Source organism: Platichthys flesus, chromosome 7, assembly GCF_949316205.1.
Source record: "Platichthys flesus chromosome 7, fPlaFle2.1, whole genome shotgun sequence".
Classification (NCBI taxonomy): Eukaryota; Metazoa; Chordata; class Actinopteri; order Pleuronectiformes; family Pleuronectidae; genus Platichthys; species Platichthys flesus.
The window spans coordinates 22642538-22786716 of NC_084951.1; the positions used below are offsets into that span (position 1 = coordinate 22642538).

Genomic DNA, 144179 nt, shown 5'->3' on the forward strand with positions numbered 1-144179 from the left:
AAATGTTTCAAACAATGTTAAAATTCAGGAAAATCCTCAATTGTTTTCATACGATGCAACATTTAATTTTCACTCTCTTAAAGTTGTGTTTTTCTACAATTTCACAGTTTTCCAATGGAGTAATTCAAAGATCATGTTGGATAATTCAGGCAAATTTAGGGAACCAATTCATTTGAATGTAAGGAATGTGGTGCAGTTTGTGTGGATTTGAAGGAACTGGTAGATGAACACATAACCTCCCGTAAAACCACAACTTGTTGTCATTTAACTTGAGTTTTCATGGGGATTAAACAGCCGAGGTATAAAGCGCGAATATGTTTCTCTCGGACAGAGCCGGGCTACATGTTTGTTTCTGCCCCTTGTCGTCACGCTACACTAAGCTAATGGTCTCCTGGATCCAACCTCATCTTTAACACACAGTCACCAGATTGGTATCGATCTGAACGTGTAATACTCGGCAAGGAAGTGAATTAAGGACATTGCTCTAAATATTCTGCAAAGGTAACATCGCTAAACACTCTTAATGTTCGCGAGACACAAAAACAGGTTTCTCAACCATTGAAATTAATCTGTACTTAAAATCTGTACTTAAAATCCTAACAAAAAAAAAAATGTTTAAATAATCTCCACTACACATTCGACTTCACCACTTTTATTTGAAGATGCCCCGAGACAAAAAGAATTTCTGGAAATCTTTCGAAATATTTTTCCGGGGCTGTTCAAGTGAACTTCATTCCACCATTACCATGTTCATTCTTTCTTCCCCCCCCTTGACAGACATAATAGGAAAATATCTAATGCAAAAAAACTGAAATTGTATTCTTTCCTCTGTAAAGAGAGATGATTGCATATCAAGTTGGCTGGTTGAAGTACCTTCTGTGTATGGCTCCTGTGTGGTGTGCGAGAGGAAGCATTTTTCTTCCAACCAATGGAAGAGTGAGTCAGGTTTATGACTATGGGGAGCAGAGGGTGGCCTTTATTTCCCTGAGAAGAGTCATTATTATTGCCCTGCAAATTTATGACTTGCTTCTGGAGAGAACCTACCAGCAGAGTGCCTGTCATTTCTCTTACTGTCTTATGCATTATTGATAAGTCCATGGTCCTATCATCCATTGTGTGCTATAGCCATAACTCAAAAACGGAAAACAACATATACACTATACTGCAGATGTGTAGAGTGAGTCTCCCTTTTGTTCTCTCTACTGTATTTTAAATTGCTATTTTATGAGGGTCCCCGTTAAAGAGAAGTTATGACGATACCAAGCACAACATCTACAACTTTGACCTCTCTTTAGGAAAATAATATACGTTGTCTCTTTTGCTTTTAATAAAAAATATTGTCCGGGAATTTGAGGAACAGAGGAAAACTTTTATATATTTTTATTTCACACACTTCCCAGCAGAAGTGTATTTATATAATATTTATATATAGTTGGATCATCAAATTAAACTCAGTGACATGAGGCAGTTCAGGGTTTGTCTCTTTGGTTTCACGTGAATGATCAGCTGAGCTGGACATTCTCCAGAGTATGTGTGAATGCAACTGTCCGAGTGAGAGCTTCTGCACTTTCTAAGCTACTGGTACAAATTCTGCATATTGTCCAAAGGAGCCTATGTGAGAAAACGGCAGGAGATCCTCCGCAGGATGAAAAAAACGAGAATGAAAACCTAAAAAAGAAGAAACCCAAAATCTCGTAGCCACCGACAAAGATGTCAATAGAGCTTTTGGAAACTTTAGCTCAGGAACAAGGGACGAGAGCAGTTTCTCTTTCAATGTCGTTGGAAGAAAAGAAAAAAGTTTAAATTACTTCCATTCCATGCTTATTCAAATATAAGATAGAAACAAGATGTTTAAATGAGATAAGCACTGCTTTAAGAAGGAGAGTCATGCATCACATGATAAAAGCTGGGACAACTGATTAATAGTGGGAATGTGCCTGAGTTAATATGTGCAGATAAATGACTGCGATTATCTCCGTGCTTAGCAGTTACACGGTGAGATAATTATATCATCATACCATCATTTTACAGGATAATAAGGCTTCCTCAACAAAGGCTGCCTCCTTTGACTCTGTCCTTCACCTGGCCGTGAACGCTGCCGATGTTCAAAGGGAAGGCGAGAAGGAAAAAAGGAGAAGAAGAAAAAACGAGCATCCGAGGGCAGACATCTATCACTCTCACTCTGCTTTGTCAGAAGTGCTGGTAAATCTGCCATCTTTGGACGTGTGGGTGCACACAAAATGTAGCTGTGTGCATAGGTTAAAAGTGGAACCGCAAACGCACACACACGCACACACACACACACACACAGAGCAGGACGACTGCAAGAGTACTAAACAAGTTAATCAATGATGCTTTATTTGTCGCCTCCCACATGTGCTGCCTCTTTCTCTGCGTCTCTTTCCTCCAGAGCTCCTCTTGCTGAAGGACCCTTCAGACCAGCAGCAATCATCCTATTTAGACAGCTGAGAGGGCTACTTTTTGAAACATGGTATTGTGAAATCCTGCCTGCGCTTGCAATCATGCTCTTCACTCTGTGATGATGAGGTTAATGCCGGGCCTTTTGTATATATTTTGCCTTTTTGGTTGTTTATATAAGCTGCTGCAGAGAAAACAGCTCAGTTTTAATTTTGAACTGCCAGCTTTCACATTTAGGAGAATTATGGATTGATTGCTTTGCCATTGTTTTTAATCTGGGCCCTATGCCATTTTTATTGTATAAGCATGGCGTACGAATCCTTATAAAACAATACAGTGAAGCCGACAGGCTGCAGGAGTCGGTGTGTGAGTTATGAGGTGTTTCATTCTGTTGCATTAGCTCCCTCGGTGTAGACGCATGCCCTTCTTCATCTTAAAGAAAGATACTAATGCAACCATGTGTGAATAATTCTCACATGGGCAATTTTCTTCATGACAGAAATGAGGGAGATGTTTTCTGATTCTCACTACAGGCAGCAGCAGAGCCTGCTCTCATGATGCAGAACCAGCAAATACTTGATAACCATATACACTATCATGTTTATCATTGATTTGTCTTGTCTGACAGGAACATGGACAATTACAGAGGACAACAATCAAATATAACAGAGCTGTAGCTGTTTCTGTATCTGCTCTACAGACAGAAATATACTATATAATACTATTCTATACTATACTACCCTTTACTGTAAATACTATACTATACTCATCTTTAATAACTTTTATATAATATGCTACACTATGCTATACTAGTATACCGTACCATAACATATTATACTACACTATACTTTACAATACCATACTATACTACACTATCATAAAGAATACCACACTGTATCACACTCTCCTATACATTACTATTCTATCAAAAACTATACTATACTATACTATACTATACTACACCATCCTATACAATACTGAATTACACTATCATATACTATACTAGGCTATACTATTCTGTACCATTCTCTATTGTGCTGTGCTGAACTATATTGTAAAATACTATAATTGTCTACACAATATTCTACTATATTACGCTACATTATACTGTACTGTACTATACTATACAATACATCTTAAAACTAGTCTATACTACACCTACTACACTATGCTGTACTACACTATACTATACCGTACTATATTGCACTGTACTGTGATGATTCTGTACTACACTGTACAATAGTCTACTTTTTATTACTTCTTCATTACACAGCGCTAAACTACACTATACTGTACTGTACCATATTATACAAAACATTTTCGAACTATACTATACTTATTGCAGTCTTACAGGGCATACATTTATTATTTTAAGACAGATATTAAAGCAGGAATAATCCCTGATAATAATAAATTGTCATTGATAGAAATTAACTGTGCTAGTGAAAGCAAGCAGAGTGAAGTCCCACACTCACAGGACTGCAGGAGCCAGCTGGTGAAGAAGACCCAGTACCAAGAAAACACTCAGTGACATTTACAGTAACCCTAAAGCCAAACAAAATCTAATACTTTTAAATTTTTGACATCAGTTGCCGACACAAGATAACAAGAACTGCCATAATGAGAAACACCTTCTGTTAAATAAGTTTTAAATAAAAATAGCAAGTTAAGAAAAACATGAAGTGGATCAACACACATCTTACTGCAAAGTGAGACCTGTCTTTCTTTGGGTTTTCTCCGGCATGTATGTAAAATCTGGCATCTGTGTAAGAAGCATGGAGGCAACACCAGCAATGGCTTAATCGACAGGAATGCTAAGAGTTACAGTAGAGAGAAGGTAAGAGCCCTTTCACCGGGGTTTTAATGACAACAAAATCCATTTGAAAGGTTGTATATGCACATTACTGTGGAGAGAATCAACATCTTCGAGGTTCCTCTGGGTTCACATTAAAGACCTGAGGTGGTCAATTCATAACAAGTCAGAGGTGAGATCTGCAGACCAGCATAGTTTCTTCCTCAGGGGACTGTAGAGGTTTGACATGGACAAGAGGATATTCTGTAAGCGCACATTTACGCACCATTGAGAGCATCCTCTCTGGCTGCATCGCAGCCTGAAATGGGAGCAGCTGTAAGCAAGACAGTAAAGCCCTGCAGAGACTGATCAAAGCTGCTCAACGCATCACCGGATCTGAACTGCTATCCGCGCAGGAGCTCTGCATCCAGAGGAGCATGAGGAAAGCTGGAAGAATCATCAAGGACACAAGGACAATAAATGTCACTGGTAATTTAATTGGACCAGGGCTTGAGGAACCCTCTCGTGCCGAGCTGTGCTGCCCATACGGCTGAACCACACAAAATTACTGGAAAAAAACGACACGTGATTCACTTTTCAGGAGGATTCAAGAAAAAATGTTAATGAAAAATTCTGCTTTGCCATCCAATGTAAAGATGGCACCAGACACACTGAATGTATTTCATGTTGGTTTTAAGTCTGTTCCCTTATGTTCTTTATCCACTAATTCCAAAATTCTTTGACTGTGTGTATGTGGCTAATGTATCTCAAGAACTGTTCATCTTATCGTCTTCACACTTGGCATGCATATTGTGAAGGGCTCATGAAAGTGCCGTGTGGAATTTGGTGTGATTTAGAATAACAAAACATTTGCTAATAATATTCTTTGGAAAAACAGGCGACCAGCGCTCTGCAGTACCTGCAGCTGGGACTCATGATCAGGGAAACAGTGCGAACACCACAATGGACATGTTTCTGGCATCAGGTGCGTTCCTGACAACAGCAACAACAACTGATTCTCCAGTTTTACGCGTACTGAGTGGAGCTTCACCGAACTTTACAGAAACGGTTGAAGAGCTCTTTGTGCAGCAGCGGTGGTGCAGCTTCAGGTTTCTGTGGACTGAGTCCAGCAGCAGGTCTTTACTTGCCGTGGCTAAATGACTGCGGGTCACTTTAACAGTTCCATAAAGCAGTATATAACGATGAGCCAAAGAAACAACCCATTCCAAACAGGCACTAGGTTTTTTTTTCTTTTAATCCAAATTGTTTTTCTGTTTTCTTTTAATTAATTCCTCCTGTGTTTGTCGCGCTGTTCCCATCCAACTTTATTTGGAAGTCTGCTCTTTTTAAGTCTTAAATGTTTTTTTTGGTACTTTTCTTACTGTCAACAAATGAGTCCTTCCAGCAAATGTCCAGAAACAACATATCCTCGAGTCACAAAGTCCTGGAGACACTGCAGAGGGCAAATATAGATTGTGTATTATGCTGTTTAATTTCCAGGACTTGTTGCAAGATTTTTTAATTTATTTTTTTGAAAGGATGAATACCAACAATGGATTAATCCATTTCTCAAGACTCTGCAACTTCCCTATCCTCTTGTGGCACTAAGACTCAAGCCCATTGGTTTCTTCTCAGATGTAAATCCTTAAAATCAGGTCACAATTATCCCTCTGTATGTAGCTTCATTTCTTTAAAAAAGGCTTAGTCAATTCCCCAAACAGCTGGGTGCTGCCGCGTTCAGCAGAAGTTACTCACACAAGACGAAATGGTTGTTTTTTTTGGGTCTATTTTGAGCCGTGGATTAATTTCTCATTTGATGAGCATTTGCAGATAACAGATTTCAAAATAAAACTACAACCATGTCACCTAATGTTTTTACAATAGGAGGAATAAGCCAAATAAGACACATGCATAAGCATACATGTATCTTAGGCTGTTTTATTTTAACGATTTCATTTTGTTCAATCTTTTATTCCAACTTATGTAATAGCACCATTGAAAAGCAGAAAATGGGGTTTTAACAATTTTCACACTACCTATTGACAACTTCTCTACAAGCGTGACTAAACTACCTGAAATCTAAATTTAGAAATACAAACACTGTGTACATACAAATCGTGCGTGGCACACAGAAGTTTCCGTTCTCATTCCCGTCTGAGGAAAACCTATGGGAACCACTTTAAAGACAATTCATTGAGTCGCCCATATGGTTTATAGGTTTCTAAATGGCTCCACTTCTCTGTGGGAAAAGAATGGGAATTTAATCACACACCTTTGGCAGGCTTAGCGTGGCAGCTGCGACAGTCAACAATCTCATCATGTCAGCCCGCGACTCAGGAGAGACTGCCCTTGAAACACAAAGAACCTCTGAGGACATTGATTTACCTCAGTCACTGTGGCGTTCATTTCGCGATTACACGAGGCCAGTGTACTCTAAACCCCTCACGTCACAGTGCGCACTGGGCATAAAAATAAGTTGCACATTAATGCCGCGCACATTCCCGGAGAGAGCCGCCATCATCACCGCTCCCCTGCCCGTCGATAGCTTCAGTTCGGGGTAATGATACACTTAATTATCCTGGGTCCCGGCCAGAACTGTGAAGATGACACAATTTGGTAACAGAATCCCAGTATTACAAGGTTCCTGATGTGTAATTACACAGATGTTATGAGCGAATCAGGTATCGTATATGAGCCTGCAGTTGATTTGTGCCATCATGTCACATCCTGCTTTTCATTTTGAGCCAAGGACAAGCCGATACGCCTCGGTTGCTCTCATAATTATTTCTGCTTCTCTCCCTTTTCCGTGCCCAGACTCTCCGTCATGCTCTCAGTCTCAGCCCAGGCCTGGGCGTGGATCCCCGGGGACACGACGCCGGAGTGCCTATCTCAGACGTCCGCACATGGGGATTGGGAGCTATCTCAGACTCAATACAATTTTCCCAAATCAAGACAGAGGATTTCAATGAAATCTTACAATATTATCTCTGGGCTCGAAATGGTCACTCAAGTGTGCTGAACTGATGGACTGATATTACAGCCCGCTTATTTTCTATCATCCAAATGCCACTGATCACATCTAGCTGCACGTGTCCACAATCTATAGATGCTACAGAGCTTGTGGGCAGTTGTCATCCGTCCATTCTTCAGCTCCTCGATCAAATTTGCTCGTATGAAGCGCTGTAATGCAGCGTGCTATTCAAAGGATAGATTATAATCCACAGGACAATCCTTGTATTCTTCTTGTAATATGCACCCAACAGTAGCACCGTCCCCAGACATGCAAGCTTCAGTGGTTGTCTGTGTTCACCAGATAAAGAGGAACAATGCTTCTAATAGGCTGCAGAGAGTCTCCACGACCAGTGTTTCGGAGCCGCACATTTGTTCTCACAAAGGCTAAATGTATTTTGAGTGGCAGATTAGGGATACTGGTCAGGGGCTGTGCATTGTCAACTCTGAAAAGTGGGGTAAATGTGTGTTGCGATGATAATTCACACATTCTTAGGCTCATCGTCCGACAAAAACAAAAAGAAGCTGTGCTCTTCCAGGATTTTGGGCAAATTTGTTTCCCAGATTGTTAATTATGGTTAACATAATCTCATTAAGTCCTCTTTGCTTTGCAACTCAAATTCTTTTACAAGCATTAGTCGTGATTGAGTAGTTTTGGGGGTTTAACTTCCTCTTTTGTTTGAGTTCAGAAAAACGCCCGTCCTCTTCAGGGCTTTGTTTTATCCCATTTGTATTCCACCAGGAAGCCTGATGTCCAGCAGCAGCAGCAGCTCAGTTTGTCTGGTCAAGTGTCTGTAATACCAGACTGGCTTTGCACCACGCTGGGCTTCACAGGGGGATTTCTGCTCGCTGTTCCCTAACATCCTGACGTAATGTCAATACAATACACCAGAGGTGGAATAAATATTCAGATCCTTTTAATTAAAGCAGCTAAGATCAATGTTTTTTATGATAAGCCAATGTTTAAGCCAAAAGTGAGGCCCAAGCATCTCGATAGCCCCCCCCAGTGGCTGGCTGCAGTATGGATCATACATACCTCCTCTATGTTAATGGCTGGGACACGGACCAAACTAAAAAGGCAAAGTACACGTCAAATATTTTTTGAATATATATATTGGGAGGAAGTTAAGATGCATCATACGTCTATATAGAGTCCGTGTGATGAACCTACAGTCAGGGTCTGACTCAGCTTTTGAGCAACTTTGAGCTTTAGCTGTATGACCTCTAAGATGCGCTAGAAGTTTAAACGTTTAATTTGCAGCTTATTCACGAGTTGAATAACACGTTTACCTTCCAAAATGTCACCCTCATTATCTTTCGAGGGTTATTTTGGACTATTGACCTGAAAGAATGATATATTTGAAGGTAATACCCAAGAAGGACATATTTCACTGTGTAAGAAGCAAAGTGTAACAAACTTTTATCATTCACGAGTTTCAGCCATGGAGCTTCATCTTAAACGATGGGCAAAATAACTGAATATGAAGAAAAACAGCTGCAGTGAAGTAAAAAGTTAACATTTTACCTCCCTCCCAAGAGGTTTTCATCCCTATCAACCAAACAGACTTCCATTGAAACTCGCTGAAATGATGAAGACAGAACCCAGCACATTTTGTGACGGCTACAGGATTTTTGTTTTAATCACTTTCTTTCACATTCCAAGGTGTTTTTAGTTTTTCTGACCAATTCTCCAGGGAATAATTAATTGATCTTGATGTAAAAAGCATGTTTTCTTATAATTTGGTCGGGAGAGGCAGCAAAAAGAGACACAGACGCAAAGCACACATGCTTGAAAAGTTAACCTGCTCATAGAACAGTATCTAAGTAAACATCCTCAGTGCGGCTGCTTTGAAATACAGCTTTCTGTGCTTATATATCTGTTGACAACTGTCCCCTTCGAGATGAACATGAATAATCAGCTATATGAGTGTTTTGTTGAGCAGATATCTTTCATCTTACTCACACTGCCCTCTGGGGAATTTGGAGGGTGCAACAAAGCCTGGATATATTCTGCTATTCCCTCGACACGTTCAGATGTTGACTGCTGATGCCGGAGAAGGTTTTTCGTTTTCAAAAATATCTTCGAAATACAGACGGTTTTACTCTACATAAATATCAAGGTGACCATGATCGATGCCGAGCTGGCCGTTTGCAAAGAATATTGATTTCAAGAGCAGGGCAGTGTTCGCCTTGTTTTCACCCTATGATCTCTGTAAATCTCGTGTTTCATCAGGGACAACAGACGGTTAAGACACTGCAGGGCTACGCCGTCTCGTCTCTGGAAGGTGTGATTGAGTCCCTGATAGACTGACACGGCAATTGCTCCACTGTCTGTTAGTACATGTCAACATGCCCTCTGTGTCTATGTTAGTCGCGCCGCCTGTCGATGTTTATTTTAGTCCGGCGATGTGTCATTAATAGCTCCATCCACAGGGCTGATGAATAAACTCTTAAGTCTCTGGTATTCACGTGACGTTGCCCTCCCTCCGAGTGTAAACATTGTGAAGACAGATTAGTTCTGCTGCCGTGGGTAAAGAAGATTAGCAGAGATTATTAACAAACATGCTGGATTAAAAAGACAGTATCGCTTACTCTCTTTTTTTTTCTGGTTACTTCTTTTACCGTTTGGTTAAAGCAGAATTTGTGGATGGAACTGCGCCGACCACAAAGTTGGTTAAAACATCATGCCTCAGCACGGTTTGCCGTCCATACACCGGGATTGTACACAGAGCTGCCTGGATTCAATCTTCCTGCTTCCAATTAAAGTCAGATTTACTGACATCAGTCACAGTTCATCACAGTGATTATGCTCAAGCTGTTCACTGTGGAGATGATACAGAGCTTATGGGAGCTGCCACTAATTGGAAGTCTTCACTTCTTTACTCTGTGTCCACTCATTAACCTGTCCATGCCACTGCAATTTATCTGCATAATCATAGCTGTACCCACACCTTTGTTTTTTAAATGACAGCTTTAAACAATGTTTTTTTCAGACGTCATAAAAACCACTGGTCTTACTGGGTTACGACTGAGTTAATAAAATGAAAAGCAGGAAAGGGACGATGCACTTAACTGTAATAAGTTATTTCTAATTTCTTCAGTTCAACAGTTCTGAACGTCACATGCACAGTAGAGAAAATGGTATTTGTTCAAGTACAGTACTAGAAGGTGTCTGTACTCTACGACTGTGTTATGACACATTTACTCATAAAGTTGATAGTTTGATAATCAACTAAACCTTTATTGGGGAGTCTATAAAAATTAAATGTAAAAATGTGAATGATTTCATGGTTTCAGAATTTTGAAGATGTTACTTTGACCTCTGAGCATTTGTCTTTATATAGGTTACAAACCACACAATAAATGAAACAACTAAACAACAGTCAGATTCATCCATAACAAAAATATTTATTAGTTGCATCCTTTTATAAAATAGTTGAAAATTAGTTCCACTTCAACCAAGAGTAAACTTCTACTTACACATTAATGTACAAGTTATAATAATTCAACAGGATACAGTATAATATATGTATATTGCTACATAGATTACAATTTATTGCTAAATATAATAACACTGACCATTTCTCCGTAATTAACACTTTTGATGAGCAGAACTTTTTCTTCTTATGTAAAGTACCAACACTTGCTCCACTATTTCATAAACATAATATTTTGTCTAATTCAAAAATTAATTAGTAATACTTTCAAGGTATAACTCTGGATTATTAGGTCTCTAAAAAACAAGATATTTTAGTTTGGGCAAATAAACCAAGATTAAAACAAACAAATAACACAAACTCTTGGTCAGAGCGACCTACAGTTTTTCAATTGGTGCTACATTGACTCAAAATGTCCGTTGGTTGAATTTAAACCAGGATCCAGAGAGACGACCTTCCACAAATGAGCCACGGACCTGCAGTGTTTTGGCCTGATTTTCAGATGATGTTATCTGAGGTTATAAATAAATGTATTGATTCGGTCGCATAAGCGATTTTCAGGCTTCTGAAACAGACAGTCAATATGCACCTTGCAGCGACATGATAAAGAATTTAAACATACATCTGTAATAATGGCCTTGTTCACATACTGAATGGCTCGCCCATGTATCTTGTACAGCAGGTGCTCGAGGCCTGCGTGGCACTGAGGAGCTGTAATGACGCAGTGTGCTGGAAAATGAAATCTGACCTGTGGTGGGATAATGTGACCTGGCATGAAATCACAGTGTTGTTCTCAGACAGGTGCAAGATGAGTCAGAATCTTTGTCCTTGTATCATTAGGTTTTTCACATTGTAGAAATATCTCTTAGCATAAAAAGACTAAGTTAAGAAAACAAAGCTGAAATGTTTGGTGGCCTGTAGCTGTAGTAGAAATGTCTTCTTCAGCCACAGATGCAAATGCAATCTTATATCATAATGGACATTTGGTTCTGGGCTCTTATTTAAATGCTAAAACATTTCCATAACTTCTTTCCAAGTTCTGAATCGAGCGCAGCAGTGAAGCAACTCTTACAGATTCCTGTAACACTGAAAATGATTTTTTTTCTACCGACATGAAGAATGAATAATTGAATATTTCTCTACAAGTGATATTTAAATTTCTGCGCAGCATGAGGGGGGAATCCTGGGAATGAGTTTTAAGGGGAAAAGTCTGTTGTCTTTACTCCAGACATTTAATAATCTCCTTTTTCTTTCTTTTACTGCTGCTTCCTCTGTGACTCATTCAACAGTTTCTGGAGGGCGATGACCCACACTTTGGAAAAAAACATGTTGTAAAAACTCTAAACCCTCAATGATGACGGCTTTTGTTTAATTGTGGTTTCATGGGAGAGAAGCGACTGGTTCTCTGATAGCGTCCAGTGCCATCTAGTGGTCCAAAGATGACAATAACCATCAGTGTGATGTTCTGGGTTTTGACTCATTATTTTATATCAGTCCTTCAGGAAAATTTATTTTTATTCAGCCAATGAATAATCAGAGAGGCACCATATTACTTTATAGAGCCATTATGATTATGGCAGTGGAGGGAATGAGGGCAATTTTGGATGATTGAGGAGCAAAGGCCACGAGAGTTACTGTTGTGACACGACGTCATAATTATAATACTTTACATAAAACAACCATTAAAACAGCAAATGTTAATACAGATATTTAGCAAAGGTCCAGAGAGAGATAAACTCAACCAAAGTTAAAAATACATTTTAGTAGTAATAGGCTGCATGCTGTTTGTCCTACATGTTCCGGTTTTTGTTTTTGTCACCAACTGAAATAAAAAGCGCAGTCAGCAAGTTCATCCATCTGTTTCATACGCTATTTTTTCAATTTGGTTCATTTTAAGTTCTACGGCCTCGTCAGAATTCCTCATCTCCGCGGCCGCGCTCTGCCTCCGCTCCTCGTCCAGTTTCTTGTAGTTGTAGTAATTCATGATGAAGAAAAATATGCCAGGCACCAGCATTATCACGCCACAGGCATAGTACATGTATTTGTAATCCCCAAACTTATCAACCAAGGCTCCTGAAAGAGAAGATACACGTCATTGGTTACCATTTTACAAATATCTTGTTTTTTATTACTGAAAATGTCTTCTATTCTTTTATGTGTTTGTGGGATTTACAAACCTGACATTGGAGGTCCGAGCAGCACTGGTCCGCACTCGATGATGGTGACGAGTCCCACAGCGGTGGAGAAGCGCTTCGGTCCCACGAGGTCCATCAGGACCTCAAAGAGCAGTGCACAAAGCATCCCGAAGGCCACGCCGAAGAAGACAGTGTAGACCACCAGACCCGAATATCCCTCTGCCAGTGGGCACAAGAGGTGACACACACCGTTGTATACGACAGCAAAGCTGAAGAAATATTGGATCCTTGGCCGAACCCACTTGGTGTTGCCGATGAAGCCAGTTAATGGTCTGACAAACATGTCGACCAGAGCAAAGATAGAAAGCAAGAAAGCTGCCGAGTATTCATCCACCCCCTGATGTCGGGCATACGGTGCCAGAAAAACCACAGGTGCGAAAAGGCCAAAAAACATGACCACGTTACCGATCAGATAAATGAGGAAGCCTCTGTGTTTGAAGAGGGAGACATCTATGAATTTGTCCAAACAGCGCTCCTTCTTGTCTTCACTTTGGCTTTCTTCAGTCAGCAGGTTGGCTGACTGTGCATTGGCGTTTGCGGTAAGGTCCTCCTGGTCACATGGCGGGGGTTCAAGCTTGGGTTTGGGCTGGACGGCCTTGTTGACCGGTCTCATCAGAGCACCAGCGACGCAGCAGTTCAGAACGATCGCTCCCAGGATGAGGAAGCTCCCTCTCCAGCCAAAGGAATCGAACAGAAACTGGTTGAGAGGAGCCAGAGTGAACAGAACGACTGGACTTCCTGTCATGGCGAGCCCGTTCGCCAGCGGCCTTTTCACCTGGAAGTAGGTGCCGATGATCGCCAAGGCTGGCTGCAGGTTGAAGGCAAGGCCTAAACCTGGTGGGACGATAAAACAGTTGATTGTACGACGTGAAGCATTGGCTTTACTTGGATAATTAAAAGTAAAGTGAGAACTCCAAACTTCTAATGTTGCTGTCTGATCAAGATTAATACATATTATTGTCAAAGGTTTTGATGATGGATCGATAGTTTGAATCCTTTCTGAAGAAACATCTTTGTTTATCAGCTTCTTGCTTCTTTGCTATTTCACTTGTTATATTAAAATGATTTTTTGGGGCTCTTGACTGTTGGTTGGACTAAATTAGCAATTAGAAGATGCCACTTCGACTTTAAGCAAATTAGGACCTTTTTCACGATGATCTGAGGTTTTAAAAACCATTGACTAGTAAAGAAATAATCATTTTATTTCTGTGATCATTCAATACTTTTTTTTTTTAAGGGGTAATCCTGTGGCTAATTTTCCTGTAAATTCCTTTTATGTGTTACTACTAGATTACAGATTAAGTTTAAAGTCTGAAGTTGTTTACTCCCTGGTGGTCAAGCCATCATGTGATCCGCCACATACATGCATGCGTGTGCAGATTTTCTGAGATGCATCTGCACTTTTGAAAAACTCAGGTCTGACGTAAGTCTTTGAATTGCTTTGATAGCAACGTGTAGACAAGGCAATGGATATTTCATTGCAAATTCATTACAAACATTTACACACTGCACAGAATAAACAACATTAACCCACATGGGGACACAAATGATCCCACACGGGACTGATTCTAATAGAAAAACAACTACTCATGCTGCATGAATATGAGTTGTGCCTAGAGCATTTCATCTCCCCGTATCAGGAGACATCATCAGCAGCGTCATTAGTAGTGAGATGACTCAAGATTATTAAAGTGGGTCAATTTCAGGGTTATTTTACTGAATTATATGACAAACTACAGCAAATATGATCCAAAAAAATTACCTCCAATTACTCCAACACAAAGATACAGATGTATGATAGTGGTGCCAAAAGAAGCGAGCACCATGCCAGCACAAACCATCACCCCGCCGACCATAACCACTGGTCTGCTGCCAAAGCGGTTGACAAGGACACTGCTCACTGGTCCTGCACAGAGGAAGAAGGACATGTTACATTCTTTGGGTATTCCACAGCACTGATTCATTTTAATAAAGGAAAAAATATTTATAATAAAATCACTCTGCTTAAGTTAACTGCTGATTACAAACATTGTGTGGGAATGTGCAGTTTTTGTTTGTATTCTTCTGTCAAACACTTGAAAACATTTGATGCCACTGACCTCCTGCATACATAGAAGCGAGCATGACTGAGGACACCCAGGCAATCTCACTGTAGGAAACTGAAAAATACGCCTGGATTTCCTTAAAGTAGATGGTGAGGGACTTGGGAAAGGCATAAGAGAATCCTATGGAGATGAAAGAGCCTAAGACAACAGCCCAGCCCCAGCCTCCATCTGGTGGGGTGTAGCCCAGATTGGTTGCCGCAGGGGGGGGCATGATTGAATCAGCGTCTGCGAAGTGGAGAAGAGTTAACACAAAGTGAGCAGAGTATAAACAACGGCACCATTTTTGAAAGCAGTAGTAATGATCACATCACGGAGGCCCGGTCTGCATAACACAGGAGCTCACCTCTGTTGTACCAGACCGTGACTGTCCCACTCAGAAAGACTCTGTTGTTAAGACTTTAGATCTCATCACGTGCGCTTGTTTTAGAAAGTGACCCTTCACTCAAAAACTAAAACAGTCGAGTGAGAGAGAGAGAGGGAGTGATCTCAGAAAATTGAAAGAACTTAATTCAGCAGCAAACAAACTTGGAGGCTATTGTTGAGGTCTTTTATACTCTCTTATTCTCTCTCTCTCTCTCTCTCTCTCTCTCTCTCTCTCTCTCTCTCTCTCTCTCTCTCTCTCTCTCTCTCTCTCTCTCTCTCTCTCTCTCTCTCTCTCTCTCTCTCTCTCTCTCTCTCTCTCTCTCTCTCTCTCTCTCTCTCTCTCTCTCTCTCTCTCTCTCTCTCTCTCTCTCTCTCTCTCGGGGGGGAGCATTAAAAGAGGAAGAAGACGTTTTATTGGCATGACACTTTTCTACACAAAGCTACAAAGTGCTTCACAAGAGGATTGACAACATTTAATAAAAGTGAAGAGATTTAAAAGCATTAACAGATATAATATTTCTGATCTCTGCTGGTAAGGTCATTCCAGAGTTAAGGGGCAAAAGCACAATGGCCTTTGGTGGCGAATCAGGCTCTGGGAACTCCCAGACAACAACTATCAGCTGATCTAAGAGGAAGTTCCGTGGAGCTCTGATCATCATCAAAAGACTCTTACACACAATGTGTGAACTAACATCCATCCAATAAAGTTAGGATTGAATCAGTGTTATCTGATCACGTTTTCTTAAACCACTGAAAATCCTGGCAGCAGCATTTAATACCATTTGAATAGAGGATGTTACATTTACTAAGTTACAACATTTGGCACAATGCAGTAAATAAACTGTTTTCCATTCATCTGCTAACCCGACTATGTAATTTAACTACCGGAGTTTTTTCCGTGTGGTTATTACTTGAGGCAATTGAATAAAACCACACACAGCCATGGTGTGACAATTGAGGTCTTAAAACTACATCCCCCTACATTTTACTTAAGCTTACAAGTAAATATCTCACAAATCAAGGTACTTCAACACTTGTTTTGTTAGACTTGTTAGAACAACATACTACTACACCAGTAAAACCACAGGGCGCGCCTGCTGATTTATGTCCAACGGTCAGTGGTTAACCACAGCTAATAAAGGAACATTTGCAGGATTTCTTCATCAAGGCCACTATTAAATGTATGGCTCCCACTGCTTGTAACATTAACTCAGTCAACCTTCAATCTCCCAGGAGCCAAAAAAAAATGTGTTGCTAAAGGCTCAAGTTGACCCCCCTCCCCTCCTGTACATGGCAGTTTGATTATCTCCCAGGGCTAAGATGTAATTTAGCCCTCAGCTCCACAAACATGTGACTCGTGAAAAAGCAGTGGAGTGAGACGTCTCGCAGCAGCAGCCATCTCTCTGTTCTGCACACACACACACACACACACACGGTCACCACGCCCCCTCTTTCAATCACGCTGTCCGGCTAATGCTAAGCTAAAGAGTCACAGCTCCAATCGAATATAAATAACAATAATAAAAACTTCCTCTCACTTTATTGATAAAAACATAATATCACATGTGGGACTACAAGTTCCGGTCTGCCTTGTCATACACGTCATCACCGTGCGACCTCTGTTTATGTTACTCAACACGAATGTGGAGGTTAGCTAACGCCGGTGTTTGCTCCACTGAAGTCAGAGGTTAGCGGCTAAAGCTAGCTCGTCTCTGTGTTTCCAGATGTTTTCCACAGTTAGAACGTGTTTGGCGTCGCGTTTATCCGCTTTATCCGTTTTAAATTCAGCGGCGGTGAGACCGACGTGCGTCCCCTGCAGACTTCACCTCCACCGGTCCTTCAGCTCTGAGTCCTCGGCTGCTGCTGTCAGGGTAAGAGCCAGTGGTTCTACTTAACTATATCCATGTGCTGATTACACGTTTCAAACTACACCCATGTGCTGTGTACATAAATGTCAAACTACACCCATGTGCTGTATACATATGTGTTAAACTACATCCATGTACTGTTTACATAGCTGTCAAACTACATCCAAGTACTGTTTAAACAAATGTCAAACTACATCCATGTACTGATTACACGTGTCAAACTACACCCATGTGGTGTGCACATATGAGTTAAACTACATCCATGTACTGTTTACATAGCTGTCCAACTACATCCATGTAATGTTTAAACATATGTCAAACTACATCCATGTACTGTTTAAACATATGTCAAACTACATCCATGTACTGATTACACGTGTCAAACTACAACCATGTGCTGTATACACATTTGTAAAACTACATCCATGTGCTGTATACACATGTGTAAAACTACATCCACGTTCTGTATACACATGTCTTAAACTACATCCATATACTGTTTACACACAAACAATCTGATTGATCATTCTCTATAAGCTGCAGCATTATTGGTTTAAGGTGATTAGCTGTAGATTTAATGCTCAATAAGTTGTTCCACTTTGATAACAGCTTTAAACGCTGTAATTTGCATGTGATAAATACAACATTTACTAACACTTCACATGACCTAAGCCAATAATAAGAACAATATGTGGGTTTCCAAGTTGAAAAAAAATCGTCAGGGAGACACCTTCACTGACCAATTTAGACTTGTTATGGTATGAGATAAAGTACAGAAGTTTTTTTAGTAAACGCTCTTGGACCAGTGGGCCCCTTTTTTTTGTTTACAACATACATTATTTCAAGGCCCTTTAAGGTCCAGACCTTGCATTGTTATAGAGAGAAACCCAACTGTTCCCACAATTTGAAACAACTCCCTTTTTAACAGGAAGATTGTTCAAACAGAGGCTGGCGTGAGGTGGACGACCACCTGCCTCCTTGGATTAAGAAAAGAGAAATTGTGAAAACAGGAAAGGTCGGGGGTGAAGGGGGGAGCGAGATCAGCAGCCGTTATGTTACTGATGCATTTTTGTGTTTCTGCTCAGGAGTAATTCCTTGAGAAATGTAGGAAAAACCCAGTTAAGCTCTTGACCTTTCACACTTTCTTACAAGTCATAAAGTGGAGTTGTAAATGTTGCGCCTGCACGTCTTGGAGTCAGCCGTTGAAAGTGTTTTTAAGAATGGGATAAAAGAATTTTGGTCGAATTGTCCTGCCTTGTTTTTACAGAGGGTTGATCAAACAGTTCCATTGGTGGGGCCTCATGAAACAAAGAGCTAAACCAAACAAGCAGAGTCTCCTGCTGGTGGAGGATCTTCCACACATCTGGCAACCCAAAAGTTCCTCTTGACTTGAGAATGATTATTTGTGATTTATGTGTTTAACTGTCAGTAGAGAACTGAGTTTAAAACTGAAACAGAAAACACGTATTAGAGTGAATAACTTATTAGAAAACACTTAAACCGCAAGGTGTCCAATCAGATGGTAAAACTAACTAGAAACATAAAAGTCACTGACTGGTTAAAGATGTTCCACAAATCTGGCAACCCAATCATTTGACTTTGTGTAAAAATTGTTTGTGATGTGTTAATTTATCAGTAGAGCATTGACTTGAGTTCATCAGTGAAACAGAAAACACTTTAGGTGTCTTATCAGACAGTCAAACTAACGGGAAACAAAAAAGAGTCGCCAGGATTTTCCACAAATCTGGCAACCCAAAAGTTTGTTTCAACTTAAAAAGACTGTAGAGAACTGATTGGAGTTTATAACTTATCAGAAAAGCCTTGAACCTCAAGGTTTCATCTTAAGGTCGAACTAATTCAAAACAACAACGTCTCCTCCTGCTGCTGCGGTCTGAGGATGTTCCACAAATCTGGCAACCCAAAAGTTTGTCTTCATTTAAAATTTATATAAGTAGGATTTGTGTATTAGGCTACATGTGAACTATCAGTAGAGAACTAATGAGAGTTTATAAATCCTTTCAGTTATCAAGAAAACACTTGAACTCACCAAAAGCCTGATCAGAAGGTCAAATTAACAAAACCAAAAACAAAAAAGCTCGTGCAAAGTGTCTCGGTGGCGAATCCTCCACAAACCTGGCAACCTGAAAGTCAGTCTTAAAAAGGATTTCTGTGTTACACTGAGTGAACTGTCGGTAGAGAAGGGATCGGACTTTAACCGACAAGGTGTTTTATCACAAGGTCAAACTAACCGATAACAACAACATGTTACACGTCCTCTAACCAAGCGTTGTGTTTTCAGTTCGCTCTAAAGAAACCTGCTGGAGAACATCCTCCGCTCGATCGCAGCCCAGCGGGTCACAATGAATGAAGAGCAAGATGTATCCCTATAAATATTTATTTATTTATATCTCGGTGAGATCTTCCCCACTTAGCAGCACGCGCTGACTTGAGAACCGGCTCACGTGCACCTCGAGGCGCCGCACCGCGCTGACGCTCGGTCACGCGCCGCTCCTCGCGCTTCTAACGTGGAAAGTGAAAGATCACCACAGAAAGCTTGCACCAGTCCTCGTGGGACCGTGTGATGCGGGTGAAGGTGTGAAACGCACTCACCTTCTCTGCGCCCGGTGCGGGAGCGTGTGAGACCCGGGTCCGGTGCAGCCGAGCAGCAGCAGCAGCTTCTCTTTGGACTGTGACACACTGAGATGTAATGTGGAAGCTCCGGAGCCAAAATGGAGCCTGAGCCCTGTTATTAGTCCCGTGTGGGGAGGTGATCATATGTCCTGTGGCTAAATGTCAAAAGAGACATACCAGCCCCTGACCACCACCGCTCATTCTATCGAAACCCAGTTAGAACCCAGGGGGACATCACACACCCACTTTATATTGTTCCTGTGTTCTTATCATGCTAATCTTTTCTTTCGTTGTCCTCTTTTACTGCGGCTTCACTAATTCACTCATCGTGTTGTTTTCAATGTAACGTTCCATTTAACCACTTTTGTTTGTGATTAGTTCAACTTACTTTAGTTTTGTTTCTGTTGTTGCTTCCGTTAGATGCTGGTTCTGCATTCCTCCTTGTACTTTTTTCATCTTCCCTTATATGCTTTAGACTTAATACTCCAGTGTCGTATTCACTGTACCCTGTGATATATCCTGATCTTGGAGCAAACTGGCAAACTAATTTCCTTCATTATTTATATATATATATATCTATGATTTAACTTACTAGCGAATACACTGCATGAAAAGAAGATTTTATTTTTTTGTCAGTTAATGCTCCTGTAAATTTCTGTGGAAGTTCAGGTTCACGACTCTTCACAGAAACATGCCTGGAATAGACGTGGGGTTCCAGTTCTGGGGAAGACGACCCTCTGCTACTATGTCTAAGGGAACACTCACATGTAATTGAAAAAAACATTGATCTTTGAAAATGCAAATAGTTTTACTCAGTGGTGCAGAGGTTACATCTTTTTTCTAAAAGGTGCCAACTCCCTTTGAAGAAGATCTCTCCTATAAATACATCAGGCTTGGTATAATTAAAGAATCATAAGTTGTAGCTTGAATAGATTTGGCTTTTAGAATTAAGTATGCTTTAATGAGTGTAATCAGTGATACACTTTCCAGTGTGCACCTGAGGATACATTGTTAACATTGCATGTCGGTCAAGCTAATCCAATAAAATCTTTTGGAATGGAGGGAGTGGCACCAGACAAGTCTTTCTGGTCATTGTTGCAACTGTTGAGTTTGTCTAGACATGTTAATGTCTCAACCTTATCATGTTATGATTTGTCCTTTAAAACCGAATTGAATACTTTTTGACTTTAGTTTATTCATTTTTTTGCCCTGGATTTCTGTGAAGCACTTCGGAACCTTGTTTAGATGCGTGCTACATAAATAAAGTTATTATTATTATTGTTGTTAATATCCCAGACAGAAACAGGAGTTTGAAGACCCCAGTACTGTGATGATCTGTTGCCCTGCTCTGTTGCAGGTGCTGTATGATGGACTCTGTCCCATATGTGTGACAGAGATCCGGTTCCTCCAGTTTCTGCAGAGAAAACAGCCTCAGAAAGTGGATTTTGTTAATATCGCTCTGCCGGGCTACGATGGAGGGAAATATAAGGACATCAGCTACGAGATGGCCATGGAGGAAATGCATGTGATTGATGAGAAAGATCAGGTAAACTCGCATCCCTCCGAATTCATTAACACCATAAAATGTATGTCTGTTTAAATTAGTATTAGATTAGTATACATGTAAAACTTTGGCTAAAAATCTATATCTTGGCAGGTTTATCGTGGGATCCCGGCATTTGCGGTCATGTACGGTGCCGTGGGCCTCGGTTGGTTGGGTCGCTTCATGATGTGGCCAGGTGTTCGGCCGTTTATGGACAAATCCTACGTCATTTTTGCCAAGAATCGCCTGAAGTGGACCGGACGTGGCGAGGAGTGCACCTCAGGACGCTGTGAAAAGAAAACGCCCTAACCCTCGACCATAGGGAAAAATACTTTGTTAGACAAGTTATTTAATAGTGAAGAACGACAGGATAAAGCTCACGTTTCTCCAATTTATCCATTGGTAAAAGTTTCAAGATGCTGCTGAAGGGAAATATCGACTGATGTATTAAATTTGTACTTTAAACTGTGGAGCTTTTGTTTATTGCTGAATTTCGTTTTGCTTTTAAGAAAGTTTCTCTGACTTTATATTCTTCATTTAGTTCAGTTAAAAAAGTTAATCTAAACAGTCAATTAAAAAAAAGAAAGAGAAAAAGGGTCTCTGAAATAATTGACTTTAAATGAAATTGTCATTGCAAAAATACAGAAGTGAGACTGAAAACAACCACAGCAAAATACAGCCTGTTTCCTGTTGTTCTTTCAAAAGCAGATATGGGAATCAGCCAGTAGATGGCACTGTAGGTCTAAAATATTATCTATAAAAGTGTTCAGTGAATTCTTTCCTATAGATCTGAGTGAAATCCATATTCAGATTTTCTGACGAATAAAGGAAACCGAACAAACTCATAGTGACTGGATTAGCATGAAGTGTTTAATCTGAATGAGTGTAAACATTTCTTTGAGCTGGACCAACAGATTGACACATGTGTGTGGTGTGAACATGTTTCACCATCTATTCACCGCAGTGCAGAACAGTATGTGCTTGTGAAAGGTTATGAGCTCTGGCTATGGGACACCAATGTTTACAAAAAACTGTGAGAAATGACACCTTTCAGGTTTATTCACATTCTTTTACATTAGTTACTTCTACGGCAACAATCTTTGGAGAATAAAATACTTTTTATTCTCCAAAGATTGTTAAGCCTGTAAATGTACTTTGTAAACACAAGTGTATATATACTTATCAATATAGCACTTTTCGCTGTATAACAAATGGCTCCTTCATTGACCTGCAGTCAATTACATAATAGTTACAGGAAAGTATATGTATATTTATGTTTCTGAGCCTTTTCATGATGTTTAGTGACATATCAGCTAATTTAACTGGTGCCCTGTTAGCGGCTTGTAATCACACAATATGTACTGAGTACATGTACGACCAAAATATTGACAGTGTCGGTGCACATGGTTTCGAAGAAAGTGCGTCACAGCTGTGTCTGTTTTGGAGGTGTGTGTCTGTTTTGGAGGTGTGTGTGTGTGTGTGTGTGTGTGTGTGTGTGTGTGTGTGTGTGTGTGTGTGTGTGTGTGTGTGTGTGTGTGTGTGTGTGTGTGTGTGTGTGTGTGTGTGTGTGTGTGTGTGTGTGTGTGTGTGTGTGTGTGTGTGTGTGTGTGTGTGTGTGTGTGTGTGTGTGTGTGTGTGTGTGAGAGAGAGAGAGAGATCATCTGACGTCACGGAAGAAGCTGCGTACATCAGTTCAATGAGACCCTCAAGCTGTCAACCCCCCCCCCCCACCACACACACACAAACCCCTCCCTAATTTTAGACCTGTGCTTCCACAGCAGCAGAGACAACACATGACCTTAAGCCTGTGTGGTCTGACCGAGCCTTGGTCACGCTGCACCACCCCCCGGCAGCTCAACCAATAAGATTGAAGCCCAGCACCACAGCAGAGCAAGGTGTCAAAACATAGTAGAATTAGAGTTCCTGGAAGTTTGCCAGGAGAGTTGTACTTGACTTTCCAAGGACAGAAAGTTGGTTGAAGAGGATTTGTAAAGGAAGAAGACGTAGCTGTTGTGCTTCAGGTAAATATTAGTTGAATATGTTTTTATCAGATGTTTTGTGTCAAGGTTAGAGGAGCTGCAGTAAGTAAGCTACTTAGGTTCATGACCTTCCCCTACTTACGTGGAGAAAACAACCAGAGTAGGTATTCACACACCTAAGCTGCTTTCCTTTCTTTCTGTGAAGGCATCAGAGAAGCATTTACAGTGTCCACAGATTTGGTTATGTGAAAAAATGCCCTTTTTTAAATAGGAGAATGGTGCATTTATCTCGCAGGGACATGAAACCAACATAAAGCAAAGCCGTCTGTTCTCTCAAATATTTCAGGTTGCCGACATAAGTCTCCTGACAGAAGGTAGAGTTGTTTACAGTGTGTAGACTGATATATTTACCCTAAGGCTTCATGTTACATTCCAGAGAGGACAGTACTCGGAAACCGTGGATTCGTTGGGCTATTGTGGAAAGATCTTTGAACTCAGCTCAAGCATTCCTTTAAGTGGGATTTGTTTACAGAGGAGACAATGTCCTTACTGTTCTTCAAAGATATTGTGTTTTGAACCATTGTATCAGTATATTTAGGTTAATATAACTATCATGCGGTTCTGTGGGTAAACAATAGACAATTGTAATTTACATTTTTAGCCATATTTGGCTTTAGGGTTGGTGATTTCAGTCTATTGTTCAGTTCTTACTTTGATCCAGACTGAAATATGAAATGTTCTGAGGGATTGCCATGGATTTCTGTACAGATATCCATAGTCCCTAGAGGATAAATGCTGATCCCTCCATCTTAGTGTCTGAATAGATTGCCATGAAATTGAAAGGCCCTAGACCACAGGATGCATTTGTATCATTGGGCCATCAGTAGACTGACTGCGTTTTGACTAAAGTCTGTCAGACTTTGGACAAGGAGGTGAAGTGTAACAGTCATACGTGTACAGGGAACAAAAATATTTTCCCTATTAACGTGTATATCCATCACAAGTTAGGTCACTGCAAGAGGGTCTGAAAATAATCTGAAATTGAACAAGTTTGTAGATAAGAAGATAAACATCGTACCGACCGAACATCCACATGCTGGTGTTGTCATTGTGAGCACGTTCTCATGTAGATGTTTGTTGAAGTGTTATCTTAATCTTGTTTGATTGTCTTCTTCTAGTTTCTCTTGAGTTTGCTTCAACAGCCTAAACCAATGGCGGAACAAGAGTGACATTTGGACTTTGATTGACTGATCAGAGTCGCTACCTCTGCACCGACATGTGTCCAAGTTCTGCCAACAGGACGTTAAGATTGTACTGCACGATCAGGCAGCTAATGAGCCTTCTCAGGAAGCACCCTCGTCACGCCAAGGCCTCACTCTACAGATATTCACTGCTTTCACCCACTTATCCTTCCAGATTCACCAGAAAAGCCACCGTTCGAAAATTAAACCGCGGTGACACAGGGTTTAACGCTCACAGCTTCAAACATCCCCAGGTTGTGCGTTTTTACTCCTCCTCCAATAGGGATGTATTCAAAGCCGAAGCTCCCATTGGGATCTTTGAGGAGGCACAGAGCAGTGTTCATTGGAGTTCACTGGGAGGACGTCTCGGCCAATCATTTCATCGACTGTCCAGACACATTAACAACTACTTCAAGAGTAAGGACAATGTACCTCTAGCTGCAAATGCCTGTCTTGTTGCCGCGACTCCGGCATTCCCCGGCAGGTCCCAGAGGCGTAGTCTGAGTCAACGAGGAGTCAGAGAGAAAAGTGTCTCCGAGGACAAAGACACCCCACAGGTCCGTGAATGCAAAAACCAACAGGAGAGCTTAGTAAAAAGTCCTTCAACCCAGGAAAAGCCTGCACTGCAATTATTTCACATCAGCTCTTTGGCAACCAGATTCGGAGAGAGCTACATTTACGTGGCTAATCACATAAACTCTGTCTTTTCCCAGGGTTTGACAAAAGTGGAATTAGAGGAGAATGTGAAAATGTCTTCCACCATAGGGACACACAGGAGGCAGAGGAGAAAGAAAATGTCAAACACTATTGTAAACTCTAAAGAAGTGAAATCCAGTGTTGAACAGGCAACAGTTGAACGGAAAGATTTCTCCAGCAGCTGGGAGGAGGGCTACCTCCACTTTGCCAGACACATCAATAAATACTTTGGTGCAAAGGTGTCAGATGAGGCTCAGAGCAGGAGAGAGGAACTTCCTGTAGAAAAGACTTCTCAGCGTTCAACACAGTCTACCTCACAATCTCAAGGGGCCACGTCCCGACTCAAGCAAGAGGATCCCACCACCCCAGAAGCTGGAGGCCTTTTCCACAGCAGCCACGTCGCAACAAACTTTGGGGAGAACTTTTTCCAGACGGCCAGTCACATCAACCAGTATTTCAATGGTCAGAGTGAAGTGGATGAGGAGACTGATGGGAAATCTGTGGATTCAGGATCTGAAATCTCTGAGAGACTCGCAAAACCTGTGACTTTTTTGGATTTCCTTCTCCACCCTACAAGTGCCATCCCTGACTTCCTGGGAACTTACCTCAAACTGGGCCCTTTGTCCCAGACTCGTGTTACAAGACCTGCCATGACTTCACGGGGGACGATATTAAATAAAAAGGTCAGTTGAGGTCACATGTTATGAGATTTTCACATTTATCAAATTAACTAGACTTTATTGTTTATTCTCATAATATGATAATGATTTCTTTCTTCTTAAATAAGAAAATTAATTCACATAATATAATAACTTTCCTTTCAATTATTAGTTTATTTTCATAATATGATAATGACATCTTTCTAATTTATTTACAACTTTATATTTGTTTAACTGTGACTTTTTTTCTCGTTAAATTACTTAAGTCTAAATTTATCTTGAATTATTATTTTGTTGTCATTTTTTTAAGAATGTTTTCTTCCTTCAATGTGGCCCTAATAACGCGTGGTTGTGTCTGTCAGATCCTCTTGAGTCGCAGGCAGGTGGAGGAACTCACATGTGGGTTGATTGGCAGTCTGGGACTGGCCTCCTCTCCAGGAGCTCTGGTCGCCTGCGTGGAGGCGCTCAACGAACACCTCATCCTTCACCCCTCATGCAAAGCTTTATTGTGGCAGGTCGGTCGGATGTGAAACAATCACATTTCTGAGAGTTTTACTTTCATCGCAGCGAATGAGTTTTAAAAGATGATTTCAATGTTTCCAGAACAGAACTGCTGTCACACTGCTGAGGAAGAGACGAAGCTACAGGGACGACCAGGATCTTCAAAGCGCTGTGAGAGAAACCTTGGCTCTGATTGGCTATGTGGAGCCAGTCAAAGGTAGCGGCATTAGGGTGCTCTCGATTGATGGTGGTGGCACAAGGTATACATTTTAATTATCATTTTTATGTATTATGAATGATTGTTTTTCCTTCCATGATAAATACAAAATTAAAATTAAACTAAAATTATAGTTGCAGCAAAACAATGAAGAGCAAAACAATGAAGAGCTGCTCTGTTAGAAGTGATGCATTCAAAAGTCATGCATTAAAAAATCTTTCTAAGTAAAAGAGCAAAAGATTTGGCCTCAAATTAGTACAACATACAATAAAAACGTTCATCATGTAGAATAGCAGATAGAACAATAGATCTTGCATCGATGACATCATTTGGAGCCGTGGTATCAAATAACCAATCAAATTCAAACTTACTGGAAAATGACCACTTGAACACATCACATATCAGTGTGATTTATAAACTACCAAGCAAGACAGAAAGCATCTTCGCACTGTGACTTTTTAGGTTTGGCCCTTATCGCACCCACTTCAGTCAGCCACCAGGTGGCGATCAAGAAGCATTGGCTTTTGCAGAGCAGTTGTGTTGTTCACTGTCTGTATGTACAGTCCAGTTTGATGCTGGTAAACATGGAGATAATTCATAGAGCTGGAGCTTGTTCCTTTCCTCTAAAAATCAATAAAGTCTTCTCTGAGGATTTATTTGTTGATTATTTGTTGTATCAAAGATCAAAACCTGCAGAGTAATGAGTAAATATTGTGATTAACCCTCAACCCAGAACCTTGATAAAAACCACCTCTTTGCTCTGAGCTGTTTACAACTAAATATATTTTATATCCTGACCAAAATACCAATGTAACACAGTTCACGAGTCATGATGTGTGTCCTCTTGTGTTCCTGTGTTTTGTCCTTGCATTTTGCAGAGGAGTGGTGCCTCTGCAGGTGTTAAAGCTACTGGAAGAAGAAACTGGCAGAAAGATCCACGAGCTGTTTGACTACATCTGTGGAGTGAGCACAGGTGACGCAAAAGAAAAAACACAACAGAATGATGTTGTTGTGGTTAGCTGCATCTCCATGCTGAGTCAGTCTGGAATGTAGAATGTTGTGTCTCACTCCTCTGTCTCTGTATGTGTTGGTTCAAGGTGCCGTCCTGGCCTTCATGCTGGGCCTGGCTCGTTTTTCCCTGGAGGAGTGTTTCGACATGTATCGTCGATTTGGCTCCGAGGTGTTTCGTCAGAACCCGCTGGTCGGCACCGTGAAGATGGGCTGGAATCACTCCTACTACAGCACTGAGACGTGGGAATCCATATTACGGTAGAGAATCAAACAACAATATACCTGTTGTGACTTGTGTGTTTTCTTAGTTTGCAGTGAGTTGAATCCTCTCGGCCGTCGTAAGTTACAGCAAATTGCCTGGAAGTCAAGATGACCACAATCCAGTCTCTCCGGCTAAGTGTTCTGATTTATCCTGTTTCAGAGAAAAGCTGGGAGATAAAGTTCTTATTAAAACAGCCAGAGATGAGTTGAGTCCAAAGGTAAAAGCACAGTCACCACAGCAGTTAAATATATGGTCACAACAGCACTTATGCAGCTGGATCAATGGCTACAAGCACCTCTGTTTAACGTAGGGTTTTATTTTCACCTGCTTAAGGTTTCTGCAGTGAGTGCAGTGGTAAACTGGGGCACCAGTCCGAAGGCCTTTGTCTTCCGTAACTACAACCACATCCCCGGCTCTCTCAGCCGCTACGCAGGAGGCTCAGGATACCAGATGTGGGAGGCGGTCAGAGCATCGTCAGCCGCCCCGGGATACTTCCAGGAGTTCACCCTGCAAAGTGACATCCACCAGGTAGGAAACTACAGTCGTCTCGGACACATTCACATGTTGAAACACCCTGAGGGAGTTTCATCAAATTTGGCACAAAAAAAACACATGGCAGTAATTCTACTTTGAGAGTGAAATGGAATAAACATCTGATAAAAGTAAGGGACGATGATGATGGAGGAGACCGAACATCAAGTTTTCATAAATCAAAACACAAGATTCTCCTCAGTGCTGATACATTTTCAAAATACTTAAAAAATACTTAAAAAATACATTCAGTAAAACAACTTTCCAATAAGGCTGCTAAGTTGTGTTATTTACATCCCAACCTTAATGTGTAAAATCAAGCTAAATTAAAAAGAGAGATTATTATGAACTAAATACTGTTGATCTATTTCTGTGTGTTTTTATAGGATGGAGGAATCCTCCTGAACAACCCCTGTGCCTTGGCCGTCCACGAGAGCCGTCTGCTGTGGCCCAACCAGCCCTTCCAGTGTGTGCTGTCCCTCGGCACCGGTCGCTATGAGAATACAAAGAGGGGCCCCGCCACCTCCACCAGCCTGAGGGCCAAAATCAGCAACCTGATCTGCAGCGCCACAGACACCGAGGGGGTCCACACCCTGTTGGACGACCTGCTCGCCCCAGACATCTACTTCCGCTTCAACCCCATGCTGAGCGCCGTGGTGTCGCTGGACGAGAGCCGGCCGCGCGCCATGGACCAGCTGCAGAGAGACACCCAGATCTACCTGGAGAGAAACCGGCTCAAGCTGGCGAGGCTCTGTTTGGTGCTCGGGCCAGAGCGGTCGGCTGTGAGCAGAACTAAAGACTGGATGAGTGAGCGCGCCTGGGAGATGAAACAGAGATGGGTGTGAGGAAGTACAAGGCAAATCTACAAGAAGATGCATGTTCCTCTGTCCAGGTGCTCACACACACACAGACTGTGGAACCATGAGTGCACCCACACTGATCAGCTGAAACATTAAAACCTCCTACCTGTCTTAGATTGGTGAAATGTATAAGGAGGTTATGTTTTTAACTGTCTGTTTATTTTCAAGCAAGATTCAGGCAAGAGACAATTACATTTTGGTAAAGATCACGTATTACTTAAAATTTTGTTTAACACTGTGAAATGTGAGAGGGCGTTTTTGCACATTTTCACCATTTTCCCAGGGAACCTTCTACTGAGAGCTCTACCAGTTGCTGCTGCTTCAACTCTGTCGGCATTCACTTCATCCAGAAGATGGAGGCAGCTGATATATTTATTTTCATACCACTGTGATACCACATCAAGTATATGGCTGCTGACTTTTACTTTTTTCTCTATCATTTTATCCTTGATTTATTGCTGATCAGCATGCATCAGCTTCGAATGTGAAACAATCACCATCGTTTATTATCGAAATCAATTAAAATTGAATTAAATACAGTAGCTGACAAATTGGTTAAGACTGTTATTAGATTGTATTTTAATTATTATAATTTTTTCCTGTATAAAATATAAACGCAATGTTAACAGGTGTCACATCTGTAAAACATTTAGTTTGAATTCTTGACTTAGACGCACAAAACAAATATGCTAATTGATAACACAAGCACTCTCTCGCACTTTGTTTGAAAAGCTTTGTGCAGGTTTCATATTGGAAACTGTTTATTTGACACAACTATAACGCTTTCAAAAGGTATTTATCAGAGTTGTTGACTATTATATAAGATATAAACGTGTCACAATATGTTTTTTGTATAATATTGTATAACTGTATCCATATTTATTTACAATAAATTAATATTTATGAAGACTTTTTCGCTTGTGATAAAAAAAAAAAAAAAAAAAAAAAATCCTAAATCACCTCCATCTTGACAAATGATTTATCAATGAAGCCCTCCAGTCTCCAGGAGGTGACGGGTTAAATCCCCCCCCATGTGTGTGGAAGCTGTGCCCTGCCTGTCAACAATAGACTGACTTTGTTCCAGACAGAAACTGCTTTGTGAGGGAGAGTGTGCGTTCGTGCCAGCCAGAGTGAAGACACAAGGTCAGTCACCCGCCCCCTTCCAGCACGCTCACACTCCAACAACATTCTAAAAGACAGAAAGTTGATTTTATTTCTTTTATGCAAGATGAAGTTCATTGTTTTGCCAGAAAGTTGCCTGAATTTTTTTTAAATCTAATCCACCGACTTCTGCTTGACCCATCAGCTCAGTTTCACTTCACCCTCCCGTCTCAGTGGAGATGACGTTATATTCATGTGTGGATTTCACAATGGATTTATTATTGCCCGCTCTCTGGCCCTGTTCGCCAGGCGTGTGACCCGAGCTCTCAGGCCCACATGAGCCTCTGTTATCTTATCTCTCATCTCTTGCTCTAAAAATGACGGGGGCACAAATATCACCGAACGCAGATGCTGCAGGAAAAGTGATGCTCTGCTCGGAGACGCATTGAATCCACGCTGACGCTGGATCAGTGGGAACGTGAGGAGACAGGGGACGTTGAACGGTAGGAATGCAAACATTCACCATCTCACCCACACAGTGTTACACCATGTTAATAGACTGCAGGCCTTCAAGCTGATGTTCAAGACAAGCGTGAATGGAAGTCAAGGTCTTCATGATGTCACAGTCTGAGCTGAGAAGTGGGACGGGTCCACGACCGCATCAGCAAATTTATGAGTCAACACACCTGCCATGGAGATGACTGGCCGGGGTTCACTTACTTTTTTTATAAGTCTGTGCTGTGGAGACAAATGCAGTGTATTTAACTACTATTATGTTTATATTTTTTAAGTTTTACATAATTCTGCACATTAATCCTGGGTCTTTGTATTTATAACCACACCAGACACTCAAATGAGTTTTTTTATTATTTTTACTGAACTACTTTTATTTGATGAATAACTTTGTTGATTCAGATTACCTACACAAAATATAACAACAAACAAAGAAATTTAGAGGTGATATCATCGGATAAGAATTTACTGATTCCATAACCTGCTGCAAGATCATACTGATATACCTGTAACAGATTGTTAAATAATTTATACTTTGCTGTATTACTACTTTAAGTAAATTACCTGAGTACTTCTTCTATTGCTGACTATGCTGATGTTAGCATTTGTCCCAGAGCTTTGATATAATTGACAGTTTCACTTAGAAGAGTAGAAAACATTAAGTTTCAGTGCAGATCTAGATTGGGGGACCGATCCAGTAATTTTCCTTCACATTAAAAGAAACAACATTTTCAACCTTTTTGTTGATTTTTAAGATAGTTGTGATTTCTCTGAAATATTTCAGATATGCTTTGGGGTCGGAATCAATTTCGTGCAGATCCTAATGCAAATCTGTCTCTAGTGGATTTAAATGCACTGTAGGCTTTTTGTCTGCGTCTAAAAACCTGCAACATCCACCAATGTGTAGCTGAGAGACGTAATGTGGCTGTAGCTGGAAGGCTTGTTTCCATTTAAGGGGAGTGTTTGGCTGCAGGTATGTGCTCTACTGAATGTTCCTCTAGGTGCCAGATGTTGCTCTAGGTTACTTCGTCATCTCACCATATACAGTCAGAATCCTGGTGCTTCAATGTGTTAGATATAAAGTTTCAATCGCTCGGTGTCCTGCTCACCAGGAGTTTTTCTCCAGCCTCTGCTCCTGGTGGCGTCACAGTGCAGATGATAGGTGCTCTGGGGCTGAATGGGGCAGCTTGTGCGTTCGGACCCTCCCTCCCACGAACCATCTGCTCTTTCCCCAGCCCTGGACACACACGTGCCAAAGGAGACCCGCGAGCATAGAGACCTTCTTGTCGTCACTGAGCTGGCTCTGTCCGCCTCTCGGCCTCTTCACTGTGCAATCTGGTGCATGGCACTGATCGCTGCTCACTCACCCGGGCCTCGGTCCCATGTCAGGGGAGAAAAGCCCGTTCTGAGAGCCAAGTGGTTCGACATACCCCCTTCTGCTTTTGTTTTCTGTGTGAGACGCGTCAACTTGTGTTTCAGACGCTCAGAGCGGATCAGGGCCAGAGGATACAGAGCGTCAGAGCTGTGAGAGTCCTGTTGGTTTACGTCACGATAGCTCTGATACGGCTCAAGACAAGAAATCCTTTCCATATTGATCAGGACTGCACTCACACAAACTTCTCATTTTGAACACAGCTCTTTCATTCGACTTGTTAATATACATTTTAAGCTATGCCACCTTATTTTACCCGTGCCGCCCCCCCCCCCCCCCCAACAAGCCTTTTGTTCAGCCCATGTGCTGGCCTGCACATCCATCCCTGTGTGGATGCCAGGGGGCCCACACAGGTCAGACTGCCGTGAGATGCCCTTTGTCTCACACAAATACAGCTTCTCCTGCGTCTCTGGCTTTGTCTCAAGAATAAAAAACTGCTCATTCCCCCCTCTGTAGGATTCTCTGAGCTGAATGGAAATGACCTTTCCCTCCTCTGAGGATATCCACGTGAATGGCCAAGTGCATAAAAAACAAAACAGTTTGTCACAGAAAAACTGTTTTGTTATATAAAAGAAATAAAAAGCACGAGATACGCGGAAACAGTTGTCTTTAATGTTGGATATTTCTGTCTATCAGAGCAACGGAGTCTTGTAACTTGATATTTTTCACATGTAAAATTCATTTGAGAGCAACAAACACGTCTTTCATACTATTTCCCAGATCTCTCCCGTCAACAACAATGACAGCCCACAATTTGATGTCATCAAAACCAACGGGAATGCAAATTGCACATAATACGGGTTGTTGCGTGGTTTCATGTGGCCCAACTCAGTGTGATGTGTCAGCTCACACTGGACCCTGTCCAAGCAAAGATTATGAGAGGGACAAACCAGGCTGGGGAAAAAACATCATCTGTATTTCTCTTCGTCGTGTTGTGTGATTGTTGCGGACAAACTTTGCGACTGTGCTCGAGGCAAATGGATTGTTGAGAGTTATGAGAGCCCGGTCGGAACAGTGAAGTGTGGTGGGCGAGGTGTAGGTGGTGTATGATGCCCATTCATTATTCATGAGATGGGTGGGCAGAGCGTAAGTGGCAGCGACTGAAAGAAACTCTATTACTGAAGTGCATCAACTCCTCTAGGGCTCTTGACCTGATATCTGAAGGAGCAGGACATTGATCAATAAACTGCCTGGAGGAAAATCTGTGGAATTATCAATGAGCCGCGGACGCCACAGAGATGAGGAGGAGGGAGGCCTGATTTAACTTTGCATGACAGAGGTGAGGATTTTTTTTGTTTCCATCATATGAGAATGATTCATGGTTTGTTGCATAAAGATTTAAAGATTTTGAAGAGAGAGATCTGACTAAATAATTGTTTGTGCAGTCCTTTGGGACAGTTTACTTCTGTTTACTCACGACAGCTGGACACACAGTTCAGTCACCTGGTCTTATGTTTGAGCTGAGTGAATATGAACTTGTTTGAATTACAAAGTACAAGGTAAAACTTTCCTTTAAAATCAATATATCAACTCCTCTCTGTATGGTGCAATTTGACTGGCTGTTTAAACTTTACAGGAAAAAACAATGCCTCCTTGAACCCACTAAAATAAAGCACATCAAATTACAACTACACATACAAACAATGTCAGACAGTTAAATTGGAACAAAATGATATTGTCGGTTGAGCCCTCGGACGCTTTTAATGATTTGGATTCTTCTTCATAAGTTGAGAATAAATATGACTTGACTACTTTTCACATCCATTCAAATACTATAGTTTATAGTTACTGTTACTTGAGTACTTTCACTTTTTATTCATACTCAAATACATTGTAGAGTGTTTTTTTTTAACTAAACTATATTTGCTTGGCATTTATCATTACATTATACAATGCAATTCATTTTTTATATATTCATTGATTACATTTTAGCTCACAAAGCCTGATTTCCTCTCAGACCATTATCTAACCTTTTATTAAGCTTTACTTTAATTTACTTTTACTAGAAAGTACTGCAGACTTGAGAACCATCAGTAAAATCTGTTCAGTAGAATCATTCAGTGTTTTGTCCTGGACTTTAACCTAATGAAACAAACATCTTGTCAGTTTTTTCTTTTTCACCTCATTTATTCTAAGAACAGGAGAACTGGTGACTGGGAACACTGGAATAAATGAACTGTAAAGATGGGGACACTGGTGGAACCAACGCTGCTGCTGCTGTTCTGGCAGAGTGTTTGGGCTTTGGACGTCCCTCTGGAAAGTAAGACAGTAACTTCACTTGCTAACGAGAGATGTGTAGATTAACCTTCTTTTCTAGGAAATAAAGCCGACATGTTTCTCTGCCTGCAGTCCGACAACCCCCCACCATTATAAAGCAGTCAATGAAGGAGCATATTGTTGACCCTAAAGACACCATGGTCATAGAGTGTGAAGCCAAAGGAAACCCTCATCCGATGTAAGAGCTGACACGGTTCTTTCTTAAAGCTGACGTCCTTATCTGCAAACGGCTTCTCTGATTTTTCTGTCCCGCCTCCCACTTTCTGCTCAATCGTTAAGTTTCTCGTGGAGGCGTAACGGGAAGTACTTCAACGTGGCCCGTGACTCTCAGGCATCGATGCGCAGGCGCTCAGGGACGCTGGACATCTACGCCTGGAACAATCCCGAACAGTATGAGGCCGAGTATCAGTGCATCGCCTCCAATGAGTACGGGTCGGCATACTCCAACAAGATCATACTGAAACTCTACAGTAAGTTCAGAACTGGGACTGACAGACTTACAGTGACCTTGGTGTGGGCAGCGACTCAGTCCATATGCCACAATGAATATCCTATTAAACAAGATTATTGTTTGTGATTATTAATACAGACAAACAAATCAATGTGATCAAGTTTGCTTCTTGTTTACAGCACCTTCATCTCAGAATCCTTGCTATAAAAAAAAAGAAAGATGTAGACAATGCATGATTATTGAAATGTAAAAACAAAGGCATGTGATATTCTATACTTTTAGTGCAACAAGACTTGTCCTGAACCTGTTGGCCTTCTTGACGTCCCTCTTTTCAAGCCCTTTAAGCCCCTTACTCAAAATAGACTAATAGATTATTGATTGGAGAAATAATGCTGGTTTCGTTTGTCTCAATGAGAAATAGATACAGAAATACAGGGGGTATGAGGCCTGTTAGAGAATGAGCCACAAGTTTGCAGCAGTTCTGTGTAAGCAGCTTTTTATGGTAATGTGTGGATCCTAAAATGATTTGCAAAAATAGAACCAGAGTATTTTCAGACCAAAACACATCCCATGAATTCCTTGAGTGGACCATTGTATTTTAAAAAGTTTATGCACTCTGTTGATTCAATTCAACGGTTCTCAAACACCCATTTTGAGCTCTCAACATATTTCACACACACTGCCACAACACAACAAACCTCAGCTTTGCTCAGTGGAGACGTGTTTGTGCAGGAGCTCCCGTGTGGCCGAGGGAGATTCTGGAGCCACTGGTGGTCAGCGCTGGTTTGCCTCTGGTGTTGTCCTGTGACCCTCCAACTGGCCCCCCCAAACCTGAAACCCACTGGATGTCCAGCTGTGAGTCTCTGATACATGAAATTTAAGTCGGATCATTAAAGTATCTGATCCAAACTGACCAGGCAGAATTCCACCTGCCAGTCGTCCCACAAACTGTCTTGAGTCTCAACACCGTGTTTCATCTCAGGCTCATATGCGAGACCTTTCACCTGGCCGATCCAGACAGCGTTCCCCACCATGCAGGCTGTGCGGCAGGACCGCAGGGTTTCCATGGGAGTCAACGGAGACCTATACTTCTCTAACGTCCAGTTCAATGACTCAACCACGGATTACTGCTGTAACGCCCGTTTCCCCTACAAGAACGTCATCCAGCAGAAGATGCCCGTGGTGGTTAAAGTGCTGACGAGTGAGTATGACAGTGTGTTCCTGATGTTTTTATGCAGGTGTGTTCTGGATGACCCCTTGATTCTCTGGTCCAATTCTTCTTTTGAACAAGGCGTCGATTGATTTGTCATTTGTCAATTAGTGATCTTCTCAAGTTAAACTTTCAAATTGTGGTCAGTACGTTCCTCTGCATTGTCAGACAGGTTTTGTGACTGTGTATGTGTGTGTGTGACCGGTCAGTTGTGGTTTTGTCTCTCCCTCACAGCTCGAACAGTGTCCGAGGCTGCCCCCACCTGGCTGTCTCCCACCGGCTCGTCCAGCTCCATACTGGTCCTGCAAGGAGAGGAACTTCTCCTGGAGTGTATCGCTGCAGGAGTGTGAGTGTAGACAAGCGTAACGTTCTTGGTGATAGATTCTCGGTGTTATTACTCGTTTATTAGATGTTAGTCATCCTGTGTAAACTCTTGTTTGTCATCATCAAGGCCGACTCCTCACGTCACCTGGCTCAAGGATGGCGACGAGCTGACGGTGACGCCTCGCATGAAATTAAAACACTTCAACAAGATGATTCAAATCCCAAAGGCGTCGTTTGAGGACGTCGGTGAATACACGTGCACGGCCACCAATAAGATCGGCTACATCATGCACACAATAACCGTCAGGGTCAAAGGTGAGACACACCCTCAGAGAGATTCAGTTCTTTGTTTTCTTACTGCACAATAACGTTCAAACCACTGCAATACTTGCATTTGAAAGCGGCTCCATTCTGGTTGGAGAAGCCCAGTGATCTGGTGTTGGCTCCTGAGGAAAATGGACGATTGGTGTGTCGCTCTGATGGGGCCCCTCGTCCCTCAGTCAGCTGGTTGGTCAACGGGGAACCAATCGAAGGTGAGTTTTTAGAGGTCATCCAAAAAATCTGAATGGTAATAATGCTGCTGAATTTTTACTTCTTGTGTGTGTGTGTTTATTTTTCCCAGATGAGTTACCTCAGCCGAACAGACAAGTGTCAGGAGACACACTGAGCTTCCGCAGTGTGACGACTGTAAACACTGCTGTCTACCAGTGCAATGCTTCAAACCAGTATGGATACTTACTGGCAAATGCTTTTGTCAACGTGCTACGTAAGTTACCGCTCTGTCCGTTGTGACTTTTACGTTACACATACACATAAAATCACTGTATTAATAAGGTTTTTTTAGGGATTTTAAACCCCAAAAAACACACATTTATATTCAATGGTCAGCTCAAAATTCAATCCTCAAGGTCATAATAAGATTAATTGATAATGAATTGATGACGATGATGTTGTTATTGTTAAGTTTTGTTTCGTAAAACACCAAAACACAACACACTTGATCTCAAATCTTTACGTTATAAGATCAAGACCTCATCATTTCCTCCAGATGCAACACCACGAATCCTCGCGCCGAGGAATGACCTCATCAAGGTGATAGAGGGAAGTCGCGCTTTCTTAGATTGCCGCTACTTCGGTTCTCCGGTGCCTGAGTTACGATGGTGAGAACAAGCTGACGATTACAACTCAAGAGGGAGTTCACAGTGTGTCTATGTACTGTTTGTTTATGGTTCTGCTCACACAACAGGTCTAAATATGGACAGGGGAATCTGGAGGGAAAGCGCTTTAAGACCCACGGTAACGGGACCCTGGAGATCAAAAATATCCAGATAGAGGACCAGGGAACGTACCTGTGTGTCGTCAGCAACATCGCAGGCCGGGATGAAAGTCAAGTCCGGATAGAGGTCAAAGGTTAGAATCACATTGTTTCACACTATAACTCTTTTTGTATTATGAATCAAACTTTACACGGACACACCTTTCGGTTCTTCTCAGAGCCCACATTGATTGTGACGAGACCACAGAGTATGAAAGTGATCCGTGGAAGCGACGTGCGATTCGAGTGTGGGGTGAAAGCTGATAGCAGCACTCCTGTCACAACCAGCTGGATGAAAGACAAAAAGCTGCTCAGTCTCGGCTGGAGGTGAGTCCTTTTTCAAATGTCAGTCCCCTAACTATGTCCCATTGTTGTGTTATAAAGATCCATTCATTATTCTCTCGGAAATAAGTGAAAAGAATCTTGGATTGGCCCCTTTGTCCCGATCCGTGCTCCAATTCAATTGGTTTGTTCACACATGTCCCATCTTTCCACCGAGTTGCATCGAAATCTGTTTAGCTGCTTTTGTCCTTAGTGTAGGTAACATATCCCATAGAGTCAAATACTTATATATGCTTTCACCACATATCAAATGTGTTACTCACCGAAACTCTGTGCCCCTCAGAATCTCCCTGGACGAGTCAAATCTGGTCATCACGAATGTGAACCTAGGCGATGAGGGAGATTACACCTGTGTCATCAAGAGTGAGCTGGAACAGAAATCTGCCTCGGCACGCCTGATGGTGATGGGTATGACACGTGTAAATCAGTGATAGTTGGCCGTATACAGTGTGCTGGGCTTTTTAATTGTTCATGCTTTTTTTCTGTGTAGACCGTCCTGATCCTCCCACTAGTCTGGAGTTGTCTGATCCATATGAGCGCACCGTCAGACTCAGCTGGGTTCCAGGGTACAGTAACCACAACCCTGTCACAGGTAGGGGCCGCGAAACTTTATATACCCACAGAAATAAAAACAGTGTTTTTAGAGAACGTGTTTATTGGTGTTTTACAGAGTACCTAGTGCAGTATGACGACGATGACTGGTTACCAGGGAAGTGGAGAAACCTGTCGACATACCCCGGAAACCTCAACTCCGTCATTCTGCATCTGGCACCTTTCACCTACTACGAGTTCAGGGTCATCGCTATAAACGAAATCGGAGCGAGTCGCCCCAGTCGTGCGTCGAAGCGCTTCCAGAGCAGCGGTGCACGTGGGTTTGAGGCTCCTGATACACTTTAGTTGTCAGAGATAATTCACTGTAAGCTGGGAAACAGAGTAATGTGTATATGTTTATATGTTTTGGGGAATATGCAGATTTGGACAGAGCGAGGTTCAATGTTTCTGTGGTGAAGTAAGGCTCATGGACATAGTCTTTTATTATCGTACAGATGTGAGAGTGGTATTGTTCTTCTCTTCTTTCCCCATATAACAACTATTTGTGTTTTTATTCTGCACAGCCCCAGATGTCATCCCGAAGAATTTGAAGGGTGTGGGTACATGGAGGAACAACATGGAGATCAGCTGGGAGGTAAGAGGAACTGAACCCATGAAAAACTGTAAGATCTTCATATTTAACTTGACCGTTGTTTTTCTTTTCCATATTTTGAACTGGTGGCACGGTTTCACATGTTTTCCCCTGTGTCTGTGGTGTTCTGGCCTCCTCCCAGTCTGAAGCACACTGGGAGGTTAAAGGGAGACTCTGAATTGACCATGGGTGTGAATGTGAGGGGGATTGGCTCCAGTTTCCCCTTCCGTGACCTTTAAAAGCATAAGCAGATGGACGGATGGATATTTTGATTTCTCCTGTATAATTAAAACAAAAACCACTGCTTCCTGTGAACCCCTCTTTCAGCCTCTGACCTACAGAGAGTGGAACGGGCCCCACCTCAAGTACCTGGTGTGGTGGAAGAGGAGAGATTCCCGGGAGGAGTGGAAGAATGCCACCACCAAATGGCTGAGATACTACATCTATGATGCAGATACCTTCACGCCCTATGATCTCAAAGTCCAGGCCGTCAATGACTTTGGGCTGGGCCCTGAGTCTCCAGTCGTAACTGGTTACTCTGGGGAAGACCGTAAGTGTCGGCATCCACTGAATCATATGGTAACAGAGAAATATTCACCTTGAGACCGCTGTTAGTGATCTCTCCTATCTTATCCTATAGGGGTGGATAAATGAAGGGTTCTGATAACGAAAACCATCTGTTGACAATATGTGGCTGTAAAAAAAAAAAACTGGATGTTTTTGCCTGTTTTCCTGAAGGTCCAATAACTGCACCCCTGAACCTGAGAGTGTCCGACATCGAGAGCACTCAGGTGACTGTGCACTGGGACCAGGTCACAAGGAACGTTATTATGGGAGAGCTGAAGGAATACAAGGTGTGTGAATTCAACATGGAATCATGGACTCAGTTTAAGAGGTGTGATTTATTACGTATACTCCAGCCGACCACCAGGGGGCAGTCCAGGCATTTTGGCTTCTCTTTTGGGAGCTTTCATGTCGTTTCTGCACAGTGAGAGAGGAGTCATCCATCTCTAAACATCTATATACAGCCTATGATTACAACATAATGTTTTTCCAAGTAGCCTTGTTACAGATCGTGGTTTTTAGTATGAAGGCATAAACGTGTTTCCTGTCAAAATGTGCAGGAATTCAAACTTCCCTAGAACAAGGTTGAAAAATAAGGATGCTTGTCCCCTCTCAGGTTTACTACTGGAGGGACAGCAGCCAGCTGAGGTGGCTGCGAGTAAACAGGGCGATGAAGTCCAAAGCGTTTCCAGACGATGATCCGGAGCCGTCTGGGGTCGTCCCCGGACTCTTCCCCTACAGCAACTACAAGATGTACATAGTGGTGGCAAACAATCGCTATGAAGGGCCACCCAGTAATCACATACACTTCTCAACACCTGAAGGAGGTAGGAAAAGTTTGTGATATAGTCAAGTTTATTTTTAAATTTAAGTGCTGTACCATGGAAACATAAATAACATAAAATAAAATAAAATTGTGGGCTTTTCATTTAACCCTAAATATATGTACAGAAGAAGAACACTTTAAGTACAAAAGCGATATATATCTGTTTCAAACCTTGTTCAGTGTCACTTCTCACAACCAATACATCCAGTAGAGGGCAATGCAGAGTTGAGAGTTATATACTACTACTTAGGAAAAAGGCATTGTAAAACATTTGCTCCACGAGACAATGGTGAATATTGTTAATTTCCAAATCTCAGGTTAATATTCTCCTGCTGTGTTTTTGTCTGTAGTACCATCTGCGCCCAGTTCCTTCAGGATCCAACAGCGACATCTGGACAGTATTTACGTTGACTGGGACCTGCCAGCGGAACCCAACGGTGTCATCACTGGGTATTCCCTCAAGTACCAGACAGGTACACCAGCCCAATACCTGGAACACACTCAAATACCTTCAGGGATTTTCCTGTCTTCATAGACTTTAATGAAGAGTTCGGCAGTCTTCCTCACACAGCACAGGTTAAATAACAGAAAAGGAAATGGTTTATTCACCAAGGCTGGCAAAGTTCTTCTCATGAAACCTAAGTCAGCATAACACATAATAGCACAGTTGAATATGCACTCGGAGACCAAAGTACCATTGAAGTGTGTTCTCCAGAGGGTAATGAACTCTTGTGTATGCACTGCACTGAGTGGGTAAGGTACTTAATGGCTCAGTTGTGTGCACTCAAGCAGCATCAAGTGTTCTCCGAGCTCACAGTAGCAAACTTCTTCTCTGGTCCCAGTGAATGCCACCAGGGGAGAGGAGCTACGAGTGGAGGAGTTCACTCCAAACGTAACAAGCTTCTCCCTCCGACGATTCGACCGCTACACTCGATACCGGTTCTCTGTGGCAGCGCGAACTCACCTCGGAATAGGGGAATGGCACACAGAGGAGTCACCGCACTACACCACGGAAAGTAATATACTTAACAAGTCATTTTCTAACGAATTAACAAATTTATGTTGATTTTTGTTGATGTGTATATTCATATGTTTACGTGTGTCTCAGCGTATGCTCAGGACCAGGTGGACATCACCACTCAGGGCTGGTTCATCGGGACCATGTGCGCTGTGGCTCTCATCGTGCTCATACTTCTCATAGTCTGCTTCATCAAGAGGAGCCGAGGGGGGAAATATCCAGGTAGGCTGGTGGCTCATGGCCAATTTATCGAAGGACGGAAAAAATATCTGATAGCATTTTGATATTAAGTAAATTAATAATTCATGATAATAAGTCAGCCAGTGGCCACAAGCACTCTTTATTTGGGTTGTCTGCCTGTCCGTCTAAACATACGTCAGGATTGGCTTGATGGAATCGTTATGTTGGACTCAAGCATGAACTGATTTGGGTTTGATGTTGGCTCCTTGAATATGAGATCCCATCAGAGAATTTCTATTTAGATTTTGGCCAATTGTCACAGCTATTATTCCAGTTTCCCAAGTATGAAAATATTATTTTCCGTTGTTGTTAGAGGATGAAAAACTCCAAACAAGACAAAAACAATATGCTTAAAAGTGTCACATTAAAAAGTGAATATGATCACAAATATCTCTGGTGTTTCTTTCATAACAAGGCAGCTTTGTTATAATTTCAGTACGAGAAAAGAAGGACATCTCCCTGGAGCCGGTAGATGACAAAGACCAAGAGGGATCATTCGATTATCGGTGAGAAGTGAAGGAAAGAGCCGGTGGAAAATAAACGAAACAAGCAAACAACAATACACTTTCTGTATGAAATTGTGCGTTTTGTTTTCAAGTTGTCATTCATAAGATAAAGGATGCTCTTGTGAAGATATAATTGTGCAGTAACAAATACACTGGCCATTGATTTCCTTTGAAGATGCGCACTAGCATTCTCCTTGGTGAATTAAAGCTGCTCTGTGGAGTTATCATATAAAATAAATATACATTTCTAAGATTCTATGTCGTGTTATGAATTAAAACACTTCCTGTTTTGATAAAAATTGCTGCATTAAGCCACTACAGATCAAAACCTCCACAGGATACCTTTAATGGTGATGATCAATAACAGTTTTTATAATAACTCTTTGATCATACTTACATTAATGTCTTTTTTTGTTTCTGTGTTCTCCCCAAACGCCTCAACCCTGTTCTTTTTGGCCCTGAATCACTGAAAGGTCTCTTGAAAGGTATGAAAAGACTAACTGTTGACACGACTGACAGTTCAACTTTACAATCCTGAACAGATGCTAAATAGATGATGCAGCCTTTGTAAATAGCAGACTCAATTTTAAATATGACATTTGATCATATTGTGAATATATGATGAAGGAACTGTGATCCATCCTCTCTTACAACGATCTTTTGTTTTGTAGGATTGCTCGTGTCTCCACTCTTCCCTACCCTCGGAGGTACGTACATGTATGCTGTGAAGTCCTGCCAAGTTAAACTGATTGATAGGAAGGAAATAAAGAATAATACACGAATAATTCACTTCATACTTTAGATTTTGAGTTTTAAGCATCTTTTCTGTTTTCAAAATGCACCTCTGACGTGAAGCTTTTATTTGTTTTGCCATTATTTTGCAGGGAGGAAGAGAGAGGGCTTCAGAGAGGCCAGCTGTCCATAGAGACAATGATGAAGCCATCCGAGAGCGACGACAGTCTGGTGGACTACGGAGATGGAGGAGAGATCCCGTTCAACGAGGACGGCTCCTTCATCGGCCAGTACACAGGAACCAGGAGAGACGTCAGGGAGCTGGAATTCATCGGAGGCCTTGAGCTTCACTCTCCGATGAACACCATCTACTCCCTGGCATGAAACTCATCATCCTCTCATTCGTTCGGGTTGTGTCCGTTCAGCCTCGACTTTGAACTAAGAAACCGGAGGAACTGCTGGTGCTGGTGGTTTGTCGGTTGATGTGAACGGCGGGAGACTGTAGCTGTTACATCCTCATGTATCAGAAGAAGAAAACAGTGGAAAGTTGAGACAATGATTCTAGAGAGATGCTTAATCATCTGGTGAAAAGGAGGCTTGGCCTTTTCTTTTGTAAATAAAAAAACCTCCTGTTTATGCACAGACCGGCGCCTACGATGAATTATGGAGCGACACTGGCTGCACATCAGAAGAGGCAGAAGTGGATCAGTTTATCATGTTGATAAAAGCCGTTGCAAGGAACCACTTAACTACTGTTACCGCAGCTTTCCTGCTGAGTCTGCTACTTATTCAAATAATTAGTAATAATGAGATTTGTGCTACTTTTATTTTGAAGCTGAATGTCTCCCTTCCCAGATAGCAAACAGATGTGGGCCACTTCAGGCACTTCTGGCCTTCATGTGGCTCCAAAACAAAATGTTGGTAAAATAGTAAATGGGGCCAAAGTATCCCAAAACAAATGTGGGTCTTTTCTGGCAAACATGCTATGCTCTAGGCAAGATGTAATCTGTTGGTGAACCTAAAGTGGCACATGTGGCCTAAATGCCACAAAACAAATCCGGGTCGCCTGTGGTATTGCTATGACTGTACTTGTGGGCCAGATCAGCAAACAGGAGCAGGTGCCTGAAGTTGCTCATATTTCACTCATAAATAAAGAATATAAATCCTTCTGTAACAGCTTTTGTTGGTTTGACTCCTAACACAGTTATGCCCTGATGTAAATAAAGAAATATTTATTTCTACCTTATTCTTCAGGACTCTGAATGTTGATTTATATAGTTTCTGTGTCTTTGCTTGAAGGGGGTAACCAGAAACAGTTAGATTGCTACACTACCCCCTCTATGGACTCTGTACCCGTTGAGTAAGAACTTATCTGTCCATAATCTGAACAACAAACATTCTCTCAAGTGCAGGTTTTCTTTGGGAGGTTAAAGGTCAAATAATTTGTTATTTGACTGACTTTTAGGACGCAACAGTTTTGTGTACTAAACCTTTTTTGTGACATAATGTGTTTGTGGTTAACGATTACCATGGTGTGTGTAGATTCCACCAGCAATACAAATTCAGTAAGTGTTCACTTTCGACTGCAAGAGCTCGGCCGAGGACGTTCACCATGAACAAGCTGATTCTACTTGCAGGTGAGTTGCGATAAAAACCTACATGATTGTTTTCTTGAATTGTTTTCTTTTATTAACGCAATGTTAATGGACTAACTCTTTCTCTTAAAAAGGTCTCTGTCTTTCCCTTGGCAGTGTGGGTGAGTTCATGAATTAATCAGTGGTAAATGCCAGCAATAGTTTTTAATTATGAAATATTCTGACAGAAATAATAAAGAATTTTTTTTTTTTTTATGTGTTAAGTGTCATCTGCCAGACTGGTTTGTTATTTCACAAACTGGTCCCAGTACAGACCCGGCAATGGGAAGTTTATGCCTTCCGATGTTGACCCAAACCTGTGCACCCACCTGATCTATGCCTTTGGTGGTATTAATGGGGCAAATGAGTTAGTCACCATAGAATGGAATGATGAGCAACTCTATAAATCCTTTAATGGACTCAAACAGAGGTCAGTCCGAGATTCTCTGACATATTTTGTCGTCAAATCAATATTTTTTCCAACTAAATTTTAACTTCCATACAGGAATCCAGCTCTTAAAACACTGTTGGCAGTTGGCGGCTGGAACTTTGGAACGCAAAAGTGAGATGATTAGTTTAAAACAAATCAATGTAGGTCTATATATGTTGTATTATGTCTTCTTCACCTTTCTGTCTCCAAAATGCTGCCCAGATTCACAACCATGGTGTCAACTCAAGCAAACAGAAACACATTCATCCAGTCCTCCATCAAACTACTGAGAAAGTATGGCTTTGATGGATTGGACCTGGACTGGGAATACCCCGCTTCGAGAGAAAGTCCTCCAGAGGACCGGCAGAGATTCACTTTGTTATGCAAGGTCAGGTCCAGAATTACTGTGCAGATGTTCAGCTGATGTTTCACATGAAGCACGACGTGACTATGACGACTGGTGACTTGCTTTCAGGAACTCCTGGAGGCCTACAAGGCCGAGAGGACAGCGGCCGGCAAACCCAGATTACTTATCACTGCTGCTGTGCCTGCTGGGAAAGGAACCATTGATAAAGGCTACGAAATTGCAGAGTTGGCAAAGTACGCCAAAATGTTCCTCTGCACATTATGATCAGCCGGCATCATGTTTGAGTGAATCTTACTTGCATTTCATCAGGTACCTGGATTTTATCAATGTGATGACCTACGATTTTCACGGCACTTGGGAAAGGGTGACGGGACATAACAGCCCGTTGTTCAAAGGGTCCCATGACACCGGGGACAATGTTTACTTAAATACTGTGAGTACACAGATTCATGTTCAGCTGCATCATGAATGCAAACATGTATTTATTATTATTATCTGAGTTGGTTTTTACATCTGCCTGTTTTTATGTGTATAGCAAATTTGTGTATTTAAAATATTGCAACAACAAAAAAAGGTTGACTGGTCGTCAACCTTTTTTGATGCATTGATTAACTTAGATTGGAAACAGTTTTAGCAAAATAATCCAGATGTGCATGAAGCATGTGATTTAAGGTTTCTGCTCACATGGAGAGATGAAGACTAGCCATAACATCAGATCTCAAAACCCACTGGATATCGTTTGTCAACACATTAGCCTCTGGGGGCGACAGCCAATATTCTGAGAGAGAATATAGGGGCCAATAGAATCGTCTCCTTCGCAATGGTCTCTCTCAATAAGCCCAGCTCTTTGAATTCACATAACAGGAAACACTTGCAGATTCTCCGGAAATATTGTTAAAACTTGATTTCTGCCCGTCTCTGTTCATTTACATTTCAGGACTTTGCTATGAAGTACTGGCGGGACAAGGGAACACCTGTGGAAAAGCTCAATATGGGATTTGCCACATATGGGCGAACCTTTCGCCTGTCGTCTCAGTCCAGTGCGGTCGGAGCACCGACCAGTGGTCCCGCATCTGCTGGTGCTTTCACGAGGGAGTCTGGCTTCTGGTCCTATTATGAGGTGCAACTGGCAGCTTCTTTGGTTGTTGAACTTAACTATCAGAGAGTAGGTATTTAGAATTTAACTCTCTTTTCAGATTTGCCCTTTTCTTCAAGGGGCGAGTGTCCAGTTGATTGAGGACCAGAAAGTTCCCTATGCCATTAAAAACAATGAGTGGGTCGGATATGACAACAAAGAAAGTTTTGAGACAAAGGTAGTTTTTCTTCTTCGAGGTCACGTTACAGAAAGACAATGTTTGGATAGATTTGTTTTCTTGAATGTTTCAGTTGTTACTCATCTAGGTTCGCTACCTAAAAGAAAACAGGATTGGAGGAGCCTTTGTCTGGGCTCTGGATCTGGATGACTTCCATGGACAGTTCTGTCAACAAGGAAACTACACCCTCATCAATTATCTTCGTTCTCTTTTGGCCTCAGGTAAACATAAAATGACACGCTATAATGTTTCCTTTTAAATGCATCAACAATCAATTCCGGGACCAGCTGACGACGAATGACATATCGTTCATATCTGCAGATCTTCCTCCCCTTCCCACTACAGAAACGCCTCAGACTCAAGTGACACCAACCAAAGACCCTCCATACGTTACCCCTCATCCCAGACCCACAATCCCCACAATCCCCACATCACCCAGTACTCCAGACAACTTCTGTGCTACAAAGCCCGGAGGGATTTATGCCAAACCTGATGCCCCAGGTTCTTTTTACAATTGTGCCAACGGCATCACTTGGATCCAAAACTGCCCCCCTACTTTGGTCTTCCGCCAGAGCTGCAAATGTTGTGATTGGCCCTAAAAGCTTCAACATTCGTAGTCATTTCACTTGCTGTGGTTATAATAGTGAGGTTTAAAAAAATCATTACCCTACAATTTCATGTTTAGTGTGGTGTATACAGCAATTTACAGTATACTCAGTAAACAATCGGTGCACTATATAGGGCACAGGAATGTCACTAACATTCGGACTGCATTACAAAATGTGAAAGATTTTTATGTCAGTAAATAGCAATAATTATATTTTAATAAGAATTTATAATTCTTGAGTGTGTCATTATCTTCTCTTATTATTTTTTTTTTTATTGTGCAGTGCTTGCTCCACTCTGGTTGTTTTCCAAATGAGCTTTACAGATAAACTTGATTTGATTTACTGATAAAAAGACAGATCTTGGCAGGAGGCCGGACAAGCAGATGACATCTAAAGAGTTTGTAATGTTTGAGCTCAGTCAGCAGTTAGAGCACTGGGATCTGTACTGAACAAAGTTACAACACAATGTTGAAATCTACATCTACAATGCATGTGTTTGTCCTGTACCTGAATTCACTTCTGGTGTTTGTAGTTTCTGTCGACATAAAAGTTCACTGTTCAGCATGGAGATACTTTTTGATACTTTCTGATACTCTCCTTGTCTCTTTTGGGATTCAATATATTTATTTATTTAGTTCCGGCCTCTAATTACATGGAGGGGCAGGGGCATGACCCAAGGAAGAACTGATTTTCGATGTACATTTGAATCCAGGATGTTTTTTGTTTTTTCAACATTTAATGCATAGATCTTGATGGAAAAAATCTGGCATGTTAAGGGGACAGTTGAGTTTGAGCAATCTGGTGCAGATGTAGTGGATTTTAATTTGGTTCCATAAAGTGATTTTTGTGCTTGGCGGTTGTTTGCTCTTCCCTGAGTGCTGCTCGAGTTCATTGTGCAGCTCAGTCTTGGGCGTTTGCTCACAGGTGAGTGTTGAAACAGCACACAGTGGGATGACAGCAATAGGATATGTACGCTAATTCTTATTATATTATGATATTACAATAATTGATTCATATTAATAATCTCTGAACAAACAAATAATAAGCTCTGAACAAACAATTACTAGATTGCATGTCATTTAGCTGACACTTTTCTCCAAAGCTACTTACAATTAATTAGTGCATTTGACATCGATGAGGGGCCTTTTCTTGGGTTTAGCATCTTGCCCCTAGGACACTTCGCCTTGAGCTGTGATATGAGCTGTCGACCTCCTGGTTGGAACACAGCTGCGGCAACATTTTATGAGTCAATTCTTCCCCCAAATTTCATGGTCGTCCATCCAGGAGTTTTCGTGTAATCCTACTAACTAACAGACGAATAAACACAGAAGGAAACATAACTTACTCAGCAGAGGTCAATATTCCTACCTGCTCTAGATGCCCCTTCACCTGGTGGCCCTTTAGCTGACGGCCATGCCATGGCCTTATTACCAGGCTCTAAGAAAATATGTTACTTAACTTTAGTAACATATTGTTCAACAGGTGCTGTTCAACAGGTGCTGCCGGTAGCTTGAAATATAAGAGTCGACTCTATCATTAACTTAGTCATCCTAATCACTACTGCTCTCACTCTGACGTCCCGGCTCTCTTTTACGATTTAATGGCAAGGCGGTGTAGCTCCAGCTTAATTAACCAGCATTTGAATTAGTATAAGGAATGCCATAAATTATAGCTCAGCCCAGGTATGTCCTGAATCGCACCCTGTGAGCGATGACATCAAGAGACAATGGAATGTTTTACATCTGCTGCACCCATGATACACTTCCCCCTGTAAAGCACACATGTGCTGAATATTCACGCAACGTTTAGATGGTGAGGGACGTGAGGGGTATAAAGGGACGGAGCGGGGGAGAGGAGGGTGTCAGGGTCAAGGGGTCGGGTGAAAAAAGGTAATTTCATTGATGAATATATTTAAACTAGTTTTCAGGGGGTTCCACTCCCAGATAATAAATATGTTTAATTTATTTAATTAATAATTAATTTTGTAATGATTCCCAATGCTTGAACATTTAATTGAAGATGCTTTTATTTTCAGGTACAAGGAAATGCAGAACAAGCCTGATTAGTTAATTTTCACAAAATGAGAGTTTAAAGAGTGAAAAAAATCCATAAAAATATTTCAATACGATAAAATGTAAAACTTAATGTAGAATTATGTTTATAATAGAAAGTGAGAAAGAGACAGTACAGATAATATAAACATTTATTGTACATGCCTTGGATTTTTGTATGTCTACACATTCAATTCAGTACATCACACAAGTCCACTAGTATAGGTTCCCATTGATCAAGTTGAAATAGGATAACTAATATGAAAATAAATGAAAAATGAATATATATATATACACAAGAAATTGAGATAGAGACAGTATAAACAATATCAAAATGTATTATTTAAAAAGTTATTATTTAAGGTTATTTAATATCATAGAAACAGTGGAATTGCAAATTCAAGTGAGTCCACTAACTTCTCCTGAAGAAACATATTGGAAGATTGTTTAACCTGAAAGTGCAAAGACTAAAGATGATTTATCTTTCTTTTCACTGGGCATGTGTGACTTTGCTCTGAAGCAGGAGGAAGAGGGAGGAGCTCTGACGCAGAGAGCGAAGTCTTTTTGACGTATCTGTTTTTTTTTTTGTTTTTTTTCCATTAACTTGTGACGCTGTATAATTAAATATCTTCCAGTATGAGTCATTGTTAATTTGTGTAATATGGGCCCGAGCACCGACGGTGGGAGGCCCTATTGAAATTGTAAGGATTATTATTATTTATTTTTACTATTGTTGTTTTATTTTATTTCTCTCTTCATCTGTAAATATATGTATATTTATATATATTTTATTTTATATTTTAAATGTTGATATTCTATTTTATTCTATTTTATTCTATTTTATACTATTTCTATTTTATTTTGTTTGGTTGTAATTACTTGAGCATTGCTAGAAGAGAGCCTGTGACTCAAGCATTTCATTGCCAGTGACTGCTTAATGTTATTGTTGTGCATTTGACAATAAAAATCTTGAATCTTGAATCTTTAATATTTCTCTATAACATTGAATATTCGAGAAAATCTGTGAAAATAAACTAAGAAGTTTGAATTGTTTCTTGACAAAAGTTTATCTGCTTCCAAAAAGCTTCACATTTTGTTTAAAATGTTCTTATTGTTGTTACAATATATGTACATAGACTTATGTAGTGTCTCGTTTTTTGGATGGTCGCATCGTTGGATGGTTGGTTGGTTGGTTTGTTGGTTGGATGATCGATTGGTTGTTTGGATGCTTTGTTGATTGGTTGGTTGGTTAGTTGGTTGAATGGTTGGATATTGCATAAACAATACCCTTCGGATCATCATGAAACTTGGTGAAAGTAGTGGTATGGGTCAGCGGAGAACCCATTCAATATTGGTGCAAATCCAGGTTAGGCTAACCGACCAGGACTTTTTTTCTTTCTTAAAAATGTGAGACAGAAGCGTTTCACAGATTTCCAAGGGAATAATTCATGTATCTGAGAGAATGAGTGAGCGTGTGACATTTTGTGCAGCTTGATTGAATTTAAGGGAACAGTAGGGACCTGGGAGAGGTATGATCTCTACTTAGTGCCGTTCAAGTTGAAGTCGTGTTTATAGATCATTTTATTAACCATGCAAAAGACCATGGCAGCCATCTTATTACGTGTTGAATTTACAGAAAACAGTACAGGGAAAAGATCGAATAAATCATTCATTTTGTCAGTAGAGTAACACGTCACACATTAGCCTGGTTTAAAAGACTACAACCCTTCATTTGATTGAGGTTTTGAATTCCGTGGCTGAGGAGGTCATGAAAACTTTAGATCAACAAAGGGTCTTTCCCAAAGAATTTAGGACCTCACCTGTAAGGAATATTTTAAAAGAAAGTTGCCTTTATGTGATTTCTACACCACATTTCTATACCATATTTCTATACCAGTATTTTACTTTACCAGTATTAATGAATCACATAATACATCATATTTGTACTTGTTTGTGTCTCTGCTATGTGTCTGTTGTTGTAATTAAACCTTTGCTATTTTAATATAGTTTTAATAGTCTGTTTTTAATTATTAGTTTCAATGACAGCATTTAATAGTTGCTTATGTGTTTCCTTCCTCCTGACTGATCCAACAGGTTTACAGCGAGAAGAAAAAAAACCTTAGGGCAAATACTACTCTTCTGTTATTGTCTTTCATTGCAGAAAAAAAGAGATCATGAGCAGAACCAAGTAAAAATCTGGATCCAGTGAATTTCAATGTGGTTTCATAACTGTTGGTGAAGGTATGAGCCAGAACCACTCTCTGTGTTAGAAGATAAACTACTCTGCAATATAAAAGGAATTAAGGTTGGTAAGAGCCTGCACTCAATAATTTTCTTTGTCGAAGCCCTTGTTTTGCCTACCTTGGGCACATTGGAAGAAATTTAAGGAGACTGTCTGAGACGAAAATGCTAGATAAAGCTTTTTTGTTCAAAATAGGCACAAAGTGAAAAAACACCCTGATCAACATGATAACTAAAAAATACTGCTTCTAAATGTTTTCAGCATTCAGTGTCAACATATCAGTTTCTATCCATAATTGGTCCAATGCTGTTTTCACTCTTGCAAATAAGCTGCAAACAAATGTAATTCCCATTAGACAGGGCTAGTGTGCTGGAAATTGATCTGAACCCCTCAACAAATAGCGATGAGAGGTTTAAGTTGAATAAATTGAATACATAATATGGAGACAATCTTACCCTGAGTCCGTCTCGGGTCTCGTTGAACAAAGGTTCCACATTTCATATGTAGCATATTGGAACGGACTGGGTTTATGTTTTTGCACGTTTTTGACGTTGTTCAGTAAAACAATGTGGTCAAGGAGTGTTCAGATATCCTGGGGTCAGTAAAGGGGTCAAAGGTGGGACATGTGATTGTTTGGACCAATAGGATGGGGTTTGTTTGGGGAAGACAGTCTCTCATTGGCTGGTTTTGTGGATGAGCGGGAGTCAATGAGGAAGTGAAGGTTGTTGTTGTGGTGTACGAGTGACGCAGCGAGAAGTGAACTACACCGGTTAGTGTAAATGTTAATAAAAAGTTGTTAACCGACGAAGAAGTTCCTTGTCCTCTGTAAGTGAGGACACTACAATATTTTGAGGTCTAATATATAAAACGGATTGGTCCCTGATCAGAATGATTCATCTGCTGCTACCTGGACCTTTACATATATCCACCATTCACCTTAGCTGTACATAATACCTCAATGCACTACGACCACTTTAATCAGTCAGGATATGTCAGTCATATTCAATACTCTTACTTCTTGTTTTTACTCATCTTGACATGCTCCATTTGTCTTAGAATTGCCCTTCGGGTACAAAAGGTTGTTTTGAATTGAATTGAATTGAACATGGCCGGATACATCAAATTTCAGAGACAGGTTGGTGCCAGGAGGCCACGACACCATGCCAAGATAATCTGTATCCATAGATCGTTGTGATATAACTTTTCACATCTATTTTTTACAGCATGTTGTCTTATGCAAAGCACTTCTCCAGTGTTAGAATTTCATATCAATAAACTTGCTTGTAGGTGTGTCTAACCCAGTTTTAAATGTGCGTTCATATTATTGTTTCTGGACATTCCTTGTGTGATGATACTTCTTATATGTACATTTTTGTTTCTTTGTTCGAAAATGATCAACATGCTGAGGAATTTTTTCTTTTGTCCACATCTCCATCAGGGTATAATTATTTGGACAATGCATCAATGCACTACCCACACCCAATGTTACTACCACACCCTAGAAGCTATAAACCCAATCTAACAGACAGAAGCTCCTCAGTTCTTCATCAGTCACGGTGGAGACAGTAGATGCTTCTTTCACCATTACCTTGGTAAGTATCCCTTCTGCTTTGATTTCATTGTACCACATTACATCAGATTTAACCACTTTTGTATTATACCAACTCACACGCTGAGATTGTGTGATTATGATCATAATGATTGCTATTTAGCTTTATTATATTGTATTGATTTTTTTGATTGATTTTCATTCTGTTTAGCCAGTTCCAACCCTGGTTGTGTACGATAAGATTCTTTGGGATTAAACATGAAATAAAATTAAAAATATCTGATATTTAGGTAAGAGCTTTCTTCACCATGCAGAGCTGCCATCAAGGGAGATGCTTTTTACAATGCACCAGTTGGTTCTCAATGCGGCACTTCCACTGGGCGATGGAACACTCACAGACCATATAGCCAGCACCCGTGCATAAAGTCTAAGACTACTGGCAACATCTTGTTGAGAACTTGAAGATGGGGGGAGTTGTGGCCTATGGAGCATTTGGTCTGCGATTCGGGTGGAAGAGTGACACTTAGTGGCAGTGGATACTGAACTCATAACCTTCAAGAAGCGTTAACTATTTCTGCTTTTTCGGAGGCCCACCCTCACAGCTGAACTCATCCTGTGTGTTTATCAAAAAATTACACAATACTAAGCAAATCAGCATGAACAGCAGTATTAGACTGAATAGCTAAAACTATTCAAAATCAGGTACAATATGACAATATTCATAAAAGATTATAAATTAATATGGAACTAGAATAAAAGGAAAAACGCTGGAATGAAATGCAATGAATGTTGAGTGCTCAAAGTGAAGATTTGTATGAATAATGTTTATAAAATGTTAATTCTTTCTTTCTTTTCTTTCCATAGAGTGACAGCATGTGCAACATTATTCTGACAGCAGGTAAGGCTCACTAACCAAGTAAAACATTCTCTAAATATTCCACTCAACCAGATCTTAAAAACACATTTTTATACTTCAAGTGACAAAAAGAGAAGTTAAAACGTTTGGAATCATTTTTTGAGGATTCTTTTTTTTTAATGTGGTCACAAGGCTTATTACATGTGGATTTGGATGAACTGACCAGATAACTTTGAAAGTTAACCTCATAATGACCCCCTCTTTTCTTTGAAGGTCTCTGCCTGGTCATCGCCAGCTTGGGTAAGTGGCACTTATTAATCAAAACAGTTTCTCCAACAAATAAATAAGGTTCCTAAGTCAACAATTGATGAGGGTTTGATAAATATGCTGTCTTTGAAAACCAATTCATTATAATTCAAACTTTTCTTTATCCATGTGTCAGGCTCTTCCGAAAGGCTGGTGTGTTACTTTAACAGCTTGGCCGAAGATAGAGCAGACGCCGGGAAGTTCACGATTGAGGATATCGATCCGAACAAATGTACCCATCTGATCTACGCCTTCTCTGACATCAATGATTTCAATGAGATGGTCCCGTCTAGAGGAGCAGACATATTTCGATATCAGTTGTTTAATGGGCTCAAAACCAGGTTAGAACTTTAGTATGTTCACAATTAAAAAAATCATGTACTACTTCTTTTTTTTTCTTCAACAATTACTAAAATGTTATGCTCCCACAGAAATCCTTCACTCAAAACCCTGTTGGCTGTTGGTGGTCCAACCTTTAACAAAGAAAAGTAAGATATACTTCAATAGATACAAACGTACAAACATGAATACAATCATTTTCCAGAAACAAGTGTAAGCAGCACTAAAGTATGTTGATATTCATAATGCTATGTCCATTCATGTGTTTTGTTGTGATCATTTAATAAGCTTTTATATTTTTATATGATTCTCACTTGTGTGTTCTACTTTTTTATTATTTTATGGTAGCCCACTAAAGATGTTAATAACTCCATATTACAATTAAGTGGATATTAAGAGCCCTGTGTTAAATGTTTTCAGATTCACTAAGATGGTGTCAACCACACAAAAGAGAACAAAGTTCATCCAGTCTGCTGTCGCACTACTGAGAATATTTCAGTTTGATGGGTTAAACCTGGACTGGATGTATCCTGTGGGAGCAGGAGGTGACCCAGACAACAAGCAGAAATTTACACTGCTGTGCAAGGTCAGACCCTTTACTCTGGAACTCAGAGAAATATGCCATAGTATCTGTTTTTATAGGATGTTAGACTTGACTGAACTATGTTTTTTTGTTGTTGTTGAGTAGGAGCTCAATGCTGCCTTTGAGACTGAAGGGAACAAACACAACCATGACCGACTAATCCTCACAGCAAGTGTCTCTGCTGAGAGAGAGGTTATTGATGCCAGTTATGAAGTCAAAAACATTACCAAGTAAACAAATCTTTTATTTCATCAATATTTACCTTACACCCAGATCACATGTCAAAGCACTTTGGCCAACATAATTCCTCTGCATTCTAACAGGGACCTGGACTTCCTCAATGTGCTGACATATGACTTTCACGGCCCCTGGGAAAATTTCACAGGACATCATAGTCCCTTATTCGGGGGATCCCACGATACTGGAGACAAAATCTACTATAATACTGTAAATACCATGATTTATACTTGTCTGAAACCCAATCTATGAAAAGATGCACTCTCATCTTTACCCCCCCCCCCCCCCAACCACCCCCACATTTTAGGACTCTGCCATGCAGTATTGGGTGGACAAGGGAGCACCTGCACAATTGCTAAATTTGGGACTAGCTGCATATGGGCGAGCTTTTTCCCTCTCCTCTGCATCCAGTGCTGTTGGAGCTCCAGCCAGCGGCACTGGTGAAGAAGGCTGCTACACTGGTGAAGAAGGATTCTGGGCCTATTATGAGGTATTATTATATTACTATGATCTGTGAATGCAAGTAATTTATATTATTAGTGTTTATTGTACAGTAAACATGGGATCAGACCAAGCGTGAACCAACCTTTTCATACAGTGGGGTTACAGCTACACAAGTTGAAAGTGTTTCAAATAATCCTTGTGATGAACCAAGAATCAGAAAATTAAGGACATACAAATTTTCACTGTGTGTGGACAGGTAACGTTGGATAGAACCTGTTACTGTAAAAACCCAAAGAACAAAGTTCTGGAAATATTCATCTCATTTAATTCCAGCCACGGGTCTCACTTTACAGTGAACCAAGATTAGAGCACAAGCATTAGCTGCCTTGCTCAGTTAGTTCTGTCCGTTGCCCAATGATTCAAATAGCAGGCCAATAACGTGAGGTTCAATTTCGCGTCATCTTTGGTCTGAACGCTCCATAAAAGTCTGAACTCTAATTCTTTGCATCTATATGTGAAATGTGATGCTTCTTTTCAGACTTGCCTTTATACTGAAGGGGCTACAGTCCAACGGATTGCTGATCAGAAAGTTCCATATGCCATCACAGAAAACCAGTGGGTTGGATTTGATGACACACGCAGCATTACTACAAAGGTAACCATCTGGTAAATTTAGTTATAACGATGCAAGCGACTCATGACTCTGTTGAGATGTATTCTGTATTCTGTTAACATGCAGAAGTATTTTCCTCTTCATCCTCTCAGGTCAGTTACTTAAAATCCAAAAACTTTGGAGGAGCTTTTGTTTGGTCTCTGGACCTGGATGACTTCAGCGGAAAGTTCTGTAACCAGAGCAAAAGTCCCTTCATCAGCCGCTTGAATTATCTCCTGGTTCAAAGTAAGAGATTTTAAAAACTGTGTGCAGTGAGGTAGTGATTTTTTTTATTTAAGAGTTTCATCAGCTTTCATTGCCTTGTTTTCTCGTACTAATATTGTTTCTGTTTAAAAGTCTAAGTACTGACCCTGAGAAATAAAAATGTATGATGTGATTATCAATTACCCCAATGTTCTCGTTGTTTTAGGTTCTACGACCACAACCCCTACTACCACTACAACTTTTCCAAAGACCCAAACTACTACGACAACATCTCAAAGTACTACAACAGCAACTCCAACTCCAACAACCACAGCAACTATGCCAACGAGCACAACAACTACTCTGATGACCACAAATACAACTCCAACAACCACATCAACCACTCCAAGTACAGCAACTCCAAGTACCACTACCACAACTCAAACGACAACAATCGCAAAAACCACAACCAAAACTCAAACTACCACAACCCCTACTACCACAACTACTCCAACTACCATGACAACAACTCCAATGACCACAATCGCAACTATGACAACCAAAACTCAAACTACCAATGCACGAACTCAAACTACTACCATAACTATTCTAAGTACCACAAAACCAACTCCAATGACCACAACTCCAACTACCATATCCACCACTCCAACTACTCCAACTACCACAACAACAACTCCAAAAACCGCAATCGCAACTACCACCACCAAAACTCCAACCACCACAATAGAAACTGCCATGACCACAACAACTACTCCAGCTACAACAACTACTCCAACTAACACAACCCGAACTCAAACTACCACGACAAGTAATCCAACTACTATGGGCACAGCTCCAATGATCACAACCACAACCCCCACTACCACTACCACTACCTCAACCCCAACTACCACTACCACAACAACAACTCCAACTATCACAACAAACACTCCAACTACCAGTACCACAACTCTGACTACCACAACAACTACTCCAACTCCAACTACTCCAACTACCACTACCACAACCATAACTCCAACTATCAAAACAACCTCTCCAACTACCACAACTACTCCAACTCAATCTACTCCGACTACTTCTACCACAACCCAAACTACCACTACCGAAACCCCAACTACCACTAAAACAACTCCAACGACCACAACAACTCCAACGACCACAACAACTACAACAACTACCAAGACCACAATTACTCCAACTCAATCTACTCCGACTACTTCTACCACAACCCAAACTACAACTACCGAAACCCCAACTACCACTACAAAAAATCCAACTACCACAACAACTACCGCAACTACCACAACAACAACCCCCACTACCACTACCACAACCCAAATTGCCACAACAACTACTCCAACTACTTCTACCAATACCACAACTCCAGCTACCACAACAACTACTCCCACTACCAAAACCCAAACTACCACTACAACAACTGCAACGATCACAATATCTACTCCAACTACCACAACCCCAACTACTGCTACAACAACTCAAACGACCCCAACAACTACTCCAACTACCACAACAACAACCCCAACTTCCACTACAACAACGCCAACTCCAACTACCACTACCACAACCCCAACTACCACTACCACAACTCCAGCTACCACAACAACAACTCCAACTACTTCTACCACAACCCCAACTACCATAACCACAACTCCAGCTACCACACCAACTACTCCAACTACCACAACCCCAACTACCACTACAACAACTCCAACGACTACAACAACTACTCCAACTTCTTCTACCACAAGCCCAACTACCACTACCACAACAGCTACTCCAACTTCCACTACAACAACTCCAACTACCACTACAACAACTCCAACAACCCAAACAACTAATCCAACTACCTCTACCACAACCCGACCTACCACTACAACAACTCCAACTACAACAACAACTCCAATGACCACAACAACAACTCCGACTACCACAACGCCAACTTCCACTACAACATTTCCAACTACCACTACAACAACTCCAACAACCCCAACAACTACTCCAACCACCTCTACCACAACCCCAACTTCCACCACAACAACTCCAACTACCACTACAACAACTCCAACAACCCCAACAACTAATCCAACTACCACAACAACTACTCCAACTACCACTACCACAAGCCCAACTACCACTACCGCAATTCCAACTACAACAACAACAACTCCAATGACCACAACAACTACTCCGACTACCACAACCCACACTACCACTACAACAACTACTCCAACTACCACTACCACACCTCCAACTACAACAACAACTCCAACTACTTCTACCACAACCCCAACTACCATTACCACAACTCCAGCTACCACAAAAACTACTCCAACTACCACAATCCCAACTACCACTACAACAACTCCAATGACCACAACTAGTCCAACTACCACAACCCCAACTACAACTACAACAACTCCAACGACCACAACAACTACTCCAACTACTTCTACCACAAGCCTATCTATCACTACCACAACTCCAGCTACCACAACAGCTACTCCAGCTTCCACAACAACAACTCCAACTACCACAACGACAACTACAACGACCACAACACCTACCACTACCACTACAACAACTCCAACGACCACTACCGCAACTCCAATGACCACAACAACTACTCCAACTACCTCTACCACAACCCCAACTTCCACTACAACAACAGCAACTCCAATGACCACAACAACTACTCCAACTACCACAACCCACACTACCACTACACCTCCAATGACCACAACAACTACTTCAACTACCACAACCCCAACAACGACTCCAACGACCACAACAACTACTCCAACTACCACTACCACAAGCCCAACTACCATTACCACATTTCCAACGACTACAACAACTACTCCAACTACAACTGCCACACCTTCTACTACCACAACTACTCCAACTACTTCTACCACAACCCCAACTACCATAACCACAACTCCAGCTACAACACCAACTACTCCAACTACCACAACCCCAACTACCACTACCACAACCCCATCTACCACAACCCCAACTACCACTACAACAGCTCCAACAACCACAATAACAACTACAATGACCACAACAACTACTCCACCTACCACTACAACAACTCCAACAACCACAACAACTACACCAACTACAACAACTACCACTACCACAACCCCAACTACCACTACAACAACTCCAATGACCACAACCACAACCCCAACTATCACTACAACAACTCCAATGACCACAACAACTACTCCAACTACCACAACCCCAACTACCATTACAACAACTCCAATGACCACAACTACTCCAACTTCTACTACAACAACTCCAACTACTCCCACTACCACTACCCCAACTACCACTACAACAACTCCAACGACCACAACAACTACTCAGACTACCACTACAACAACTCCAACGACCACAACAACTACTCCAACTACTTCTACAACAACTCCAACTTCCACTACAACAACTCCAAAAACCGCAACAACTACTCCAAGTTCTATAGCAACAACTCCAACTACTCCCACTACCACTACCCCAACTATCACTACAACAACTACTCTGAGTACTTCTACCACAACCCCAACTACCACTACAACTACCGCAACTACCACAACAACAACGCCAACTTCCACTACAACAACTCCAACTACCACAACAACAACTCCAACGACCACAACAACTACTCAAAATACCGCAACAACTACTCCAACTACCACTACCACAACCCCAACAACCACTACAAAGACTCCAACTACAAAAACTCCAACTACAACAACTCCAACTACCACAACAACTACTCCAACTACCACTACCACAACCCAAACTACCACTACAACAACTCCAATGACCACAACAACTGCTCCAACTACCACTGCCACAACCCCAACAACCACTACAACAACTCCAACTACCACAACAACTACTCCAACTACCACTACCACAACCCCAACTACCACCACCACAACTCCAGCTACCACAATAACTACCACAACTCCAACTACCACAACAACTACTCCAACTACCACTACCACAACCCCAATTACCACTACAACAACTCCAATGACCACAACAACTAGTTCAACTTCCACTATCACAACCCCAACAACCACTACAACAACTCCAACGACCACAACAACTACTCCAACTACTTCTACCACAACTCCAGCTACCACAACAACTGCTCCAACTTCCACTACAACAACTCCAACTACCACAACCACTACTCCAACTACCACTACCACAACCCCAACAACCACTACAACAACTCCAATGACCACAACAACTACCCCAACTTCCATTATAACAACTCCAACTACTCCAACTACCACTACCCCAACTACCACTACAACAACTCCAACGACCACACCAACTACTCCAACTACCACAACCCCAACTACCATAACCACAACTCCAGCTACCACACCAACTACTCCAACTACCACAACCCCAACTACCTCTACCACAACCCCATCTACCACAACCCCAACTACCACTACAACAGCTCCAACAACCACAATAACTACTACAACTACCACAACCCCAACTACAACTACAACAACTCCAACGACTACAACAACTACTCCAACTACTTCTACCACAAGCCCAACTACCACTACCACAACAGCTACTCTCACTTCCACTACAACAACTCCAACTACCACTACAACAACTCCAACAACCCAAACAACTAATCCAACTACCTCTACCACAACCCCAACTACCACTACAACAACTCCAACTACCGCAACAACAACTCCAATGACCACAACAACTACTCCGACTACCACAACTCCAACTACCACTACAACATTTCCAACTACCACTACAACAACTCCAACAACCCCAACAACTACTCCAACCACCTCTACCACAACCCCAACTTCCACTAAAACAACTCCAACTACCACTACAACAACTCCAACAACCCCAACAACTAATCCAACTACCACAACAACTACTCCAACTACCACTACCACAAGCCCAACTACCACTACCGCAATTCCAACGACTACAACAACTACTCCAACTACCACTACCACACCTCCAACTACAACAACAACTCCAACTACTTCTACCACAACCCCAACTACCATAACCACAACTCCAGCTACCACAACAACTACTCCAACTACCACAACCCCAACTACCACTACCACAACTCCAGCTACCACAACAACTACTCCAACTACCATAACACCTCCAATAACCACATCTACTCCAACTACCACTACCACAGCTTCAACTACCACAACTATTCCAACTACTTCTTCCACAACCCCAACTACCATTACCACAACTCCAGCTACCACAACAACTACTCCAACTACCACAATCCCAACTACCTCTACAACAACTCCAACGACCACAACTAGTCCAACTACCACAACCCCAACTACAACTACAACAACTCCAACGACCACAACAACTACCTCAACTACTTCTACCACAAGTGCAACTATCACTACCACAACTCCAGCTACCACAACAGCTACTCCAGCTTCCACAACAACAACTCCAACTACCACAATGACAACTACAACGACCACAACACCTACCACTACCACTACAACAACTCCAACGACCACTACCGCAACTCCAATGACCACAACAACTACTCCAACTACCTCTACCACAACCCCAACTTCCACTACAACTCCAACTACAACAACAGCAACTCCAATGACCACAACAACTACTCCAACTACCACAACCCACACTACCACTACACCTCCAATGACCACAACAACTACTTCAACTACCACAACCCCAACAACGACTCCAACGACCACAACAACTACTCCAACTACCACTACCACAAGCCCAACTACCATTACCACATTTCCAACGACTACAACAACTACTCCAACTACAACTGCCACACCTTCTACTACCACAACTACTCCAACTTCTTCTACCACAACCCCAACTACCATAACCACAACTCCAGCTACAACACCAACTACTCCAACTACCACAACCCCAACTACCACTACCACAACCCCATCTACCACAACCCCAACTACCACTACAACAGCTCCAACAACCACAATAACAACTACAACGACCACAACAACTACTCCACCTACCACTACAACAACTCCAACAACCACAACAACTACACCAACTACAACAACTACCACTACCACAACCCCAACTACCACTACAACAACTCCAATGACCACAACCACAACCCCAACTATCACTCCAACAACTCCAATGACCACAACAACTACTCCAACTACCACAACCCCAACTACCATTACAACAACTCCAATGACCACAACAACTACTCCAACTTCTACTACAACAACTCCAACTACTCCCACTACCACTACCCCAACTACCACTACAACAACTCCAATGAACACAACAACTACTCCGACTACCACTACAACAACTCCAACGACCACAACAACTACTCCAACTACTTCTACAACAACTCCAACTTCCACTACAACAACTCCAACAACCGCAACAACTACTCCAACTTCTATAGCAACAACTCCAACTACTCCCACTACCACTACCCCAACTACCATTACAACAACTCCAACAACTACTCTGAGTTCTTCTACCACAACCCCAACTACCACTACAACTACCGCAACTACCACAACAACAACGCCAACTTCTACTACAACAACCCCAACAACCACTACAACAACTCCAACTTCCACTACAAAAACTCCAACTACAACAACTCCAACTACCACAACAACTCAAACGACCACAACAACTACTCCAACTACCACTACCACAACCCAAACTACCACTACAACAACTCCAATGACCACAACAACTGCTCCAACTACCACTGCCACAACCCCAACAACCACTAAAATAACTCCAACTACCACAACTACTCCAACTACCACTACCACAACCCCAACTACCACTACCACAACTCCAGCTACCACAATAACTACCACAACTCCAACTACCACAACTACTCCAACTACCACTACCACAACCCCAACTACCACTACAACAACTCCAATGACCACAACAACTAGTTCAACTTCCACTATCACAACCCCAACAACCACTACAACAACTCCAACGACCACAACAACTACTCCAACTACTTCTACCACAACCCCAACTACCACAACAACTACACCAACTACAACAACTACCACTACCACAACCCCAACTACCACTACAACAACTCCAATGACCACAACCACAACCCCAACTATCACTACAACAACTCCAATGACCACAACAACTACTCCAACTACCACAACCCCAACTACCATTACAACAACTCCAATGACCACAACAACTACTCCAACTTCTACTACAACAACTCCAACTACTCCCACTACCACTACCCCAACTACCACTACAACAACTCCAATGAACACAACAACTACTCCGACTACCACTACAACAACTCCAACGACCACAACAACTACTCCAACTACTTCTACAACAACTCCAACTTCCACTACAACAACTCCAACAACCGCAACAACTACTCCAACTTCTATAGCAACAACTCCAACTACTCCCACTACCACTACCCCAACTACCATTACAACAACTCCAACAACTACTCTGAGTTCTTCTACCACAACCCCAACTACCACTACAACTACCGCAACTACCACAACAACAACGCCAACTTCCACTACAACAACCCCAACAACCACTACAACAACTCCAACTTCCACTACAAAAACTCCAACTACAACAACTCCAACTACCACAACAACTCAAACGACCACAACAACTACTCCAACTACCACTACCACAACCCAAACTACCACTACAACAACTCCAATGACCACAACAACTGCTCCAACTACCACTGCCACAACCCCAACAACCACTAAAATAACTCCAACTACCACAACAACTACTCCAACTACCACTACCACAACCCCAACTACCACTACCACAACTCCAGCTACCACAATAACTACCACAACTCCAACTACCACAACAACTACTCCAACTACCACTACCACAACCCCAACTACCACTACAACAACTCCAATGACCACAACAACTAGTTCAACTTCCACTATCACAACCCCAACAACCACTACAACAACTCCAACGACCACAACAACTACTCCAACTACTTCTACCACAACCCCAACTACCACAACTCCAGCTACCACAACAACTGCTCCAACTTCCACTACAACAACTCCAACTACCACAACCACTACTCCAACTACCACTACCACAACCACAACAACCACTACAACAACTCCAATGACCACAACAACTACCCCAACTTCCATTATAACAACTCCGACTACTCCAACTACCACTACCCCAACTACCACTACAACAACTCCAACGACCACAACAACTACTCCGACTACTTCTACTTCTACCACAACCCCAACTCCCACTACCACCACTCCAGCTACCACAATAACTACTCCAACTTCCACTACAACAACTCCAACTACCACAACAACAACCCCAACGACCACAACAACTACTCCAACTACCACAACAACTACTCTAACTACCACAACCCCAACTACCACTTCCACAACTCCAACCACCACAACATCTACTACTATAATTGATGTTCAAGGTGCCTGTAAAGGTAAGACAACAGGGCTGTTTCCCAATCCCTCAGACAAAACTACTTATTACGACTGTTCAGGACCAGTGCTCCTAACATGTCCATCTGGAAAGGAATTCAAGAACAAAACCAGCACTTGCGAAACAACAGTCTAGGTGGACAAGAATTCAAGAAACAAGTCAGCGAATGCAAAGATCCTTAAAGAGTTGCAAGTTATATTTTAATATTTATCCTCTTCAACTGCAGTAGACACTATTACAAATTAGTATAACTACAATTTCCTATGATTATTCAATTGTTTGTTTTTCAGCCTCACTAATCTACACATAATTGAAAAACATATTTTATACTTCACCATTAACATTATAGACAAAACTATTAACATTTATTGATTTATTTCCATAATCTGCCCATCACCTATCAAATCTCCTCTAATCCATGTATTTTGTATAAAAAAATTTTTATTTGTATTTATTAATATGTCATACAGACAACTGTACTGTGTCGTTACAACTGTTGTCCTGATACTGTCCTTAAATCATACATGTATCTATGTTTTCAATCTCCTTTCCTTCATCTAACTTAATTTGCTTCATTCTATGGTTGATGCATATGTTGTGTATGTGTATCTAACCCTATTGAATGGATATGTTGATTTTGGTCTTTGTCTAGCCCTCAACTGAAAGGATTTGTCGTATATGGTGGCACAAGGGTTGTGTATAAAATTATTCTATAAGGTGATCTTAACTTTGATAAATTTGAATCAAACTACTCAATAAATAATTCAAACATGAGTAACATATAAAACGTTCCCATATTTAGTTTAGGTTTTGTTTGATTTTTGATTATTGGTTGGGTGTTATATGTCTGTTAGATGCCTATGAGAGAAACGGCCCAGTACCGTGGAAATAAGATAAGACCCTTCACACAAATTTAACTCCGTGCTGCATATATTTTATATTGCAGATGACAAAAGATTAGTTCTGTCAGACAACTCAGGTTCGATCATGTAATATATTTATTACAACAGATTTAGTGTTTGGCGTCTAGGCTCCTACTTAATCACTCCCCCATATGATACACAGGAATGATGGGAGTGATGAGCAAATACTTGTAACCCCCCGTTGGAGCCTACAGGTGGATGCATGGCCTACAGGTGGATGCTGGGGTGGTGGAGGGACTGAAGCAACAGGTAGCAATACTTCAGCAGCAGTGCGAGCAAGAGGGGTTGATGGGAAATGTCTCTCTGGTTAAATAGACCACCTGATAAGGTGGGTGTGTATTATAGATGGTTGTGGAGATTGAGGTATGTCACATGATGTATGTCACATGATGTATGTCACGTGATTGGCGCAGCGCAGCTCGAGTTGCCTGCCAGAACTAGCTCGCAGGCGTCGCCATATAATTAAAATATTTTTTTACAACTCCTTTTATTGGGATTTTTGACTATGAGCAAATAATTCATCAGAGAAAAGGGATAATAAGTGGAACAAGATCAAATAAATAACAAAATAAGCAATGAATCTATTAATCAATAGAAAATAGACACAAAATTTAGATCAGATATATTCCTATTCACATGTATGGAACATAACAGCAGAGCCTGAAGGTGCAGAACTCAGCGCTAGTTACACATATCAGACAATATTATGTGTACTGTGAATTCACGTCAGATATGATGTGAGAGAGCTGAGGAACGTATCCAGACACAATTAATCAGAAAAAGAGAGAACAATTTGTGGATGAAAAAATACATTTTAGGAAATGTTGTGGAAAGAGAGGATATCGTCTTGTATAGGTATAGAGTTGGTTGGAGCTTCCGGTTTAATAATATCACTGTACGTGCTAGAAGGGTTGCAGGCTTTCTCAAGAGATATTCAGAGCTTGTTGGTACGGGATCTGATTCTTTTATTCCAAAGACAAGTATCCATAGGTCTCCCTATAATGACCAGTGTTGGGGAGTAACGGAATACATGTACCGGCATTATATATTTAGAATACACATTATGAGTAACTGTATTCCGTTACAGTTACAATTTAAATAGATGGTATTCAGAATACAGTTACATTGTTGAAATCCATGGATTACATGACGGTACTTCTCTGTTTCACGAGTTTATTTACTCTCTATATAAATCAATGGAAGCAGCTGGCCACTAATGCTGCTCGTAAGACGCGTGAAGAAGCCTCACCATTACAGGCCCGGGAGAGTGACTGTGAGAGAGATCCGTCGCTACCAGAAATCTACGGAGCTGCCTATCAGCAAGCTGCCCTTCCAGCGCCTGGTGAGAGAAATCGCTCAGGATTTCAAGACCGACCTCGTTTCCAGAGCTACACTATCAGGGCTCTGCAGGAGGCCAGCGACGCTTACCTGGTCGGCCTGTTAACGGACACCAACCTGTGCGCCATCCAAGCCAAGAGGGTCACCATCATGCCCAAGGACATCCAGCTGGCCCGCTGCATCTGTGGAGAGAGAGCTTAAACTGCTGCTGCTCCACTGACTATAAAAACGCCGCAATCCTACACTTATAAAATGCAATCTATGGTCTTAACATTGACACTCTTCCTACCACTGGTTTACACCCAACATGTTTCCTACACAAGGCTGAATGTAGGATGTACTGTAAAGGATGATATGGGTAGGATGCATGTAATTGTGTGGGTGTGGCCAGAGACGATCCCATTATTCATGTTGTATACTGTGTACTGTTCCACGTCTGCCAGTCTGCTCTCTAGTAGGCTACTTGATTGTCTTTATCTGCATTGTTGATCCGTGGAGCCTTTACCTCCTCGGCCAGGTCTAAGAAGCCCTAACGCTGCTTCCTCGGCGGACTGGTTCTTCTTTGGACCCATGTAGTCCGATGCTGCTGACCTGGATGTCCCTCTGTAGGCAAGCCTTAGCGACTTGAATATAATTTTTTTTTCGATGATACAAAGTGAGAACATAAAATAGATATTTTACAATGCTCAAATTTTTTTAGAAGGGTGTCGAATATTTTGGACCTAGTAGTTATGATTTTATCTTAACTACTGTATAACTTGCACAACATATCAAATAGAGAATTAGGAAAACTGATTCAATTAACCAATGCAATTGAGCTCTTTAATAGATTTTATGAATATGAGAGGATATTAAACTTGATCATATGTAACTTGTGAATTCTACAATTCATTATCATTATCAAATATTCTTTATGTAATTCAGAGAAAAACAACTAAATATCAAGCATCACCTTGTGTCACGTGGGTGCCTCATTACAGAGCTATTATAAGAGTAAAACCTAATGTACCTAACATCTAGGGAGGAGGAAGAATTAAATTACAAAGCTGGACCTGTTTGGCAAATGTTCCCACAAATGTCAGCCAACAACATTTATGTTGTGTCTTGACTTCTCTATAACAGCTATGTGTTGGGAGCTCACGCAAAAGCACAATATTTCCCATTTATGCTCTGCAGGTGATGAGTGAGGCCACAGTGAGGGCCTACAGGTGGATGCTGGGGTGGTGGAGGGACTGAAGCAACAGGTAGCAATACTGTTACTTCAATAAAACACAATAAGTACTTCACATAAGAAAAAAAAGAAAAATAATAATATCTCCTGAATCCATCGTACTGTGAAGTGATCACAACCTACGAAGGCTTGGAGGCGTATGCTATGGTGGCCCTGAGAGCTCAACGAACAGCAACTTAAGAAAACACATGCAAGTTCACAAAACACATGCAAGTTGACAAAACACAAGCAAAGTAAGAAAACATCTTCATCAATTTCACAACACAACACAACACATTACAGAAACGCGCTGCAAATAGACGCACACGCTGCAAATACACACACACACACCCACGCCCGCTTCTGGTATTTCATGAGGGCCTGATACGATGATGATTTATAAAATGAACGTGATGTTCAATCACTTTCATCATTACGTTCACGTTAATAATATGAAAACTGATTAGTTTAGTTCAGAGATCGCGAAACATATGCACAACACTGTACTGTACAGCCACTTCAGAGGGGCTGAAGAGCCGCGTTTGGCTCCAGAGCCGTGGGTTTCGGCCCCTGTGCGGAACCGAAATTGTATGGTGTATTGGACGTTTTAGTGTCTCCTGTGGCAGCGGTGTCCATCCCTTTTAGCTGTCCTCTGGAAACACTTCCGTAGTGTTGTCGCCTCTATTTGCTGCGCGTTCGTCTATTTGCAGCGCGTGTGTCTATTTGCTGCGCGTTTCTGTAATGTGTTGTGTTGTGTTGTGAAATTGATGAAGATGTTTTCTTACTTTGCTTGGGTTTTGTCAACTTGCATGTGTTTTGTCAACTTGCAACATTTAATGTTCGTTCCGTTGACCATTGACCATTCATGGTTGAAGGTGGGCGTGTGGAGGGCGGATTTGGAGGCAGATCCACGTACGAATGTTTCCAGGTGGACTGTGAACATTGCGTTCAGGTGTGTGTACTCACACTTTTAGAATCCTACGCAATCCTTTATAAACCCGACCCCTGGGGAGGAGGTGCTGACGTCACTTGTGTACTGATGATTACGTTAAATGAGGTTGAAACAACTCCAAGCACAGGTATGAACAATGCAATTATCCTCAAGTAGATTCCAATGTCTTGTTATAAGACACCAAACACTAATTAAGTGATTCACCTTTCCTTCTCGTGCAAGTTTTGAAGAAAGGGCATATTGATATAAATAGCCTTACATTTTAAAATACAATTAATAATTATTTTTTAATACTGAAAGCAAATGTATGTCAGATTAACATTGTTTGTATGTTTTTTTTTAACTTCCTTGTTTTGCCCAAAGGTAACGTTAACAAAAAAAAGAAAAGAAAAACTAACGAACAAAATGTAATTTTTTGTGCCGATATACCACACCCCCTTTTCACATCTATTTTAGGGCCCCTCTAACACACTTGTAAGAATGTAACACACTCTACATGACTCTCTTTATATTAACACTATACTAATAATTTTGAGCTGGACCATCGGGGAGTTAAAAGCTTGAATAGCACTTCACCTTATTTAGGTTTAGCAAAAACTTAATTTTAAATTAATTTTTTTTGTTGATTTCTCAGGGGTTAACAGTTTGGCAGCAAAATCAAATTTAATCAAATGGTGGCCAGACGTAAAAGGGTTAGGGTTAGGGTTAGGGAAAAACGTTTTTCTCTTCACCACATAGACATGTGAAAGATGCCTACTCTCTGGCATCTTTCACATATAATTGTTCACCGTTGTTGGAAATGTCCTCTATAAATAACCTTGATTTCATGTGAGCCAATGAAAACACAATCTGACGTTTACGAGGAATCACATCTTTAGCTCATTATAGTGTTTTAGTTCAGTCCACACACAAAACCAGTGGTGTTTATATTTAATTCCAAACAGTGTTTGATAATCCTCAGCTCTGCACAATTTGTTAACATTGAGAACTAACAACAATATGATAGGTAGGTGTTTCTAACCCAGTTTATTTTGTTATCCAAGTTAACCTTTAGTGTAGGTGTGTTCTTACTGGTTTAGTTTTACACTGTGTAATTAGACTAACCTTTTATGATGATGATGCTGGTGTTGTTCATCTCCACTTATTCTTGCCTTGTTCTGTTAATTTATGGGGGTCTGTGCTTAACAGTTGTTGTATATATTATGGTGACGTGTCAAACTTCTGATTTCAGGAGGTTAACAACTTGGGGTGAAAACTCATTATGATGTTTTCATTATGTTATTTTTGCCGCCTGAGAGACATAAGATGGATTTGTTGATTCTCAAACCATTTAAAAAGACTGACCATGTCCCTGGTTACAGTTTATCATTAATGTCACACATCCCTCCTCTTATAATTATCCATTACATATTAGTGTCAATTATTTTGTACACGTTTTTAAATGTACTAAATGTTCCCCCGTCACCTGTTGTCAGATAATTAAATCGTCTTTTGTCCACATGTCGACCAGGGTATAATTATTTTGCACATTGCAACACTGCATTAATTATCCAAACCCTATGTAACTACCACACCCTAGGAGCTATATATCCAATCTAACAGCCAGAAACTCATCAGAACTACATCAATCACAGTGGAGACAATAGATGCTTCTTTCACCATTACCTTTGTAAGTATCCATTCTGCTTTGATTTCATTGTACCACGTTACATCAGATTTAACCGCTGCTGTACTATACCGGCTCTCTAACTAACTCACGGGCTGAGATTGTATGATTATGATCATAATGATTGTTATTGAGCTTTATTATATTGTATTGATCTTTTTAGATAATTTTTTCATTCTGTTTAGCTCAGATCAAACCTTGTTGTTTACGGTAAGATTATTTGTGATTAAACATGAAATAAAATTTGAAAGTAGGATATTTAGGTAAGCGCTTTCTTCACCATGCAGAGCTGCCATCCAGGGAGATGCTATTTTACAACGCACCAGTTGGTTTACAATGCACCACTTCCACTGGGCTATGGGACACTAATAGACCATATAGCCAACACCAGTGCATACATTCTAAGGCTATTGGCAACACGCATCATAGGTCTCAATTGTGGATCCAGTACGGCGGATTCTGTATCTTGAATATAGCTGATCGTAGTGGTAATGGTGGATCCTGTGTCGTGTTGGCATCATATAATGGTGGTGGACCAAGACCGAGGTCGGCGGCTGATGAGGTATCCTAATAAGCGGCAGTGGACAATGACTGTGGACCATAGTGGCATCCGATCTGGATGGTGGATCATGATCTTGCTGGCTGCTGAACATAAACCATGATTGCAGCAGGACCGCTTGACATATAGTATTGAAGTTATCCTTCAAAATATATACCCTCATCAATGCTGCTAAAAACTTTAATCTTGATGATGTTTTCCTACACCTGACATCTATTACACTTCTGTCCATCCTGGGAGAGGGATCCCTCACATGTGGCTCTCTCTGAGGTTTCTACGTATTTTTACCCTGTTAAAAGGGTTTTTAGTAGTTTTTCCTCACTCTTGCTGAGGGTTAAGGACAGAGGATGTCACACCATGTTGAAGCCCTATGAGATGAATTGTGATTTGTGAATATGGGCTATACAAATAAAATTTGATTGATTGATTGATCTTGTTGAGCTCTTGAAGATGGTTTGAGTTGTGTCAAATTGAGCTTTTGGTCTGAGATTGTGGTGCAAGACTGACACCTAGAGGCAGTGGATACTGCACTCATGACCTTCAGGAAGAGTTAACTATTTCTGATATGAATTCAAAGCTCTTTCGGAGGCCCACCTTCACAGCTAAACTCATCTTGTGTGTTTATCAAAAAATGACACAATACTGAGCAAATCAGCATAAATAGCGTTTTTAGACTTAAAAGCTAAAACATTAAGGTCTTGGTTATAATGCAATTCAAAACATGAAATATTTAAAACAATTTATAATTAGTGTAATTGAACTAGTCCTGAACCTCAATTAAGTGAAAATGCTGAAATTAAATGAAAAACTATGTTTGTGCTCGAAGTGAAGATTTGTATTAATACCATGTTTTTATTTCTTAATACTGTTTATAAAACTATATTTTTTATTTCTTTTCTCTCTCCATATAGTGACAACATGTGCAACATAGTTCTGACAGCAGGTAAGGCTCACTAACCAAGTAAAACACACCCCTAATTATTCCACTCAACCAGATCTTAATAACACATTTTTATACTTCAAGTGACAAAAAGAAAAGGTGAAACTTTTGGAATCACATGATTTTTTGTGGATTTTTTTTTTTTTTATAGGGTCACAAGTTTCAAATTACATTTGGATTTGGATGAACTGACCAGTTAACTTTTCTAGTTAACCTCATAATGACCCACTCTTTATCTTTGAAGGTCTCTGCCTGGTCATCGCCAGCTTGGGTAAGTGGCACTTATTAATCAAAACAGTTCCTCCAGCAAATAATTAAGGTTCCTAAGTCAACAATTGATGAGAGTTTGATAAAACTGCTGTCTTTGAAAACCAATTCATTCTAATTTAAACTTTTCTTTATTCATGTCTCAGGCTCTTCCGAAAGGCTGGTGTGTTACTTTAACAGCTTGGCCGAAGATAGAGCAGATGCCGGGAAGTTCACGATTGAGGATATCGATCCGAACAAATGTACCCATCTGATCTACGCCTTCTCTGACATCAATGATTTCAATGAGATGGTCCCGACTAGAAGAGCAGACATATTTCGATATCAGTTGTTTAATGGGCTCAAAACCAGGTTAGAACTTTAGTATGTTCACATTAAAAAAAATAATTTACAACTTCTTTTTTTTTCTTCAACAATTACTAAAATGTTATGCTCCCACAGAAATCCTTCACTCAAAACCCTGTTGGCTGTTGGTGGTCCAACCTTTAACAAAGAAAAGTAAGATATACTTCAATAGATACATACGTACAAACATGAATACAATCATTTTCCAGAAACAAGTGTAAGCAGCACTAAAGTATGTTGATATTCATAATGCTATGTCCATTCATGTGTTTTGTTGTGATCATTTAATACGCTTTTATATTTTTATATGATTCTCACTTGTGTGTTCTGGTTTTTTATTATTTTATGGTAGCCCACTAAAGATGATAATAACTCCAAATTACAATTAAGTGGATATTAAGAGCCCTGTGTTAAATATTTTCAGATTCACTACGATGCTGTCAACCACACAAAAGAGAACAACATTCATCCAGTCTGCTGTCGCACTACTGCGAATATTTCAGTTTGATGGGTTAAACCTGGACTGGATGTATCCTGTGGGAGCAGGAGGTGACCCAGACAACAAGCAGAAATTTACACTGCTGTGCAAGGTCAGACCCTTTACTCTGGAACTCAGATAAATATGCCATAGGATCTGTTTTTATAGGATGATAGACTTGACCGAACTGTGTTTTTTGTTTAGTAGGAGCTCAATGCTGCCTTTGAGACTGAAGGGAACAAACACAACCGTGACCGATTAATCCTCACAGCAAGTGTCTCTGCTGAGAGAGAGGTTATTGATGCCAGTTATGAAGTCAAAAACATTACCAAGTAAACAAATCTTTTATTTCATCAATATTTACCTTACACCCATGATCACATGTCAAAGCACTTTGGCCAACATGACTTCCTCTGCATTCTAACAGGGACCTGGACTTCCTTAATGTGCTGACATATGACTTTCACGGCCCCTGGGAAAATTTCACAGGACATCATAGTCCCTTATTCGGGGGATCCCACGATACTGGAGACAAAATCTACTATAATACTGTAAATACCATGATTTATACTTAGATTGTCTGAAACCCAATATTTGAAAAGATGCACTCTCATCTTTACCCCCTCCCCCCCGACCACCACCACACTTTAGGACTCTGCCATGCAGTATTGGGTGGACAAGGGAGCACCTGCACAATTGCTAAATTTGGGACTAGCTGCATATGGGCGAGCTTTTTCCCTCTCCTCTGCATCCAGTGCTGTTGGAGCTCCAGCCAGCGGCACTGGTGAAGAAGGCTGCTACACTGGTGAAGAAGGATTCTGGGCCTATTATGAGGTATTATTATATTACTATGATCTGTGAATGCAAGTCATTTATATTATTAGTGTTTATTGTACAATAAACATGGGATCAGAACAAGCGTGAAACAACCTTTTCATGCAGTGGGGTTACAGCTACACAAGTTGAAAGTGTTTCAAATAATCCTTGTGATGAACCAAGAATCAGAAAATTAAGGACATACAAATTTTCACTGTGTGTGGACAGGTAACGTTGGATAAAACCTGTTACTGTAAAAACCCAAAGAACAAAGTTCTGGAAATATTCACCTCATTTAATTACAGCTATGGGTCTCACTTTACAGTGAACCAAGATTAGAGCACAAGCATTAGCTGCCTTGCTCAGTTAGTTCTGTCCGTTGCCCAATGATTCAAATAGCAGGCCAGTAACGTGAGGTTCAATTTCGCGTCATCTTTGGTCTGAACGCTCCTTAAAAGTCTGAACTCTAATTCTTTGCATCTATATGTGAAATGTGATGCTTCTTTTCAGACTTGCCTTTATACTGAAGGGGCTACAGTCCAACGGATTGCTGATCAGAAAGTTCCATATGCCATCACAGAAAACCAGTGGGTTGGATTTGATGACACACACAGCATTAGTACAAAGGTAACCATCTGTTAAATTTAGTTATAACAATGCAAGCGACTCATGACTCTGTTGAGATGTATTCTGTGTTCTGTTAACATGCAGAAGTATTTTCCTCTTCATCCTCTCAGGTCAGTTACTTAAAATCAAAACACTTTGGAGGAGCTTTTGTTTGGTCTCTGGACCTGGATGACTTCAGCGGAAAGTTCTGTAACCAGAGCAAAAGTCCCTTCATCAGCCACCTGAATTCTCTCCTGGTTCAAAGTAAGACATTTTAAAAACTGTGTGTAGTGAGGTAGTGATTTTTTTTTTTATTTAAGAGTTTTATCAGCTTTCATTGCCTTGTTTTCTCGTACAAATATTGTTTCTGTTTAAAAGTCTAAGTACTGACCCTGAGAAATAAGAATGTATGATGTGATTATCAATTACCCCAATGTTCTCGTTTTTTTAGGTTCTACGACCACAACCCCTACTACCACTACAACTTTTCAAAAGACCCAAACTACTACGACAACATCTCAAAGTACAACAGCAACTCCAACTACTACAACAACTCCAACTACCACAACTCCAACTCCAACAACCACAGCAACTATGCCAACGAGCACAACAACTACTCTGATGACCACGAATACAACTCCAACAACCACATCAACCACTCCAAGTACAACAACTCCAAGTACCAGTACCACAACTCCAACGACAACAATCGCAAAAACCTCAACCAAAACTCAAACTACCACATCCCCTACGACCACAACTACTCCAACTACCATGACAACAACTCCAATGACCACAATCGCAACTATGACAACCAAAACTCAAACTACCAACACACAAACTCAAACTACTACCATAACTATTCTAAGTACCACAAAACCAACTCCAATGACCACAACACCAACTACCATATCCACCACTCCAACTACTCCAACTACCACAACAACAACTCCAAAAACCGCAATCGCAACTACCACGACCAAAACTCCAACCACCACAATAGAAACTACCATGACCACAACAACTACTCCAGCTACAACAACTACTCCAACTAACACAACCCGAACTCAAATTACCACGACAAGTAATCCAACTACTATGGGCAGAGCTCCAATGATCACAACCACAACCCCCACTACCACTACCACAACCCCAACTACCACTACCACAACAACAACTCCAACTATCACAACAAACACTCCAACTACCAGTACCACAACTCTGACTACCACAACAACTACTCCAACTACTCCAACTACCACTACCACAACCATAACTCCAACTATCAAAACAACCTCTCCAACTACCACTACCACAACTACTCCAACTCAATCTACTCTGACTACTTCTAGCACAACCCAAACTACCACTACCGAAACCCCAACTACCACTACCGAAACCCCAACTACCACTAAAACAACTCCAATGACCACAACAACTCCAACAACCACAACAACTCCAACAACTACCAAGACCACAACTCCAACTACCACTACCACAATTACTCCAACTCAATCTACTCCGACTACTTCTACCACAACCCCAACTACCACTACCGAAACCCCAACTACCACTACAAAAAATCCAACGACCACAACAACTACACCAACTACCAAGACCATAACTCCAAATACCACTACCACAACTCCAGCTACCACAACAACTACTCCAACTACCACAACTATTCCAACTACTTCTACCACAACCCCAACTACCTTTACCACAACTCCAGCTACCACAACAACTACTCCAACTACCACAACCCCAGCTACCACTACAACAACTCCAATGACCACAACAACTAGTCCAACTACCACAACCCCAACTACAACGACCACAACAACTTCTCGAACTACCTCAACCCCAACTACCACTACAACAACACCAACGACCACAACTACTCCCACTACCAAAACCCAAACTACGACTACAACAAATGCAACGACCACAACAACTTCTCGAACTACCACAACCCCAACAACTGCTACAACAACTCAAACGACCCCAACAACTTCTCCAACTACCACAACAACAACCCCAACTTCCACTACAACAACGCCAACTCCAACTACCACTACCACAACCCCAACTACCACTACAACAACTCCAGCTACCACAACAACTACTCCAACTACAATAACACCTCCAATAACCACAACTACTCCAACTACCACAACCCCAACTACAACTACAACAACTCCAACGACCACAACAACTACTCCAACTACTTCTACAACAAGCCCAACTACCACTACCACATCTCCAGCTACCACAACAGCTACTCCAGCTTCCACAACAACAACTCCAACTACCACAACGACAACTACAACAACCACAACACCTACCACTACCACTACTCCAACGACCACTACCACTACAACAACTCCAATGACCTCAACAACTACTCCAACTACCTCTACCACAACCCCAACTTCCACTACAACAACTCCAACAACCACAACAACTACTCCAACTACCACAACCCACACTACCACTACAACTCCAATGACCACAACAACTACTTCAACTACCGCAACCCCAACAACGACTCCAACGACCACAACAACTACTCCAACTACCACTACCACAAGCCCAACTACCATTACCACATTTCCAACGACTACAACCACTACTCCAACTACAACTGCCACACCTTCTACTACCACAACTACTCCAAATACTTCTACCACAACCCCAACTACCATAACCACAACTCCAGCTACCAAACCAACTACTCCAACTACCACAACCCCAACAACCACTACAACAACACCAATGACCACAACAACTAGTCCAACTACCACTACCACAACCCCAACTACCACAACAACAACTCCAATGACCACAACAACTAGTCAAATTACCATTAGAACAACCCCAACAACCACTACAACAACTCCAACAACCACAACAACTACTCCAACTACTTCTACCACAACCCCAACTACCACTTCCACAACCCCATCTACCACAACCCCAACTACCACTACAACAGCTCCAACAACCACAAAAACGACTCCAACTACTTCTACCATAAGCCCAACTACCACTACCACAACTCCAGCTACCGCAACAGCTACTCCAACTTCCACTACAACAACTCCAACTACCACAACAACTACAACGACCACAACAACTACTCCGACTACTTCTACCACAACCCCAACTACCAAAACAACTACCGCAACTACCACAACAACAACCCCAACTTCCACTTCAACAACTCCAACAACCATAACAACTACTCCAACTACTTCTACCACAACTCCAACTACTTCTACCACAAGCCCAACTACCACTACCACAACTCCAGCTACCACAACAGCTACTCCAACTTCCACTACAACAACTCCAACTACCACAACAACTACAACGACCACAACACCTACCACTACCACTACAACAACTCCAACTACTTCTACCACAACTCCAACTACCACAACTCCAGCTACCACAATAACTACCACAACTCCAACTACCACAACAACTACTCCAACTACCACTACCACAACCCCGACTACCACTACAACAACTCCAATGACCACAACAACTAGTTCAACTTCCACTATCACAACCCCAACAACCACTACAACAACTCCAACGACCACAACAACTACTCCAACTACTTCTACCACAACCCCAACTACCACAACTCCAGCTACCACAACAACTACTCCAACTTCAACTACAACAACTCCAACTTCCACAACCACTACTCCAACTACCACTACCACAACCCCAACAACCACTACAACAACTCCAACGACCACAACAACTACTCCGACTACTTCTACTTCTATCACAACCCCAACTCCCACTACCACAACTCCAGCTACCACAACAACTATTCCAACTTCCACTACAACAACTCCAACTACCACAACAACAACCCCAACTACCACAACAACTAGTCCAACTACCACTACCACAACCCCAACTACCACAACAACAACTCCAATGACCACAACAACTAGTCAAATTACCACTACCACAACCCCAACAACCACTACAACAACTCCAACAACCACAACTACTCCAACTACTTCTACCACAACCCCAACTACCACTACCACAACCCCATCTACCACAACCCCAACTACCACTACAACAGTTCTAACAACCACAGCAACTACTCCATCTACCATTACCACAACCCCAACTACCACTAATACAACTCCAACGACCAAAACAACTACTCAAAATACCGCAACAACTACTCCAACTACCAGTACCACAACCCAAACTACCACTACAACAACTCCAATGACCACAACAAGTGCTCCAACTACCACTGCCACAACCCCAACAACAACTACAACAACTCCAACTACCACAACAACTACTCCAACTACCACAACCCCAACTACCACTACCACAACTCCAACAACCATAACAACTACTCCAACTACTTCTACCACAACTCCAACTACCACTACCACAACTCCAGCTACCACAATAACTACCACAACTCCAACTACTTCTACCACAACTCCAACTACCACAACCCCAACTACCACTACAACAACTCCAATGACCACAACAACTAGTTCAACTTCCACTATCACAACCCCAACAACCACTAAAACAACTTCAACTACCACAACCCCAACTACCACTACAACAACTCCAATGACCACAACAACTAGTTCAACTTCCACTATCACAACCCCAACAACCACTACAACAACTTCAACGACCACAACCCCAACTACCACTACCACAACTCCAACAACCATAACAACTACTCCAACTACTTCTACCACAACCCCAACTACCACAACTCCAGCTACCACAACAACTACTCCAACTTCCACTACAACAACTCCAACTACCACAACCACTACTCCAACTACCACTATCACAACCCCAACAACCACTACAACAAGTCCAATGACCACAACAACTACCCCAACTTCCATTATAACAACTCCAACTACTCCAACTACCACTACCCCAACTACCACTACAACAACTCCAACGACCACAACAACAACCCCAACGACCACAACAACTACTCCAACTACCACAACAACTACTCCAACTACCACTACAACAACACCAATGACCATAACAACAACTCCAATGACCACAACAACTAGTCAAATTACCACTACCACAACCCCAACAACCACTACAACAACCACAACAACTACTCCAACTACTTCTACAACAACCCCAACTACCACTACCACAACCCCAACTACCACTACAACAGCTCCAACAACCACAACAACTACTCCATCTACCACTACCACAACCCCTAATACCACTAATACAACTCCAACGACCACAACAACTACTCAAAATACCGCAACAACTACTCCAACTACCACTACCACAACCCAAACTACCACTACAACAACTCCAATGACCACAACAACTGCTCCAACTACCACTGCCACAACCCCAACAACCACTACAACAACTCCAGCTACTACAATAACTACCACAACTCCAACTACCACAACAACTGCTCCAACTACCACTGCCACAACCCCAACAACCACTACAACAACTCCAGCTACCACAATAACTACTCAAAATACCGCAACAACTACTCCAACTACCACTACCACAATCCAAACTACCACTACAACAACTCCAATGACCACAACAACTGCTCCAACTACCACTGCCACAACCCCAACAACCACTACAACAACTCCAGCTACCACAATAACTACCACAACTCCAACTACCACAACAACTACTCCAACTACGTCTACCACAACCCCGACTACCACTACAACAACTCCAATGACCACAACAACTAGTTCAACTTCCACTATCACAACCCCAACAACCACTACAACAACTCCAACGACCACAACAACTACTCCAACTACCACAACTCCAGCTACCACAACAACTACTCCAACTTCCACTACAACAACTACAACTACCACAACCGCTACTCCAACTACCACTACCACAATCCCAACAACCACTACAACAGGTCTAATGACCACAACAACTACCCCAACTTCCATTATAACAACTCCAACTACTCCAACTACCACTACAACAACTCCAACGACCACAACAACTACTCCGACTACTTCTATTTCTACCACAACCCCAACTCCCACTACCACAACTCCATCTACCACAACAACTATTCCAACTTCCACTACAACAACTCCAACTACCACAACAACAACCCCAACGACCACAACAACTAGTCCAACTACCACTACCACAACCCTAACTATCACAACAACAACTCCAATGACCACAACAACTAGTCAAATTACCACTACCACAACCCCAACAACCACTACAACAACTCCAACAACCACAACAACTACTCCATCTACCACTACCACAACCCCATCTACCACAACCCCAACTACCACTACAACAGTTCCAACAACCACAACAACTACTCCATCTACCACTACCTCAACCCCAACTACCACTAATACAACTCCAACGACCACAACAACTACTCAAAATACCGCAACAACTACTCCAACTACCAGTACCACAACCCAAACTACCACTACAACAACTCCAATGACCACAACAACTGCTCCAACTACCACTGCCACAACCCCAACAACATCTCCAACTACCACAACAACTACTCCAACTACCACTACCACAACCCCAACTACCACTACCACAACTCCAACCACCATAACAACTACTCCAACTACTTCTACCACAACTCCAACTACCACTACCACAACTCCAGCTACCACAATAACTACCACAACTCCAACTACTTCTACCACAACTCCAACTACCACAAACCCAACTACCACTACAACAACTCCAATGACCACAACAACTAGTTCAACTTCCACTATCACAACCCCAACAACCACTACAACAACTCGAACGACCACAACAACTACTCCAACTACTTCTACCACAACCCTAACTACCACAACTCCAGCTACCACAACAACTACTCCAACTTCCACTACAACAACTCCAACTACCACAACCACTACTCCAACTACCACTATCACAACCCCAACAACCACTACAACAAGTCCAATGACCACAACAACTACCCCAACTTCCATTATAACAACTCCAACTACTCCAACTACCACTACCCCAACTACCACTACAACAACTCCGACCACAACAACAACTCCGACTACTTCTACTTCTACCACAACCCCAACTCCCACTACCACAACTCCAGTTACCACAACAACTACTCCAACTTCAACTACAACAACTCCAACTACCACAACAACAACCCCAACGACCACAACAACTACTCCAACTACCACTACAACAACACCAATGACCACAACAACAACTCCAATGACCACAACAACTAGTCAAATTACCACTACCACAACCCCAACAACCACTACAACAACCACAACAACTACTCCAACTACTTCTACAACAACCCCAACTACCACTACCACAACCCCATCTACCACAACAACTACTCAAAATACCGCAACAACTACTCCAACTACCACTACCACCACCCAAACTACCACTACAACAACTCCAATGACCACAACAACTGCTCCAACTATCACTGCCACAACCCCAACAACCACTACAACAACTCCAACGACCACAACAACTACTCCGACTACTTCTACTTCTACCACAACCCAAACTCCCACTACCACAACTTCAGCTACCACAACAACTACTCCAACTTCCACTACAACAACTCCAACTACCACAACAACAACCCCAACGACCACAACAACTACTCCAACTACCACAACAACTAGTCCAACTACCACTACAACAACACCAATGACCACAACAACAACTCCAATAACCACAACAACTAGTCAAATTACCACTACCACAACCCCAACAACCACTACAACAACCACAACAACTACTCCAATTACTTCCACAACAACCCCAACTACCACTACCACAACCCCACCTACCACAACCCCAACTACCACTACAACAACTCCAACAACCGGAACAACTGCTCCAACTACCACTGCCACAACCCCAATAACCACTACAACAACTCCAACTACCACAACAACTACTCCAACTACCACTACCACAACCCCAACTACCACTACCACAACTCCAACAACCGTAACAACTACTCCAAGTACTTCTACCACAACTCCAACTACCACTACCACAACTCCAGCTACCACAATAACTACCACAACTCCAACTACTTCTACCACAACTCCAACTACCACAACCCCAACTACCACTACAACAACTCCAATGACCACAACAACTAGTTCAATTTCCACTATCACAACCCCAACAACCACTACCACAACTCCAGCTACCACAACAACTACTCCAACTTCCACTACAACAACTCCAACTACCACAACCACTACTCCAACTACCACTACAACAACCCCAACTACCACTACAACAAGTCCAATGACCACAACAACTACCCCAACTTCCATTATAACAACTCCAACTACACCAACTACCACTACCCCAACTCCCACTATAACAACTCCAGCTACCACAACAACTACTCCAACTTCCACTACAACAACTCCAAGTACCACAACAACAACCCCAACGACCACAACAACTACTCCAACTACCACAACAGCTACTCCAACTACCACAACCCCAACTACCACTTCCACAACTCCAGCAACCACAACGTCTACTACAATAATTGATGCTCAAGGTGCCTGTAATGGACAGACAACGGGGCTGTTTCCCAATCCCTCAGACAAAAACACTTATTACGACTGTTCAGGACCAGTGCTCCTCAAGTGTCCAGTGGGAAATGAATTCAAGAAAAAAACCAGCACTTGCGAAACAACAGTCTAGGTGGACAAGAATTCAAGAAACAAGTCAGCGAATGCAAAGATCCTTAAAGAGTTGCAAGTTATATTTTAATATTTATCCTCTTCAACTGCAGTAGTCACTATTACAAATTAGTATAACTACTTTTTCCTCAGATTATTCAACTGTTTGTTTTTCAGCCTCACTAATCTCCACATAATTGAAAAACATATTTTATACTTCACCATTAACATTATAGACAAAACTATTAACATTTATTGATGAATTATGTATTTGTGTTTATTAATATGACATACAGACAACTGTACAGTGTCGTTACAACTGTTGTCCTGATACTGTCCTTAAATCATACATGTATCTATGTTTTCAATCTCCTTTCCTTTATCTAACTTAATTTGCTTCATTCTATGGTTGATGCATATGTTGTGTATGTGTATCTAACCCTATTGCATGGATATGTTAATTTTGGTCTTGGTCTAGCCCTCAACTGAAAGAATTTGTCGTATATGGTGGCACAAGCGTTGTGTATAAAATTATTCTATAAGGTGATCTTAACTTTGATAAATTTGAATCAATACTACTCAATAAATAATTCAATCATGCGTAACATGTGAACATTTCCCATATTTAGTTTAGGTTTTGTTTAATTTTTGATTATTGGTTGGGTATTATTTGTCTGTTAGATGCTTATGAGATATTTAATGCATGCACACTCCATTGCACCACTCTAAACTGTAAACGCTTTGTTCAGGAAGATTCATCCATGATCACTTCACCAAAATCACAAAAAACTTGTACAGATATTCTTAGTAACACTATATATATATATATATGTATATATATATACATATATATATACTGTATATATATATAGAAGAAGAAGAAGTGTTCGTGTGTGTCGTGTGCAGCTATAAAAAAAATCATAAAAATTAACTTCTTTTTTTAATTATTATTACTTCGCAAGAGTCTTCTTCTTCGTCGTCTTCTTCTTCGCATCACTGAGCAAGAGCAGGTTCGAACACACAACGGAGGGACGCTCCGACGTCGCAAGTCTCAGGGTCAGGCGGACCCCGAACGACAAGAGACAGTCTCATGTTTACACGTGTGTCGCGTGCAGCTATAAAAAAATTAAAAATGAATTTCTTTTTTTATTATTATCACTGCGCAAGAGTCTTCTTCTTCTTCTTCTTCTTCTTCTTCTTCTTCTTCTTCTTCTTCTTCGCATCACTGATCAGGAACAGGTTCGAGTACATACCGGAGGGACAGGGTCGGTATGTCGTCGCGAGACCCCCCCGATCGGAGAGACGGCACTCGACGGGAGCGACTGGGCGAGCCCCGAGGCATGCGTTTTCGGGTTGCGGAGACCCAGGCTGGAGTGATGCCCCCCAAACCCGGGCGCCCGACTGGCCCCGCGTCACACCGGCGCGCAACTTTGAGTGTGTCTTGCAGAGATTTAGAAGGAAAAAAAACGAGTTAAACGGGTGCCATCATATAGTCATTTTTTTGTATTATTATTATTATTAACAGGTTTCAGAACACAACGCGGGGAGCCGGGGGGTTGCCACGAAGACAGGTCGGGTCAAAGAGAGTTACTAACAATGCATCAAGGTACAAGTCTGGACACCGTCCCCACCCCCATCGCGTACGACCCGGTGCGTGACGCCTGCTGCTTCAGATTCCTCACTGTGCACATCCTCGGAAGAAGAAGAAGAAGAAGAAGAAGAAGAAGAAGAAGAAGAAGAACAAGAACAAGAACAAGAACAAGAACAACAAAAACAAGAAGAACAAGAAGAAGAATAAGAAAAGCAACATCAACAACAACAACAACAAGACAGCTGCTGTGCCAACGCCGACGCCGCCGATGGACACGTGGAAAGAGAGACCCAGCATGCGCACACTGCTGTGCTTCAAAATTATTTTATATCATTACCGCTCATGATCATGAATCTCTGATTTTGTTACGGCAGATGCATTCTTTTCTTACCTGTGGTTTATTGCATCATGTAACTAAATAATGATGATTTGGGGCATTCTGTCGGTGAGGAGTACAAGTTGTACACACTCTGTATTTACTCTTTTTGTCTTGTGAGGCCATAACCATTCAGTAGTTTTGAAGAATATTCTTCATCAAATAGGGGCCTATGTGACAACTTTTCTCTTTTCTCTGCTAAAGAGTCCCTGAGGAACATTTTATACTTGGTGATGATTCATGCACTTGGCTTCTTCATTCTTTGATGTAAAGGTGTATTTGCTCCAAAGAGAAATTCTCTAAAACAACCCACCATTATAGTCCCAAATAGGCATCAACCACTTCAACAGTATTTGCGGCTGTAATTGTGTCAGTGCCTCTGCACATGTCTAATTGACTGTTGTGAGTTTCATGCTTCATTAACTGCATGTGCTCACTGCTCACATTTTCACATTATTAAAGAAAACACGCCTCTAAACCAGAAGAAGTGTGAATTGATTGCTTAATAAAATGCGTCGATCTGTTTGGGTTTTACTTTGACAAGCTGACTGTGAATGTGATTTTTGACTTTTTTTGAAAGAAACATTTAAAATTAGCATCCTTCCAGACAAGATTTGAAGTAGACACGGCGGTAAAAGCTGAGAGAGAATTAGAGAGAATTAGGAAAACTGAATCAATAAATCACTGCAATTGAGCTCTTTAACTGATTCTATGAATATGAGAGGATATTAAACTTGATCATCTTTAACTAGTGAATTCTACAATTCATTATCATAATAAAATATTCTTTATGCAATGCAGAGACAAACAACCAAATATCCAGCATCACCTTGTGTCACGTGGGCGCCTCACTACAGAACTTTTATAAGTGTAAAGCAACATGTATGTTCCTAACACCCAGGGGGGAGGAAGAATTAAATCATTAAGCAGAATCTGTTTGGCAAATGTTCCCACAAATGTCCGCCAACAACAATTGTGTTGTGTCCTGACTTCTATGTAACAGCTTTGTGTTTGGAGCAAACGCAAAAACACAATATATGTTAATTCCCATTAATGCTCTGCAGGTGTCGAGTGAGGCCACAGTGAGGGCACTTATTGTAAGGAAACGCTCAACCAGTTAAACCTGAGCGAGCATCTCCTGAATCCATCGTACTGTGAAGTGATCACAAACTACGAAGGCTTGGAGGCGTATACAGACCAGGGGAGGAGGTGCTGACATCACTTGTGAACTTATTATGACGTTAAATGAGGTTGAAACAATTCCATACACAGGTATGAACAATGCAATTATCCTCAAATAGATTGGTATGTCCTTTTATAAGTCATCAACCCCTAATTAAGTGATTCACCTTTACTGCTCATGCAAGTTTTGAAGAAAGGGCGTACTGATGTAATACGAGGAATCACATCTTTAGTTCACTACACAGTGTTTTAGTTCAGGCTACACGCAAAACCAGTGCTGTATATATTTCCAGTAGCTGTATTTCATTCCAAACAGTAGTGTTTGTTAATCCTCAGTTCTGGAAAAATGTTTAACATTGAGTAATAACAAGCAGATGATAGGTAGGTGTTTCTAACCCAGTTGGGTGTGTGTGCCATTGTGTGTTTATATAATTGTTTCTGGACATGCCTTGTATGATGAAAATAATAGATGTAAATAATAGTTTCTTTTGTTATCCAAGCTAACCCTTAGTGTGGGTGTGTTCTTACTGGTTTAGTTTTACACTGTGTAATTAGACATGCATTTTATGATGATGATGATGCTGTTGCTCCTGTCCACTTATTCTTACCTTTTTCCGTTCATATATTGTGGGTCTGTGTTTAACAGTTGTTTTACTTTTACGAGTCAAACGTCTCTGTGGATTTCAGGAGGTTAACAACTCGGGGTGAAAACTGAGTATGATCTTTTCATTATGATATATTTGCCGCCTGAGGGACATAATATGGATTTGTTGATTCTCAAAACATTTACAAAGACTGACCGTGTCTCTGGTTTCAGTTTGTCATTATGTCACACATCCCTCCTTTCATAATTATCCATTATAGCTTCAGTGTAAAAGAAAAAAAAACAGCTTGAATGCTGTTGAATTTTTTTTTAGTTTGTTATTATTTTTTATTATTTTTTTCTGATGATCAATGATCAACCCATTTTTAAATGTACTATATGCTCCCCCGTCACCTGACGTCAGGTGATTAATCAGTCTTTGTCCTTATTTCCATCAGGGTTTAATTACTTTGAACATGGCATCAATGCACTATCCACACCCAATGTAACTACCACACCCTAGGCGCTGTCTACCCAATTTAACAGCCAGAAACTCAGCAGTCCTCCATCAGTCACGGTCGGAGACAGTAGATGCTTCTTTCACCATTACCTTTGTAAGTATCCCTTTTGCTTTGATGTTATTGTACCACATTACTACAAATGTAACCGTTGCTGTACTATACCGGCTCTCTAACCAACTCACGCGCTGAGATTTTGTGATTATGATCATAATGATATGATATTATAGATTGCATTCTGTTTAGCTCAGATCAAACCTGGTTGTTTACGGTCAGATTATTTGGGATAAAACAAAAAACAAACAAAAAATCTGATATTTAGGCAAGAGCTTTCGTGGGTGTATCCTGAGTGAGGGCGTCCTTTCCACTCCCTATGATTTCAATATTTGAGCTGTATCGTAACATTTTTCTCTAAATTCTGAGCACCTTTTTTATTTAACTTAAATTTGTTTAAGGTTTGATTGTGTAATGTTATAATAAAAAATGTTTTAATCTTAAAAAAATTCCAGATGCTGATTCGTGCTCTGATTTGTTGAATCCAATTGCCAGAAGTAAAGGTAAATGAAAATAAATCTTATAATTTTGGTTATGACGTTGTAAAGGTACAAACAGAAGCTTGTGTTCCACTGACAGTTTCCCCCCTCTACTTTTAAGCTAGCATGGGTTCAGGAGTTAATTAAAACAATGCTGAATAAGATCAATGTTCAAGATGAACTCTTATGCTGTGCAGCATTTTTGCACAACATAAATTAATTGCCCAAGCTTGTGGTATATGAGGTGAGCTGCATGACTAGCTGGTTATTGTTTGGTTAACTATATCCAAACTTCAACAAGCTACACTCACCACCCGTGTTATCACCAGGTCACTACATCTCAAGTCTGTGTCCTGTGGTGTTTTACTCTGAGTCACCAAGGAAGAGTCCAAGTCAAGTCATAGTCAAGTCCCCTTTACCTGGGTCAACTTAAGCACAAGGACCCACAACCTCATCTTGAACCTGTGGATTGGTTTCAGATTTCCACAGAGCCACATTTAGTCTTTCTATTAATCTATATGTCATGTATTAAAAGGTTTTACACATATATATATATATATATATTACATTACATGACCTTGTTCATGTGATGGTGTGTGTATGCATGTTAGTGAAAAGATTTTATCAGCTGAGGTGTAAACATGACACTGATGGAAATGCTAATATTCAAACCTTTTCAACTTTGTGGCATCTGTCATCGTGCACCAACACTAGAAATCATGAAATCATACTAATTTACCAGCAAAAGTCTCACACTGAGGCTTCGACACTGAAAGGACCACCGACTGAATCCATTCTACCCCTCTACACGGAACATTGGCTGAATCTTTTAGTTGACTCTTCAGAACATTGGGTACATTTACTCCATTGTGTTGGTGGTTTTGTGTTCATGGGCAAATTTCACTGGGTTGGCAACATGTTGTTGAGCTCTTCATGATGGGGGAGGAGTTGTGGCAAATGGAGCCATTGGTCTGAGATTGTGGTGCAACAGTGACACCTAGTGGCAGTGGATACTGAACTCATAACATTTAAGACGGGTGACATATGTCTTCAAAGCTTTTTCAGCAGCCAACCCTCACAGCTTAACTCATCCTGTGTTTATATCTAAAAATGATGCAATACTAAGCAAATCAGCATAAATAGCATTATCAGAATAAAAATCTAAAACATTAAGGTCTTGGTTATAATGCAGTTCAAAAAATTAAAATATTTTAAAAATATAATTAGTACAATTGAACTAGTACTGAACTAGAATTAAGTGAAAATGCTGAAAATAACTGAAATAGATTTTGAGGGCTCAGTGTGAAGAATTGCATTAATACCATGTTTTTAGTTCATATTTTATAAAATATATACTTTATAAAAATATATACTTTCTTTCCATAGAGTGACATCATGTGCAACATCATTCTGACAGCAGGTAAGACTCATTAACCAAGTTAATCACACTCTTAAATATTCCACTCGACCAGTTTAAAAAAAAAAAATGTTACTTTAATTGACAAAAAGAAAATTACACGTTTTAGATGAACTGATCATTTAACGTTGATAGTTAACCTCATAATGATCGACTATCTTTGAAGGTCTCTGCCTGGTCATCGCCAGCTTGGGTAAGTGGCACTTATTATTATTAATCAAAACAGTTCTTCCAGCAAATAAATAAGGTTCCTAAGTCAACAATTGATGAGAGTTTGATAAAACTGCTGTGTCTTTGAAAACCATTTCATTCTAATTCAAACTTTTCTTATGAATGTCTCAGGCTCTTCCGAAAGGCTGGTGTGTTACTTTAACAGCTTGGCCGAAGACAGAGCAGACGCGGGGAAGTTCACGATTGAGGATATCGATCCGAACAAATGTACCCATCTGATTTACGCCTTCTCTGACATCAATGATTTCAATGAGCTGGTCCCCACTGAAATAGCAGACATATTTCGCTACCAGGTGTTTAATGAGCTCAAAACCAGGTTTGAACTTTTGCTTTTTCATATTTTCAAAATCATGTCAAACTTCTTATTTCTTCAATAATTACTTAAATATTATGCTCTCACAGAAATCCTTCACTGAAAACCCTGTTGGCTGTTGGTGGTCCAACCTTTAACAAAGAAAAGTAAGTTCTACTTCTGTAAATACATACAGACAAACATGCAAACAAAAATTTCACATTTGGGCATTTTTATGAGTCCAGAAACAAGCGTAAGCAGCAATAAAGTATGTTGATATTTGTAATTCTATGTCCATTCATGTTGTTTTTTTGTGAACTGCACATCCTGCATAATACATGGTTTAAAAAGTAAGCAGCACAAGTGGTTTGTGCCAAACCACTGCGGGGAATGCAAACTGGGAGCAATGATCATTAATAATCTTTTATATTTTTATGTGATTCTTACTTGTGTGTCCTGCTTCTTTATTATTGTATTAGTAGCCCACCAAAGAGGTTAATACTCCATATTATAATTTGGTAGATATTAAGAGCCCTGTGCTAAATATTTTCAGATTCACTACGATGGTGTCAACCACACAAAAGAGAACAAAGTTCATCCAGTCTGCTGTTTTACTACTGAGATTATTTCAGTTTGATGGGTTAAACCTGGACTGGATGTACCCTGTGGGAGCAGGAGGCGACCCAGACAACAAGCAGAAATTTACACTGTTGTGCAAGGTCAGACCCTTTCCTCAAAGGAACTCAAAGAAATATGCTATAGGATCTGTTTTTATAGGATGATAGATTTGACTGAACTTTTTTTTGTTGTTGATGAGTAGGACCTCAATGCTGCCTTTGAGACTGAAGGGAACACAAACAACCGTGACCGATTAATCCTCACAGCAAGTGTCTCTGCTGAGAGAGAGGTTATTGATGCCAGTTATGAAGTCAAAAACATTACCAAGTAAACTAATCTTTTATTTCATAAATATTTACCTTACACCCATGATCACATGTCAAAGCACTTTGGCCAACATGACTTCCTCTGCATTCTAACAGGGACCTGGACTTCCTCAATGTGCTGACGTATGACTTTCACGGCCCCTGGGAAAATGTCACAGGACATCACAGTCCCTTATACATGGGATCCCATGATACTGGAGACCAAATCTACTATAATACTGTAAATAACATTATTCATACATAGATTATCTGAAACCCTATCTATGGACAGATGCACTCTCATATTTATTGTTCCCCCCCCACACACACACACTTTAGGACTCTGCCATGCAGTATTGGGTGGACAAGGGAGCACCTGCACAATTGCTAAATTTGGGACTAGCTGCATATGGGCGAGCTTTTTCCCTCTCCTCTGCATCCAGTGATGTTGGAGCTCCAGCCAATGGCACTGGTGAAGAAGGCTGTTACACTGGTGAAGAAGGATTCTGGGCCTATTATGAGGTATTATTATATTCCTATGAGCTGTGAAGGCAAGTAATTTATATTATTATTGTTTATTGTACAATAAAGGTGGAATCAGGCCAAGCGTGAACCAACTTTTACACACAGTGTGGTTACAGCTACATAAGTTGAAAGTGTTTCAAATAATACTTGTGATGAACCAAGATTCAGAAATTGAGGCAAAACTAGTTTCCGTTGTCGGTGGACATGTAACGTTGGATACAACCCGTTACTGTAAAACACAAAACATGAAGTTCTGGAAATATTCATCTCATTTAATTCCAGCTATGGGTTGCCCTTTACTATGAACCAAGATTAAAGTACGAGCATTGGCTACTTTAGTCAGTTAGTTCTGTCCGTTGCCCAGTGATTCCAAAACCAGGCCAATAACGTGAGGTTAAATTTTGCATCATGTTTGGTCTGAACGCTCCATAAAGGTCTTAACTCTATTTCTATCAATATGTAAAATGTGATGCTTTTCAGACTTGCCTTTATACTGAAGGGGCTACAGTCCAACGGATTGCTGATCAGAAAGTTCCATATGCCATCACAGAAAACCAGTGGGTTGGATTTGATGACACACTCAGCATTAGTACAAAGGTAACCATCTGTTAAATTTAGTTATAACGATGCAACTCAGAGTTCTGTTGAGACGTATTCTGTATTTTGTTAACATGCAGAAGTATTTTCCTCTTCATCCTTTCAGATCAGTTACCTAAAATCAAAAAACTTTGGAGGAGCCTTTGTTTGGTCTCTGGACCTGGATGACTTCAGCGGAAATTTCTGTAACCAGAGCAAAAGTCCCTTCATCAGCCACCTGAATTCTCTCCTGGTTCAAAGTAAGAAAATCTAAAAAGTGTGTGTAGTGAGGTAGTGATTTATATTTTTATATTTAATGAACAAGTTTTATTAGCTTTTATTAACTTGAGGTTTTCTCAAAGTTTGGTGTTTGGTGTTTCTGTTTGGAAATCTAAATAATTACGCTCAGTAATACAAATGTATGAACTGATGATCATGAAGCTTTTAGAGCCATTAAATCAATGTTCCTGTTTTTTTAAGGTTCCTCAACCTCCATTACCACAGCCTCAATGGCAATTACAACTGCTGCTACAACAGCTCCAACTACAATTACAACTGCTGCTACCACAACCTCAACTACGTTGACAACAACTCAAGCTACCATAGCTCCATCAACAATGACAACAACTGCTGTTACCACAGCTCCACCTACAATGACAACAACTCCTGCTACCATAGCTCCATCTACAATGACAACAACTCCTGTCACCACAGCTCCACCTACAATGACAACAACTCCTGCTACCTCAACCTCAACTACAATGACAACAACTCCTGCTACCACAGCCTCAACTACAATGACAACAACTCCTGCTATCACAACCTCAACTACAATGACAACAACTCCTGCTACCACCGCCTCAACTACAATGACAACTACTTCCACTACCACCACAACGACTCCATCTACCTCGAACACAATTTCAAAAACTACTCCAGCTACGAAAACAACTTCAACTACCACAATTCCAACTACTTCAACCACAGCTCCTGCCACCACAACTCCCACAACCACTACCACCACAACTACTCCAACTACCACAACCCCAACTACTACAACCACAACTCCCACTACCACAACAACAACTCCTGCTACCACAACTTCACCTACAGTGACAACTCCTGCTACTACAGCTCTACCTACAATAACAACTTCTCCGACTACCATGACCGCAACTCCCACTACCACCACAACTGCTCCATCTACCACGACCACAACTCCAACAACTACTGCTGCGACGACAACAACAACTCCAACTACCACAACCACAACTTCCACAACCACCACAACTACTCCAACTACAACTACCACAACTCCAACTAGTACAACCACAACTCCCACTACCACAACAACAACTCCTACTACCTCAACTCCCACAACAACTACTCCAACTACCACTACCACAACAACTCCTACTACCACTTTTCACACAACCACTACCACCACAAATACTCCAATAACAACTACCACAACTCCAACTACTACAACCCCAACTCCCACTACCACAACAACTCCTACTACCCCAACCCCTACAACCACTACCACCACAACTACTCCAACTACAACTACCACAACTCCAACTAGTACAACCACAACTCCCACTACCACAACATCAACTCCAACTACCACTATTCACACAACCACCACAAATACTCCAATGACAACTTCCACAACTCCAACTACTACAACCCCAACTCCCACTACCACAACAACTCCTACTACCACAACCCCTACAACCACTACCACCACATCTTCTCCAACTACTATAACCACAACTCCCACAACCACTACCTCCACAACTACTCCAACTACCACAACTCAAACTAGTACAACCACAACTCCCATTACCACAACAACTCCTACTACCACAACTCCCACAACATCTACTCCAACTACCACTACCACAACAACTCATACTACCACAACTCCCACAACCACTACCACAACTACTCCAACGACAACTACCACAACTACCACAACTCCAACTACTTCAACCACAGCTCCTGCCACCACAACTCCCACAACCGCTACCACTGCACCTACTCCAACTACCACAACCCCAACTACTACAACCACAACTCCCACTACCACAACAACAACTCCTGCTACAACAACTTCACCTACAGTGACAACAACTCCTGCTACTAAAGCTCTACCTACAATAGCAAATTCTCCGACTACCATGACCGCAACTCCCACTACCACCACAACTACTCCATCTACCACGACCACAACTCCAACAACTACTGCTGCGACGACAACAACAACTCCAACTACCACAACCACAACTTCCACAACCACCACAACTACTCCAACTACAACTACCACAACTCCAACTAGTACAGCCACAACTCCCACTACCACAACAACAACTCCTACTACCACAACTCCCACAACAACTACTCCAACTACCACTACCACAACAACTCCTACTACCACTATTCACACAACCACTCCCACCACAAATACTCCAATGACAACTACCACAACTCCAACTACTACAACCCCAACTCCTACTACCACAACAACTCCTACTACCACAACCCCTACAACCACTACCACCACAACTTCTCCAACTACAACTACCACAACTCCAACTAGTACAACCACAACTCCCACTACCACAACAACAACTCCTACTACCACAACTCCCACAACAACTACTCCAACTCCAACTCCCACTACCAAAACAACAACTCCTACTACAACAACCCCCACAACCACTACCACCACATCTTCTCCAACTACCACTACCACAACTCCAACTAAAATAATTAGTGGTAAAGGTGCGTGTAACGGAGCGACCTCTGGGCTGTTTCCCAATCCCTCAGACCCAGGTTCTTATTACAACTGTGGCTATGATGGAGCGCACCTCCAATACTGTCAACAGGGATTGGTATTCAAGATAAACCTCCAGAGCTGCGACTATCCCTAAAGAGTTGCAGGTTATATTTTAATATTTATTCTAATCAACCAATGTAGTCACTAATACAAATTAGTATAAGTACAATTTGATCATTCAGGGGAGTTCATTCAGTTGTTTGTTTTCAGCCTCCACATAATTTGAAAACACAATTCATAATATATCATTAACATTATAGTTGAAACTACAAACAATAACCGATTTATTTCCATAATTCCCCCACCCCCCTCACCAATCAAATGTCCTCTGATCCATGTATGTTTAATAGACATTATTTATTTGTAAATATTTACATGTCATGCAAACAACTGTATGTTTGTTTTCAGTCTCCTTTCCTTAATCATTTATCTAAATTAATTTGCTTCATAATATGGTTGATGCATACAAGCTGTTGTGTATCTAGCCCTTTTACATGGATATGTTCTTTTGGGTCTTTATTTAGCCCTTAACTGTTCGTATTGTCTTAAATGGTGACACAGTGGTGTATAAAATAATTATATCTTGTGAGCTTAACTTTGTTAATTTGAATCAATATTACTAAATAAAGAGTTCAATCATGAGTAACAAATGATAGTTTGTCACATTTTGTTCAGTTTTGTTTGAAGTTTGTTATTGGTTGGTTGTTTTTTGTCTGTCAGATTCTTATGAGATAAAAGGGACTTTGGAAAGAAGACCTTCACTCAATTACAGTTTTTCAAAATTGTTAACACATGTTTTTCAAAACAATAACGGCTTTCTCAAAACTGCACACAGAAAACTGAAAACCTCACACACAAAATGCTAAACCTGACACTCCCTTTGTAAAATGACTCTTTGCCATGAAATCTCTTACCTGTTCAAAAAATGGAACTCTTGTTTTCATTTGGTACACACAGCCATATTTTCAAATGACACACACATACCATTCATTGAGTACACACAACTAAGCATTTGCTTGCACACTACCAAGCATTTACAGCACACTGAAGTGCAAAACTGAAAACACAATCATCAAAATGGAACACACCATATGAATGCCCCCCCCCCCCCCCCCCCTTCACAAAAAGGACACTGTAGAAAAGGAACAATATTGTCTTACAGGTACAATATATGCATGTGTCAGAGCTGAATGTTGGTACTTACGAGCACAAACTCACGCCGATACTCCCTGATGTGGTCTGTGTTCCGTTCAAATGGGACCCTGAACACTTGTTTCATCCGCATGGCAGTCCTATGAAGAATACAGTCCAATGTAGAGAGGCTGAAGGTCTGGACATTTCTAAATGTAGCATGGTCAGCCAGGATACTAGTTTTTATTTGGCTGACTGTAATAGAGTTGTTCTCACGAACCATATCTACAATTTCAGTCTCCTGTTCGGCTGTGTAAATGAGGTGAAATTGCTCAACAGACCTGAATGTTTAGAGATTTTAGTATTTGTGTGTTGTAGGTTGATGCTTTGAGATTTTACTTAAGAAGTGTGTGCAACAACTGAACATTGTGTGTAGTGTTTTGACAACAATGTGATGTGTTATTGACATCAGAGTGTAAAGAATGAAAGTCAGAGTCTAATGCAGATAAGGGAGTGTGAAGAAGTGACAAATTGGGTCGAGTGATTGGTACAAGAAATGAAGGTTGTGCAAATTGTGCCAAATTTTCGCTTTTTGTGTGTTAACAACTGAGAAAAACTGTAAAAGCACATTTTTATACTTCAAGTGACAAAAAGAAAAGGTGAAACTTTTGGATCACATGATGATTTAGATGAACTGACCAGTTAACTTTTCTTGTTAACCTCATAATGACCCACTCTTTATCTTTGAAGGTCTCTGCCTGGTCATCGCCAGCTTGGGTAAGTGGCACTTATTAACCATAACAGTTCCTCCAGCAAATAAATAAGGTTCCTAAGTCAACAATTGATGAGGGTTTCATAAAACTGCTGTCTTTGAAAACCATTTCATTCTAATTCAAACTTTTCTTTATCCATGTCTCAGGCTCTTCCGAAAGGCTGGTGTGTTACTTTAACAGCTTGGCCGAAGATAGAGCAGACGCCGGGAAGTTCACGATTGAGGATATCGATCCGAACAAATGTACCCATCTGATCTATGCCTTCTCTGACATCAATGATTTCAATGAGATGGTCCCGACTAGAAGAGCAGACATATTTCGATATCAGTTGTTTAATGGGCTTAAAAACAGGTTAGAACTTTAGTATGTTCACATTTTTTGACTCATGTTAAACTTTTTTTTTCTTCAATAATTACTAAAATGTTATGCTCCCACAGAAATTCTTCACTCAAAACCCTGTTGGCTGTTGGTGGCCCAACCTTTAACAAAGAAAAGTAAGTTATACTTCTATAGATACATACGTACAAACATTCATACAAAAATATTCCAGAAACAAGTGTAAGCAGCACTAAAGTATGATGGTATTTGTAATGCTTTGTCCATTCATATGTTTTTCTTTCTGAACTGCACATCCAGCATAACACATGGTGTAAATGAAGCAGCACATGTGGTTTGTGCCAAACCACTGCGGCAAATGCAAACTGGGAGCAATGATCATATAATGAGCTTTTATATTTTTAGATGACTCTTACTTGTGTGCTTCTTTTTTATTATTTTATTGTAGCCTACTAAAGATGTTAATAACTCAAAACTACAATTAAGTGGATATTAAGAGCCCTGTGTTAAATGTTTTCAGATTCACTACGATGGTGTCAACAACACAAAACAGAACAACGTTCATTCAGTCTGCTGTCGCACTACTGAGAATAGTTCAGTTTGATGGTTTAAACCTGGACTGGATGTACCCTGTGGTAGCAGGAGGTGACCCAGACAACAAGCAAAAATTTACACTACTGTGCAAGGTCAGACCCTTTCCTCTGGAGCTCAAAGAAATATGCCATAGGATCTGTTTTTATATAATGATGATTTGACGATAGATGTTTTTTTGTTGTTGTTGAGTAGGACCTCAATGCTGCCTTTGAGACTGAAGGGAAGAAACATAACCGTGACCGATTAATCCTCACAGCAAGTGTCTCTGCTGAGAGAGAGGTTATTGATGCCAGTTATGAAGTCAAAAACATTACCAAGTAAAGTAATCTTTTATTTCATAAATATTTACATTACGTCCATGACTACATGTCAAAGCACTTTGGTCAACATGACTTCTTCTGGAATCTAACAGGGACCTGGACTTCCTCAAAGTGCTGACGTATGACTTTCACAGCTCCTGTGAAGATGTCACAGGACATCACAGTCCCTTATTCAGGGGATCCCACAATGTTGGAGACCATATCTACTATAATACTGTAAATACCACGATTCATACAGAGATTGTCTGAACCCCTATCTATGAACAGATGCACTCTCATCTTTATTGTCTCCCCCCACCCCACACACACACACTTTAGGACTCTGCCATGCAGTATTGGGTGGACAAGGGAGCACCTGCACAATTGCTAAATTTGGGACTAGCTGCATATGGGCGAGCTTTCTCCCTCTCCTCTGCATCCAGTGATGTTGGAGCTCCAGCCAGCGGTGCTGTTAAAGAAGGCTGCTACACTGGTGAAGAAGGATTCTGGGCCTATTATGAGGTATTATTATATTACTATGAGCTCTGAATGTAAGTTATTTATATAATTAGTGTTTATTGTACAATAAACGTGGGATCAGGCCAAGCATGAACCAACCTTTTCATACAGTGGGGTTACAGCTACACAAGTGTAAAGTGTTTCAAATAATCCTGGTGATGAACCTAGAATCAGAAATAAGAAATTGAGGACAAACCAGTTTCCGATGTCTGTGAACACTTAATTTTGGATACTACCCGTTACTGTAAAACCCAAAGAACGAGGTTCTGGAAATATTCTTCTCATTTAATTCCAGCTATCGTTGGCACTTTACTATGAACCAAGATTAGAGTAGGAGCATTAGCTGCCTTAATCAGTTACTTATGACCGTTGCCCAGTGATTCCAAAACAGGCCAACAACGTGAGGTTCAATTTCGCGTCATCTTTGGTCTGAATGCACAATAAAGGGCTGAACTCTATTTCTATCTATATGTGAAATGTGATGCTTCTTTTCAGACTTGCCTTTATACTAAAGGGGCTACAGTCCACTGGATTGCTGATCAGAAAGTTCCATATGCCATCACAGAAAACCAGTGGGTGGGATTTGATGATACAGTCAGCATTAGTGTAAAGGTAACCATCTGTTAAATTTAGTTATAACAATGAAAATTACTCAGAACTCAGTTTGTACGTATTCTGTGTTTTGTTAACATGCAGAAGTATTTTCCTCTTCATCCTCTCAGGTCAGTTACTTAAAAGCAAAGAAATTTGGAGGAGCTTTTGTTTGGTCTCTGGATCTGGATGACTTCAGCGGAAAGTTCTGTAACCAGAGCAAAAGTCCCTTAATCAGCCACCTGAATTCTCTCCTGGTTCAATGTAAGACATTTTTCAAAAGTGTGTGTATTGAGGTAGTGATTTTTATTTTTTATTTAATTAATGATTATTATCAGCTTTTTTGACTTGATGTTTTTTCGTAGTAAATTTGTTTGCTGTTTCTGTTTCGTGCAAAAGGTCCCTGTAATGGAGTGACAGCCGGGCTGGTCCCCAATCCCTCAGACAAAACTACTTATTTCGACTGTTCAGGACCAGTGCTCCTAAAGTGTCCAGTAGGAGAGGAATTCAAGAAAAAAACCAGCACTTGCGAAACAACGACCACAGCCACAGCAATGACTCCCACTACCACAACTCCCACTACAACAACTCCCACTACCGCAATTCCAACTTCCACAATAACCACTCCAGCTACAACTACTTCAACTACCGCAACAACTACTCCAACTACCACAATCCCAACTACCACTACCACAACTCCAGCTACCACAACAACTACCACAACCCCAACTACCACTATAACAACTCCAATGACCACGACTACTCCAAAAACCACTACCACACCTCCAACTACCACAACTACTCCAACTACCACAACAACTACTCCAACTACCACTTCCACAACCCCAACTTCCACTACCACAACCCCAACAACCACTACAACAACTCAAACGACCACAACAACTACTCCAACTACCACAACAACAACTTCAATGACCACGACTACTCTAACTACCACACCTTCAACTACCACAACTACTCCAACTACCACAACAACTACTCCAACTACCACTACCACAACCCCAACTACCACTACAACAACTCCAATGACCACAACAACTAGTTCAACTTCCACTATCACAACCCCAACAACCACTACAACTACTCCAACTACCACAACAACTACTCCAATGACCACAACAACTACTCCAACTTCCACTACAACAACTCCAACTACCACAACCACTACTCCAACTATCACTTCCACAACCCCAACAACCACTACAACAACTCCAATGACCACAACAACAACCCCAACGACCACAACAACTACTCCAACTACCACAACCCCAACTACCACTTCCACAACTACAACCACCACAACAACTACTACTATAATTGAAGTTCAAGGTGCCTGTAATGGACAGACAACGGGGCTGTTCCCCAATCCCTCAGACAAAACTACTTATTACGACTGTTCAGGACCGGTGCTCCTAAAGTGTCCAGTGGGAAAGGAATTCAAGAAAAAAACAAGCACTTGCGAAACAACAGTCTAGGTGGACAAGAATTCAAGAAACAAGTCAGCGAATGCAAAGATCCTTAAAGAGTTGCAAGTTATATTTTAATATTTATCCTCTTCAACTGCAGAAGTCACTATTACAAATTAGTATAACTACAATTTCCTCTGATTATTCAATTGTTTGTTTTTCAGCCTCACTTATCTACAAATAATTGAAATACATAATTTATACTTTATCATTAACATTATAGACGAAACTATGAACATTTATAGATTTATTTCCATAATCCCCCCTCGCCAATCAAATCTTCTCTAATCCATGTATGTTTAATAAAAAACATTAATTATTTTTAATTGTTAACATTTCATACGAAACAACTGTACTGTGTCATTACAACTGTTGTCCTGATACTGTTCTTAAATCGTACCTGTATGAACATTTTGGTCTCCTTTCCATTATCATTTATCTAACTTCATTTGCTTCATCAATGGTTGATGCATACACACTGTATGTTGTGTGTGTGTATCTAACCCTATTGCATGGATGTGTTCATTTTGGTCTTTGTTTAGCCCTCAACTGAACAGAATTGTCTTATATGGCGACACAATGGTTGTGTATGAAATAATTTATTGTGAGCTCAACTATGATACATTGTAATCAATAATACTCAGTAAAGAATTCAATCATGGGTAAAAAAATGAAGGGTTCTCAAATGTTATTTAGTTTTTTTTTATTTGATCATTGGTTGGTTGTTATTTGTTTTTCAGATTCTTATGAGATAAAAGGGACTGTGGGAAAGAAAACCCTCACTCAATTCAATTAAACTATTCCCATATCACAATCTTCCTCTCTCTCAATTCTTTTTTTGTTTGTCTTATAACAGATATATCACATAATGAATGTGTCACTGACGTGAAAAATCCCAATGTGAAGTGTATCCTTTCATTTATTCAGGTAAAGTCTTGTTTTGTGGCGGATGTCTAGAGCATAGCTGAAACTAAACCCGCATGGATATGAACATGTTTCATTTCCTATCAAATTCAGTGTACCAAATGTGACATGCTTGGTCAATGTTGATTTTACTGTTGAAAATGAACTATATATTGAATATAATATATGGAGACAATCTTACCCTGAATCAGAATCGTTGAACAAAGGTTCCAGATTTCATAATTAGCATATTTTCAAGTCTAATACTTTAAACCGATTGGTCCCTGATCACACTGATTCATGTGCTGCTACCTGGTCCTGTACATATATTCATCATTCACCTTAGCTGAACATAATACCTCAATCCACTACGATTACTTTAATCAGTCAGTATTTATCCTTTAGTCCGTCCTGTCAATCATATTCACTACTCTTACTTCTCGTTTTTACTCATCTTGACATTCTCCATTTGTCTTAGAATTGCCCTTCGGTGTCTCAAACAACTTTTCACTTCACCACTGATCTATTTAAATATTTTCTGCCATCTTTCACATCTATTCGCTTGGTGTGAGCCAATAAAAACCCAAACTCACGTGTACGAGGAATCATATCTTTAGTTCATTACACAGTGTTTTAGTTCAGTCTACACACAAAACCAGTGCAGTATATATTTAGGTTTGTTAATCCTCAGTTCCACACAATTTATTAACATTGAGGAATAACAACAAGATAATAAGTAGGTGTTTCTATCCCCGGTTGGGTATGTGTGCCATTGTGTGTTTATATAATTGTTTCTGGACATGCCTTGTGTGATGAGACTTATTATCTGTAAATTATTGTTTCTTAGGTTATCCAAGCTAATCTTTAGCGTGGGTGTGTTCTTACTGTAAGTTTTACCTTGTGTAATTAGACATGCCTTTTATAATAATGATGATGATGCTGTTGTGGCTCATCTCCACTTATCCTTGCCTTGTTATGTTCATTTATTGTGGGTCTGTGTTTAACAAAGTACTGTGTCTGTACTTTTACTTACATTACATCATATTGTGTTGACGTCTCAAACTTCTGGGTTGATTTCAGGAGGTTAACAACTGGCGTTGAAAACTCATTATGACCTTTTCATTATGATCTATTTGCCGCCTTAGAGACATAAGATTTGTTCATTCTCAAACCATTTAAACAGATGGACCATGTCCAAGGTTTCAATTTGTCATTCATTTCACACATCCCTCCTTTCATAATTATCCATTATATCTTTAGTGTCAAAATGAACCAAAAGAAAAAAACTGCTCAAAATTGGTCAATTATCCATTATGAATTATTTTGTACACGCTTTTAAATGTACTAAATGTTCCCCATCACCTGACGTCAGGTAATTAAACTTAATTTGTCCAGAACTCCATCAGTGTATAATTATTTGGACATTTTAACAATGCACTATCCACACCCAATGAAACGACCACACCCTAGGAGCTATATATCCAATCTAACAGCCAGAAACGCATTAGTTCTCAATCAGTCACGGTGGAGACAGTAGATGTTTCTTTCACCATTACCTTTGTAAGTATCCCTTCTGCTTTGATTTCATTGTACCACATTACTAAAGAGTTAATCACTGGTGTACTATACCGGCTCTCTAACCAACTCACACGCTGAGATTGTGATTATGATCATAATGATTGTTATTTAGCTTTTTTAAATTGTATTGATCTTTTTTGATTGATTTGAAGAATCCAAATAGACTAAGTGAAAATGCTGAAATAAAATGAATTTCACGTTGAGTGCTCAGAGTAAAGATTAGTATCAATACTGTTTAAAAAAGGTTATTTTCTTAATTCTTTCTTTTCTTTCCACAGAGTGACAACATGTGCAACATAGTTCTGACAGCAGGTAAGGCTCACTAACCAAGTAAAACACTCCCTTAAATATTCCACTTAACCATATTTGAAAAACAGTTTCTCTCAAAATATGGTCACAAGGCTCGAATAACATTTGGATTTAGATGAACTGACCAGGTAACTTATCTAGTTAACCTCATAATGATCCACTCTTTATCTTTGAAGGTCTTTTCCTGGTCATCGCCAGCTTGGGTAAATGTTACTTATTAATCATAAAAGTTCTTCCAGGAAATAAATAAGGTTCCTAAGTCAACAATTGATCAGAGTTGGATAAAACTGCTGTCTTTGAAAACCAATTCAATCTAATTCAAACTTTTCTTTATCAATGTCTCAGGCTCTTCTGAAAGGCTGGTGTGTTACTTTAACAGCTTGGCCGAAGATAGAGCAGACGCCGGGAAGTTCACGATTGAGGATATCGATCCAAACAAATGTACCCATCTGATCTACGCCTTCTCTAACATCAATGATTTCAATGAGCTGGTCCCCACTAGAAGAGCAGACATATTCCGTTATCAGTTGTTTAATGGGCTCAAAACCAGGTTAGAACTTAAGCTTGTTCATATTTAAAAAATCATTTAAAAAAAATATTTTTCCAATAACTAATTAAATGTTATGCTCCCACAGAAATCCTTCACTCAAAACACTGTTGGCTGTTGGTGGCCCAACCTTTAACAAAGAAAAGTAAGATATACTTATAGATACAAAAATAGATACAAAAAGCAGCACTAAAGTATGCTGGTATTTGTAATTCTATGTCCATTCATGTATTTTTTTTGTGAACCGCACATCCAGCATAAAAACATGGTTTAGATGAAGCAGCACATGTGGTTTGTGCCAAACCACTGCAGCGTATGCAAACCGGGAGCAATGATCATTTAATAAGCTTTTATATTTGTATATGCTTCTTACTCGTCTCCTGCTTTTTTATTATTATAATGTAGCCCACTAAAGATGTTATTAACTCCATATTATAATTAAGTGGATATTAAGAGCCCTGTGTGAAATATTTTCAGATTCACTACGATGGTGTCAACCACACAAAAGAGAACAACATTCATCCAGTCTGCTGTTGCAATACTGAGAATATTTCAGTTTGATGGGTTAAACCTGGACTGGATGTACCCTGTGGGAGCAGGAGGTGACCCAGACAACAAGCAGAAATTTACACTGTTGTGCAAGGTCAGACCCTTTCCTCTGGAACTCAAAGAAATATGCCATAGGATCTGTTTTTATAGGATGTTAGACTTGACTGAACTATGTTTTTTTGTTGTTGTTGAGAAGGAGCTCAATGCTGCCTTTGAGACTGAAGGGAAGAAACATAACCGTGACCGATTAATCCTCACAGCAAGTGTCTCTGCTGAGAGAGAGGTTATTGATGCCAGTTATGAAGTCAAAAACATTACCAAGTAAATTAATCTTTTATTTCATAAATATTTACATTACACCCATGACTACATGTCAAAGCACTTTGGTCAACATGCCTTCCTCTGCACTCTAACAGGGACCTGGACTTCCTAAATGTGCTGACATTTGACTTTCACAGCTCCTGTGAAAATGTCACAGGACATCACAGTCCCTTATACATGGGATCCCACGATACTGGAGACAAAATCTACTATAATACTGTAAATACCACGATTCATACAGAGATTGTCTGAAACCATATCTATGAACAGATGCACTCTCATCTTTATTGTCTCCCCCCCCACACACACACACTTTAGGACTCTGCCATGCAGTATTGGGTGGACAAGGGAGCACCTGTACAATTGCTTAATTTGGGACTAGCTGCATATGGGCGAGCTTTTTCCCTCTCCTCTGCATCCAGTGATGTTGGAGCTCCAGCCAGCGGCGCTGGTAAAGAGGGCTTCTACACTGGTGAAGAAGGATTCTGGGCCTATTATGAGGTATTATTATATTACTATGAGCTCTGAATGTAAGTTATTTATATTATTAGCCAAGCATTAACCAACCTTTTCATACAGTGGGGTTACAGCTACACAAGTTGAAAGTGTTTCAAATAATCCTGGTGATGAACCTAGAATCAGAAATTGAGGACAACCCAATTTTCACTGTCTGTGGACACATCATTTTGGATACAACCCGTTACTCTAAAACACAAAGAATGAAGTTCTGGAAATATTCATCTCATTTAATTCCAGCAATGGGTTGCACTTTATTGTGAACCAAGATTAGAGTAGGAGCATTAGCTGCCCTACTCAGTTAGTTCTGTCCGTTGCCCAGTGATTCCAAAAGCAGGCCAATAACATGAGTTTACATTTTTTGTCATGTTTGGTCTGAACGCTCCATAAAGGTCTGAACTATATTTCTTTGCATCTATATGTGAAATGTGATGCATCTTTTCAGACTTGCCTTTATACTAAAGGGGCTACAGTCCACTGGATTGCTGATCAGAAAGTTCCATATGCCATCACAGAAAACCAGTGGGTTGGATTTGATGACACACGCAGCATTAGTACAAAGGTAACCATCTGTTAAATTTAATTATAACGATAAAAATGACTCAGAACTCAGTTTGGACGTATTCTGTGTTTTGTTAACATGCAGAAGTATTTTCCTCTTCATCCTCTCAGGTCAGTTACTTAAAAGCAAAGAAATTTGGAGGAGCCTTTGTTTGGTCTCTGGATCTGGATGACTTCACTGGAAATTTCTGTAAACAGAGCAAAAGTCCCTTCATCAGCCACCTGAATTCTCTCCTTGTTCAATGTAAGAAATTCTAAAAAGTGTGTGCAGTGAGGAAGTGATTTTTTATTTAATTAACGAGTATTATCAGCTTTTATTGAATTGATGTTTTTTTCTTAGTAAATTTGTCTGCTGTTTCTGTTTCGTGCAAAAGGTCCCTGTAAGGGAGTGACAGCCGGGCTTGTCCCCAATCCCTCAGACAAAGGTTCTTTTTACAACTGTGGCCCTTATGGAGCGCACCTCCAAAGGTGTCCAGATGGATTGGAATTCAAGAAAAGCTGTCAACGCTGTGAGTATCCTTCTCCAACTACCACCACAACAACTCCCTGTAATGGACAGACGACCGGGCTGTTCCCAAATCCCTCAGACAAAACTACTTATTACGACTGTTCAGGACCAGTGCTCCTAAAGTGTCCAGTTGGAAAGGAATTCAAGAAAAAAAACAGCACCTGCGAAACAACTATAACTACTATGAACACAACTACAACTACTACAACCACAACTCCCACTACCACAACAACAACTCCAACTACTATAATCACAACTCCCACAACCACTACCACCACAACTACTCCAACTACCACTACAACTACTCCTACTACCACAACTTCTACTACTATAAATAGTGGTAAAGGTGCCTGTAATGGAGCGACAGCGGGGCTGTTTCCAAATCCCTCAGACCCAGGTTCTTTTTACAACTGTGGCCATGATGGAGCGCACCTCCAAAACTGTCCAGCTGGATTGGTCTTCAACAATTTCCTCAAGAGATGTGACTATCCTTCTCCCACTACCATCACAACTACTCCAACTATCACTACCACAACGCCAACTACTACAACTACCACTACCACAACAACTCCTACTACTATAAATAGTGGTAAAGGTGCCTGTAATGGAGCGACAGCAGGGCTTTTCCCAAATCCCTCAGACCCAGGTTCTTTTTACAACTGTGGCCATGATGGAGCCCACCTCCAAAACTGTCCAGCTGGATTGGTCTTCAACAATAACCTCAAGAGATGTGACTATCCTTCTCCCATAACCATCACAACTACTCCAACTATCACTACCACAACGCCAACTACTACAACTACCACTACCACAACAACTCCTACTACTATAAATAGTGGTAAAGGTGCCTGTAATGGAGCAACAGCAGGGCTTTTCCCTAATCCCTCAGACCCAGGTTCTTTTTACAACTGTGGCCATGATGGAGCCCACCTCCAAAACTGTCCAGCTGGATTGGTCTTCAACAATAACCTCAAGAGATGTGACTATCCTTCTCCCATAACCATCACAACTACTCCAACTATCACTACCACAACGCCAACTACTACAACTACCACTACCACAACAACTCCTACTACTATAAATAGTGGTAAAGGTGCCTGTAATGGACAGACGACCGGGCTGTTCCCCAATCCCTCAGACAAAACTACTTATTACGACTGTTCAGGACCAGTGCTCCTAAAGTGTCCAGTCGGAAAAGAATTCAAGAAAAAAACCAGCACTTGTGAAACAATTCAAACTACCATAACAACAGCAATGACTCCCCATACCACAACTTCTCCCACTACCACAACAACTAATTCAGCTCCCACTACCACAACTCTTGCTACTACAAGTCATGTTCGAGGTGCCTGTAATGGACAAACAACGGGGCTGTTCCCCAATCCCTCAGACAAAACTACTTATTACGACTGTTCAGGACCAGTGCTCCTAAAGTGTCCAGTGGGAAAGGAATTCAAGAAAAAAACCAGCACTTGCGAAACAACTACCACAGCCACAGCAATGACTCCCACTACCACAACTCCTACTACTACAAGTCATGTTCGAGGTGCCTGTAATGGACAGACAACGGGGCTGTTCCCCAATCCCTCAGACAAAACTACTTATTACGACTGTTCAGGACCAGTGCTCCTAAAGTGTCCAGTGGGAAAGGAATTCAAGAAAAAAAACAGCACTTGCGAAACAACTACCACAGCCACAGCAATGACTCCCACTACCACAACTCCTACTACTACAAGTCATGTTCGAGGTGCCTGTAATGGACAGACAACAGGGCTGTTCCCCAATCCCTCAGACAAAACTACTTATTACGACTGTTCAGGACCAGTGCTCCTAAACTGTCCAGTGGGAAAGGAATTCAAGAAAAAAACCAGCACTTGCGAAACAACTACCACAGCCACAGCAATGACTCCCACTACCACAACTCCTACTACTACAAGTCGTGTTCGAGGTGCCTGTAATGGACAGACAACGGGGCTGTTCCCCAATCCCTCAGACAAAACTACTTATTACGACTGTTCAGGACCAGTGCTCCTAAAGTGTCCAGTGGGAAAGGAATTCAAGAAAAAAACCAGCACTTGCGAAACAACTACCACAGCCACAGCAATGACTCCCACTACCACAACTCCTACTACCACTAGTCATGTTCGTGGTGCCTGTAATGGACAGACAACGGGGCTGTTCCCCAATCCCTCAGACAAAACTACTTATTACGACTGTTCAGGACCAGTGCTCCTAAAGTGTCCAGTGGGAAAGGAATTCAAGAAAAAAAACAGCACTTGCGAAACAACTACCACAGCCACAGCATTGACTCCCACTACCACAACTCCTACTACTACAAGTCATGTTCGAGGTGCCTGTAATGGACAGACAACAGGGCTGTTCCCCAATCCCTCAGACAAAACTACTTATTACGACTGTTCAGGACCAGTGCTCCTAAAGTGTCCAGTGGGAAAGGAATTCAAGAAAAAACCCAGCACTTGCGAAACAACTACCACAGCCACAGCAATGACTCCCACTACCACAACTCCTACTACTACAAGTCGTGTTCGAGGTGCCTGTAATGGACAGACAACGGGGCTTTTCCCCAATCCCTCAGACAAAACTACTTATTACGACTGTTCAGGACCAGTGCTCCTAAAGTGTCCAGTGGGAAAGGAATTCAAGAAAAAAACCAGCACTTGCGAAACAACTACCACAGCCACAGCAATGACTCCCACTACCACAACTCCTACTACTACAAGTCATGTTCGAGGTGCCTGTAATGGACAGACAACGGGGCTGTTCCCCAATCCCTCAGACAAAACTACTTATTACGACTGTTCAGGACCAGTGCTCCTAAAGTGTCCAGTGGGAAAGGAATTCAAGAAAAAAAACAGCACTTGCGAAACAACTACCACAGCCACAGCAATGACTCCCACTACCACAACTCCTACTACTACAAGTCATGTTCGAGGTGCCTGTAATGGACAGACAACGGGGCTGTTCCCCAATCCCTCAGACAAAACTACTTATTACGACTGTTCAGGACCAGTGCTCCTAAAGTGTCCAGTGGGAAAGGAATTCAAGAAAAAAACCAGCACTTGCGAAACAACTACCACAGCCACAGCAATGACTCCCACTACCACAACTCCTACTACTACAAGTCGTGTTCGAGGTGCCTGTAATGGACAGACAACGGGGCTGTTCCCCAATCCCTCAGACAAAACTACTTATTACGACTGTTCAGGACCAGTGCTCCTAAAGTGTCCAGATGGAATGGAATTCAAGAAAAAAAACAGCACCTGCGAAACAACTATAACTACTACGAACACAACTACAACTACTACAACCACAACTCCCACTACCACAACAACAACTCCAACTACTATAATCACAACTCCCACAACCACTAGCACCACAACTACTCCAACTACCACTACAACTACTCCTACTACCACAACTTCTACTACTATAAATAGTGGTAAAGGTGCCTGTAATGGAGCGACAGCGGGGCTGTTTCCAAATCCCTCAGACCCAGGTTCTTTTTACAACTGTGGCCATGATGGAGCCCACCTCCAAAACTGTCCAGCTGGATTGGTCTTCAACAATAACCTCAAGAGATGTGACTATCCTTCTCCCACTACCATCACAACTACTCCAACTACCACTACAACTACTCCTACTACCACAACTTCTACTACTATAAATAGTGGTAAAGGTGCCTGTAATGGAGCGACAGCAGGGCTTTTCCCAAATCCCTCAGACCCAGGTTCTTTTTACAACTGTGGCCATGATGGAGCCCACCTCCAAAACTGTCCAGCTGGATTGGTCTTCAACAATAACCTCAAGAGATGTGACTATCCTTCTCCCACTACCATCACAACTACTCCAACTATCACTACCACAACGCCAACTACTACAACTACCACTACCACAACAACTCCTACTACTATAAATAGTGGTAAAGGTGCCTGTAATGGAGCGACAGCAGGGCTTTTCCCAAATCCCTCAGACCCAGGTTCTTTTTACAACTGTGGCCATGATGGAGCCCATCTCCAAAACTGTCCAGCTGGATTGGTCTTCAACAATAACCTCAAGAGATGTGACTATCCTTCTCCCACTACCATCACAACTAGTCCAACTATCACTACAACAACGCCAACTACTACAACTACCACTACCACAACAACTCCTACTACTATAAATAGTGGTAAAGGTGCCTGTAATGGAGCGACAGCAGGGCTTTTCCCAAATCCCTCAGACCCAGGTTCTTTTTACAACTGTGGCCATGATGGAGCCCACCTCCAAAACTGTCCAGCTGGATTGGTCTTCAACAATAACCTCAAGAGATGTGACTATCCTTCTCCCACTACCATCACAACTACTCCAACTATCACTACCACAATGCCAACTACTACAACTACCACTACCACAACAACTCCTACTACTATAAATAGTGGTAAAGGTGCCTGTAATGGACAGACGACCGGGCTGTTCCCCAATCCCTCAGACAAAACTACTTATTACGACTGTTCAGGACCAGTGCTCCTAAAGTGTCCAGTGGGAAAGGAATTCAAGAAAAAAACCAGCACTTGCGAAACAACTACCACAGCCACAGCAATGACTCCAACTACCACAACTCCTGCTACTACAAGTCGTGTTCGAGGTGCCTGTAATGGACAGATGACGGGGCTGTTCCCCAATCCCTCAGACAAAACTACTTATTACGACTGTTCAGGACCAGTGCTCCTAAAGTGTCCAGTTGGAAAGGAATTCAAGAAAAAAACCAGCACTTGCGAAACAACTACCACAGCCACAGCAATGACTCCAATTACCACAACTTCTCCCACTACCACAACAACTAATCCAACTCCCACTACAACAACTCCCACTACCACAACTCCTGCTACTACAAGTCGTGTTCGAGGTGCCTGTAATGGACAGACAACGGGGCTGTTCCCCAATCCCTCAGACAAAACTACTTATTACGATTGTTCAGGACCAGTGCTCCTAAAGTGTCCAGTGGGAAAGACATTCAAGAAAAAAGACAACGAATGCAAATAATCTTAGAGTTGCAGGTTATATTTAAATATTCATCCTTATCAACTGAAGTCACTATTATAAATGAGCCTTACTACAATTTCCTATGAACATTCAGTTGTTTGTTTTCAGCCTCACTAATCTACAAATAATTAAAACCATAATTTAAACTTCATCATTAACATTTTAGACAAAATTATGAAAATTTACATATTTATTTCCATAATCTCCTGATCACCAATTAAATCTTCTCTTTAATCCATGTATATTTAATAAAAAACATTAAGTATTTTTTATTATTAAAATGTCATACGAACAACTGTACTGTGTCATTACAACTGTTGTCCTGATACTATGCTTAAATCGTACCTGTATCTATGTTTTCAGTTTCCTTTCCTTTATCATTTATCTAACTTCATTTGCTTCATTATATGGTTGATGCTTACACACTGTATGTTGTGTAGGTGTATCTAACCCTATGGCATGGATGTGTTCATTTTGGTCTTTGTTAAGCCCTCAACTGAACAGATTTGTCTTATATGGTGACACAATGGTTGTGTATAAAATAATTATATATTGTGATTTTAACTATGATACATTTTAATCAATACTACTCAATAAAAAAAAATGAGGGTTTCTCATATTTTGTTTAGTTTTTTCGGGTTAGGGTTGGTTGTTGGTTGTTATTTGTCTGTCAGATTCTTATGAGATAAAAGTGGCCATGGGAAAGAATACCCTTCACTCAATTCCATTAAACAATTCCCATATAACAATCTCTCTCTCTCTCTAATCTCTTATTTTGCTTGTCTTATAACAGATATATCACATAATGAATGTGTCACTGACATGAAAAATCACAATGTGAAGTGTATCTTTTTATTTATTCAAGTAAAGACCAAACCTGGACTTAAACCTTAATTCTTCATTGTATGCTGAGATACTGAACACTCAGCTTTCCTGTAAAGCAGAACTGATTACAGACAGAAATTTTTTCCCTGTCTAATCTCATCAGATTGGGAGTTGCAGAGCCTCGGAGCCCTGACAGAGAACGCCCTTGAGTATTGAGCTTTGACCAAGGGACAGCCAACAGGGACAGGTTGGCAGATCTCTGGTCACAGCCTGGATTGTGGGGAGTCAATAGCTGTGAAATGTATGTGGGGGCCAGCCAATGTTGAGTTTTAAAAGTTATGAAAATAATCTTAAAATCAATCCCAAATTTAACTGGTAACCAGTGAATTGACACAAGTATTGGCTTGATAGGGAATCCAAGTTTTTTTTTTGGTCAAAATAGGAGCAGCAGAATTTTGAACATGCTCCAAATGAGTTACTAAGGTTTGGCTAAGGCATATAAACAGGGCTTTGTATATTAATCCAGGCAGGGAAAAACAAAGGCATGTATTAGTTTTTCTTAGTCTGGGAAAGATACAACCGACTTGAAGATTTGGAAGTAGCAGAATTTAATGATTCGATTAACATGTGTTTTGAAGTTCAGATGAATTTAATGAAAGTAATATTGGCTACCATGGGACCAAGAAATGATATGGGGTTGGAAACAAAGACTATAATTTTTGTTTTGTTTCAATTTAACTGAAGGAAGTTATGTGACATCCATTCCATAATGGCAGATAGTTACTCTATTAGCACACTATAGCTTGAAGGCAAAATATATTTGGGTGTCATCCACATAGGAATGATATGATGTCATGTTAAAACAGCTGATGACGTTTCCTTATGGCAGCATTTAGAGCCAAAATATACGGTGGCCCTGAGAGCTCAACGAACAGCAACTTAAGAAAACACATGCAAGTTAAGAAAACACATGCAAGTTGACAAAACACAAGCAAAGTAAGAAATCATCTTCATCAAGTTCAAAACACAACACAACACATTACAGAAACGCGCAGCAAATAGACACACGCACTGCAAATAGACAAACGCCCTGCAAATAGTGAAACGCGCTGCAAATAGAGAAACACGCTGCAAATAGAGAAGAAACGACAATGGAAGTGTTTCCAGACAGCTAAAAGTGATGGACACTGCTGCCACAGCAGACACAAAAACTTCCAATACACCATACAAATTCGGTTCCAAACAGGGGTCTGCCACCCGCGGCTCTGGAGCCGAATGCGGCGTTTCTGTAATGTGTTGTGTTGTGAACTTGATGAAGATGTTTTCTTACTTTGCTTGTGTTTTTATCAACTTGCATGTGTTTTCTTAAGTTGCTGTTCGTTGAGCTCTCAGGGCCACCGTAAAAACAGGACGGGACCGACAGGGAGTTAAACTGAACACAGAAATGGTCAGAGACAAATTCATCCTCTTAGATAAGGGAAGCGATGCTCAGACTGTGGGTAAAGACTAGATCTAATGTTTGGCCGCGGTTATGAGTTGGCCAGTCACATGCTGGACTATATAAAAATACTTTGTAATGTTAAAGAATTCTGTTGCAAAATCATTGGTTAGGTCGTTAATGTTGATATCAAAATGACTGTTACGTTCCCAAAGCTGTCTAGGGAGAGGGACGAACAATTAGAAAATAAAACCGGGCACTAAACAAGGAAGCCAATACGTTTTAAGGTTTAATAAGTAAATAAGGACGTATTGAATAATCATGTTAACAAAAAACACCCTTCCTCCAAAGGAAGGGGGAAAAGAAAACACCAACCAACAACCACAATAAAGCACAAAGCACAAAGCACACGGCCCACAGCGGACAGTGCCCAGCACACAGCTAACAGCATACAGCACGTCAGTGTAGCCCGTCTCCTCTCCACGTCTGCCACACCCTGATGACAGAGTGGCCTCAGCTGTGCCAGTGGAGATGCTTCTGAGGCTCCCACCTAGAGGAGATATGAGAGGGGGAGAGAGAGAAAACACAGCACGTAACAATGAGCAACAATGATAACTCTATCATAGTGTAAAACAATGATAGATAAGAGTTCAGAGAATTTAGGGGAAAAATTGACATTTGGTTTGGCAGTGCAATAATTTACTAGACGGAGGACTGGAGCTGTCCTTGGTCTAGTAAATTTGAACAAAGTAGCCTCAAAACTATAATATTTCTTTGTGGTTACGGGACAGCCAGTAAAGCATTTTTTTTAAAACAACAGCTAGGGTGAGGAGGGGCTCAAGGCTGACAGGTGCTGTTTTCAAAGAATAATCCCGAGACGAGTGCTGCAGACAGATCTCTACATGGCTGCTCACTGCTCTGTGTGTCCTGCACCAGATGGGTTAAAAGCAGAGGTTAAATTTCCCTACAATTGCATGAGTGTGCCTGTGTATGTCTGTGCCGTGCATACATCTGAGCATCGCATACTGTCTGAAACTCAAGATCCTGGGATCTGGTCGCTGAGATCTGACGCCTTGCTACAGGGATTGCGTTTGTAAGCTTGGGTATTACCTGGTCGAGTATGAGATGTAAGTGTAACACGCTTCTTTGTTCAAAATATGCACAAAGTGAAATGACACCCAGTTCAACATGACGACTAAAAAATACTGATTCCGAATGTTTTCAGCATCTGTATTTGTACATTTCAATAAACACATATTCATTCCATTTATAGACAACCTATTTAATTTCCAATCAATTTCAGTGTACCAAAAGTGACATGTTTGGTCCATGTTGTTTTCACTGTTGAAAATGTACTATATATTGAATATAATATATGGAGACAATCTTACCCTGAGTCAGACTCACGTCTCGTCGAACAAAGTTCCAGATTTCATATGTAGCATATTTTGAAGTCTAATACTTTAAACCGATTGGTCCCTGATCACACAGATTAATGTGCTGCTACCTGGTACTATACATATATGCATCATTCACCTTAGCTGTACACAATACCTCAATCCACTATGATTACTTTAATCTGTCAATATTTATTCACGTTCCTAGTTTTTACAGTCATTATCCTTTGGACCGTCCTTTCAGTCATATTCACTACTCTTACTTCTTGTTTTTACTCATCTTGACATGCTCTGTTTGTCTTAGAATTGCTCTTCGGGGACAAAATTTTGTTTTGAATTGAATTGAATTGAACATGGCCGGTTACATAGAATTTCAGAGACAGGTTGGTGCCAGGAGGCCACGACACCATGACAAGATAATCTGTATCCATAGATCGTTGTGATATAACTTGAGTCTCAAACAACTTTTCACTTCACCACTTTTTTTTACCTATTCTCTGGAATCTTTCACATTTAGTGGTTTCAGCGTGTTGTTCTTATGCAAAGCACTTCACCGGTGTGGGATACGTCCTATATAAATAAACTAGCTTTGTGTGAGCCAATGAAAACACTAACTAACGTGTATGAGGAATCACATCTTTAGTTCATTACACAGTGTTTTAGTTCAGTCTTTACACAAAACCAGTGCTGTATATTTATGTTTGTTACTCCTCAGTCTCTGCAAAGTGTATTAACATGGGGGAATAACAACAAGATAATAGGTAAGTGTTTCTTAACCAGTTGGGTGTGTGTGTCATTGTGTGTTTATATAATTGTTTCTGGACATTCCTTGTGTAATGATACCTCTTATATGTGAATTGCATTTCTTTTGTTATGCAAATTAACCTTAAGTGTAGGTGTGTTCTTACTGGTTTAGTTTGACACTGTGTAATTAGACATTCCTTTTATAATGATGATGATGCTGCTGTTGCTCATCTCCATTTATTCTTGCCTTGTTCTGTTCACATGTTGTGGGTCTGTGTTTAACAGTTGTTGTACTTTTACATGTCAAACCTCTGTGTTGATTTCTGGAAGATAACAACTGGGGGTGAAAACTCAGTATGATCTTGTCATGATGATATTTTAGCCGCCTGAGGGACATGAGATTGATTTGTTAATTATCAAACCATTTAAACAGACTGACCATGTCTCTGGTTTCAGTTTGTCATAATTATCCATTATATCTTCAGTGTGAAAATTAACCAAAAGAAAAAAACAGCTCGAATGCTGTTGAATTATTTCTTACTTTGTAAGTATTTTAAATTTTTTTGGTTCTAGATAGATAGATAGATAGATGGATACTTTATTAATCCCGAGGGAAATTCAGATCATTTCTTCAGCGTAGATATCCAGTTTGAGAATGTGAAAAGGAAATAAAAAGTCTCCTGACGTCAGGTAATTAAACTGTCCTTTATCCACATCTCCACTTCAGGGTATAATTATTTGGAAAGTGCAAAAATGCATTAATTATCCACACCCAATGTAACTACCACACCTTAAGAACTATTTATCCAAATAAACAGCCAGAAACTCATCAGTTCTCCATAAGTCACGGTGGAGACAGTAGATGCTTCTTTCACCATTACCTTCGTAAGTATCCCTTCTGCTTTGATTTCATTTTACCACATTACATCAGATTAAACCACTGCTGTACTTTCCCGGCTCTCTAACCAACTCACGCGCTGAGATTGTGTGATTATGATCATAATGGTTGTTATTGAGCTTCATTAATTGTATTCATATTTTTTGATTGATTTTTATTCTGTTGGCACTGATCAAACCTGGAAGTGTATGATAAGATTCTTTGGGAATGGTTAAAATGCAGTTAAAAATGTGAATATAATTATAAAAAACATATACTTAGTATTTAACTAGAATTAAGTGAAAATGCTGAAATGAAATGAGATGCATTTTGAGTGCTCGGAGGGAAGATTTGTATGAATACCATGTTTTTATTTCATAAAACTGTTTATAAAAATATATTTTTATTATTTCTTTCTTTTCATTCCATATAGTGACAACATGTGCAACATAATTCTGACAGCAGGTAAGGCTCACTAACCAAGTAAAACACTTTCTTTAATATTCCACTCAACCAGATCTTAAAAACAAATTTTTTACTACTACATACTTCCAGTGACAGAAAGAAAAGGTGAACCCTTAGGAATTAGCAGTTTTTTGGGGTTAGGGTTAGGGTTATAAAGTATATTTTAAAATGTGGTCACAAGGTATAATATATATTATAATTATATTTAATTATGTTTACTTATTTCACCCTCACTGGATAATTGTAATATGCACACCTGCACTTCTTTTCTTAGACCGGACTGTTCGGACTGTTTGTATTGTTTTGTTATGTTTGTTTTTGTGATGTGTATTCTGTGTAAGCACCTGAGAGCCACTTTTTTCTTTCAAATTCCCTCTTTGTGAAAACTTACTTTCAGATTCTGATTACATGTGGATTTGGATGACCATGAACTGACCAGTTAACTTTGATAGTTAACCTCATAATGATCCACTCTTTATCTTTGAAGGTCTTTTCCTGGTCATCGCCAGCTTGGGTAAGTGTTACTTATTAATCATAAAAGTTCTTCCAGGAAATAAATAAGTTTCCTAAGTCAACAATTGATGAGAGTTGGATAAAACTGCTGTCTTTGAAAACCAATTCATTCTAATTCAAACTTTTCTTTATCCATGTCTCAGGCTCTTCCGAAAGGCTGGTGTGTTACTTTAACAGCTTGGCCGAAGATAGAGCAGACGCCGGGAAGTACACGATTGAGGATATCGATCCAAACAAATGTACCCATCTGATCTACGCCTTCTCTGACATCAATGATTTCAATGAGCTGGTCCCCACTAGAAGAGCAGACATATACCGCTATCAGTTGTTTAATGGGCTCAAAACCAGGTTGGAACTTTAGCTTGTTCACGTTTAAAAAAATCATGTAACATTTACATTTTTCCATTAATTACTTAAATGTTATGTTCCCACAGAAATCCTTCACTCAAAACCCTGTTGGCTGTTGGTGGTCCAACCTTTAACAAAATAAAGTAAGTGATACCTCTATAGATACATACGTACAAATACGTTCACATTTGGGCATTTTTTACGAGTCCAAAAACAAGTGTAAGCAGCCATTCATGTGTTCTTGATGTGATTTGCACATCCTTTATAATACATGGTTTATATCAGGGGTCTCAAACTCAAATTACCTGGGGGCCACTGGAGGCAGTATCTGGGTGAGGCTGGGCCGCATCACGTATTCCACAAAAAAAAAAACTTTGCTAAAAAAATCCAAACTTCTCAAATGTCCTTATTAACAGTTATTTAACTGCAATGGGTTCTTCTGAACATGAATAGAATATTGAAGAACATGAATGGTTCTCCTGAACATGCTTTCTCTTGCTTACTTCTTGCTGCCAGATCCGGTACCTCTCGTATCGAAAAAAATAATATATATTATTATGAATATTAAAAAAAGTTTTTAAAGAAATAATTAAAATAAAATATAACAATATAATGTAGTCACTAAAAAATTACGGAGCCCCTGTCGACATCGGTGGATAAATTACTTATTTGTGGCAACGCAATAACAAGATAATCTAACAAGTTATATATAAAGCTTTCTTAACAACAGCATCACAATTTCATAAAATAATAACAAATGCAGACTTCTAAGATGAACCAAAATAATTATGCACATCTTCATGTACAGGCTGTGGCTCGATGCGTAAAGGTCACCACCAGAGGATGAGGGAATTTAAATTCATCCACACATATCAGGTGTAAATAATAATGTACAACAGCCCAGACTGTAAAATGTAGATATTAGCTCAATGACGTGTTATAAACTGCTGCGGTTTAGAATAATCCGTCTGGGTAAAGAAGCTCCCAAAACCTCACAGTGCAGCGGGGGCGTAAAGGAGCCGTGGCGTCTCTTGAATTTGCCTTCAAGTTAACAAATTGTGTGTGCGTGTGTGTGTGTGTGTGTGTGTGTGTGTGTGTGTGTGTGTTCCGTCCGTTTTCTTCGCTGGACACAGAAGTCGCCTTTGCTCAAGATGACACTTTATTAATCACTGACACAAAGACTGATACCGTCACTGCAGTAGGGCCTAAATAAGTCCCACTGCGTGGTAAGTGGCATGTGTGTGCTGTCTTAAGGCCTCAAGGCCAATGTATGCTTCTCCGTTTTGACGGACACGGACAGATAGGACCGCCTTCTCCTACGTGGAACGCCCTCTCCGGGGCTCTCCGGAGAGCTTTTCGTGCAGCTCTCATTTTTGTAACTACACGTCGGCATGGCGGAGAGCCCACGGATAGCCCTTGGCTGTGATTGGTCCGCTAACGCCAGCATTGCAGGACGACATAATTTTCGGACCTCAAACTTCCTGTTTCATTCCCTAAATCACAATAAACCTAAATCACAACTACGACTCTATGATTAATGTGACAAGTGTGTTAAGCCAGCGGCGTTGTCTGGCTGACGGTGGCTGGTTAGAGCACTTACGGCATGTGTGTACGGTCACATACTGTTATAACGAACTTTGATAACGGGGATAACGGGCTAGCCACCATTCTAACTGCGGTGGGAACAGCGCAATACACCGCTGACTTTAATCCCACGGCTCATGACACTGTTTCTCAAACACCGTCAGGTTAGAAGCAAACACTTGGTAGTAGTTAGTATCGGGTGTCCGTGCTGACTGTGTGTGGAAGCTGGGGGGTGAAGCTAGCTGCCTCCGTGTAGCTTCAAGCGGTTCCAGCTGTTGAATTAGCGACGCAGTTTGGAAACAAGACCGGGGAACCGCTGCCCTAAGATGCGATAACATCAGCATTATGTCCCGCTGGGTGTCACTTTATTTCATCAAAAACTGTCGCGTCATCAACAGCCTTTATAAACCAGCGTGGACTTCTTCTATATATATCTCATGAGGTAGGCTTCTCTAAGCTCGACTTCCGTTGCGCCAACTACTGTTCTGGCGGTGAACTGTTTTCGGAACAAAAAGGCTCGTAGAACTATAAATCAGTATGCTTCTCCGAGTCCGTTGCGGACTGACGAACGGACGGAGCGGACGGACCCTTTTTGATTTATAGTTCTACGAGCCTTTTTGTTGTGAAAACAATTCACCGCCAGAACAGTAGATGGCGCAACGAAAGTCGAGCTTAGAGAAGCCTACCTCATGAGGTATATAGAAGAAGTCCACGCTGGGTTATTTACGTCCTCCTGGCTCCTCACACACAGTGAATGATGGCAGCTAACAGAAATAGGCTGTTGATGATGCGACAGTTTTTGCTGAATAAAGTGACACCCAGCGGGTCAAAATGCTTATGTTATCGTGTCTTAACGCAGCGGTTCCCCGGGCTTGTTTCCAAACTGCGTTGCTAATTCAACAGCTGCAACAGCTTGAAGCTACATGGAGGCAGCTAGCTTCCCCCCAGCTTCCACACACAGTCAGCAGGGACACCCGATACTAACTACTACCAAGTGTTTGCTTCTAACCTGACGGTGTTTGAGAAACAGTGTCATGAGCCGTGGGATTAAAGTCAGCAGGTTTTTTGCGCTGTTCCCACCGCAGTTAGCATGGTGGCTAGCCCGCTAGCCCCGTTATGAAAGTTCGTTATAACCATATGTGACCGTACAAACATGCCGTAAGTGCTCTAACCAGCCACCGTCAGCCGGACAACGCCGCTGGCTTAACACAATTGTCACATTAATCATAGAGTCGTAATTGTGATTTAGGTTTATTGTGATGTAGGGAATGGAACAGGAAGTTTGAGGTCCCGAAATGCTGGCATTAGCGGACCAATCACAGCCAAGGGCTATCCGTGGGCTCTCCGCCATTTCAACGTGTAGTTAGAAAAATGAGAGCTGCACGAAAAGCTCTCCGAGGAGCCGTGGAGAGGCCCGGAGAGGGCGTTCCACGTTGGAGAAGGCGGTCCGATCTGTCCATGTCCGTCAAAACGGAGAAGCATACATTGGCCTTTAAGCGTCGTTTTATGTGCGTTCCGGGACCTGTGCTCGTCGTGCGCTGTCATATGTACTTAGCGTTCCGGCACCGTGTGATTTACAAATGAAGCACTGGATACATCATGACCTGCGCAAAAGAGGGCAGAAAACTATGGATTTCACCCTCCTGCTCTCCGCACATCCAAAGCCACTCTTTTCTCTCCCGGCTCTCTCTCGCACTCACTCTCACACACACACACACGACCCCGCCCCCCATGTCACTCACATGCATGGTGCATTCACTGGACAGGCACACAGTAGGAAACCAGAACATCATAACATTGTCCCACACAGAAGCTAACAGCAGGGTTGCTACAATATAAAACTTGCGGGCCGCACTAACATTAAACTTTCATATTAAGGTTGGGGCCACAAAACATCGTCCCGAGGGCTGCAATTGGCCCGCGGGCCGCAAGTTTGAGACCCCTGGTTTAGATAAAGCAGCACATATGGTTTTTGCCAAACCACTGCAGCGATTGCCAACTGGGAGAAATGATAATTTAATAAGCTTTTATATTTTTATATGACTGCTACTTGGTTGTCCTGCTTTTTTATTAATTTATTGTAGCCTACTAAAGATGCTGATCATACCAACAGGGCCTGAGGTGGCCAGCCAGGTGCTCCTTAAAAAACCACAGCACGACACACAGATCCTTTCTTAGTTTCAAAATTAACACTTAATTTTAATATATTATATATTTATATGCATTAAAAACACGTTTAAAACTGCCAGACTGGGTGAACGGCACCAGAGCGCCACCTAAAAGAGAATGGGAACCCTAACCGTAAATGTATTCCAACCATACCCAAGCACATTGTTTAAATATAATTTACATGCAGCAATAGAAAGGCCCTCAGCCCCTACAACAGGGAACATAATAACTGTAAATAAATACATGAAAAAATTGTTTCCACCTGCACAACAACCTCTTAAGGGCGAGGACACCTAAGGTGTCTACCCTCCTCCTTTTCAGAGCAGGATATTATATTGCTTTAAGGTGGCCGATCTGAGCCTTTAACCTACCTGAATTAATCTAAAGCAGAGATAATTCATGAATACATTCTAACACCTCATGAGAGGGGAATACAATAGGGGCAATAAGATAACAAATTACAATAAGAAGGAAAGTTATTGGCCACGATTCTCGGTCGGTGGCACACAAATCCCTCCACCAGTCTGTGTTGTTAGCCTAGTAGGGATCCCTGTGAGTTTGATGACATCACTTGTGCTGAAGTTCCACACACACTGATCGACCACGTCCCATCGAACTGCAGCGCTTTCACCCCCCCCCCCCCTCAACTTGAAGAGGAGGTGCACAAAGACACACACTATGAGAGACAGCTGATCCGCGTCAATTAGTCATTAGTCATTATTCAAACCATAGTGTAACTCGAGATGGTAGTCGTCCCTCTCAGAAAGCAGAGTCCTCTTCTCTTTTTTTTGAGACTGCATTGGCCTCGCATCCGCTGCTTTCCATCAATTCGTCCCGCCTCATTAAAACCTATTGGCCCGATCGTCTACGCCAATCAGCACCCCTGCTGGTCGGTCCAAAGGTGTACTTTATCAGTAGTTAAGAGGGAGAGGGAGAAAAAGAAGAGAGAGCAGTGGGCAACTTTCCACATTCAAATGATACCTGCTTTGGGCAGGTAAAAAATACATATCGTCTACAAGCATTTAAATTACATATTGTCTGCAATAATCATTTAGAACCAACACAGTTCATACCGTCCATACGTGACCTTGATAACTCCTAATTATAGTTAAGTGGAGATTAAGAACCCTGTGTTAAATGTTTTCAGATTCACTACGATGGTGTCAACCACACAAAAGAGAACAACATTTATCCAGTCTGCTGTCCTATTACTGAGAGTATTTAAGTTTGATGGGTTAAACCTGGACTGGATGTACCCTGTGGGAGCAGGAGGCAATCCAAACAACAAGCAGAAATTTACACTGTTGTGCAAGGTCAGACCCTTTCCTCTGGAAATATGCCATAGGATCTGTTTTTATAGGATGTTAAACTTGACTGAACTATGTTTTTTTGTTGTTGAGTAGGAGCTCAATGCTGCCTTTGAGACGGAAGGGAAGAAACATAACCGTGACCGATTAATCCTCACAGCAAGTGTCTCTGCTGAGAGAGAGGTTATAGATGCCAGTTATGAAGTCAAAAGGATTACCAGGTAAACTAATCTTTTATTTCATTAATATTTACATTGCACCCATGATCACATGTCAAAGCACTTTGATCAACATGACTTCCTCTGCATTCTAACAGGGACCTGGACTTCCTCAATGTGCTGACGTATGACTTTCATGGCCCCTGGGAAAATGTCACAGGACATCACAGTCCCTTATACGGGGGATCACACGATACTGGAGACAAAATCTACTATAATACTGTAAATACCATGATTCATGCAGAGATTGTCTGAACCCCTATCTATGAAAAGATGCACTCTCATCTTTATTGTCCCCCCCCACACACACCCACACTTTAGGACTCTGCCATGCAGTATTGGGTCGACAAGGGAGCACCTGCACAATTGCTAAATTTGGGACTAGCTGCATATGGGCGAGCTTTTTCCCTCTCCTCTGCATCCAGTGATGTTGGAGCTCCAGCCAACGGCACTGGTGAAGAAGGCTGCTACACTGGTGAAGAAGGATTCTGGGCCTATTATGAGGTATTATTATATTACTACAAGCTGTGAATGTAAGTAATTTATATTATTAATGTTTTTTGTACAATAAATGTGGGTTCAGCCCAAGCATAAACCAACCTTTACACAAAGTGGGGTTACAGCTACACAAATTGAAAGTGTTTTAAATAATCCTTGTGATGAACCAAGTATCAGAAATTGAGGACAAACCAATTTTCACTGTCTGTGGACAGGTAACGTTGGATACAACCCGTTACTGTAAAACCAAAAGAATGAAGTTCGAGAAATTTTCATCTCATTTAATTCCAGCTATGGGTTGCACTTTACCATGAACCAAGATTCGAGTACGAGCATTAGCTGCCTTGCTCAGTTAGTTCTGTCCGTTGCCCAGAGATTCCAAAACAGGCCAGTAACGTGATGTTCAATTTTGCGTCATCTTTGGTCTGAACGCTCCATAAAGGTCTGAACTCTATTTCTATCTATATGTGACATGTGATGCTTCTTTTCAGACTTGCCTTTATACTGAAGGGGCTACAGTCCAACGGATTGCTGATCAGAAAGTTCCATATGCCATCACAGAAAACCAGTGGGTTGGATTTGATGACACACGCAGCATTAGTACGAAGGTAACCATCTGTTAAATTTAGTTATAACGATGCAAGCGACTCATGACTCTGTTGAGACGTATTCTGTATTTTGTTAACATGCAGAAGTATTTCCTCTTCATCCGCTCAGGTCAGTTACTTAAAAGCAAACCAATTTGGAGGAGTCTTTGTTTGGTCTCTGGACCTGGATGACTTCAGTGGAAAGTTCTGTAACCAGAGCAAAAGTCCCTTCATCAGCCACCTGAATTCTCTCCTGGTTCAAAGTAAGACATTTTAAAAATTGTGTGTATTAAGGTAGTGATTTTGATTTAATTAATGAGTTTTATCAGCTTTCCTTAAGTTGATGTTTTCTCATAAACTTCCTTCCTGTTTCTGTTTTTAAATCTAAGTGGTTACGCTCAGTAATAAAAATGTTTCTTTCTTTATAGGTTCTTCAACTTCCACAACCACAGCCTCAACTACAACAACTCCTCCAACTACCATGAAAACAACTCCCCCTACGACAACAAGTACACCAACTACCACAGCAACTACTCCAACTCCCATTACCGCAACTACTCCAACTCCCATTACCACAACAACTCCAACTACTATAACCACGGCTACCATTACTGCATCTCCGACTACAACACCCACAACTCTCACTACCATAACAACTAATCCAACTACTACAACCTCTACTCCCACTACCACCACAATTACTCCAACTACCCCTACTACAACTCCAACTATTACAACTCCACCCCCGACTACCACAACTACAATCCCAACTCCCGCTACCACAACCACAGCAATTACTCCAACTACCACAACTGCTCCCACTCACACAACAACTACTCAAACTCCAATAACCACAACTCCCACTAAAACTACCACAACCCCCACCACAGCAATAACGCCAACAACTCCCACTGCCATATCCACAACTCCAATCCCAACTCCCACTACCACAACTACTCCAACTACAACAACCAAAGCAAAGACGCCTACTACCACAACCGCTCCCACTACCACAACAACCACTACAAATCCCATAACCACAACTCCCTCTACAACTACCACAACCCCCACCACAACAGCTCCAACTGCTACAACCACAACTACCACACCCACAGCTCCAATCACAACTACCACAACAACTACTCCAACTACCACGACAGCAACTCCCATTGAAACTACCACAACCCCCACCACAACAACAACGCAAACAACTACCACTGCCACACCCACTACTCCAATCACAACTACCACAACCCCCACCACAACAACTACTCCAACTGCCACACCCACAACTTCAGTTACAACTCCCACTACCACAACTCCCATTACACCTACCACAACCCAAACCATGACCACAATTCCTACTACTACAACCCCAACTCCCACTATCAAAACTCCAATCACAACTCCCACTACCACAACCACAGCAATGACTCCCATTACCATGACAGCAACTCCCAATGAAACTACCACAACCCCCACCACAACAGCAATTCTAACAACTACCACTGCCACACCCACAACTCCAATCACAGCTCCCACTACCCCTCTAACTACTCCTACTACAACTACCACAACTACAACTACAACCAACACAACTCTCACGACCACAACTCCCACTAATTCCAGCACAACTCCAACTACCACAACTCCTGCTACCACAACTACTCCCACTGCCACAACAACTACTCCAACTACCATGACTACAGCTCTTACTACAACTACCACAACCCCCACCACCATAACAACTCCAACTGCTACAACCACAACTACCACTACCGCATCTACCACTACAACACCCACAATTCCCACTACCACAACAACTACTCCAACTCCCATAACCACAACTCCCTCTAGGACTATCAAAACCCCCACCACAACTCCAACTGCTAATAGTACCACACCCACAGCTCCAATCACAACTACCACAACCACTCCCAATAGGACAACAACTACCATGACCACAACTCCCACTGAAACCATTACAACAACAATGCCAACTACCCCTGCCACACGCACAACTCCAATCACAACTCCAACTACCACAACTCCCATTACAACTACCAAACCCCCCACCACCACAACAACTCCAACTATTACAACCACAACCTACACTAAAGCATCTCCAACTATAGCACCCACAACTCTCACTACCACCACAACTACTCCAATTACCACAACTCCAACTACTACAGCCACAACTCCGACTACCATTACAACTACTCCAAGTACTACCAACACAACTCCCACAACAACTACTCCAACTACAATGACCACAACTCCCACTACTTCCAGCACAAATCCCACTACCAAAACTCCTACTACTCCAAGTCGTGTTCGAGGTGCCTGTAATGGACAGACAACAGGGCTGTTCCCCAATCCCTCAGACAAAACTACTTATTACGACTGTTCAGGACTAGTGCTCCTAAAGTGTCCAGTTGGACTGGAATTCAAGAAAAAAACCAGCACTTGCGAAACAAATACCACAGCCACACTAATGACGCCCACTACCACAACTCCTGCTACCACAATTTCTCAGACTAGCACAACTACTCAAACTACTACAACCACAACTCCCAGTACCACCACAACTGCTCCAACTACCACAACTACAACTCCCACTGAAACTATCACAACCCCCACCACAACAACAACGCCAACAACTAGCACTGCCACACCCACAACTCCAATCACAACTCCCGCTACTACAACTCCCATTACAACTACCAAAACCCCCACCACCACCACAACTCCAACTACTACAACCACAACTCCCTCTACCATAACAACTACTCCAACTACTACCACAACAACTCCCACTACTTCCAGCACACCTCCCACTACCACAACTTCTAAGACTACCACATCTACTCCCCCTACCACAACACCTACTCCAACTCCCACTACCACAGCAACTCCTACTACTACAACCACAACAACAACTACCGCATCTCCCACCACAAAACCCACAACTCCAGCTACCACCACAACTACTCCAATTATCACTACCACAACTCCAACTACTACAACCACAGCTACCACTACCACAACAACTCCTACTACTATAAATAGTGGTAAAGGTGCCTGTGATGGAGTGACAGCGGGGCTGTTTCCAAATCCCTCAGACCCAGGTACCTTTTACAACTGTGGCCCTAATGCAGCGCACCTGCAAAAGTGTCCAGAGGGATTGGTCTTCATAAAAAACCTCAAGAGGTGCGACTATCTTTCTCCCACTACCACCACAACTGCTCCAACTACCACAACTACAACTCCCACTAAAACTATCACTACCCCCACCACAACAACAACGCCAACAACTAGCACTGCCACACCCACAACTCCAATCACAACTCCCGCTACCACGACTCCCATTACAACTACCACAACCCCCACCACCACCACAACTCCAACTACTACAACCACAACTCCCTCTACCATAACAACTACTCCAACTACTACCACCACAACTCCCACTACCTCCAGCACACCTCCCACTACCACAACTTCTCAGACTACCACATCTACTCCCCCTACCACAACACCTACTCCAACTCCCACTACCACAGCAACTCCAACTACTACAACCACAACTACAACTACGACATCTCCCACCACAACACCCACAACTCCAGCTACCACCACAACTACTCCAACTATCACTACCACAACTCCAACTACTACAACCACAGCTACCACTACCACAACAACTCCTACTACCACAACTCCTACTACTATAAATAGTGGTAAAGGTGCCTGTGATGGAGTGACAGCGGGGCTGTTTCCAAATCCCTCAGACCAAGGTACCTTTTACAACTGTGGCCCTAATGCAGCGCACCTACAAAGGTGTCCAGAGGGATTGGTCTTCATAAAAAACCTCAAGAGGTGCGACTATCCTTCTCCCACTACCACCACAACTACTCCAACTACCATAACAACTACTACGACCACAACTCCCACTGAAACTACCAAAACAACGCCAACAACTACCCCTGCCACACGCACAACTCCAATCACAACTCCAACTACCACAACTACTTCCACCACCACAACTCCCATTAAAACTACCACAACCCCCACCACCACAACAACTCCAACTACTACAACCACAACTAACACTATAGCATCTCCCACTATTGCACCCACAACTGTCACTACCACCACAACTACTCCAATTACCACAACTCCAACTACTACAGCCACAACTCCCACTACCACCACAACTGCTCCAACTACCACAACTAAAACTCCCACTAAAACTATCACTACCCCCACCACAACAACAACGCCAACAACTAGCACTGCCACACCCACAACTCCAATCACAACTCCCGCTACCACGACTCCCATTACAACTACCACAACCCCCACCACCACCACAACTCCAACTACTACAACCACCACTCCCTCTACCATAACAACTACTCCAACTACTACCACCACAACTCCCACTACTTCCAGCACACCTCCCACTACCACAACTTCTCAGACTACCACATCTACTCCCCCTAAAACAACACCTACTCCAACTCCCACTACCACAGCAACTCCAACTACTACAACCACAACTACAACATCTCCCACCACAACACCCACAACTCCAGCTACCACCACAACTACTCCAACTATCACTACCACAACTCCAACTACTACAACCACAGCTACCACTACCACAACAACTCCTACTACCACAACTCCTACTACTATAAATAGTGGTAAAGGTGCCTGTGATGGAGTGACAGCGGGGCTGTTTCCAAATCCCTCAGACCAAGGTACCTTTTACAACTGTGGTCCTAATGCACCGCACCTACAAAGGTGTCCAGAGGGATTGGTCTTCAAAAAAAACCTCAAGAGGTGCGACTATCCTTCTCCCACTACCACCACAACAACTCCAACTACCATAACAACAACTCCCTCTACAACTACCACAAACCCCACCACATCAACTCCAACTACTACAACACCAACTCCCATTACCACAACTCCAAGCACAACTCCCACTACTACAACGACAGCAATGACTCCCACTACCACGACAGCAACTCCTACTGAAACTATCACAACCCCCACCACAACAACAACGCCAATTACTAGCACTGCCACACCCACAACTCCAATCACAACTCCCGATACCACGACTCCCATTACAACTACCACAACCCCCACCACCACCACAACTCCAACTACTACAACCACAACTCCCTCTACCATAACAACTACTCCAACTACTACCACCACAACTCCCACTACCTCCAGCACACCTCCCACTACCACAACTTCTCAGACTACCACATCTACTCCCCCTACCACAACACCTACTCCAACTCCCACTACCACAGCAACTCCAACTACTACAACCACAACTACAACTACGACATCTCCCACCACAACACCCACAACTCCAGCTACCACCACAACTACTCCAACTATCACTACCACAACTCCAACTACTACAACCACAGCTACCACTACCACAACAACTCCTACTACCACAACTCCTACTACTATAAATAGTGGTAAAGGTGCCTGTGATGGAGTGACAGCGGGGCTGTTTCCAAATCCCTCAGACCAAGGTACCTTTTACAACTGTGGCCCTAATGCAGCGCACCTACAAAGGTGTCCAGAGGGATTGGTCTTCATAAAAAACCTCAAGAGGTGCGACTATCCTTCTCCCACTACCACCACAACTACTCCAACTACCATAACAACTACTACGACCACAACTCCCACTGAAACTACCAAAACAACGCCAACAACTACCCCTGCCACACGCACAACTCCAATCACAACTCCAACTACCACAACTACTTCCACCACCACAACTCCCATTAAAACTACCACAACCCCCATCACCACAACAACTCCAACTACTACAACCACAACTAACACTACAGCATCTCCCACTATTGCACCCACAACTGTCACTACCACCACAACTACTCCAATTACCACAACTCCAACTACTACAGCCACAACTCCCACTACCACCACAACTGCTCCAACTACCACAACTAAAACTCCCACTAAAACTATCACTACCCCCACCACAACAACAACGCCAACAACTAGCACTGCCACACCCACAACTCCAATCACAACTCCCGCTACCACGACTCCCATTACAACTACCACAACCCCCACCGTCACCACAACTCCAACTACCATAACAACTACTCCAACTACTACCACCACAACTCCCACTACTTCCAGCACACCTCCCACTACCACAACTTCTCAGACTACCACATCTACTCCCCCTACAACAACACCTACTCCAACTCCCACTACCACAACAACTCCAACTACTACAACCACAACTACCACATCTCCCACCACAACACCCACAACTCCAGCTACCACCACAACTACTCCAACTATCACTACCACAACTCCAACTACTACAACCACAGCTACCACTACCACAACAACTCCTACTACCACAACTCCTACTACTATAAATAGTGGTAAAGGTGCCTGTGATGGAGTGACAGCGGGGCTGTTTCCAAATCCCTCAGACCAAGGTACCTTTTACAACTGTGGTCCTAATGCACCGCACCTACAAAGGTGTCCAGAGGGATTGGTCTTCAAAAAAAACCTCAAGAGGTGCGACTATCCTTCTCCCACTACCACCACAACTACTCCAACTACCATAACAACAACTCCCTCTACAACTACCACAAACCCCACCACATCAACTCCAACTACTACAACACCAACTCCCATTACCACAACTCCAAGCACAACTCCCACTACTACAACGACAGCAATGACTCCCACTACCACGACAGCAACTCCTACTGAAACTATCACAACCCCCACCACAACAACAACGCCAACAACTAGCACTGCCACACCCACAACTCCAATTACAACTCCCACTACCACAACTCCCTTTACAACTACCACAACCCCCACCACCACCACAACTCCCACTACCATAACAACTACTCCAACTACCACAACCACAACTCCCACTGAAACTACTATAATCCCCACCACGCCAACAACTACCACTGCCATTCGCAGGACTCCAATCAAAACTCCCTTTACCAAAATTCCCTCTTTAACTACCACAACCCCCACAACAACAACTCCAGCTGCTACAAGTACCGCGCCAATCACAACTTCCACAACCACTCCCACTACCACAACAACTATCACGACCACAACTCCCCCTGAAACTAGCACAACAACAATGCCAACAACTACCCCTGCTACAGGCACAATTCCAATCAAAACTCCAACTACCACAACTACTTCCACTACCACAACTCCCTCTACAACTACCACAACCCACACCACAACTCCAGCTGCTACAACCACAGCTCCAATCATAACTACCACCACCACAACTCCCACTGAAACTACCATAGCCCCCACCACGCCAACAACTCCCACTACCACAACTCCCATTACAACTACCACAACCCCCACCACCACAACTATCACTACCACAACTCCCACTACAACACCCACAATTCCCACTACCACAACTCCCACTAAAACTACCACAACTCCCATTACAACTACCACAGCCCTCACCACAACAACAATGCCAACCACTGCCACATCCACAACACCAATCACTACCACATTTACTTCCACTACCACAACTCCCATTACAACTACCACAACCCCCATCTCCACAACAACTCCAACTACTACAACCACAACTACCACTACCGCATCTCCCGTTACAGCACCCACAACTCCCAGTATGACCAGAACTACTACAACTACTACAACCACAACTCCGACTACCATAACAACTACTCCAACTACTACCACCACAACTCCCACGACCACATCTCCCACTACCACAACAACTTCTCCAACTACAATGACCCCAACTCCCACCACCACAACTCCCCCTACATCCAGCACAACTCCCACTACCTCAACTCCTACTACTACAAGTCGTGTTCGAGGTGCCTGCAATGGACAGACGACGGGGCTGTTCCCCAATCCCTCAGACAAAACTACTTATTACGACTGTTCGGGACCAGTGCTCCTAAAGTGTCCAGTGGGAGAGGAATTCAAGAAAAAAAACGGCACTTGCGAAACAACTACCACAGCCACAGCAATGACTCCCACTACCACAACTTCTCAGACTACCACGACCACTCCCACTACCAAAAAAACTACTCCAACTCCCTCTAAAACAGCTCCCACTACCACAACCCCCACCACCACAACAACTCCAACTACCACAACCACAACTACTACAACCATAACAACTACTCCAACTACCATCATCCCCCCCACAACAACTCCAACTGCTACAAATACCATACCCACAGCGCCAATCACAACTTCCACAACCACTCCCACTACCATAACAACTATCACGACCACAACTCCCCCTGAAACTACCACAACAACAATGCCAACAACTACCCCTGCTACAGGCACAATTCCAATCAAAACTCCAACTACCACAACTACTTCCACTACCACAACTCCCTCTACAACTACCACAACCCACACCACAACAACTCCAGCTGCTACAACCACAGCTCCAATCATAACTACCACAACCACTCCCACTACCACAACAACTATTCCAACTACCACGACCACAACTCCCACTAAAACTACCATAGCCCCCACCACGCCAATAACTACCACTGCCACACCCACAACTCCAATCACAACTCCCACTACCACAACTCCCATTACAACTACCACAACCCCCACCATTACTACAACCACAACTATCACTACCGCATCTCCCACTACAACACCCACAATTCCCACTACCACAACTCCCACTACCACAACTCCCATTACAACTACCACAGCCCTCACCACAACAACAACGCCAACCACTTCCACATCCACAACACCCATTACAACTACCACAACCCCCATCTCCACAACAACTCCAACTACTACAACCACAACTACCACTACCGCATCTCCCGTTACAGCACCCACAACTCCCACTATGACCAGAACTACTCCAACTACTACAACCACCACTCCCACGACCACTCCTCCCACTACCACAACAACTTCTCCAACTACAATGACCCCAACTCCCACCACCACAACTCTCCCTACATCCAGCACAACTCCCACTACCTCAACTCCTACTACTACAAGTCGTGTTCGAGGTGCCTGCAATGGACAGACGACGGGGCTGTTCCCCAATCCCTCAGACAAAACTACTTATTACGACTGTTCGGGACCAGTGCTCCTAAAGTGTCCAGTGGGAGAGGAATTCAAGAAAAAAACCAGCACTTGCGAAACAACTACCACAGCCACAGCAATGAATCCCACTACCACAACTTCTCAGACTACCACGACTACTCCCACTACCAAAAAAACTACTCCAACTCCCTCTACAACAGCTCCCACTACCACAACCCCCACCACCACAACAACTCCAACTAACACAACCACAACTACTACAACCATAACAACTACTCCAACTACCAGCACCCCCACCACAACAACTCCAACTGCTACAAGTATCATACCCACAGCGCCAATCACAACTTCCAAAACCACTCCCACTACCAAAACAACTATCACGACCACAACTCCCCCTGAAACTACCACAACAACAATGCAAACAACTACCACTGCTACAGGCACAATTCCAATCAAAACTCCAACTACCACAACTCCCTCTACAACTACCACAACCCACACTACAACAACTCCAGTTCCTACAACCACAGCTCCAATAATAACTACCACAACCACTCCCACTACCACAACAACTACTCCAACTACCACGACCACAATTCCCACTGAAACTACCATAGCCCCCTCCACGCCAACAACTACCACTGCCACACCCACAACTCCAATCACAACTCCCACTACCACAACTCCCATTACAACTACCACAACCCCCACCACTACAACAACCACAACTATCACTACCGCATCTCCCACTACAACAACCACAATTCCCACTACCACAACTCCCACTACAACTACCACAACTCTGATTACAACTACCACAGCCCTCACCACAACAACAACGCCAACCACTGCCACACCCACAACACCAATCACTACCACATTTACTTCCACTACCACAACTCCCATTACAACTACCACAACCCCCATCACCACAACAACTCCAACTACTACAACCACAACTACCACTACCGCATCTCTCGTTACAGCACCCACAACTCCCATTATGACCAGAACTTCTCCAACTACTACAACCACAAGTCTGACTACCATAACAACTACTCCAACTACTACCACCACAACTCCCACGACCGCATCTCCCACTACCACAACAACTTCTCCAACTACAATGACCCCAACTCCCACCACCACAACTCCCCCTACATCCAGCACAACTCCCACTACCTCAACTCCTACTACTACAAGTCGTGTTCGAGGTGCCTGCAATGGACAGACGACGGGGCTGTTCCCCAATCCCTCAGACAAAACTACTTATTACGACTGTTCGGGACCAGTGCTCCTAAAGTGTCCAGTGGGAGAGGAATTCAAGAAAAAAACCAGCACTTGCGAAACAACTACCACAGCCACAGCAATGACTCCCACTACCACAACTTCTCAGACTACCACGACTACTCCCACTACCAACAAAACTACTCCAACTCCCTCTACAACAGCTCCCACCACTACAAAAACTCCAACTCACACAACCACAACTACTACAACCATAACAACTACTCCAACTACCAGCACCCCCACCACAACAACTCCAACTGCTACAAGTATCATACCCACAGCGCCAATCACAACTTCCAAAACCACTCCCACTACCAAAACAACTATCACGACCACAACTCCCCCTGAAACTACCACAACAACAATGCCAACAACTACCACTGCTACAGGCAAAATTCCAATCAAAACTCCAACTAACACAACTCCCTCTACAACTACCACAACCCACACTACAACAACTCCAGTTCCTACAACCACAGCTCCAATCATAACTACCAAAACCACTCCCACTACCACAACAACTACTCCAACTACCACGACCACAACTCCCACTGAAACTACCATAGCCCCCTCCACGCCAACAACTACCACTGCCACACCCACAACTCCAATCACAACTCCCACTACCACAACTCCCATTACAACTACCACAACCCCCACCACTACAACAACCACAACTATCACTACCGCATCTCCCACTACAACAACCACAATTCCCACTACCACAACTCCCACTACAACTACCACAACTCCGATTACAACTACCACAGCCCTCACCACAACAACAACGCCAACCACTGCCACACCCACAACACCAATCACTACCACATTTACTTCCACTACCACAACTCCCATTACAACTACCACAACCCCCATCACCACAACAACTCCAACTACTACAACCACAACTACCACTACCGCATCTCTCGTTACAGCACCCACAACTCCCACTATGAACAGAACTTCTCCAACTACTACAACCACAACTCCGACTACCATAACAACTACTCCAACTACTACCACCACAACTCCCACGACCACATCTCCCACTACCACAACAACTTCTCCAACTACAATGACCCCAACTCCCACCACCACAACTCCCCCTACATCCAGCACAACTCCCACTACCTCAACTCCTACTACTACAAGTCGTGTTCGAGGTGCCTGCAATGGACAGACGACGGGGCTGTTCCCCAATCCCTCGGACAAAACTACTTATTACGACTGTTCGGGACCAGTGCTCCTAAAGTGTCCAGTGGGAGAGGAATTCAAGAAAAAAACCAGCACTTGCGAAACAACTACCACAGCCACAGCAATGACTCCCACTACCACAACTTCTCAGACTACCACGACTACTCCCACTACCAAAAAAACTACTCCAACTCCCTCTACAACAGCTCCCACTACCACAACCCCCACCACTACAACAACTCCAACTAACACAACCACAACTACTACAACCATAACAACTACTCCAACTACCAGCACCCCCACCACAACAACTCCAACTGCTACAAGTATCATACCCACAGCGCCAATCACAACTTCCAAAACCACTCCCACTACCAAAACAACTATCACGACCACAACTCCCCCTGAAACTACCACAACAACAATGCCAACAACTACCACTGCTACAGGCACAATTCCAATCAAAACTCCAACTAACACAACTCCCTCTACAACTACCACAACCCACACTACAACAACTCCAGTTCCTACAACCACAGCTCCAATCATAACTACCAAAACCACTCCCACTACCACAACAACTACTCCAACTACCACGACCACAACTCCCACTGAAACTACCATAGCCCCCTCCACGCCAACAACTACCACTGCCACACCCACAACTCCAATCACAACTCCCACTACCACAACTCCCATTACAACTACCACAACCCCCACCACTACAACAACCACAACTATCACTACCGCATCTCCCACTACAACAACCACAATTCCCACTACCACAACTCCCACTACAACTACCACAACTCCGATTACAACTACCACAGCCCTCACCACAACAACAACGCCAACCACTGCCACACCCACAACACCAATCACTACCACATTTACTTCCACTACCACAACTCCCATTACAACTACCACAACCCCCATCACCACAACAACTCCAACTACTACAACCACAACTACCACTACCGCATCTCTCGTTACAGCACCCACAACTCCCACTATGAACAGAACTTCTCCAACTACTACAACCACAACTCCGACTACCATAACAACTACTCCAACTACTACCACCACAACTCCCACGACCACATCTCCCACTACCACAACAACTTCTCCAACTACAATGACCCCAACTCCCACCACCACAACTCCCCCTACATCCAGCACAACTCCCACTACCTCAACTCCTACTACTACAAGTCGTGTTCGAGGTGCCTGTAATGGACAGACGACGGGGCTGTTCCCCAATCCCTCAGACAAAACTACTTATTACGACTGTTCAGGACCAGTGCTCCTAAAGTGTCCAGTTGGAAAGGAATTCAAAAAAAAAACCAGCACTTGCGAAACAACTACCACAGCCACACTAATGACTCCCACTACCACAACTCCTGCTACTACAACTTCTCAGACTACAACTACTACTCCCACTACCACAAAAACTACTCCAACTCCCTCTACAACAGCTCCCACTACCACAACCCCCACCACCACAACAACTCCAACTACCACAACCACAACTACTACAACCATAACAACTACTCCAACTACCAGCACCCCCACCACAACAACTCCTACTACTACAAGTCGTGTTCGAGGTGCCTGTAATGGACAGACGACGGGGCTGTTCCCCAATCCCTCAGACAAAACTACTTATTTCGACTGTTCAGGACCAGTGCTCCTAAAGTGTCCAGTTGGACTGGAATTCAAGAAAAAAACCAGCACTTGCGAAACAACTACCACAGCCACACTAATGACTCCCACTACCACAACTCCTGCTACCACAACTTCTCAGACTACCACGACTACTCCCACTACCACAAAAACTACTCCAAATCCCTCCACAACAACTCCAACTACCACAACCACAACTCCCACTACCACAACTCCCATTACAACTACCACAACCCCCACCACCACCACAACTCCAACTACTACAACCACAACTCCCACTACCATAACAACTACTCCAACTACCACAGCCACAACTCCCACTGAAACTACTATAATCCCCACCACGCCAACAACTACCACTGCCACTCCCAGGACTCCAATCACAACTTCCTTTACCAAAACTCCCTCTACAACTACCACAACCCCCACAACAACAACTCCAGCTGCTACAAGTACCATACCCACAGCACCAATCACAACTTCCACAACCACTCCCACTACCACAACAACTATCACGACCACAACTCCCCCTGAAACTACCACAACAACAATGCCAACAACTACCCCTGCTACAGGCACAATTCCAATCAAAACTCCAACTACCACAATTACTTCCACTACTACAACTCCCTCTACAACTACCACAACCCACACCACAACTCCAGCTGCTACAACCACAGCTCCAATCATAACTACCTCAACCACTCCCACAACCACAACAACTACTTCAACTACCACGACCACAACTCCCACAGAAACTACCATAGCCCCCACCATGCCAACAACTACCACTGCCACACCCATAACTCCAATCAAAACTCCCACTACCACAACTCCCATTACAACTACCACAGCCCTCACCACAACAACAACGCCAACCACTGCCACATCCACAACACCAATCACTACCACATTTACTTCCACTACCACAACTCCCATTACAACTACCACAACCCCCATCTCCACAACAACTCCAACTACTACAACCACAACTACCACTACCGCATCTCCCATTACAGCACCCACTACGACCAGAACTACTCCAACTTCTACAACCACAACTCCAACTACCATGACAACTACTCCAACTACTACCACCACACCTCCCACTACCACAACAACTTCTCCAACTACAATGACCCCAACTCCCACCCCCACAACTCCCCCTACATCCAGCACAATTCCCACTACCTCAACTCCTACTACTACAAGCCGTGTTCGAGGTGCCTGTAATGGACAGACGACAGGGCTGTTCCCCAATCCCTCAGACAAAACTACTTATTACGACTGTTCAGGACCAGTGCTCCTAAAGTGTCCAGTGGGAGAGGAATTCAAGAAAAAAGACAGTGCATGCAAATAACCTTAAAGAGTTGCAAGTTCAATTTTTATATTTATCCTTATCAACTGAAGTAGTCACTATTACAAATTAGTATAACTACAAACAGTTTGTTTTCAGCCTCACTTATCTACACATAGTTTGAAAACACAATTTATTACGGTGGCCCTGAGAGCTCAACGCACAGCAACTTAAGTAAACACATGCAAGTTGACAAAACACATGCAGGTCAACAAAACACAAGCAAGTAAGAAAACATCTTCATCAATTTCACAACACAACACAATACATTACAGAAACGCGCTGCAAATAGATAGACACGCTGCAAATATGATGATTTAAAAAATGAACGTGATGTTCAATCACGTTTATCGTTACGTTCACGTTAATAATATGTAAACTGATTCGTTAAGTTGAGCGTTCACGAAACATATGCACAACACTGTACAGTACAGCCACTGCAGAGGGGCTGAAGAGCCGCGTTCGGCTCGAGAGCCGCCGGTTGCCGACCCCTGTGCGGAACCGAAATTGTATGGTATATTGGACGTTTTAGTGTCTCCTGTGTCCATCCCTTTTAGCTGTCCTCTGGAAACACTTCCGTTGTATTGTCGCCTCTATTTGCTGCGCTTTCGTCTATTTGCTGCGCGTTCGTCTATTTGCTGCGCGTTCGTCTATTTGCAGCGCGTGTGTCTATTTGCAGCGCGTTTCTGTAATGTGTTGTGAAATTGATGTTTGTTGTTTTCTTACTTTGCTTGTGTTTTGTCAACTTGCATGTGTTTTGTCAACTTGCATGTGTTTTCTTAAGTTGCTGTTCGTTGAACTCTCAGGGCCACTGTAATTTATACTTTATCATTCACATTATAGACGAAACTATGAACATTTACAGTTTCATTTCCATCACTAATCAAATGTCTTTAATAAATGTATCTTGAATATACAACATTATTAATTTTTTATTATTAACATGTCATACAAACAACTGTACTGTGTCGTTGCAACTGTTGTGCTGATACTATCCTTGAATCGCACCTGTATGTACTGTATGTTTTCATTCTTATGAAATCAAAGGGAATGTGGAAAAGAAGACCCTTCACTCAATTCCATTAAACTATTCCCATATCACAATCTCTCTCTCTAGTCTCTCCTTTTGCTTGTCTTGTAACAGATTTATCACATAATGAGTGTGTCACTGACATGAGAAACCACAATGTGAAGTGTATCCTTTTATTTATTCAAGTAAAGACTTGTTTTGTGGCGGATATATTCGAAGAAACCTGAGCCTAAACCCCTACACATATCACAGACCCTTCAAATTGCAGATGACAAAAGATTACAATTTTTATCGAATTCCTGTCAGATATGATGTGGGAAGGACATTAGGAACGTATCCAAACACAAACAGAAAAATAGAGTAAAATGAGTGAATGAAAAAATACATTTTAGTAAATTTGGGAAGCGAGGATATCGTCTTATATAGGTAGAGAGTTGGTTGGAGCTTCCAGTTTAATAATATCACTTTACGTGCAAGGGTTGCAGGCTATCTCATGAGATATTCAGAGCTTGTTGGAACGGGATCTGATGCTTTTATTACAAAGACAAGTATCCGTATGTCTCCCTATAATGACAGATAGTGCAACTGACATTGAATGCATGCACACATTGTATTTAGTTACATTTTGCAGAGCCAACCAGTGCACTCCTCTAAACTGTAAACGCTTTGTTCAGGAAGATTCTTCCATGATCACTTTACCCAAATCATTTCCCCAGGATGTTTTCATTAGGAAATGCAATCTAATGGTGAGAGAGTGTTAAAGACAATCGATGTGCCTCTTTTTGTAAGGGCTGAGTACATGAACTGGGCACAACTCAGAACACAGTGTCTGTTTTCCAAAGAACAGCGGTCATTTATTTCGATAAGGGTTCAGTACACAAAGGCAAAGAGACAAGGCAGAGGTATCAAAATCGCAAGGCTAAGGCTAGCTCGCTAAACACAAGACGGGGTCAAAACACAAGACAAGACTAGACGTGAATACAAGGCTGAAACTCTAAGCACGAGACGAGTCGACCTGGCTCAGAACATGAGGAGATGCAGACTATATATATTAATTGAAGCGGGGGTTAACTAGACGCAGGTGTAACACAGTAGGTGAGGGAAGGTAATCAGTGAGACACACAAGGCCGGAGTGAGGTTACCTAAAACATAGATATAAAACACTAGAGAAAAAGGAGTCAGTGTCAAGTAAAACAGGAAGTGACATACTGTATAACATGGATCAAGAAAAACTGCTCGCTTGTGTTTGTGCAGAACCATGACACTTTTAATCTGAGGACTATACAGAAGAATCCCATAGATCCATGTCACTGTTCAGAGTTGTGGATGCAGAAGCAGCTGTGTTAAAAATGTGGTTGTGTTTTGAATAGATGCAAAAATTACCTGCCTTAGTTTTGACACTTGTTTGTACCTTAATATGAAATGTTCTCACTTAAAACTGCTCTGGTGGTTGCGTTTATTAAGTTCATCGATTTAAAAGCTTCTGAAAAAAAATTAACAGTAGACTACAGTTTCATACTGAAATAATACAAGCCAGTATTAAAACCTGAGCATCCTACTGGGATTTAGAGGACTGGAGAACCTGGGACATATGTCTACAGGGGGCAGAAATAACATGTACATCAAAAAAGAGAAATTAAACAAACAAGTGTAAAAAAAAAAATGAAATAAGTATTATTTACGAATTGTGATCAGGGTCAAAAAGAGATTCAATTTAAATATTCCAAAAGAAGTGAGCAGAAGTAGAAACTTATTTATTCTCATTTCTTCTTCTTATTCATAATCTTATACTTAACCAGCTTCCTTTATATCTATAAATATGTATTTTACCTGTGCTCTATATTGTATATATTGTGCAAGATATATATGTAAATAATAAATAAACATAAATAATAAAGTAAAATAATCATTCATACACCTAAATACCCAAAATCAAATATAAAGTTTGAACTCCACATTCAAACAGCTCCAAAGACTCACTCGACAGATTGAAATGCAAAAACTTCTCCTGTTTGGTCGGATACTTGAAGCCCACTTGCAATTAAAATAAAAAAATATATTTGTCATAATTATTTTGACTGGAAGAATAATGCATTGGTGTGATCCAGTGTTTAAACCACTTAAGTGTGAATATGCCGTAGACTCACAGATAAATTAATAAAGATTAATAGATCTGGTATTCATCTATTCCACTGCATGTCATTCTTTAGTGAACTCTGTGCCTCTTGGGAGAGGCCATGACACAACTGACACCTGGCAGAGTCTGATCTCATGACGCTTTAACCCCTGTACCACTGACAGCAAAGATATTCTTGTTTTACTTGTTTGTTGAGTGAGGCTGTTTTGTAACTGACCCCGACGCCGTGTCGTTCTTTAAATATCGCAAACAAATTAACAGTTTGTCCCTGATTTATTTCATTCATCAACATTCACAAATTATTGAAAATGTCCAAAAGCACCCTCACTCGCATGGTTTAAGATCTGCACAAAAATGTAATGGGTTCTTTCTTGGCCCATGTCCCTTCCTGCTGACACAGCACAAACTGACAGAGGCCAACTTAATAATTATCTGCTCGGCGAAGGTAATAATCAAAGGTGACGATCCCAAAGATGGCTTTCCAGAGAATCCTTTTGATCTTGCTGCCAGGAAACGAAAGAGACAACAGAGAGAAAAAACATTTTTCCATAATCAGTCAAGCGTTGACATAAGCCACACAATGTCTCACAAAGATG

At 41.6% G+C, this 144179-nt stretch overlaps 15 protein-coding genes and 1 pseudogene across 23 annotated transcripts; 15 read left to right on the plus strand and 1 right to left on the minus strand.

Moving 5' to 3' along the window:
• Positions 1 to 10607: 10607 nt before the first annotated feature.
• On the minus strand, positions 10608 to 19954 carry LOC133956592 (monocarboxylate transporter 2-like). 3 transcript variants are annotated; one of them, XM_062391760.1, is made up of 5 exons: positions 19798 to 19954; positions 14951 to 15181; positions 14614 to 14757; positions 12834 to 13685; positions 10608 to 12729 (listed from the first exon to the last, which is right to left on the minus strand). In XM_062391760.1, the coding sequence occupies exons 2-5, from the start codon at positions 15165 to 15167 to the stop codon at positions 12506 to 12508; spliced, it is 1437 nt and encodes a 478-aa protein (XP_062247744.1). In that variant the 5' UTR covers positions 15168 to 15181; positions 19798 to 19954; the 3' UTR covers positions 10608 to 12505. The 3 variants fall into 3 exon arrangements, with proteins under 3 accessions (XP_062247744.1, XP_062247745.1, XP_062247746.1); XM_062391761.1 differs by lacking the exon at positions 19798 to 19954 and adding an exon at positions 19235 to 19498; XM_062391762.1 differs by lacking the exon at positions 19798 to 19954 and adding an exon at positions 15300 to 15444.
• Positions 16867 to 22206, plus strand: LOC133956593 (uncharacterized). The gene is made up of 3 exons (XM_062391763.1): positions 16867 to 17190; positions 21176 to 21364; positions 21476 to 22206. The coding sequence occupies exons 1-3, from the start codon at positions 17044 to 17046 to the stop codon at positions 21668 to 21670; spliced, it is 531 nt and encodes a 176-aa protein (XP_062247747.1). The 5' UTR covers positions 16867 to 17043; the 3' UTR covers positions 21671 to 22206.
• A 1042-nt stretch (positions 22207 to 23248) lies between these two features.
• On the plus strand, positions 23249 to 29455 carry LOC133956637 (calcium-independent phospholipase A2-gamma-like). 3 transcript variants are annotated; one of them, XM_062391862.1, is made up of 10 exons: positions 23251 to 23382; positions 24519 to 25138; positions 25295 to 25960; positions 26299 to 26451; positions 26540 to 26697; positions 27533 to 27627; positions 27752 to 27923; positions 28087 to 28144; positions 28261 to 28455; positions 28845 to 29455. In XM_062391862.1, the coding sequence occupies exons 2-10, from the start codon at positions 24617 to 24619 to the stop codon at positions 29301 to 29303; spliced, it is 2478 nt and encodes an 825-aa protein (XP_062247846.1). In that variant the 5' UTR covers positions 23251 to 23382; positions 24519 to 24616; the 3' UTR covers positions 29304 to 29455. The 3 variants fall into 3 exon arrangements, with proteins under 3 accessions (XP_062247845.1, XP_062247846.1, XP_062247847.1); XM_062391861.1 differs by having other exon boundaries at positions 23249 to 23382; positions 24519 to 25960; XM_062391863.1 differs by lacking the exon at positions 24519 to 25138 and having other exon boundaries at positions 23256 to 23382.
• Positions 29456 to 29603: 148 nt separating this feature from the next.
• Positions 29604 to 44598, plus strand: nfascb (neurofascin homolog (chicken) b). Of its 4 annotated transcripts, XM_062391858.1 has the most exons (28): positions 29604 to 30922; positions 33506 to 33643; positions 34501 to 34624; positions 34714 to 34819; positions 34921 to 35111; positions 35825 to 35947; positions 36075 to 36293; positions 36537 to 36648; positions 36754 to 36941; positions 37028 to 37159; positions 37249 to 37392; positions 37675 to 37786; positions 37873 to 38036; positions 38121 to 38268; positions 38567 to 38691; positions 38774 to 38875; positions 38954 to 39151; positions 39399 to 39469; positions 39794 to 40016; positions 40205 to 40320; positions 40647 to 40857; positions 41207 to 41329; positions 41699 to 41872; positions 41965 to 42096; positions 42551 to 42620; positions 43094 to 43105; positions 43292 to 43327; positions 43505 to 44598. In XM_062391858.1, the coding sequence occupies exons 3-28, from the start codon at positions 34549 to 34551 to the stop codon at positions 43734 to 43736; spliced, it is 3540 nt and encodes a 1179-aa protein (XP_062247842.1). In that variant the 5' UTR covers positions 29604 to 30922; positions 33506 to 33643; positions 34501 to 34548; the 3' UTR covers positions 43737 to 44598. The 4 variants fall into 4 exon arrangements, 3 of the variants coding, with proteins under 3 accessions (XP_062247842.1, XP_062247843.1, XP_062247841.1); XM_062391859.1 differs by lacking the exon at positions 29604 to 30922 and having other exon boundaries at positions 33020 to 33643; positions 34471 to 34624; XM_062391857.1 differs by lacking the exon at positions 29604 to 30922 and having other exon boundaries at positions 33020 to 33643; positions 34506 to 34624.
• Positions 44599 to 44769: 171 nt separating this feature from the next.
• On the plus strand, positions 44770 to 48272 carry LOC133956638 (chitotriosidase-1-like). Of its 2 annotated transcripts, XM_062391865.1 has the most exons (12): positions 44770 to 44785; positions 44895 to 44989; positions 45082 to 45108; positions 45212 to 45416; positions 45492 to 45548; positions 45639 to 45804; positions 45892 to 46016; positions 46093 to 46216; positions 46721 to 46903; positions 46980 to 47096; positions 47185 to 47317; positions 47418 to 48272. In XM_062391865.1, exons 2-12 carry the CDS (start codon positions 44965 to 44967, stop codon positions 47693 to 47695), a joined length of 1440 nt encoding a protein of 479 aa, XP_062247849.1. In that variant the 5' UTR covers positions 44770 to 44785; positions 44895 to 44964; the 3' UTR covers positions 47696 to 48272. The 2 variants fall into 2 exon arrangements, with proteins under 2 accessions (XP_062247849.1, XP_062247848.1); XM_062391864.1 differs by lacking the exon at positions 44770 to 44785 and having other exon boundaries at positions 44880 to 44989.
• A 6147-nt stretch (positions 48273 to 54419) lies between these two features.
• LOC133957141 (chitinase-3-like protein 2) lies at positions 54420 to 57223 on the plus strand. Its single transcript, XM_062392582.1, has 10 exons — positions 54420 to 54444; positions 54676 to 54702; positions 54845 to 55049; positions 55140 to 55196; positions 55468 to 55633; positions 55736 to 55860; positions 55954 to 56077; positions 56175 to 56357; positions 56850 to 56966; positions 57077 to 57223. Exons 1-10 carry the CDS (start codon positions 54420 to 54422, stop codon positions 57221 to 57223), a joined length of 1176 nt encoding a protein of 391 aa, XP_062248566.1.
• Positions 57224 to 57506: 283 nt separating this feature from the next.
• Positions 57507 to 59426, plus strand: LOC133957143 (mucin-2-like; the record flags this gene model as incomplete). Its single annotated transcript, XM_062392584.1, has 1 exon — positions 57507 to 59426. A coding segment is annotated over exon 1 (1920 nt), but the record flags the coding sequence as incomplete, so codon positions are not given.
• Positions 59427 to 59931: 505 nt separating this feature from the next.
• Positions 59932 to 66431, plus strand: LOC133957144 (uncharacterized). The gene is made up of 3 exons (XM_062392586.1): positions 59932 to 60566; positions 62648 to 62786; positions 66421 to 66431. Exons 1-3 carry the CDS (start codon positions 59940 to 59942, stop codon positions 66429 to 66431), a joined length of 777 nt encoding a protein of 258 aa, XP_062248570.1. The 5' UTR covers positions 59932 to 59939.
• A 1406-nt stretch (positions 66432 to 67837) lies between these two features.
• On the plus strand, positions 67838 to 68230 carry LOC133957145 (uncharacterized; annotated as a pseudogene).
• Positions 68231 to 73334: 5104 nt separating this feature from the next.
• On the plus strand, positions 73335 to 76923 carry LOC133957147 (chitinase-3-like protein 2). The gene is made up of 13 exons (XM_062392589.1): positions 73335 to 73359; positions 73601 to 73627; positions 73770 to 73974; positions 74065 to 74121; positions 74393 to 74558; positions 74654 to 74778; positions 74874 to 74997; positions 75098 to 75280; positions 75773 to 75889; positions 76000 to 76125; positions 76247 to 76251; positions 76320 to 76391; positions 76458 to 76923. Exons 1-13 carry the CDS (start codon positions 73335 to 73337, stop codon positions 76921 to 76923), a joined length of 1698 nt encoding a protein of 565 aa, XP_062248573.1.
• Positions 76924 to 76966: 43 nt separating this feature from the next.
• On the plus strand, positions 76967 to 79801 carry LOC133957148 (mucin-2-like; the record flags this gene model as incomplete). Its single annotated transcript, XM_062392590.1, has 4 exons — positions 76967 to 76975; positions 77080 to 77140; positions 78081 to 78878; positions 79206 to 79801. Coding segments are annotated over exons 1-4 (1464 nt in total), but the record flags the coding sequence as incomplete, so codon positions are not given.
• A 9121-nt stretch (positions 79802 to 88922) lies between these two features.
• On the plus strand, positions 88923 to 96841 carry LOC133956243 (mucin-2-like). Its single transcript, XM_062391141.1, has 13 exons — positions 88923 to 88961; positions 89375 to 89422; positions 90785 to 90818; positions 90982 to 91008; positions 91158 to 91362; positions 91449 to 91505; positions 91892 to 92057; positions 92159 to 92283; positions 92379 to 92502; positions 92601 to 92783; positions 93267 to 93383; positions 93490 to 93622; positions 93843 to 96841. Exons 3-13 carry the CDS (start codon positions 90794 to 90796, stop codon positions 96296 to 96298), a joined length of 3618 nt encoding a protein of 1205 aa, XP_062247125.1. The 5' UTR covers positions 88923 to 88961; positions 89375 to 89422; positions 90785 to 90793; the 3' UTR covers positions 96299 to 96841.
• A 1-nt stretch (position 96842) lies between these two features.
• Positions 96843 to 100864, plus strand: LOC133957151 (acidic mammalian chitinase-like). Its single transcript, XM_062392593.1, has 11 exons — positions 96843 to 96846; positions 98086 to 98112; positions 98255 to 98459; positions 98546 to 98602; positions 98965 to 99130; positions 99231 to 99355; positions 99451 to 99574; positions 99677 to 99859; positions 100352 to 100468; positions 100579 to 100704; positions 100847 to 100864. Exons 1-11 carry the CDS (start codon positions 96843 to 96845, stop codon positions 100862 to 100864), a joined length of 1152 nt encoding a protein of 383 aa, XP_062248577.1.
• A 17171-nt stretch (positions 100865 to 118035) lies between these two features.
• LOC133957153 (chitotriosidase-1-like) lies at positions 118036 to 125775 on the plus strand. The gene is made up of 10 exons (XM_062392598.1): positions 118036 to 118058; positions 118484 to 118515; positions 119003 to 119029; positions 119172 to 119376; positions 119463 to 119519; positions 124277 to 124442; positions 124533 to 124657; positions 124753 to 124876; positions 124976 to 125158; positions 125644 to 125775. The coding sequence occupies exons 1-10, from the start codon at positions 118036 to 118038 to the stop codon at positions 125773 to 125775; spliced, it is 1074 nt and encodes a 357-aa protein (XP_062248582.1).
• A 1921-nt stretch (positions 125776 to 127696) lies between these two features.
• LOC133957159 (mucin-2-like) lies at positions 127697 to 132537 on the plus strand. Its single transcript, XM_062392619.1, has 7 exons — positions 127697 to 127734; positions 127875 to 128074; positions 128597 to 128716; positions 129251 to 129370; positions 129534 to 130233; positions 131512 to 132121; positions 132301 to 132537. Exons 1-7 carry the CDS (start codon positions 127697 to 127699, stop codon positions 132535 to 132537), a joined length of 2025 nt encoding a protein of 674 aa, XP_062248603.1.
• A 751-nt stretch (positions 132538 to 133288) lies between these two features.
• LOC133957161 (GATA zinc finger domain-containing protein 14-like) lies at positions 133289 to 140292 on the plus strand. The gene is made up of 11 exons (XM_062392620.1): positions 133289 to 133300; positions 133453 to 133664; positions 134340 to 134556; positions 134692 to 134852; positions 135622 to 135732; positions 135904 to 135982; positions 136060 to 136448; positions 137118 to 137345; positions 138372 to 138599; positions 139635 to 139932; positions 140095 to 140292. The coding sequence occupies exons 1-11, from the start codon at positions 133289 to 133291 to the stop codon at positions 140290 to 140292; spliced, it is 2133 nt and encodes a 710-aa protein (XP_062248604.1).
• Positions 140293 to 144179: the final 3887 nt, after the last annotated feature.

Coding starts and splice junctions, on each gene's coding strand:
- LOC133957147 (XM_062392589.1), top strand. CDS start 73,335: ATGTGCAACATAGTTCTGACAGCAG. Junction 74,559..74,653: donor AATTTACACTGCTGTGCAAG/GTCAGACCCTTT, acceptor TTTGTTTAGTAG/GAGCTCAATGCTGCCTTTGA. Junction 76,392..76,457: donor TACTACGACAACATCTCAAA/GTACAACAGCAA, acceptor CAACAACCACAG/CAACTATGCCAACGAGCACA.
- LOC133956593 (XM_062391763.1), top strand. CDS start 17,044: ATGTTTTCCACAGTTAGAACGTGTTTGGCGTCGCGTTTATCCGCTTTA. Junction 17,191..21,175: donor CCTCGGCTGCTGCTGTCAGG/GTAAGAGCCAGT, acceptor GCTCTGTTGCAG/GTGCTGTATGATGGACTCTG. Junction 21,365..21,475: donor TGATTGATGAGAAAGATCAG/GTAAACTCGCAT, acceptor ATATCTTGGCAG/GTTTATCGTGGGATCCCGGC.
- LOC133957153 (XM_062392598.1), top strand. CDS start 118,036: ATGCTTCTTTCACCATTACCTTC. Junction 124,443..124,532: donor AATTTACACTGTTGTGCAAG/GTCAGACCCTTT, acceptor GTTGTTGAGTAG/GAGCTCAATGCTGCCTTTGA. Junction 125,159..125,643: donor GATTCTGGGCCTATTATGAG/GTATTATTATAT, acceptor GCTTCTTTTCAG/ACTTGCCTTTATACTGAAGG.
- LOC133957161 (XM_062392620.1), top strand. Junction 134,557..134,691: donor GCCCTCACCACAACAACAAC/GCCAACCACTTC, acceptor CACTATGACCAG/AACTACTCCAACTACTACAA. Junction 136,449..137,117: donor AACAACTCCAACTGCTACAA/GTATCATACCCA, acceptor CTCTCGTTACAG/CACCCACAACTCCCACTATG.
- LOC133957141 (XM_062392582.1), top strand. CDS start 54,420: ATGTGCAACATTATTCTGACAGCAG. Junction 54,703..54,844: donor CCTGGTCATCGCCAGCTTGG/GTAAGTGGCACT, acceptor TCCATGTGTCAG/GCTCTTCCGAAAGGCTGGTG. Junction 56,078..56,174: donor ACAAAATCTACTATAATACT/GTAAATACCATG, acceptor CCCACATTTTAG/GACTCTGCCATGCAGTATTG.
- LOC133956243 (XM_062391141.1), top strand. CDS start 90,794: ATGTGCAACATCATTCTGACAGCAG. Junction 92,284..92,378: donor GAAGTCAAAAACATTACCAA/GTAAACTAATCT, acceptor GCATTCTAACAG/GGACCTGGACTTCCTCAATG. Junction 92,503..92,600: donor ACCAAATCTACTATAATACT/GTAAATAACATT, acceptor CACACACTTTAG/GACTCTGCCATGCAGTATTG.
- LOC133956638 (XM_062391865.1), top strand. CDS start 44,965: ATGAACAAGCTGATTCTACTTGCAG. Junction 45,805..45,891: donor GATTCACTTTGTTATGCAAG/GTCAGGTCCAGA, acceptor ACTTGCTTTCAG/GAACTCCTGGAGGCCTACAA. Junction 46,904..46,979: donor GCTTCTGGTCCTATTATGAG/GTGCAACTGGCA, acceptor CTCTCTTTTCAG/ATTTGCCCTTTTCTTCAAGG.
- nfascb (XM_062391858.1), top strand. CDS start 34,549: ATGGGGACACTGGTGGAACCAACGCTGCTGCTGCTGTTCTGGCAGAGT. Junction 38,037..38,120: donor AGTCCGGATAGAGGTCAAAG/GTTAGAATCACA, acceptor GGTTCTTCTCAG/AGCCCACATTGATTGTGACG. Junction 38,269..38,566: donor CTGCTCAGTCTCGGCTGGAG/GTGAGTCCTTTT, acceptor TGTGCCCCTCAG/AATCTCCCTGGACGAGTCAA.
- LOC133957144 (XM_062392586.1), top strand. CDS start 59,940: ATGACCACAACAACTACTTCAACTACCACAACCCCAACAACGACTCCA. Junction 60,567..62,647: donor CCACTACAACAACTCCAACG/ACCACAACAACT, acceptor TTCTACCACAAG/TGCAACTATCACTACCACAA.
- LOC133956592 (XM_062391760.1), bottom strand. CDS start 15,167: ATGCCCCCCCCTGCGGCAACCAATCTGGGCTACACCCCACCAGATGGA. Junction 14,758..14,950: donor CGCTTCTATGTATGCAGGAG/GTCAGTGGCATC, acceptor TCCTCTGTGCAG/GACCAGTGAGCAGTGTCCTT. Junction 12,730..12,833: donor GCTCGGACCTCCAATGTCAG/GTTTGTAAATCC, acceptor CTTCTCTTTCAG/GAGCCTTGGTTGATAAGTTT.
- LOC133957151 (XM_062392593.1), top strand. Junction 98,460..98,545: donor TTTAATGGGCTTAAAAACAG/GTTAGAACTTTA, acceptor ATGCTCCCACAG/AAATTCTTCACTCAAAACCC. Junction 99,131..99,230: donor AATTTACACTACTGTGCAAG/GTCAGACCCTTT, acceptor GTTGTTGAGTAG/GACCTCAATGCTGCCTTTGA.
- LOC133956637 (XM_062391861.1), top strand. CDS start 24,617: ATGTGTCCAAGTTCTGCCAACAGGACGTTAAGATTGTACTGCACGATC. Junction 25,961..26,298: donor GGACGATATTAAATAAAAAG/GTCAGTTGAGGT, acceptor TGTGTCTGTCAG/ATCCTCTTGAGTCGCAGGCA. Junction 27,924..28,086: donor ACGTGGGAATCCATATTACG/GTAGAGAATCAA, acceptor ATCCTGTTTCAG/AGAAAAGCTGGGAGATAAAG.
- LOC133957159 (XM_062392619.1), top strand. CDS start 127,697: ATGACCACAACTCCCACTGAAACCATTACAACAACAAT. Junction 128,717..129,250: donor CCACAAAACCCACAACTCCA/GCTACCACCACA, acceptor ACAACTTCTCAG/ACTACCACATCTACTCCCCC. Junction 129,371..129,533: donor CCACAACACCCACAACTCCA/GCTACCACCACA, acceptor CAAATCCCTCAG/ACCAAGGTACCTTTTACAAC.